The sequence below is a fragment of the Coturnix japonica genome, chromosome 33 (assembly GCF_054131305.1).
Source record: "Coturnix japonica strain WE chromosome 33, WE-NBRP24, whole genome shotgun sequence".
NCBI classification, from domain to species: Eukaryota; Metazoa; Chordata; class Aves; order Galliformes; family Phasianidae; genus Coturnix; species Coturnix japonica.
Genome location: NC_140695.1, coordinates 405,701 through 549,879, shown reverse-complemented (window position 1 = coordinate 549,879; position 144,179 = coordinate 405,701). Strand labels below are relative to the sequence as shown.

The 144,179-nt window shown below is 46.3% G+C and overlaps 3 protein-coding genes and 1 long non-coding RNA gene across 4 annotated transcripts in view; 2 read left to right on the top strand and 2 right to left on the bottom strand.

Moving 5' to 3' along the window:
- The window catches only part of LOC146755306 (uncharacterized), a 2,602-nt gene extending 2,098 nt beyond the window's left edge, over window positions 1–504 (top strand). Inside the window, exon 8 of the mRNA XM_085525647.1 lies at window positions 1–504. This exon is cut by the window's left edge and continues 173 nt beyond it. Coding sequence (XP_085381773.1) covers window positions 1–29 — 29 coding nt within the window. The 3' untranslated portion in view covers window positions 30–504.
- A 75,236-nt stretch (window positions 505–75,740) lies between these two features.
- On the bottom strand, window positions 75,741–78,534 carry LOC146755305 (uncharacterized). The gene is made up of 3 exons (XR_014938142.1): window positions 78,469–78,534; window positions 76,915–76,989; window positions 75,741–76,009 (listed from the first exon to the last, which is right to left on the bottom strand). It is a non-coding gene; the product is annotated as an uncharacterized LOC146755305 (long non-coding RNA).
- A 391-nt stretch (window positions 78,535–78,925) lies between these two features.
- On the top strand, window positions 78,926–80,955 carry LOC146755304 (inositol 1,4,5-trisphosphate receptor-interacting protein-like 1). The gene has a single exon (XM_085525677.1). The coding sequence runs from the start codon at window positions 78,926–78,928 to the stop codon at window positions 80,693–80,695; it is 1,770 nt and encodes a 589-aa protein (XP_085381803.1). The 3' UTR covers window positions 80,696–80,955.
- A 7,047-nt stretch (window positions 80,956–88,002) lies between these two features.
- On the bottom strand, window positions 88,003–113,568 carry LOC146755303 (myosin-binding protein C, slow-type-like). The gene is made up of 2 exons (XM_085525676.1): window positions 113,271–113,568; window positions 88,003–88,412 (listed from the first exon to the last, which is right to left on the bottom strand). Exons 1-2 carry the CDS (start codon window positions 113,566–113,568, stop codon window positions 88,198–88,200), a joined length of 513 nt encoding a protein of 170 aa, XP_085381802.1. The 3' UTR covers window positions 88,003–88,197.
- Window positions 113,569–144,179: the final 30,611 nt, after the last annotated feature.

The window sequence follows — 144,179 nt, the reverse complement described above, 5'->3', positions numbered from 1 at the left end:
TGGTCTGTGATGGGCTGCTGCCCATCTGACCACCCAGCTCAGTAACCCCTCCCAGCTCGGGGCTGCGTGCTGGGGCACGGGACAGGGCTCTGTCCCCACGGAAGGGGCCTCTCCTGTGCTCCTGCCCCCAGGCACAGCAGTGGGGCAGTGCTGGCAGGCGGCTGAGTGCCACCACGTTGGACTTGTTGGAAATCAGTCTGGACTGTCATCGGGAGTCGCTGTCAAACAACAAACCTCTGATGGCCCATCAGACTGAAGATCCACACCCAACAGCAGAACGTGAATGGATCTACCAGCGCTGAACCGCCTCGCTTTGCTGCCTCTCTGTCCCTCCTTCCCTTTCTTCTGTCTTTACTCTTGGTCATCTTTCATTCTATGGCTCATCAGAGCAGCCATGGCCTATAAGAACGGCCTCTAATTGTAATTAGCCCATATTAACCCATTAGCCAATGTTACCCCCAATTGGTTGTTGTTAGTTGTTAAGAAAGCCCTCAATAAAATCCATATCTATATCTATTATTCCCCCCACTTTGGAGTTTGGGACCCTTTGCATTGGAGATGGGGAAAGATTCCCCCCTTGAAAAGCACAGTGAGAGCAGACGTAGATAGGAAGAGAGATGGGATGGGCAGCATCCATTTTGCACTCAGATGCTGCTTGGTCTGCATGCTTCTCTTCTGCTTTTATATGAAGTTCATACATGAAGTTTATATATGAAGGCTGCAGCAAAGTGTCTCTGCTATGGAGCCCTGGAGGGGCATAGAGATGGAAAACGGGAGAGAAAGGGCAACTAAAAGCAGAACCGTGATGCCAAATGGGTCAGAATAGTGTATAACCCCAAGGAATCAAAGGGTGAACCCCTCTCAAAGGCCTGAACCCAAGAAGCAAAGATTGAAGCCCTTTTAGATGCACCCCAATGCCCAATGATGCATCCCTGTCACCAAACCCTGAGCCCCAGGGCTGGTCGTTGTGGCTTTAAGGCTCCTTCCAGCAGTGTATGGGGAGAGCAGCTTCAGGGAAGCGAAGGCTGCAGTGGGTAAGGGATGTGAAGGGAAAATGGGGGACAAAAAGGCTCTTGATGGGTTCTCTGCTCTCTGACTTGGTTGTCTGGGATGGGGAGCAGAGCAAACCCCCATGATTCAAGAGGAAACAGAGTCCTGCTGTTCCACCTGGAGCACCACGAGTCCATGGGGCCGGATGGGATCCATCCATGAGTGCTGGGGGAGGTGACAGCTGAGGCTGTTGGTGTCTGTTGGTCTGCACTGACTTCAGCAAAACTTCCACACCATCCGCCATGGGTTTCTCCTGCGGAAGCTGCAGCCCATTTGGGGGCACTTACGGGATCATTTTGGGGTCACTTGGGGGGATTTCGGGTCATTTGGGGTCATTTGGGGGCACTTCTGGGGTCATTGGCATGCATTGGTGCACTCTGTGCTGGGTGAGGAACTGACTGGAGGATGGGTCCAGACAGTGGTGGTTGAATGGAGCAACAGCCCGCCAGCAAACAGCCATCAGATAACACCAAGTGGGGGCATGGATTGATCTGCTATGGGGTAGTGAGGGTCTTATTGCTCCCTATAACCCCCAAAGGGAGGCTGTGGTGAGCTGGGGGTTGGTCATTGGGAGGACACTGGGGTGATGTCGGGAGTGATGCTGTTGGGGTGACATTGGGGTGACATTGGGGTGGTATTGGGGCTGTGTTGGGGTGACGTGGTGACATTGGGGCTGTGTTGGGGTGACGCTGGGGTGATGGTGTTGGGGTGACATTGGGGTGACACTGGTGTGATGCTGTTGGTATAACGTTGGAGTAATGTTGGGGAGCGATGTTAGGAGTGATGTTGGGGTATCACTGGGGTTGCTATCAGGGAGGGAGGGATGTTTTTGTTGCTGGGAGGCGACGCTGGGGGGTCATGTTGGGGTTATGTTGGAGTTATGTTGGGGTATCCCTTCGGGGGCGACATCGCTGAGGTGGCGATGGGAGGGTCAGTTTGGGGTGACACCAGGGTGCAGTTCCACGCTTTGGCCACGCGGTGGCAGCAGAGAGCTCTCCGCTCTCTTTACGACAACGAAACGAAGTCGGGTCAGCAGAACCGGACCGGAACCGCGCATCCGAATCCTCACGGAACACAAAACTCAACACTCCAATCTGCATCGTTCCCATTTACAGAGAAAACCTTATGAGAAACACCCCTACTTTCCCACCCCCCAGAACCAACCCAGACCCATAGATACCTTCCCGAACCACCCGTGTGCTGCCCTCAAGCCTCCCCCTTCAGTAGGCGACCCAAAGGGACCAGAGCCCCCCAGCACTGACACCGCACGTCCACTCTCCCCTCCCTCCCCCAGATTAGGGCCAGACCGCGGGGGGGCAACGAGGCGGCCGCCACCCACCCCCATCTCCATCCCCTTCATCCAACATGAAGGGGGTGACGGCGGCGGAGGTCGAGCCCCTTTCCACACCAACTGGCTTTCGGGTCCCCCCCCCAGCGTTTCCCACATGGCGTCGAACATGCAGCGTCACCTGGAGGCGTCCCAAGGGGGGGGGATGGCCGACGGTCGCAATTGAGCCGCTACGGGTAAAGGAAGGGGGAGCAAAGAGGAGACGGAGACACCCCCCCCCCCCCCGAGGAGCTGAATACGGCATTGACCGGGAGGGGAGGGGGGTGAGCGGGAGGGGCGCAGGGTGAGCCTTAATTCTTCTCCCCTCGATCCCAACCACACCAAGCGGTCCTGAACCTTAAGTTGTGCATGATTCCCTAACCCTGACCCAAATGCCATCCCAACTGCTACATCAAACCCGAACCCTAATCCAATGCCGAAGCCAAACCCAAACCCAACCCTAACCCTAATCCAGCGCCGAAGCCTAACCATAAACCAACATAGACACAAACCCAAACTTAACAGACACAAACCCAAACCCCAAACCTAAAACCAACCCTACCCTAAACCCAAACCCCAAACCTAAAACCAACTGTGCCCCAAACCCAACATAGACACAAAACCAAACCCCAAAGCTAAAACCAACCCTACCTCAAACCCAAACACCAAACCTAAAACCAACCCTACCCCAAACCCAAACCCCAATCCTAAAACCAACACTACCCTAAACCCAAACCAAACACAGACACAAACCCAAACCCCAAAGCTAAAACCAACCCTACCCCAAACCCAGACCCAACTGAGACTCAAACCCAAACCCCAAAGCTATAACCAACCCTACCCTAACACAAACCACAAACCTAAAACCAACCATACACCAAACTCAAACCTCAAAGCTAAAACCACCCCTAGCCCAAACCCAGTCCCCAAAGCTAAAACCAACCCTACTCCAAACCCAAACCCCAAACCTAAAACCCCCCACAAACCCTTCTGTACTTCTATCATCATTAAGGAACACCCAAACCTTCCAGGACCCTTCCAACACAAGCCGATCCACGGTTCTTTGATCATCAAGGAGCCTCCCAAGGAGATCATGCCATCCCAAACCATTCCCTGGTTCTTAATGATCTTCAAGGACTATTGATGAGAGGTTGACCTATCGTCTTTGACCCAGCTCCTTCACTTAGTCTGGTCAAAACCAGTTTCTTTGGCTACTCTTCCCTTATGTATACCCAGCTGTATTCTCTTAACTATAGACCCAGCTGTATTGTAACTATAGCAATGTCTACATGTCCCACTGATCCTTTTCTTCTGACATTCCCCAAAGCCAAGGATACTTCATCTTCAAAGAAGAGCCCTATTTACCTGATTCCTACTTTCATACTGATTAAGGGTCAAGGAAATAAAGTGGATGTCACTGTGGGAGTGTACTAGAAGCCACTCAGCCTGGACAACAATACAAATTATTCTTAATTCTTTAAAGGAGTATCTCAAGAAGAGCCTCACTTGTCCTAATGTTTCACTGGCTTCCTAGAAGCTGACATGGTGTAGCACATAGCCAGTGGGCTCCATGGTTTTCATGGCCAACTGCCTGTATATGAAAAACTGCAAAATGAGAATTTATTTCAGGAGAGTCTGGTGTCCCTAACTACCCTCCATCAATAGTGGCAGTAGAAAGAGCGAAAGTCTGACAGTAACAAACTTCTCTTTGTGCTTTGCCAACTGAGAAGAGAGAATAGCCAATACCATCTGAGTCAAACCAGGCGTGATTGTCAGGCTACCATCTCTTGGTGTTGTGCTCATCATCTGGAACTGAAGTTTGTAGCCCACTTTGCCATAGTAGTGGTGCTAAGCAAAAAGATGAAAGCCTGCCTGTAATGACAGCCTCCAATTATCTGCTCAAACACAGCTGTGGGGAGACTTTGTTGGTAATGGCCCCACAGGGACCAATTACAGGTCCAACTTTCTTGAACATTTCTGGACAGCATTTTGTCTGTACCTCCATCGTTTGCTTACAGCAGTCTTCTCTCAGTCCCCAAAGTTCATGTACACCACATACGCTGTGGGGCTCATTACAGTGCAGAAAGACCTAACAAGCCATTTCCCTCAAGTCTTCAAGGCCTGAACTGCTCCTTAGGGAGGTCTCAGTGTTGTAGATGAAGGTTTCAAGGATCACTGCCCAAAAAAGGAGATGTCCTATTTAAGGGTACTTTATCTTACAGCAGGCACTGAGATGTCACCAAGTGCAGCACAACCCGTGTGACACAGATGGCAGCTCTGCCAGGGAGAGGGAGGTACAGCCAGCATGGGGGTAGCATTGGGGATCCAAGAGGGAAATGTACTCAGTGAGAGCTGATATCTGGAGTGTGACTGCAACAGTCAGAGATGGGAATGAATGGCGATGGAGGAGAAAGAAGGCTGTGCAAGAGGAGGGATGCAGGGGGCCAGATGCTTGTGGCCAGATGTGTGGTCAGTGCTGGTCCGGCTGGGTGTGTGAGAGGCATGGGAGGGAGCTGAGCCCCCTCCAGGAGCCAGGACTACAACCTCAGGATAAGATGCCTGAATGGATTCAGCTGAATCCCGTCCCTATGGAAGTGTAAATGTGTCCTGCAGAGCCAAAATCCCTGCATCCCAGGGCACTGTGCTGGGGCAGGGACTCAGCCGCCAGCCAGGCTCAGCACTCAGCCTGCCCGAGGAGCTGAACAGGTATCTGTAGGGAGACGTGGGGGGGGGAAGGAGACCTCCAGCAGCACTGGGGCCTTTTGCTGCTCGGGGTGCTGCATGAGGCTGGAGGCTCACAGCTGCACTGCGTGCTCGGGGCATTGCAGAGGGGACTTAAAAAAAAAAAGAGGACCAAACATGGGAATTACTGCCTTTTGTTCATTTTCCTACCGTTAGGGTAGGGATGACCAGAGAAATGGGAGACAAGCTGTATATATTAACACAGCACTGAGACTCCTGTGCTGTAGCTTTGGAGATGAGTGGGTTTGTGAGCAGCATCCTCATGCTCCATCAGCCTTTTCTGGCTCGATGGACACAATGAGCATCAGGTTTGAACCACCTCCTCTGCAGCCAGAGCTCCAGCAGAGCAGAGCTGCATCTCTCCAGGCGTGAGCTCATTTCCTTCTCCAGCACACGGGCTGAGAGCAGCTGCTCAGGGCTGTGGAGAACACATTCTGTGCAGCTGGGAAACAAGCTGTATTTCTTTTAATGAGACTCCATCATTAGGACACTTGGCTCTCTCTATAAGACAGAGGTCCTTCCAAGCTGTGAACTGCCCTGCAGGACGCAAGTATTTGCCTTAGCATCTCTCCGTTACCAGAAAGAGCATCTGCCCAGGGAGATGATGTGGAGAGATGCTAAGAAAGACGTCACATTCTACAAGTAAAACTGAGCACTCCTGTCACTTTACATTGTACCCACCTGGGTGGTTCAGGCTCGCCTCCTCCAGAGCCGACCAGCAGAGGCCTCTTCTCCTCTTCTCTTCCATCCACATTCCAACTCATGACAACAATCTTAGGCCGTGGATATGCGCCAACATTTCCATCGGAATATGAAAAAGGATTGGATTATACAGAAGGAGGAAGGTCACCAAGGAACAGTACAGGTTTGTGCCAAGAGAAATCTCATCTAACTCTTTTTTTTTCTTCCGGGATGATTCCCCATGTCCAGGAACAGCAGATGCCCAACAGCAGCTCCATCAGCGAGTTCCTCCTGCTGCCGTTGGCAGACACGCGGCAGCTGCAGCTCCTGCACTTCTGGCTCTTCCTGGGCATCTACCTGGCTGCCCTCCTGGGCAACGGCCTCATCAGCACAGCCGTAGCCTGCGACTGCTGCCTGCACACCCCCATGTACTTCTTCCTCCTCAACCTGGCCCTCCTCGACCTGGGCTGCATCTCCACCACTCTCCCCAAAGCCATGGCCAACGCCCTCTGGGACACCAGGGCCATCTCCTACACAGGATGTGCTGCACAGCTCTTTTTCGTTCTCTTCTTCATCTCAGCAGAGTTGTCCCTTCTCACCATCATGTCCTATGACCGCTACGTTGCCATCTGCAAGCCCCTGCACTACGGGACCTTGATGGACAGCAGAGCTTGTGCAACCATGGCAGCAGCTGCCTGGGGCGCTGGGGTTCTCAATTCCCTGCTGCACACTGTCAATACGTTTTCACTGCCTCTCTGCCAAGGAAACATTGTGAACCAGTTTTTCTGTGAAATCCCCCAGATCCTCAAACTCTCCTGCTCAGAATCAAATCTCAGGGAAGTTGTGTTTATCTTTTTTGGTGTCAGTTTAGCCTTTGGGTGCTTTGTTTTCATAATTGTGTCCTATGTGCAGATCTTCGTGGCTGTGCTGAGGATGCCCTCTGAGCAGGGACGGCACAAAGCCTTCTCCACGTGTCTACCTCACCTGGCTGTGGTCTCCCTATTTTCTGCACTGGCTTTTTTGCCTACCTGAAACCCCCGTCCATTTCCTCCCCACTCCTGGATCTGACAGTGGCACTTCTGTACGCAATGGTTCCTCCAACACAGAACCCTATTATCTACAGCATGAGGAACAGGGAGATCAAGCACGCTCTCAGGAAGGTGTTGCAATATGCACTATTCCAGCTTTGATGAAGTGCACATCTTCCTCACCCAACACGCAGTGATGGTCCTTCATGTTTTATTCTTTTTGGTTTTTTTGATTTTTTGTAATACTGTAATCTGCAAATAAGTTGCATTTTATTTCACTTCTTTCCTACCTAATTTCCATTTTCTTATTCAGGAGCTGAGGTAAACATGGAACCATATTGCCTGAATAGGTTAAGAGATAAATAAAAAGCTTTAATAATAGACTTTTCCTTAGCTCTTCTCTCTTCCTACCTTGTCTGTGTCATAGGGAGGTACAGTCACAGACAGCAGCACAACGTGCTGTTTTCAATCCTGCTCTATTTACACTGCCACAGTGCTCTCAAGCCCTCTCATTTGTGCAGGCATGAAGGTCTTGTGTTTCTCACAACAGTCCTGTTTTCTCTACAGCAGCACTCCGGCACAGCAGTCAGTAGCCAGCAATATGATCAGCTGTGTCATGGAGTTATCTAGATCAGTCTGTAACCATGACAGGGGGGGCAGTAGACCTGTGGTCCACCTGGGCCCAAACAAATGGAATGGGGTAGGGAGATGGGAGCTGGGCTCAAGGAAACAATCATAGCAGCGGCAACGACCTAAGGAGGAAAACCTTTTTACTAACTGTGATACGTGGAATACCAATAGAAAAAATCTCAAAACCATGACATTCCACCCTTAATTGTACATCACTATATCATGCTTAGAAAACATTTCTATACAGAAAGAAACAATAATTAAAATGCACAACACACTTGTCTGTATACATATATATACATGGAATTACTGTCTGCACTCCCCCAACATCACATTCCCTTGTGGTACACATTGAGCATCCCCATTTTCTGCATCACCCGCCAAGTGCACCCTGGGTAAAAATGGTTCTAAGGAGAGCTTTGCCCTTTCCAGAGTCTGGAAGGACCCGAACAGCTTTTCCCAACATGTTCTTTACATGCACTGCAGGGACCTTACCTCCCTCAACAGCATGTGGGGAGCTGGATTGGGTAGCACCATCTCTACTGACCGATCCACTTGTGTTAACTAGCCACATTCTTAATTCTTAAATATTCAGCCTCCCTTTGCTTTCAATATGTTTTTTTAACAACCCGTTGTAGCATTCAATCTTACCAGAGGCTTGTGCGTGATAGGGTACATGATAAATCCACTCAATGCCATGTCCTCTGGCCGAGGTATCCAGAAATGAATTTTTGAAATGAGTCTCATTATCAAACTGAATTCTTTCTGGGGTTGCCATGTCACCACAGGATTTGCCTCTCCAGACCCAGGATGGTGTTTTGGATGGTAGCATGGGGTACTGCGTACGTTTCGAGCCACCCAGTGGTTGCCTCCACTGTGGTAAGCACATAACACTTACCATTGTGAGATCTTGGCAAGGTGATATAATCAACCTGCCATACCTCCCCATATCTATAATTCCACCATCTCCCTTCCCCCCAGAGAGGTTTCATCCTCTTGGCTTGTTTAATTATGGCACATGTTTCACAGTCATGAATAATCTGTGCAATAGCGTCCATAGTTAAGTCCACCCCTCGGTCTCTGCCCCACTTATATGTCGCTTCTCTTCCTTGATGGCCCGAGGTCTCATGGGTCTCATCGAGCTAGAAATAGCTCTCCCATGTTCTGCCAGTCCAAGTCTATTTGAGCCACCTTAATTCTGGCAGATCAATCTACCTGATTGTTATTCTGCTGTTCTTCAGTAGCCCAACTCTTGGGTACATGGGCATCTACATGATGCACATTTATAACCATATTCTTTGTTCGGGCAGCAATGTCCTTCCTAAGTTCAGCAGCCCAAATATATTTACCCCTTTGCTGCCAGTTATTTTGTTCCCACTGCTGTAACCACCCCCATAACACATTCACAGACATCCACGAATTAGTATAAATATAAAGCATTGGCCACCTCTCCTATACAGCAACATCTAAGGCCAGCTGGACAGCCTTTACCTCTGCAAACTGACTTGATTCTCCTTTACCTTCAGTGGCCTCTGCAACCTGTCGTGTAAGGCTGCATACAGCAGCTTTCCATTTGCAAAGCTTCCCTACAATACGACACGATCCATCGGTGATCAGGGCATATTTCTTTTCATTTTCTGGCACTTTGTTGTATGGTGGGGCCTCTTTGGCATGTGACACCTCTTTTGCTAGTGATGTGCTTAATTTTTCACCTTCAGGTCACTCCATGATCATCTCTAAGATTCCTGGATGACTGAGGTTCTCTATCCGCACTCGTTGTGCAATCAGAACAATCCACTTGTTCCGAGTGTCATCTGTAGCATGATGGGTGAAGGGAACCTTTCCTTTGGACATCCAGTTCAGCTCCGGCAGTCCAGGTGCCAAAAGGAGCTGCATCTCAGTACAGACTATTTCAGAAGCAGCCCAAACCCCCTCATAGGCAGCTAAGATCTCCTCCTCAGTTGGAGTGTAGCCCTCCTTGGATCCCATGTATGCTCAACACCAAAATCCCAGGGGTCGGCCTCGGGTCTCTCCTGAGGCTCTTTGCCACAGACTCCAAGTGGGACCTTTCTCTCCAGCAGCAGTGTAGAGGATGTTGTTTACATCCTGTCCAGTCCATACTGGCCTCGGGGCTACAGCATGGGCTATCTCTTGTTTAATCTGTTCAAAAGCCTGCTGCTGCTCAGGGCCCCATGCAAAATCGTTCTTCTTCTGCGTCACCTGATAAAGGGGGCTTACAATGAGGCTGTAGTTTGGAATGTGCATCCTCCAAAAGCCCACTGCACCCAGGAAAGACTGTGTCTCTTTCTTGCTAGTTGGTGGAGACACGGCATTGATTTTGTCGATCACATCTGCTGGGATGTGACAACATCCATCCTGCCACTTCATACGTAGGAACTGAATTTTCTGGGCAGGCCCTTTTACTTTGCTTCGCTTAACAGCAAAAACGGCTTGTAGAAGAATCTGGATTATCTGCTCTCCTTTTGTGAAAACTTCCTCTGCTGTATCGCCCCACACAACAATGTCATCAATGTACTGCAGGTGTTCAGGAGCACCACCCTGTTCCAGTACAGTTTGGACCAACCCATGGCAAATGGTTGGGCTGTGTTTCCACCCCTGGGGCAAACGGTTCCAAGTATACTGAATGCCCCTCCAGGTGAAGGCAAACTGTGGCCTACATTCTGAGGCCAAAGGAATAGAGAAGAAGGCATTGGCAATGTCAGTGGTGGCATACCATTTGTCTGCTTTTGACTCCAGCTCATACTGGAGTTCTAACATGTCCGGCACAGCAGCGCTCAATGGGGGTGTGACCTCCTTCATGCCACGGTAGTCCACTATCAGCCTCCATTCCCCAGTGGCTTTATACACTGGCCATATGATGCTGTTAAAAGGGGAGTGAGTTTTACTGATTGCTTCCTGATTCTACAGCTGGCGAATCAAGTCATGAATGGGAAGCAAGGAATCCCTGTTGGTGCGATACTGCCGTCTGTGCACTGTCTTTGTAGCAATCGGTACCTGCTGCTCTTTTACTCGTAGCAGCCCCACAACACACAGGTCCTCTGACAGGCCAGGCAAAACAGACAGCTGCTTAATGTTGTCCATATCTACAGCAGCGATTCCAAAGGCCCATTGATACCCCTTAGGATCCTTGAAATGCCCCTTTCTGAGCTAATCAATACCAAGTATGAATAGAGCCTCTGGGCCACTCACATAGGATGTTTTTGCCAGTCTTTGCCAGTGAGGCTTATTTCAGCCTCCAGCACAGTCAATTCTTGAGAGCCCCCAGTCACTCCAGAAATATGGATTGATTCTGTCCCTTCATGACTGGAGGGCATTAGGGTGCACTGTGCACCGGTATCCACCAGCGCCTTATATTCCTGTGGTTCTGATGTGCCAGGCCATCGAATCCACACAGTCCAATAAACTCTATTATCCCTTCCACTCCCTTGACTGAGGGCAGGGCCCCTCTATTTGTTACCTGTGATAACTGGAGCAGCTGTACTCGTGGTTGATCTGTTTTGTAGTTCTCTCACCCGTGTTCATAGTACAGGAGTAGGCTGGTCATGCCACTTCCTCATGTCTTCTCTGTGGTCACGTAGGTAACGCCACAAGGAAACACGCAGTGCAATTTACTGTTGTTCCTTGCTCGAGATGGAAAGCGCGTATGTCTAATAGCTGAGTTTTTTGATGATACACGTGAAGGCTTTGCAATCGTTAATGGCTTTACGATCTCTCACCTTCAACTGAAGCAGCAGCTAGGCCAATTACCAAGTGACACCAAGGTGATGAAGTGGCAAAATGGCGATTTATTGAAACAGACTCATCCTTATATAACCTACGCCTTTTTGTCTACACCCACTGTATTACACGTCACTAAGATTCTTCCAGAATATGGAGAAGGGCCTGACACGTCACAACAAACTACAACAAGAGATTCATTCTGGTGCCGTGTGAACTCCTTTCTTACGCCTTGGATTTCAGTCATCTTCAGGGGTTGACAAATAGTAATAGAGATTTCCTCCTCGTCACTCTCTTCTTCATGCCTCTTAACTTTTCCTTTCTCGGTGCTGATCCAGACCTGTCACCTGGATCTTCTGTTGCCTCCTCCTCCACTTCTTTTTTCCGTTCTAGACGTGAGGACACCCATTTCCATTTCTTGCCTTCCACAAGGGCAACTGATATTGTTACTGGTGCCTCCTGTGACTGATCAAAATTGACTTGGGGATTTCCCTTTTTGGCTTGAACCTCAGCTCGGAAATTCTCTCTTTTTGGAACAGTGTTCTATAGAGCACGGTAAGCACAAGCCAAGCCCCAAATAAGTCGTACCCCCTTAGATCTATCTAGGCTGCACCATCCCTGACTCAAATACTGGCTTAGTTTCTCGGGATCCCACAGGTGTTCAAGAGTTAAATCCCATGACATTGCGGGCCCCCTTGTGTTGGCGAACCTGAAGGCAAAAGTCAGCGTTCTAGGACAAACAACCACACACCAATATAGTTAAATATAGCTGTGTCCATCTATTGCCTGAAAAGCCGTACTTTTATAGCAAACAAACAACGGTGTACAAAAATCACACGCACTAATTGGAAGAAAGCTTCTGCAATAAGAACCCTAAAACCCCGCTTCAAAGCCACGAGCCTTTCACTCTTTTGCTAGAGGTGTCCTTGGTTCTCATGCTGTTTATCCTGCTCCGCAGCTGCTGCTCTGTAAAGTGCTTATCTTGATCCATGGCTGCTGCTCTGTAAAATTCTTCTTGTATTACAACAGAATGGCAGTTCCCTGGGGTCTCCAGCACACCCCCAGCCAGCTGGCAAATGCTGCTGAGGACCTTCAGGAAAGACATGCCCTGGGTAGTGACAATGTCCACTGGACAACTGTGAGCCCCACAATGGGTCTCATACCTGTATGCCATCTTCTGAACACCAGTAGCACGGTGTAGATGCAAGGCCCAGCCAGGCAAAATCAAAACATGCTTCTGGAAGGGGATGCATTCTGAAGAGTCGTTACACTAATGAGAGGACCACAAACATTCACTCAGCTAACTCCAAATCTCTGTGCCTTTGCAGGCCTAGGGTCTTGTTTGGTTCACAGAGACATGGTGGGTTGATTTTCAGCTCTGTACTGTAGCAAATGGGGTACAGATTCTGCATGACGGATGGGCAAGGAAGAAGAGAAAAGGCTGCTGCCATCCATGAGAGGGCACTGAGCTCTGCCTGGGGATGGCAGAGGAGCCAGCTGAGAACTGATGGAAAGGGCTCAGAAAGGAGAGCAGAAGATTCTGTTTGCTTCCTGATCAGGAAGAACAAGAAGAGGGGACAGGCAGGAATCTGAGTTACAGCTGGGATGGAATTGTTTTCTTCAGACTGCCTGCTATGGTGCAGTGTTTTGGTTCTAGGAGAAAACCACTCATAACACTCTGATGTTTACAGCTGCTACTAAGCAGTGTTCTACAGAGCCAAGGCCATGGTCAGTGGAAGGCACATGGAGCTGGGAGGGAACAGAGTGAGGACAGCTGACTGAAAGTGGCCAAAGGGACGTTCTCTATCAGCTGACAGCAAGCAGAAATTGTATTGAAAGGGGTGGGAGTTCATCTCAGTCTCTTCACTGCCCAGGGTCCAGCTGAGCATCAGTCTGGTGGTGCTGAGCAAGTGCTTGTGCATCAGTTGTTACATACGATTCCATATCAACGGATATATAGTGATAACTATTACTCCTTTTATCTCTCTTAGTAAACTGCTTTGTTACAACCCAGAAGTTGTATTTTTTTTCCCAGTTCTCATCCCCATCCCACTGGGAATTGGGCAGTGCACAAAGCACTGTGTGCTGCTGAGCCACATGTTGGGTTCAACAACCACTGTCATTTTGGTGCCTGATGTGAGACTCCAAGGGTTGAGATAACGGCACATCTGTCCTGAGCAGATAGGGCTTTGTGGGAGCTGGAGAAGTGCAGGCCATGGTGCTGATATGTGTGGATGTGCTCCCTATGTGTGGAGCTTGTTGAGTCTTCTCATGAAGCTTCACTGCACAGCTCCTTACTTGGTGCTTGGATGCTGGATTAGGGTATTTATTTTGCTATGCTGTTTGACCTCAGTTTGTACCACGATAAATTGGCAGCTGACAAAGTGAAGTTTTGTGCACATTCAGCTCTGCGGTCATCTTTGGGTTTTGAAAGTAATATTGTCGATAGGATTAAAAATTACACAATTTACATTGTTGCCTCTGTGAGTCCGGGGGTGTACTGGATATTGTGTTGAGGGACATGGTTTAGTGGGAGCTATAGGTAATAGGTGAACAGTTGGACTGGATGATCTTTTAGGCCTTTTCCAACCTTGGTGATTCTATGAATCTATGATTGAGGTTAAACAATTATTCAGGAATATCACTGAGAGATCTGCCCCAAGGTGAGAAGGCTCTGCATGGCAGAGGGTGTGGGATGGTCTGGGCAGCTGCCTAGAGCGGTGGGCACCCCCAGGGCTTTGGAACTTCATCTCTGAGCAACTGCAGGATCCTGAGAAACTGGTAGAATAGTGGGGGAAGGTCTGATGAAACCCTGGAGATCTCAAACAGGCACAAATTACTGCAGTGTGCCAGGGCCTGGCCCACACCTACTGAGCTGTGTTTAACATTCTTCAGCATCATCAATGGGAAGATCGCTGGATCTGCTGACAGATCCCGCTGCCACTCCACCCCTCATAATGAGCTCTGCAGTCACTCCTGCTACAGGTCCTGTAGCTGTTCCAAGTATTGCTATAAGAAAATGAAACAAATGCTTCCCAAGGGAGGTGCACTGTGCCAAGAGGTACAGCCCTGTAACCCTCCAACCCCTCCAATGAGCACAGTGGCTGCTCCAACTTCAGTCACAGGTCCTGCGGTGATTTCAGCTCTGGCAATGAGTTCTGCAGTTGCTCCAACTCCTGCAATAGGAAAACAGCCTCTCCAGTTCCTACAGTGAACCTTGAGGCTGTTAAAACCCCTGCAACAGGTCCTAGACTTGCAAACAGATATGCATATAAACTATTATCATCTATATATCATATGTATATATATTAGTACATGCACATGTTAGCCACTGCCTATATTGTATATATGTGAAAATATACTATATATATAAGATATGTATATATGCATTTATCATATTTATAATCGTTTTCTTTTTATCTTGACCTTAGACCACAGATTCTAAACCTCAGCACTGCCTTGAGTCCCTTACAGATCTCCTTGGGACTTCTGAAACTATCCCTGCCAGTCAGTGAAATGCATCAGAATATCTTGAAGTCTTCTCAGGGAGCAGCTCCTGAGGTATATTCCTTACATCAGCTTTGAAAGAGGCCTCCAGTTCTCTGGACCTGCTCTGAAGAAGCCCTCTTGTTATGGCAGTGCCAGCAAGGAGACCAGCTCTGACAGACCTGTTCATATTGCCGGCTACTGACTGCAGCCCTGAATTGCTGCTGTAGAGACAACAGGACTGTTGTGAGACACACAAGACCTTCAGGACTGCACAAATGAGAGGACTCAAGAGCACTGCAGCACTGGAAAGAGCACATGAATGAAAAGAGCACTTTGTGCTGCTGTCTGTGGCTGTACCTCCCCAAATCCAGGCAAAGTAGGAAGAAAGAAAAGCTAAGTAAGTCTATTTTGAAAGCTTTTTAGGTATCTTATAACATATTCAGGGAATCTGGTTCCATGTTTACATGAGTTCTTGAAGTGAGAAAATGGAAATTAGGTAGGAAAGAATTTAAATACATTTTTATTTATAAGTTCAATAACATTTTTTTTTGCACATTCCTATATGTCACATAATCAAACAGATAAAGATGCATAAAACATAAAGAACCATCACTGGGATTCCTATTGAGGAAGTTGTGCATTTTATTGTAGCTGGAATAGTGCGTATTGCAACACCTTCCTGAGAGCGTGCTTGATCTCCCTGTTCCTCATGCTGTAGATAATAGGGTTTAGTGTTGGAGGAACCACTGCGTACAGAAGTGCCACTGTCAGATCCAGGAGTGGGGAGGAAATGGACGGGGGCTTCAGGTAGGCAAAAGCACCAGTGCTGAGAAACAGGGAGACCACAGCCAGGTGAGGGAGGCACATGGAGAAGGCTTTGTGCCGTCCCTGCTCAGAGGGCATCCTCAGCACAGCCATGAAGATCTGCACATAGGACACAACGATGAAAACAAAGCACCCAAAGGCTAAACTGACACCAAAAAATAGAAGCACAACTTCCCTGAGACTTGATTCTAAGCAGGAGAGCTTGAGGATCTGGGGGATTTCACAGAAAAACTGGTTCACAATGTTTCCTTGGCAGAGAGGCAGTGAAAACGTATTGACAGTGTGCAGCAGGGAATAGAGAACCCCAGTGCCCCAGGCAGCTGCTGCCATGGTGGCACAAGCTCTGCTGTCCATCAAGGTCCCGTAGTGCAGGGGCTTGCAGATGGCAACGTAGCGGTCATAGGACATGATGGTGAGAAGGAAATATTCTGCTGAGATGAAGAAGAGAAAGAAAAAGAGCTGTGCAGCACATCCTGTGTAGGAGATGGCCCTGGTGTCCGAGAGGGCGTTGGCCATGGCTTTGGGGAGAGTGGTGGAGATGCAGCCCAGGTCAAGGAGGGCCAGGTTGAGGAGGAAGAAGTACATGGGGGTGTGCAGGCGGCGGTCGCTGGCTACGGCTGTGCTGATGAGGCCGTTGCCCAGGAGGGCAGCCAGGTAGATGCCCAGGAAGAGCCAGAAGTGCAGGAGCTGCAGCTGCCGCGTGTCTGCCAACGGCAGCAGGAGGAACTCGCTGATGGAGCCGCTGTTGGGCATCTGCTGTTGTTGGGCTTGGAGTCCTGGTCAGAGTGCAGATGATAATGACAAGTCCAGACCATTCTCAGAGACACTCCTCCTGCAATAATATAAAATGTTTTCATTCTCCTACAACAGTGTAAATTTAGCACCATTACTTGCATTTAATTTCATTTTGTTCAGCATTCCTTAGGCAGAAGCAGCATATGGAGCTCTAACCATTCCTCTTACTTTCTTACCTTATCCTGTCTCCCTGGATATTTTCATCTGTTTCCTGTCTCGTATCTTTACCCCAACTGCACTTAGTGCCCCAAAAGCAGCCTCTGTGCCATTCAACTTCAGTTAGAAAAAGCTGCCTGTTTGCAGCTAAAGTGAATTATTCATACCTACAGAAAATGATGATAATTAAGATTGGTTCCATCCTTCAAAAAAATGGGAGACTGGAAGCACAAAACGTATGACTGTTCACAAAACAAGCAACTGACTGATGAAAAATTCTCAGAAGTGTGACTGCCACTTTCTGCCTCCAATTCGTTTTGCCTCAGAACAAGAAATGGGAATCCCCTGCCTTGGATCTCCTCTTCCAAGGGCACTAGAAAACAGAGTTGTGCAATGGATCTGTGATCCCCCTGCCCCAGGCAGCAGCTGTGGCAGCACAAGTCCTGCCGGGGGGCTCCTTCCCCCAACACGTCTCCCTGCAGCGCCCTGGGCAGCTCCCCGGGCAGGCTGAGTGCTGAGCCTGGCAGGCGGCAGAGTCCCATACCTGGCACACAGCCCCTGGGGCACAGCAGGGACCCTGCTCTGCAGGACAGCCCTGGGCACCCGCCTGCAGCCCCGGCTGCACAGCCTGCAGCCGTGCTGGGACACGCAGCACTCAGGGCTGTGCTCTGACTCTGATGCAGGGAAGTCCAGAGCTGGAGCAGAAGGCTTTTAACACAGTAAAGAAACATGCAGTGCCTGCATCCAGATCTGCTATGGGATGTCCCAAATTAAGTTGACCCTCTATGAAAAGCAGCTCATGGTCAGCTGTGAGACTTACCTTGTCATGGTCTGTGAGCAATGCTCCTGCAGAGAGCTCACAGCCCGCTCACACCACACACATCCTGCAAGCTCTCTCCATATTCTCTCTTCTGTTTCTGTCACCTGCAGGCTGTGCTGTGCACGAGAGCTGCTCCTGGGCACAGCTGTCTCTCTGCAGCTCTGCCCACTTTTATGAGCTCCCTGTGTCCCAGGAGCCTGGACAAGCAAGCAGCAGATGATGTCATTTTTATCCTTCTCACTCATCTCCCCTGACATGTCCCTGGGTCCTCATGGCCAACAGCTCCTGAAAGACAACAGCATCATGACTGTGCTTTGAAATCCACTCAATTAACCACCACATGTCCAGTGGTCAGTGACTGAGAGGAGACATATGGGCAGTGCTCCCAGAGTTCGTTTGATGAAACAATAAGGGCACCCAGACAAGGAAGGCGAGGTTTGGACTTTCCCTGTGCAGGGCAGTGATCCAGCTGAGGCAGTGCAGGAGTCTCATCCCTTGATAGAAATCCTGGAGCTGAAATGGGATTCAGCTCCCTACACACCCACAGGAGCTGGGATTCCTCTGGTTCAGTTCAGAAGTGCACAAGGAGTTGCCTGCATGTGAGCTCCTGCTCTGAGTCCTCGGTCCTTCAGCAGGGAGGCAGCTGCTCACACACAGACACTGGGTGATGCCCAAGGTGCCTGGGCTGCTCCTGATGTGTGCCAGTGCTTGTAAACTGTGTGGGAAGTCCCTGAAACAGACACCTCCTTTCTGGGCATCAGCCGAGGGCCAGAGAGGGGATAGCACTGGCTGTCTGGTGAATTCACATGCAGCTACAAGAGCAGCACAGGGCCTTCTGGAAAGCGATGCCATAAGTGCGTCCGTGTTGCTAAGTCACCTCCAAGACCCACGATCGCTCTAATGTCTGTGTGCCACCTTCTGCACACTGATACCATAGATGAGCTCTCCAGTCCAGCTATGTCCAGTGATGCTTTTCAATTAGGATGTTTACTTCTGTGGTTTTGCACTAATGCAAACACCAACAAACAGTAAGCTAGAAATATTGGTAGAGCTGCTGGTTTGAGCTCCTGTTTGGACCATGGGGACACAGTTTAATGGCTTCCACAACTGCACTGTAGCACAAGGGGGATACCGAGTCTTTAGGATGGATGGGCGAGGAGACATAGAAAGGTGACTGCCCACTGTGAGAGTGCACTGAGATCTGCCTGAGGATGGAAGAGCAGACAGGTCAGAGCTAATTCAAATGGCAAACAGAGGAGACCATCAGTGTGTTTTCCTGTCTTCTTGATCAGGGAGAGTAAGTGGAAGGTGCCCTCTGCAGACAGATGGGAATCTGATGTTGTCTGTCCCTTGTCCCATTTGGGGGCCTTTGTCACTCCATTATCTGCGGCAGGGACAGCACAGCAGGGCATGTGGCATCCAGCAGATCCATGGAGAGCACAGATGGCAGCTTCTTGACCAAGCCATGGAGGAACCAAAGAGGAGAGGTGCTTTGCTGGATCTCATACTCTCCGGCATTGAAGGACTTGTGGGAACTGTGAAGGTCAAAGGGGCATCAGGCCATGTGCAAGATGCAAATGTATCTCTTTTTATTTATTTATTTATTTTGAGGCTGTAAGCTTAATAGTTCATCATAAATGTCAATAAAACTGAAACAAATAATTGAAGACAAAGATGGAAATCAATGAAAATGTGTTAACCCTTCTCAACATGAGAAATTCTCATGAGTCTTGTTCCATTTTAAGTTGTATATATGAATCTTTGAGGTGATTTGATGTCTTTTTTTTTCTTTCTTTCTTTTTTTTCTTTTACTGAAACTACAATGTTTTCCAGAACTGTGTTCGCTGGACACAAATGCCTTCAGGTTCACAGACACAGACAGCGGTGCCATTGCAAATGCCCTGTGACTATAGCCCGGTGCCCAGCACTACTCTTCCCTGCTGCCTATTTGATGTGTCTCATCCTCCAGGTGTTTTCAACTCTCCTAAAGAAATGGCCATGGTTAAGGGCATGTTTTCAGCAGGCCATTTGGGCACAAACTACTCCCACTGCCCTCCAGATTTCTCCATCCCTTGCTCTTTGTTCAGTCAGATACCCCCCAATTATCTGTCTGATTTCTGACTTTCAGGGGGATTACTGGAATTTGTTCCATCTCGCCAAAGTCTGATGGAATGTGTTGTCAACTCCTTCACTGTGATTTGATCTATCCCTTCCTATCTATTCTTTTTCTTTTTTTTCTTATACTTTTTCTTTTTCTCAATCACTGTCTCTTTTTTATTAAGGCACGAAGTCTGAAAGATGTTCATTAATGTCAGTAAAAGTGAAAAACAGAGTTGGAGACAAAGATAGAAATCAATGAGAATGTGTTAACCCATCTCAATGTGTGAAATACTCACAAGTCCTGATCAATTTTAAGTTGATACCTCTCAACTACCTGGCTGATCTATCCCAGGAAGATTACTGGAATTTGCTCCATCTCCCAGAGTCTGATGGCCTCTGTTGTCAACTACTTCACTGTGATTCAATCTATCCTATCCTACCTCAGTCTAAATCATTTCTTTTAAAAGTATTCCATATGAAAGACAAACTTCAATAGATGCAGCTTGAACATGGCATGCTGTTGATCACTGTGTTTTACTGTTCATTCAATTGCATCACCTTTCTTTCCATTTGCTGGCCAGATAAAAAAGAGAAATCTTTCCTTTTCCATGTGTAGCTGGTTCTCTGAGGAAAGCCAGTGGGATTTGGTGCAAAGCAGTTTTAACACTGAGTGGATGAATGCAGAGGAGAAGAGTGATGTGAAGAAAAGTGATGCAAGTCCCATAGGTCCATTGTGAGCAGAAATTGGGTAGGGAGGTTGAGAAGGACCTTTGTCAACACAGTAACAGTACAGAACTCATTGGGACAACCTGGATTGGTATCAGTTGCACAGTGCTGCTTTAAACCCAGCTATAAATAAAGAGACAATAAATTTATAATGGATTCTTTCTCTTTAAGCTCTCTCCAGATATCCCTCCTTTTTGCTGAACAAGTTCTGATAACCTGAAGAAGATAACAAGATGGCATAAAACACAGGAGATTCTTTAGGTTATAATTGTCCCAGGGCGCATTTGATGCTGAGTTCATCAGCCTCCAGTGCAGAGAGAAGTTTGCACAAAGTGCTCAACAAGACAAAGTCAGAAGTAACAGTGAAGTTTCTTGGAGTATTAATGGGCCCACTGAGGAACATTAACAAGCAAGCTTACCAAGGGACTTGTTAGAGAAGATAACTGGAAGCCATGACTACAGGCAGGCAAAGGCACTGGCATGCTTAGAAACCTCTCCTTTGCCTTACGAAGCAGACAGGTCAAGCCCTGATTACAAGACCAGTGGTAGAGAGGTCCTGTATCTCATGTTGGCTCCGGGCATTTCCTGGGGCAATGGGTTGGAATTTTGTATGATGTTAAATGAAAGACATGGGGAAAGAAGATCCCAGGCTGTGCATGGGGTGCAAGGACGCTGAGAGGTTCATGTCCCATATGAGACCTATGTTTCATTGCAGGATGTGAGAAGGGATGTGAGAAGGGCCCAGTGTGAACAAGCAGTCAATCCTTGTGAAACTGAACTTTATATCTCTCAGTTCCAGTGCCCTCCTTTGCACATTCTCCCAGAGTTTGAAGTCCGTTATGTTCTGTGGTGCCCAGAACATAGTGAGGCAGTAGCAATGCAGAGCAGAGGGATGATCCTTTCCCTCATCCAGCTGGCAATAAGTTGCTTCATGCACTCCAGGGGACCGTTGTCTTTCCTGGCTGCCTTGGCACACTGCTGACTCACATTCAGTGTGATGCTGACCAGCACCCCAATCCTTTCCAGTCAGACTCCTCTCCAGTGTCCCATATCCAGTCAGTGTGTATGTCCAGCATTGCCCCTACCCAGGTGCACAATCAGGCACTTGTTCTTGTTATACTTTATGCACATGGTGCTTAGTACCAACTGGTACCCACTTCTCTGACTTGTCCACATCTCTCTGCAAGTCCTCTCCACCCTCAGTGGAGGCAACAGCACCTCCTCATCTGGTCTTATCAGCAAACTTGCTCAGAACGTCATCTAGTCCTGCATTCAAGTCATCTGCATAAACATGAAAGGAAAGTGGCCCCAAAATGGAACCCTGGGGACCCCAACAGTGACCATCTACCAGCCTGATGGAACCCACTGACTATAATCCTTTGGGACAGAACTGCTGGCCAACTGCTCACCCACCACGTTGTGTTTCTGTCTAGCCATATGCAGAACATTCTGTCCAGAAGGTTGTTGTGAGAAACAGTGTCAAAATCTCCACTGAAATCCTCAAGGATTACATCAACTGGCTTCCCTTGGTCAACTGAACGGATAACTGTGTCACAGAATGAGCTTAAATTAAACAGGACCTTCGCCTCACAAACTTGTGTTGTCTGCGACCAATGGCAGAATTGTCCTTCAGCTGTTTTTCCATAACTCCCACCATCATTTTCTCCATAATTTTACCAGGCTCTGGACTGTCAGGTCCATAATTGCCCATGTCATCTTTCTTGCTCTTCCTTACAATGAGACAACATTTGCCAGCTTCCTGTCAGCTGGCATGACCCTAGACTTCTTTAGATGCAATTGAAATGAGAGCCCAGAGCACACTAAGGTGTCATCATTGAAAGAAAGTAGATGTGCCATAGCTTTGCAATGCCTTGAACTCCAGAGTATGCCACAAATGCAGCAGAGGTGAAGATTTGCCTCTTCTGTAGTGAACTCATTCATTTGGTAAGCAGAATAACACTACCTGATACATGGGGACTGTGTCTCTGCTCTGCTCTGCTCAGCTCACAGGGCAGAGGTTCAGGGTGTTGCTCTCATGTCAGTGCAGGTAAACTTGCTTTAATCCTTTTTCCTCTGTAAATGCTTCCTCTATTTCTATGCTCAGATACACTTCCACATTCCCTCAAGTACACTTCCATATATCATTAACAATTACACTTTCTTATAACATCAAAACAGTTTGTCAAACAGTACAGTTCTTCAGTTCACGTAAACTCCCTTAATACAGTCTGTATTCTTCAGTTATAAACATTGTGCCACAGAACCAGCACTGACTGAACCACCTCCCTCACACACTTCCTCACAAGCAGTACATAGTATTACATAAATGGGTTGACACTCATTGGTCGGGTGGAATGTACACCTCTCCTCAGGACAATCTTACTAATCTACAGAGTACAAACTCCCGTCTTCTTACATACAAGCAGAAAGTACTTATGAGTGGACGGACAACACAGTCTTTCACTTTGTCCGTGTCTGGCCATTTCCCTCACAGGAGGAAGGAAACATGGATCGGAACTCGGCACTCACCCTGCAGCTGTTCTGTGTCTCACTCACACCACACTCACTCTGACATTTAGATCAAAAACCATGGTTTATTCATACTACACAATGCTGACAACGTTTTCTAGCTGGAATCTTAATAACACTCATACTCTGGTCGACCAGTTGCAAACGTTAATGTTTTTCCCAGAGTCGGCTTGAAACACGGTACCAAACACTTAAAGCAGATGATAATATTGAACATACAACCTATAAGCCCCATGATTACACCTTGGAGAACCCAGGCTACCATTTGACAGGCTATCCACTATATCCCATACCCGTAGGAGAGACCAACCTAGGTCCCTCCTATTGCCAACCACATAGGAGAGAGTATTTGTTCTTGTTTCCATTCATATGACATACAGTTCCCTTTCATAGGAACTCACCCAAGGAGTCTTCCTACCCCAGCTGGCAACCAAAGCCATGAGCTCACCTCCCTGGGAGCAGCACGTATGGCTGTAAACTGTGTAGGATGTCTCCTCAAGACATATGGGCTCCACGTACCATACACATACCTGGTCCACCTATGGGTGGTCCTTGTCTGTCCCTGCAGTGATCAGGTGAGGAAGGGAGTCCTTCAGAGAAATCTCAGGGTGCGCCAAAAGTGTCTCCCTCTCAGCTGGTCCTGCAGCGAACAGAGCTGGTCCCACCTGGGCCGCCAAATTGACTACAGGAATTGAACTCTATAACCTCTATAACTGATACAGTCTCCCATGACATACTTATACCAGAGTTGAGGAAGTATGGGACAGGTGAGTGGACAGTGAAGTGGGTCGAGAATTGGCTGACTGGCAGAGTGCAGAGGGTTGTCGTTGGCGGTGCAGTGTCTGGCTGCAGGGCTGTAACTAGCGGCGTCCCCCAGGGGTCTGTGCTGGGTCCCGTCTTGTTCAACATCTTCATCAGTGACCACCCTCAGCAAGTTTGCTGATGACACGAAGTTGGGAGGATTGGCTGACACACCTGAAGGCTGTGCTGCCATTCAGCGAGACCTGGACAGGCTGGAGAGCTGGGCAGTAAGAAACCGGATGAGGTTTAACAAAAGCAAGTGTAGAGTCTTGCACCTGGGTAGAAATAATTGCATGCACCAGTACAGGCTGGGGGAAGAGCTGCTGGAGAGGAGCTCTGCTGAGAGGGACCTGGGCGTCCTGGTGGACGACAGATTAACCATGAGCCAGCAGTGTGCCCTTGTAGCCAAAAAAGCCAATGGCATACTGGGGTGTATTAAAAAGAGCGTGTTCAGCAGGTCGAAGGAGGTGATCCTCCCCCTCTACTCTGCCCTGGTGAGGCCTCATCTGGAATATTGTGTCCAGTTCTGGGCTCCCCAGTACAAAAAAGACAGGGATCTCTTGGAAAGAGTCCAGCAGAGGGCCACAAAGATGGTGAAGGGCCTGGAGCATCTCCCCAGTGAGGAGAGACTGAGGGAACTGGGTCTGTTTAGCCTTGAGAAAAGAAGGCTGAGAGGGGACCTGATCCAGGTCAATAAATATTTGAGGTGTGAGGGGCAAAGTGGTGAGGCCAGACTCTTGTCAGCAGTGTGTGGAGGAGTGACAAGGGGAAACAGACAGAAACTGGACCATAGGAAATTCTGCACTAATGTGTGCAATAACTTCTTTATGGTGAGGGTGACAGAGCACTGGAACAGGCTGCCCAGGGTGGTTGTGGAATCTCCTTCTCTGGAGATATTCAAGACCTCCCTGGACGCCGAGCTGTGCGACGTGGTGTAGGGAACCTGCTTTGGCAGGGGGGTTGGACTCAATGGTCTCTGGAGGTCCCTTCCAACCCCTACAATTCTGTGATTCTGTGAATATCATGGGGTGGTTTGGATGGGGAAAGACTACCCCTTTGAATGACCTTTTGTCAGGGCATGTCCTGGGATTCCTAGGATCCTCAAAATGCAGCATTGCTTCTGTCACTGAAAAATGGGGCCCTGTGTGGGACGGAGGGAGGGTCCATGAGTCCCTGGCCCACCTGACTGAGTATTTCCATGGTCTTAGCAAATACATACTTACAACTTGAGAATGACAGTTAGCTGCGTTCATGGTGGCATGGCCACTGCTGATGGCCTTGAACTGTCTGAACATAACTGAAGAGGCTCAGGCTGATGCAAATCAGCTATTGAATGACAGTGTTGAAAAACTGGAAAGACAGGTGGCAGTTTTGATGGGGAAAAAACCTAATTCAATCATTCTCCTATGGAATATCAGTAACATCTCTCTGGAAGACCATGATGACCCTGTACGAGGGAATCTGTATAAAATGGACTCGGTAAATGAAGGCACTATAAGGTCAGATTTTGAGGTTCCATTTGGACTAGATCTATTTGAGATCTGACTGATTGTAACCCTAAAATGAAAAAAAAAAAATGCAGGATAGGCTGGTGGGAGTGCCCTGACCAGTGTCCAACCCCCCAAACCCTGCTGCCCATAATACAGCAGCTGAACTGATGGATATAGTACAATGGTTTAGACAGAAACCAAGAGAGCATGCCAGCATAGCTGCTCTGGTTATGGGACATGGAGGCAGAAAGCGCTGTTGTGAACGGACTGGAAATTTCAAAACTGACATCCATTACTACTCACCCTGCCCTCAGGCAAAGACTGTATGTTCTGTCCAACATAATGAGGATAGCCATTTGATCAGTGAATGACTTATGGCTGTGTGTCATATAACATGGCCAAATAAGAATGACATACCATTAAATATCAGCCTGTGGTCCTCTATGGAGGACTAACAAAATTATATTAGAGAATTAGGCATGAAAGAGGCAATCTATGAAGATGATTTTGAGAGCCCAGTCAATAAATTCTTCATCAGGAACGAGGGATCTCATCCTACAGCCATCACCTTTACATCAGGATGGGTCTATGTTATCCATACTGAACCCCCCAGTGGCCCTCAGGTGCTGTAATACAACAGGCTGCCCAATTGATGGGGAGACAAGAGTGCCTATGGCCAGATGCAGGCTCTGAATGGTGGTGAAAAGGTCAGAGAACCATCTGCTGCCATGACTTAGGCGTCCAGCCCCTAAGGTAATCCAGTCTGGACCCATTAGGGTCTTGAGACAACAAATGCTTAAAGACCAGATTAGAGCAGGAGTTCAGTTTAAAAAGATCGATGGACAGCATAATCAGGAAAAAATATCTGTTAAACAGGCCCAAGTGTGATAAAATGTTTGCTCATTAAGACTGGGATGTGGTAGCATTGTGGTGGAGTGCTTGTTCATTAGGACCGGGATGTGATGGTGGAATATGGAGGCCACAAGGGTTGCAGAACACTCTAATTTTATGGGTAGATTGTGTACTCTGCATAGTTACAGGCAAAGCGCGCCCCGATGGATACAAAGTTTCACGGAAGGACCAACCAAGGAACGACACACCAAGTGGCACGATCACGACCGACCAATTAAAGGACAATACACTCGGGATGGACCTTACAAAAGAAGTTGCAAGGGACGGGAAGGTGCGGCAGTTGGAGGAACGAGGATTCCCCTGTCGCCCAGCGCTGAATTGCCTTTTTGTTTTACCCGCTACAATTAATAAAAGTCTCTAATTGGAACATTATCGGCTCATTGCTTATAAATTGATGACAATTTGGCGCCGTGACTGGGACGGGAATACTGGCGTAGGAATGAGGAGCCTGAGGGGGGCGCCCCGCCTAAATAGGCGGCCTCGGCTCCTATCCTCCCGCCCTACTCCCGCCGACGATCCGAAATTTAAAACACAAAGGCAAGGAAAAACCGGTTAACCCTTTAAATTTCGTGCACGAAAGTCCGGACGAAGACACAGGACAGGTGAGTATAGTCCGGTCTGGGTTGGGAATCCGGCGTGTGGCGAGTGTTGTGTGCTTGTGAAGGGGGGCCGGCAGCCGGCACTAACCCGAGCGAGTGTGGACCCCACAGTAGTGCAGTTCCCATTGCCCGCGAGGGCGTGGGCCACGACCTGGGGGAAGCGAGTGAATGCAACACTGAGTGAGGGCACGCCGAAGGGTGGGTACAGGGTATAAGCGGGACCCTTTCACCACCACAACCCCTAGAGCTACGGGCTCTATGGAGGGTTATTCTTTGGTATTCCCCTAGAGCTACGGGCTCTATGGAGGGTTATTCTTTGGTATTCCCCTAGAGCTACGGGCTCTATGGAGGGTTATTCTTTGGTGTTCCCCTAGAGCTACGGGCTCTATGGAGGGTTATTCTTAGGTATTCCCCTAGGGAAGGATATTATAAGATCGCATCCTAGAGCTACGGGCACTAGGGATGATTATTTTTAGGTGTTCCCCTAGAGCTACGGGCACTAGGGATGATTATTTTTAGGTGTTCCCCTAGAGCTATGGGCACTAGGGGGAGCTACAGACGTTGAATAAAACAAGAGAGCAAGAAGTAAAGAACGAGATGGGGCAGTGTAAAACTAAACCATCCACCCCTTCTAAATGACCATCCATTCCTAAGGACTCACCTCTAGGGTTCATGCTAAGTGCCTGGACGCACTATCCAGGAACAAGAAATAAAGATAAGGCAAAGATGATTTATTATTGTGTAGAAATTTGGAGCGGACAACAAATTGGCCCGGCAGTATGGTGGCCTAAGTATGGTTCTAATGAAGATTGGGTACAACAGCAATTAAATTTTAGGGTAAACTCCAAAACCCCTTTCAATCAAGAAGAAAGTGACTATGCAGCAGTATGGGTCACTCGCCCAGAGGGTTTAGGAGTCCCCATTTTTAATTTGACACGAACAGAAAAAGATGTCGAAAAACGTAAACCTCGAAGGGAAGAGGAGGCCTTAGTGGGACCCCCACCATATGCTTTACCACCAGCAATTCCCCTACCTTCTCCTCCTCAGTTGGATCATGGGCAGATGGATTCGAGAGAGGGGGAAGTACAAAAGATAGAAGGGGGAGGGCCTGTGACACGGGCAAAGGCACGACAAAATAACCTCTACCCTCTAAGAGAAATGCCCATGGGAGGTCCACAACCTCAGATGGGGTTTATATCAGTGCCCTTAAATTCAGGGGATGTTAGAGATTTTAAGAAGGAAATGGGTAATATACTAGAAGATCCCCTGGGGGTGGCAGACAGAGTAGATCAGTTCTTAGGGCCAAATGTTTATACCTGGGAGGAACTACAATCTATTCTAAGTATACTGTTCACAGCAGAAGAGAGAGGTATGATTAGGCGTGCAGGGATGCGCATTTGGGATGCTCAACATGCCCACGGGCCCGCTGCGGATATTAAATGGCCCTTACAGAATCCGCAATGGGACCATCAAAATCAACATCATAGGACTCACATGCAGGACCTGCGAACTATCATTATCCAGGGCATTAGGGAGGCAGTCCCAAGAGGTCAGAATATAAATAAAGCTTTTAATGAAAGACAAAAGAAGGAGGAAACACCCACTGAATGGCTAGAAAGGTTACGCAAGAATTTACAACTATATTCAGGATTGGATCCCGATACACCGATAGGCCAGGCTCTGCTCAAAACACAGTTCGTAGCTAAGGCTTGGGAAGATATCCGCAAGAAACTAGAAAAGATAGAAAATTGGCAGGATCGGGGGCTTGATGAACTTTTGAGGGAAGCTCAGAAGGTATATGTAAGAAGGGAGGAAGAAAGACATAATAGGCAGGTTAGGATGATGGTAGCAGCGGTCAGAGAAAGTAGGGAATTGGAAAGGAAAATGGGGGGATGGACGCAAAATCAAATTCCAGGACAGCAAAAATTTAGGAAGCCTGAAAACAGGGAGGAGGAGAGAATATGCTATTATTGCAGGAAAAAGGGACACCTGAAGAGGGACTGCAAGGTTAGAATGAGAGACGAAAAGTCCTTCCAAGAAGACTAGGGGTGTCAGGGGCTCTATATATTGGGGACCCAGAAACAACAGGAGCCCTTGATAAAATTGAAAATTGGTCCCCAGGCTGAGGAGGTAGAGTTTCTAGTAGATTCAGGAGCAGAAAGGTCTACTATACAACAGATCCCCCTCGGATGCAAACCTTCCCGGGAAACTACCAAAGTAATAGGAGCAAAGGGAGAACCCTTTACAGTAGGAATAGTTAAAAATGTAATGATAGAAGCAGAGTCCAAAGTGGGGTTGGGTGATTTCTTGATACTGCCTGAAGCGGAGTTCAATTTGTTAGGACGGGATCTGATTATTGCATTAGGCATAGGACTAGAAGTAGAGAATAAAGAATTGAGAATCAAACTCTGCCCTCTCAGGGTAGAGGATGAACAAGAGATCAATTCTGATGTCTGGTATACCCCCGAGAGTGTGGGACAACTAAAAATACCCCCTTTCACGGTAAAAATCAAGAATCCTGAAATCCCAGTAAAAATAAAACAATATCCTATTTCCCTGGAAGGAAGGAGGGGTCTCAAACCAGAAATAGATAGATTAGTGAGCAAAGGATTACTGGAACCCTGTATGTCCCCATTTAATACCCCTATATTACCGGTAAAGAAACCTGATGGAACATATCGGTTGGTTCATGATCTGAGGGAAATTAACAAGCGCACTGTATCTAGGTTCCCAGTTGTAGCTAATCCCTATACGTTGCTAAGTAAATTAGGGCCCGACAACTTGTGGTATAGTGTCATAGACTTAAAAGATGCTTTTTGGGCTTGCCCTTTAGATGAGACATGCCGCGATTTTTTTGCATTTGAGTGGGAAGACCCAGATACTAACAGAAAACAGCAATTAAGATGGACTGTACTCCCCCAAGGCTTCACAGAATCCCCTAATTTGTTTGGGCAAGCCCTAGAACAGATCCTGCAAGAGTATCAGCTAGATCCTGATACCAAATTAATACAGTATGTAGATGATCTATTAATTGCTGGAGAGGATGAGGGAAAGGTTCGGAAAGAAAGTATTAAATTGCTGAACTTTTTGGGACTGAAAGGACTTAAAGTATCAAAAAGGAAATTGCAATTTGTGGAAGAGGAGGTTAGATATCTAGGGCATTACCTGAGTAAAGGAGAAAAGAAGATAGATCCTGAAAGGATACAAGGAATATTGTCCCTGACGTCGCCAAACAATAAGAGACAAATAAGACAATTGCTGGGATTAGTGGGATATTGTAGACAATGGATTGAAAATTATAGCAGTAAAGTAAAGTTCCTATATCAAAAGCTCAGTACCGATGGATTAATAAAGTGGGATAGACAAGATGAAGAGAATCTACAAAAGCTGAAGGAGGATCTCATCAATGCCCCTGTCTTGAGCCTGCCTGACTTAAAAAGACCCTTTTATTTATTCGTTAACATAGACAGTGGTACAGCGTATGGGGTTTTAACACAGGATTGGGCAGGGAAGAAGAAACCCGTTGGATATTTGTCAAAATTATTAGACCCTGTGAGCCGAGGATGGCCCACTTGCTTACAAGCAATTGTTGGGTGTGCGTTATTGGTAGAAGAAGCCAGGAAAATTACTTTTAACAGCAATATAAAGGTACTATCTCCCCACAATATTAGAAATGTGCTCCAACAAAAAGCTGAAAAATGGATATCTGATTCTCGTCTTCTAAAGTATGAGGGTATCTTACTGGAAGCCCCTAACTTAACCCTGGAGACCACAAGTCTCCAGAATCCTGCAGAATTCTTATATGGAAAACCCGAAAATGTGGGACTCATTCATACCTGTTTACATACGATAGAAGAACAAACAAAAATCAGACCAGATTTAGAAGAAGAAGAATTAAGAGAAGGGGAAAAATTATTTGTGGATGGATCCTCTAGAGTAGTGGAGGGAAAGATCAGGTTATGCAATAGTAGATGGAAAGACCCTCCGGGTATTGGAATCAGGACCCTTGAGTAACACTTGGTCAGCTCAAGCTTGCGAGCTGTATGCTGTTTTACAGGCACTAAAAAGATTACAGGGAAAAGAGGGCACTATCTATACCGATTCCAAATATAGTTATGGGGTAATACATACCTTTGGGAAGATTTGGGAAGAAAGGGGATTGATAAATTCCCAAGGAAAGGACTTAATACATCAAGAATTAATAAAGCAACTCTTAGTGGCCCTACGAAGACCAAAGAAGATAGCAGTGGTACACCTTAGAGGACACCAACAGGGGACCGATTACAAGACTAGAGGAAATAATGCAGCAGACCTAGAAGCTAAGCAAGCTGCCCTCAGGGAATTGGTCCTGAGGCAGGAGAGGCAGGAAGAATTGACACATGATGAGGCCCCTTCGTTTACACCGAAGGAGGAACAAAAACTGAATCAAATGGGAATAACTAAAAACACAGAAGGGAGGTGGTATTTAGCTGACGGGAGAGAGGTACTGCCTAAGTCAATAGCATCTCAGGTGCTGACCCAGTTGCACGAACGGACCCACTGGGGAAGCCAAGCTTTAATAGATCATTTTGCCACTAAGTACATGTGTATAGGCCTACATAATTTAGCTAGACATATTACTCAAGGATGTATTACGTGCTTAAAGATAAACAGAGCCGTACAAAGAAAACTGCCTATTGGGGGAAGACCCTTGGCCACTAGGCCATTTTCTAGAGTCCAAATTGACTTTACCGAATTTCCTAAAGTAGGAAGATATAAATATGTATTAGTCATAATAGACCACCTCACACATTATGTAGAGGCATTCCCCACAACTAAAGCAACAGCTCAGGTAGTAACAAAAATATTACTCGAACAAATCATCCCTAGGTATGGGGTAACAGAAGTAATAGATTCAGATCAAGGACCACACTTTACATCAAGAATCACTAGAAATATAGCTGAAGCCTTGGGAATAAAATGGGAAGAACATACTCCCTGGCACCCACAGAGTTCAGGGCGAGTAGAGAGAATGAATGGGGAACTAAAAAAGCAATTGGCCAAATTAACACTAGAAACTAAGCTCTCATGGATAAAATGCATTCCCCTTGCCCTCTTAAACCTTAGGGCCCAGCCCCGGGCTGACATAGGAATATCTCCCTTCGAAATGTTATACGGAATGCCATATGATGCGGGAACCCCTAAAGATCACCCGGGGGTGTTAGATAAGAACATTCAAGCTGATATCACAGAATTAATGAAGTATAAACAGGAATTGTGGAAAAAGGGACAATTGACTCAAAGACCCCCTCTTGACATTACCCTCCATCAGATAAAGCCTGGAGATTGGGTTCTGATAAAGACCTGGAGAGAAACCACACTGCAGCCTCGCTGGGAAGGTCCCTATCTGGTATTATTGACTACCAATACTGCCATCAGAACTGCTGAAAAAGGATGGACACATGCTAGTCGTGTTAAGGGTCCAGTACAAAATCACGAATGGAGAGTCACTAGTCCAGCGGGTGATTTGAAAGTAAAACTGTCACGAAACCCTCCGTCAAGGAAAATGAGAACATGAATTAACAATGATTGTATAAACGTATCAGTATAGAATTTAATGTAGAAGGGAATATTTTGACTATTGTGAATGCAACTGTTGGGATATGTTTTAGAAAGGTAGTGGACCCACTGCGAAAACAGGAATGCACAAATTGGTTATTAGCCTTCAGAGTGGCCGTGGAAATTTTAATAGAAGGGAGTAAACCTGGGGGTGAATTTGGATCCTTACCAGCATCACTTAAGTGTATAACCAGTGGGAAAAAGAATAGGGTGCAGTACCCCAAAGACCCACTTAAAAGGGAAGCAAAACCAGCCCCTCCTGAAGAATACTCTTGCTGCCGAGAAGATTATACACCCCATGGCTCGAGGCAACCGAGTCGATGGGCGAGGCAGAGGAGATAAAACATGTGGAGGGGTCTGCTCCATTATGAATGAATCCAAAGATTTAGGATCCAGAAGATACCCCAAGACTGGAAATAACTCCCCCGAACAATTAAAGACTCACTACTGCAGTGGGAAAACTGCCTATCTAAAACTAGCTCAATTGATAATAATATTAAGTCTCATTAATGAGGGTTGGGGTACAGAGGTACAGACACATGAGCCATTTAAGTGGTCCCATCAGAAGTAGTGTTACAAAATAGAAGGGGGTTAGATCTTCTCCTATTGCAGCAAGGGGGACTATGTGTGGCTCTTAAAGAACAATGTTGCACCTACGTTGATCAAACGGGGGTAGCAATAGATACAATGGCTGAACTAAGAAAACAGTTAGAACAAAGAAAAAGAGCCCAGGAGTCGACAAGAACTAAAACGGTTTAATGAGCAAAACAAAATAGTACAATAAAAGAAAAGGGGGGACTGTGATAAAATGTTTGCTCATTAAGACCGGGATGTGGTAGCATTGTGGTGGAGTGCTTGTTCATTAGGACCGGGATGTGATGGTGGAATATGGAGGCCACAAGGGTTGCAGAACACTCTAATTTTATGGGTAGATTGTGTACTCTGCATAGTTACAGGCAAAGCGCGCCCCGATGGATACAAAGTTCCACGGAAGGACCAACCAAGGAACGACACACCAAGTGGCACGATCACGACCGACCAATTAAAGGACAATACACTCGGGATGGACCTTACAAAAGAAGTTGCAAGGGACGGGAAGGCGCGGCAGTTGGAGGAACGATGATTCCCCTGTCGCCCAGCGCTGAATTGCCTTTTTGTTTTACCCGCTACAATTAATAAAAGTTTCTAATTGGAACATTATCGGCTCATTGCTTATAAATTGATGACAATATTCAAGATATTATTCAAATCTCTCCTGTGCCTGAGATCCCAAACTGTAATTCTTGTTCACCTAAACATTTGACTAAGATAAGTATGTGCAGTGAGGCTGGAGTGCATGTTGTACGTGCAGCCTTTCGTGGCAGGAGAAGCAGGAACTTCTCCTAGTAGTACACTGCCTTTTTACTATGCCTTTATGTTGGAGACTGCATCTGGATAGGTGAGTCTGCTACTCACAGTAAGAGACCTGGTAGAGCTGACTATTCCCAGAGCTCAAAGTAAGATAGATATCTGCAAATCACACACAAAGAACAAAGGACTGCGTTGGTGAGCATATTTCCTTTGTGCCTTTGACAGTCACAGTTGTGGCAATGGTAGAGGCCATGAGGAGTCTGTTCAGGAAGCCAGGAGTACTGTTCTGGGTCATGAAAAGGCAGCCAGTGGTTTGACTATCACATGTTTATGTGTTTTGATGTTTCACAGTGGGTCTTAAGCAAAAGGAACTCAGGTTTTGGTTGCCTGCAGGACAGATGTTCTTTTGGGTTCAATATGTTTGCATAGTGACTTGCAACCATGGGACTGGTGTTCAAGGACCCTCTTGGTTCCTTCAGTTCCTAGGTTCTTTCTTGCCTAGATTTGACACTTTGTTTCAACAGAAGAGCTGATATTCTCTATAGCTGATATACCAGTTCAAACTGGAATCTGTGGACAAAACACGGCGTCTGGTTGTGGAGCAGCTGGAGAAGAAAGATGCTGGAGAATACATCTGCGAGGCTGCTGGCCAGAAGATGACCTTCAAGTTGGAAACAACTGGTGAGCATTCGCTTTGGGAGCACTAAGCAGCTGTTTATGTGGCTTAGAGGAAGACTGGCTGTCTTCTACCCTGTGGGCATGGAACAGCCACAGTTCCCCCTGGAACAATATCAATGACCCACACCACTAATTGGATTCTCCTTTTTAATGTAGTGGTAGCGAGCTGAAAACCTGGCTGTGGAATATTTTTGACTAAAGAACTTCTACTTTAATTTCTAGATGCACTGAATTACCCTCTAGAGTATCTTTCTGAATATATAAGCAACCACTGGTGACTATGATCCTGATTTATATCTAGGTTCAGGCTTACTTTTTCAGTTAGGTTAGATGAATAGCTCCAGAGAAGATAGGGAAAAACAGCAGTTCACTGATACCACGTGTCAGAAGAATGCAGCTCAGTGCTGGGCAGTTTGCTGCTTCATTCCCTCTTACAAGTTGCACCCAAGGCTGGAAAAGACCACTGAGATAGCTGAGTCCAACCCCTGCCCACCCTCACTGGACTTACTAACCACGTCCCCAGTGCCACATACCCGTGGCTCTTGAGCACCTCTGTTATGGTTTTGCAATTTGGTTGGTGTTGGTATTCCACATCAGAGCACCATGCTTCATAATGGGAGTAAAGGGGACAAGTTTTTTTTTTTTTTTCTGTGGACTGCCTTAATGGGCATATGGGGAGGGGCACCGGAAGGGAAGTGAGGAAGGGGACGGGGTTGCTGGTCGGCTCCCTGCGAGGAGACAACGTGGTCAGAGCTTCCTGCCTTCCACAGCTCAATAGGTGAGATTGGGGTCTTGGTACTCTCTTTGTTGAAACTCTCTTGTTGTTGTTTAGTGTTATTAGGTTATTAAACTGCCATTCGTTCTCAGATCACCTTTTTTCTCCCTTATTTTTTGTTAGACCTAATCGCAATCTCCCTTCCCTTCCCCGTCTCCCTAAACGCACGTGGCCAGGCCGCGCTGGGCCGCGCCGCATTGCCGCTAGAGAAAAGGGGGGGGGGCTTTTGTTCCTGCTGCCCCGGGTTTGTGCCCACTGTCCCGGAGTGAGCTCTAGAGAGAACTCCGTGACATTTTTGGTGGAGAATGCGGGCAGAGCTCTGGGCAATGTTTTGGGCAGTAATTAGGTGTTTTTTTTCAGCAGCCCTGTATGTAGGACTGATAGTCCCTAGGTTCCTGTGGTCCTGGCTTAAGGACTTCCTGATGTTGGGGGTAGGGGTAGATTTATTAAGCCGATGGCTGGCAGGGATAGAGATATCTGCCTGGCTCCCTTCCAGACTAACGAACATCACAGGCACCGTGCTTGAACTGGCTCACGAATGCTCTGAATTCCTTAAGTATGACTGGGGTGTCAATTGGAATACTGTGTTGTTAGTCTCTCTGATTGTAGTAGTTTACTATAAATTGCAGAGAGACTTGCAAAGAATAGTGCAGAGAGACTCAGGAAAAGGGCCAGAAGCATCGGGACCCCCAGTATCAGGTAATCTCACCCCTGAACACCAGAGGGACCTTGGGAAATTAATAGAACCCCTGAGTGAGTGTGGGAGATCAGGGGGATCTCAGAACGAATGGCTTATGAAAAAGATAGAGAGCCTCGAGAATGAGATCCAAATCCTAAGGGGAAGGCAACAAGTTAATCCCAGCCGACCACAGGAAGCACCAGCATCAGTGTCAGTCGCCCCAGTGGAAGGCCAGAGATGGGAACGTGTGTCCTCACGTCTGGAACGGATGGAGGAAGTAGAGGAAGATCCGGGCGAGGGACCCTCCCCAAAACCACCAAGGAAGGCAACTCAGAAGACTAACAGACATGGAGAAGATAGTGACGATGAAGGCCAGAGATGGGAGCGTGTGCCCTCACGTCTGGAACGGATGGAGGAAGTAGAGGAAGATCCTGGTGAGGGACCCTCCCCAAAACCACCGAGAAAGGCAACCCAGAAGACTAACAGACGCGGAGAAGATAGTGATGATGAGGGAAAAGTCACTGCTTCCTCTACTCGTAAACCTCTGAAAATTACTGAAATCCAAAGTGCGAGAAAGGAGTTTGCCCGACTCCCAGGTGAACGCCTTGTCACTTGGCTGCTCCGGTGTTGGGTCAATGGGGCCTCCTGCATGTCTCTAAGCTGCGATGAGGCTCGTCAATTAGGAAACATTGCTCGAGACTCATCTATTGATAGAGGGATCAGCAGATGTCTCGATGGAGTCGCCAGTCTCTGGGAGAGGATTCTATCAGCTGTAAAGGCAACCTGTCTTCTCAAAAGTGATTTGGAGCCTGTACTGGAAAAATGGAGTACAGCTGAGGAAGGTATCCAGTACCTGAGAGAAATGGCTGTGGCAGAAATGCTGTTCGATCCCACGTTTGTCCCTGGGGACCCAGAGGATTACCATGACCCAGAAAAGGTGAGCGGTACTCCAGAAATATGCAAGAAACTCATACGGTCAGCACCAGTGAAGTATTCCAGTGTACTATTAACAAACTCTAACAGGTATGATGAGCTGGATAGGAGACCTGAAATTTTTGAGCTCATCCTTTCACTGCAAAATATCGAATACTCACTACTGCCACACCGTACCACCATCGCAGCCATCTGTAAAATGGTGGATAGAATGGACCGAATGGAGAAAAGACAGGACAACATGCAGAAGAGCTGGTCTGCGGCAAGGAACCACAGTGAACCTGTGGCAGTCTCAGCTGTCAGACGCAAACGCACACCTGTCCGAGTGAAGGACCGCAGTGAGCCTATGTCACGTGGTGCCATGTGGAACTACCTGCGTGACCATGGAGAGGATATGAAGAAGTGGCATGACGAACCCAATTTTGTACTGCGAGCACGGGTAAGAAAATTACAAAAGAGGTCAGCCACTACTGAGGTTGCCTCTACCGCCTCAGACAACCAATAGTGGGGCCCTGCCCTCAGCCAGGGGGGGGGAGAGGGATAATAGAGTGTATTGGACGGTGTGGATTTGGTGGCCTGGCACATCAGAACCACAAAAATATAAAGCACAGGTGGATACCGGTGCACAGTGCACTCTGATACCCTCAGGCTTCGAAGGGACAGAACGGATACATATACATGGGGTGACTGGGGGTTCGCAGGAACTGTCTGTATTGGAGGCCGAGATAAGCCTCACCGGTAGAGACTGGCAGAAACATCGTATAGTGACTGGCCAGGGGGCTCCTTGCATACTTGGAATAGATTACCTAAGAAGGGGACATTTCAAGGACCCCAAAGGATACAGATGGGCTTTTGGAATAGCTGCTATAGAAACAGACAATATTAAGCAGCTGTCTGATTTGCCTGGCCTATCAGGGGACCCGTCTGCTGTGGGGTTACTACGGGTGGAAGAACAACGGGTACCAATTGCCATGAGAACAGTACACAGATGACAGTACCGTACTAATAGGGATTCCTTGCTCCCTATCCATAAGCTCATTCAACAACTAGAAAGTCAGGGAGTAATTAGTAAGACCCATTCACCCTTCAATAGCCCCATATGGCCAGTGCGCAAAGCCAGTGGAGAATGGAGGCTGACAGTGGACTATCGTGGCCTTAATGAGGTCACACCCCCATTGAGCACTGCAGTGCCAGACATGTTGGAACTCCAGTATGAACTGGAATCAAAAGAGGCAAAATGGTATGCCACCATTGATATTGCCAGTGCATTCTTCTCTGTCCCTTTGGCCACAGAGTGTAGGCCACAGTTTGCCTTTACTTGGAGGGGTGTTCAGTACACTTGGAATCATTTGCCCCAGGGGTGGAAACACAGCCCGACCATCTTCCATGGGCTGATCCAAGCCACGTTGGAACAGGGCGGTGCTCCAGAGCACCTGCAGTATATAGATGATATCATTGTGTGGGGTGATACAGCGACGGAGGTTTTTAAAAAAGGAGAACGGATAATCCAAATCCTCCTGTCTGCTGGTTTCGCTATTAAGCGAGACAAAGTGAAGGGCCCTGCCCAAGAAATCCAGTTTCTAGGGGTGAAATGGCAAGATGGGCGTCGCCACATCCCAATAGACGTGATCAACAAAATTACTGCAATGTCTGCGCCCACAGACAAAAAAGAGACACAGTCCTTCCTGGGTGTGGTAGGCTTCTGGAGGATGCACATCCCAAATTATAGCCTCATTGTGAGCCCCCTCTATCAGGTGACCCGAAAGAAGAATAGCTTCGCGTGGGGCCCTGAACAGCAGCAGGCCTTTGAGCAAATCAAGCAAGAGATAGCCCGTGCTGTGGCCCTGGGGCCAGTACGGATGGGACAGGATGTGAAGAACATCCTTTACACGGCTGCTGGGGAGAAAGGTCCCACTTGGAGCTTGTGGCAGAGAACCTCAGATGAGACCCGAGGCCGACCCCTAGGATTCTGGAGTAGAGCATACAGGGGGTCGGAAGAGGGCTACACTCCAACTGAGAAGGAGATCCTAGCCGCATATGAAGGGGTCCGGGCTGCCTCTGAGGTAATTGGCACCGAAACACAGCTTCTCCTGGCACCTCGACTTCCAGTGCTGAATTGGATGTTTAAAGGGCAGGTTCCCTCCACTCACCACGCCACAGATGCCACATGGAGTAAGTGGGTTGCACTAATCACACAGCGGGCCCGGATGGGGAACCTCAGCCATCCAGGGATCCTAGAAGTGATCATGGACTGGCCCGAAGGTAAAAAGTTTGAAGCACCACCAGCAGAAGAGGTGTCACGTGCCAAAGAGGCTCCCCCATACAATGAACTTCTGGAAAATGAAAAGAAGTTCGCCCTGTTCACTGATGGATCGTGCCGCATTGTTGGGAAACATCGCAGATGGAAGGCTGCAGTGTGGAGCCCCACACGACAAGTTGCAGAGGCCACGGAAGGAAGAGGAGAATCGAGTCAATTTGCGGAGGTAAAGGCTGTCCAGCTGGCCCTAGACATTGCTGAGTGGGAGAAATGGCCAGTGCTTTACCTCTATACTGACTCATGGATGGTGGCCAATGCCTTATGGGGGTGGTTGCAGCAATGGGAACAAAACAACTGGCAGCGGAAAGGTAAACCTATTTGGGCCGCTGAACTATGGAAGAACATTGCTGCCCGAATTAAGAACATGGTCCTAAAGGTGCGTCACGTAGATGCCCACGTGCCCAAGAGTCGAGCAACAGAGGAGCAACAAAATAACCACCAGGTAGATCGAGCTGCCAGAATTGAGGTGGCTGAGATAGACCTGGATTGGCAGAATAAGGGAGAGTTATTCCTAGCTCGGTGGGCCCATGAGACCTCAGGCCATCAAGGCAGAGATGGAACACATAAGTGGGCTAGAGACCGAGGGGTGGACATAACTATGGATGCTATTGCGCAGATCATCCATGATTGTGACACCTGTGCCATGATCAAACAGGCCAAGAGGATGAGACCTCTCTGGGGGGAAGGGCGATGGGAAAAGTATAAATATGGGGAGGCATGGCAGATTGATTATATCACCCTGCCAAAGACTCGTAATGGTAAGCATTATGTACTCACCATGGTGGAGGTAACCACTGGGTGGCTTGAGACATATGCGGTACCCCATGCCACTGCCAGAAACACCATATTAGGCCTAGAGACACAAATCCTGTGGCGACATGGCACCCCAGAGAGGATCGAATCAGACAATGGGACTCATTTCAAAAATACACTGGTGAGCACTTGGGCCAAAGAACATGGCATCGAGTGGATCTATCACATCCCCTATCACGCACCAGCTGCTGGTAAGATCGAGCGCCACAACGGTTTGCTGAAAACCACGCTGAAAGCGATGGGTGGTGGAACATTTAAGAACTGGGAGAAACATCTAGCAGAAGCCACCTGGCTGGTAAACACCCGAGGATCAGCCAACCGAGACGGCCCTACACAGTCCAACTCCCTGCGTACCGTGGAGGGAGACAAGGTTCCTGTGGTGCATGTAAAGAATATGCTGGGAAAAGCGGTTTGGGTCCTTCCAGCCTCTGGAAAAGGGAGGCCCCTCCGTGGAACTGTCTTTGCACAGGGACCTGGGTGCACCTGGTGGGTGATGCAGAAGGATGGGGATGTTCAGTGTGTGCCACAGGGAAATCTGATGCTGGGGGAGTGCAGCCTGTGATTCCATGTGTGTATATATATATATATATATCTGTATGTACATATGTAATGCATGTTAACTACTGTTCTGTTTATATGTTGATAAAAGTTAGGCATGATGTGATGATGTGTAATAAGGGGTGGAATGTTATGGTTTTGCAATTTGGTTGGTGTTGGTATTCCACATCAGAACACCATGCTAATAATGGGAGTAAAGGGGACAAGTTTTTTTTCTGTGGGCTGCCTTGATGGGCATGTGGGAGGGGCACCGGAAGGGAAGTGAGGAAGGGGACGGCGTTGCTGGACCGGCTCCCTGCGAGGAGACAACGTGGTCAGAGCTTCCTGCCTTCCACAGCTCCATCGGTGAGATTTGGGACTTGGTATTCTCTTTGTTGAAACTCTCTTGTTGCTGTTTAGCATTATTGGGTTATTAAACTGCCATTCGTTCTCAGATCACCTTTTTTTTCTCCCTTACTTTTTGTTAGACCTAATCGTAATCTCCCTTCCCTTCCCCGTCTCCCTAAACGCACGTGGCTGGGCTGCGCCGGGCCGCGCCGCATTGCCGCTAGAGAAAAGGGGGGGGGGGGCTTTTGTTCCTGCTGCCCCGGGTTGTGCCCACTGTCCCGGAGTGAGCTCTAGAGAGAACTCCGTGACAATGAGGAATTATAAACTGGAATACCAGATACCTGGCAACGTAACAATGCTTTGGCAATGAAAACAGCTTTATTCATCTCTGTAATAAACCAAACCAAACCAAAACAAAAACAACAATCCAACATGACATTGACAGAGAAACTTGAACAACAACAACAAAAAACTTCAAGGGAAAAAACAGGCATTCAACTTTCAAGTCAGCTAATCGTGTGTTCTCATGGAAATGATCTTATAGGAGTTCTTGTTGAGAAACTCAGCAGGAAGAGCAACCTCAAAAATAAAGCATGAGACACGGTTTTGCAGCACTGGGAACCAGATACAAGCACTCAGTTTGCCAGTCCCATGCTATGCAATTAAAGAGGCCTTTACTGAGGTTTCCCATTAGCCACTGAATTAGCCATTTGACAAATCACCTTTTGCATTATTCAGCCTGCTCAGGACAAACATTATCTGTAGAGTGATTTAACCCACAAGAACATGAGAACTGCTACACTGGCTTAGGCCAGCAGAACAGCTCCAGCCCCAAGCCACAGGCAGCAGGCAGCCAGCAAGGCAGGCACGGGGGAATGGAGCCCTGTGGCCAGCGCTGCCACCCTCCTCTGCACCAGGCACTACGTCAATGTGCACTCAGACACAGACCTTCCCCTAGGTCTTACTCCCTTTAGGCATCACAGACTTCACTACACCCTTCTAAATGACAGGATTATTTGGCAGCTAGGACAGCTGTCACTGAAATCCATGGCCCCAGTTCATGGCAGGGCAATGGACTCCTCTGACTAACAGTCTGGATCTCAGATTGTCCACCTATGATTGTAGTAAGGGCACTGCACAGGGTTTCCAGAGAAGCTATGGATGCCCCATCCCTGGAGTTGTTCAAGGCCAGGCTGGATGGGGCTTTAGGTAACCTGATCTAGAGAAAGATGTAAGCATTAGAACTAGATGATGACTAAGAGCTTTTCCAACCCATACCATCCTATGATTCAAGGAGCTGAAGATGGCACAGTACCTGTCCCTGAGCATCAGGGGACCAAATACCAGACTTGAGACCTTTTCTGAGAACCATACATTTAACTTCTCTGTGGCCCGTCTCAACATCCTACAGATACCAATTGCTCTCAATTCCTCTACAGGTTTTCTTACTTCAAGAACCATAAGCAAGAGATGCCACAGAAAATTACTATTATTACCATTCCATCATAGTCTGAAGGCCAGTCAGACACAGAATCACCAACGCAACCACTTTTGCAGCAGGGTTAACTGGGAACATTTATGAAAGCTTGGAACTAGAGTATCATCTTTTACCCCTGGATCTGTACTGCCAGTTCCAAAACACTACCTGGACAGCAATTACTATTGCACCACAGCATGCAGTGAGATCAGCCCCTCCACCTGCAATTAATTCCTGGTGTGTCCCTTTGGGGCAGCATACAGCACAGCTCCCACTCACCCAGAGCTCAGGAGCTGACAGATCAGTTAACCTGGTCAGGAGAACCTCATGCTCCTCTCTGTCAGCTCCCCTGCTGCCAAGCACAGGTGGGTACCCACATTAGCGCTGTTGTGGATGAGGGGTGGCCCCAGCAGGAGCACCACTGAAGAACATTGGCTGGCTGCCTGGGCCTCATGCACACCTACAACAGACAAGAAGGTGCTTCTTCCAGGATTTGTTTCCAAAATGATGTCTCAAACTTCACAGTATTCAGCATGCAGGAACCATGTAGTCAGAAGGTATATCTGACTAATCAGAAGCAAATCTTCCCATTGTATCACAAAGTAAACAATTATTTTATATATATTTATGGAGGGAATGGCTCACTTTTAAGCAACAAAAGCCTGTAGTTGTTTGGATTTGGCCTTAGAGGCTTGAGTATGTCTCCAGTACTGCTTCAATTCAACCATATTTCTTTTTGCTCTCCATCTGCACCATAACACGCTTTCACTTCCAAAGCATTTCAGGTAACAACTTGAAGAACAATTTTTATTTTAAACATACACACACATCTCTTAGCATAAAACTCATCAAGTAGTGTCAGCAAGCACATTTTAATAGCATAATATCGAAAAGTAATTTTACTACTATCTAAGAGTCTGAAGTCTGCAGAGGATATATTTAGATGCATATAAATAGACAACAGTCGGTGATGTCTGGTCAAAGGAGTACAAATCTTTCCTAATGCATGGAATTTGCCTGGCCCCAAACACTGCAACAGCACTTAGACAAGCCTTTTCTACTTGGCTCAAATTCTGCCAGGCCTGTTAATAACAAAGCTATTAGCATGATTTTCTGGATGGGTTGCTTGCTTAGAGAATATTCAAAGATTGTTCTAATAAACTAAACCCGTTCCCACATCTGAAAGCATAGGAAATATTGATCAACAATGGAAAGCCATCAGCCTTTCAGCATTTAACATATCCCCATGTGCCCCAACAGACCGACAAGCTCTCCAGGTACCTTCGGACGCTCCATCTCCCCACTGCTTGCAGGCACCTTTGCTTGCCCAGACCACACCAGCGGGAACACCATCCCCATCTTCTGAAATTTTTGGAAAAAAATGTACACCAAGGCAGCTGCGTGGGGAGCTCAGTTACAGATTGGCCTGGGGAAGCTCCGTTTCCCTCTTTCTGTGCTGTTCTGACACATTTGTTTTTGGGTTCCCACCTGTTTTGCCCCACATACCTCATCAGTCCCATTCTTAGGTTGGACAACACCTTACCTTCTTCCTCTACCTCATGGTCAACATCTACCAATGTTCATAATGATGCAGCCAAATACAAATCTCTTCAGGCAAAAGATTTGTACAACAAATTCAAAGACAGCACCCAAGAAACCATCTGAATAACACTGCACCTCCTTGAGCATAAACCAAAGATGAGATTGATGAGTGCAAGGAGTCCATTCCTGGACTTGTGTAGGTTTTAGTAAGCCACAAAACTGGTAGACCAGCTCAGCTTCTAACTCATGCGAGACTCTTCAAATAGCCAGGATTTATTTCCACTGACTGCATTGCCATGAGAAAACTGGTAACTGCTTTTTCTGAAAGAAGAAATGCAAGCTAATATACCATGGGAAGCTTCTTAGTAAGCTTTGTGACTGGAGGCCTAGCTGGCAAGCTTGGGTGTGCATTTTGATACAGCCTTAATGCATTAAAATGCATTTATTATGCATTTAAACAAATGCATAATCCCTTGAGAACAGCTTATATTTAGAAATGTAGATCAGAAAGGTGTTTGGGCACTGAGAGCATTCAGTTTCTGGTATGGTTCTTCCTGCAGAATTGAACCTGACTCTCAGACCAACAGAGAGGAATCGCTGCTCCACGTTTTGGAGCACAGCGGCTCCACCCCACCAGGACAGATTCCAGCAGTAAAACACAGCAGTGGGCTGACACCAAGGGGAGACCCACACACAGCCCACGGCTCCAGGGGATGACTCCAAGCTAATGGAACCAGGCAGAGGCCCCACCACACCACGAGGCACACACTGCCCCAACAGCCCTGGGCACTCTGCTCCTGCCGATGGCTGCAGCTAGGATGGGTGCTGCCAGAACCAGCCCAGCCCTCCCAAGGAAGTAGAAACCCTCTGACACACAGTTATCACCAAAAGGCTCCAACAACCCAGGGAGGATCCATCCATCCCACTGCTTTGTTGTCTGTCGACCTTCACCTGAAAAGGGCTGGACATGCAGCATTCAGACAAGGATTCTCAGAAGGAATGAGCAGACACCACCTTACTCTGGGGACATGTAAACGTGAATGGGAAAGATCAGTAACCAGCAACATGACGAGAAAGGCATAGGTATCCTGGGCTGTCAAGCTCTGTAGGAGACAGTCAGAGACCGTGCAGGGACAGCCCCAGCTAAAGGCTCCCAGCTTTCCCCTCCTTGGTTTGGGGGCTGGTCAGATGATGTTCACACCAGCAGCTAAGGCCAACACACCCTCCTGTTCCAGTTGCTCAATGCAATGAAAATTGCCTGCCCTGGAGACATGACAGACCAGGCTAGAGAGAGAAGACAACAGCACAGGAGAGGAAATACTGCTGCCCTGTATCACAGAAGAAAATGACAGAGGGCAGTGGCCGTGATCTGCAGATGCCATGCTAATGCCAAGCCAGCGCCTGGCAAGCAGCAACAGCAGGAAGGGCTGTGACAGCTCCTCGCCCACCTCTGCCCGTGCTCCCCAGGTGTGGCAGCACTGAACTGCCCCTCCGTGTAGCCGCCCTCCGTGGCCCCCTCCTCAGCTGCAGCCGATCCCTGCAGGGAGGTTTGTTTGTTCCTGACATCAACATGGCTGCAAGGTTTCGGCTGGCTCCTCAACAACTGCCGTGCTGTCTCCCCTAACGGGAACCTTCCATCAGAAAAAAAAAAAAAAAAAAAAAGGTTGATTGTGTCCTACATTTGCTTTCCCGCAGACGAGGAGCGCTCACTACACACAAAAAGGAGGGGAGGGGAAGGGACGGCATTTAACACAAATCCTGGGATCCCGGGGACAAGCGACAGCCTCCCAGGACAGAGGTGCAATGAGAGGCGTGTGCCGGGCGAGGGCAGCGGGACGGCGCGGCTGACGGGAGCCTCCCGCGGTGAGGGCAGGCGGCAGGAGGGAGCCGGGAGCCGCATCTCCGCACACCCGGTGCGTTCCCTGCGGAGGAGCTCAGGAACCCCCCGCAGCCGGAGGAGCCGAGCCGTGCCCCCGAGCGAGCGCCCGGCAGGACCGCGGGCACGGCCGCGACCCCGGCAGCGCAGGGCTCGGGCGGCACCGCGCAGCCCCGGCCCGGCCCGGCGGTGCCGGCGCTCCCCAGACGGCGGCAGCACCGCGCCGAGGAGCGGAGGGGGCGGCGGCCGCCGCGGTATCCGCGGCCCTGCAGCACCCCCAGCCGCGGGCGGCCGCCGGCGCCGTCCCGCGGGCAGCGATGGGAGCGCGGCCCGGCCCGGCCCGGCTCGTGGCGCCCACCCCACCCTCGCCCCGCGCGGCCCCGCGGCCGCCGCCCCCCCGGGAGGGGAGTCCCAGGCGCCGGCGGACACCCCGTCCCGTCCCGTCCCGGTGCGATGCGGGGCGAGCCCTGCACGGAGCCGGGCGGGACCCCGCCGCTGGCGCCCTCCCGCGCCCCTTCCCCCATGAATAAGTAACGGCGGCTGCAATGCGGCGGGAGCCGGGCGACGGCCGCCAGCTCCGCGATTACCTGGTGCCTCTCGGGGAAAGACGGCGTCCGGAGCGCTTCCCCTGCAGCGGCGGCCGCGGCCGGGCTCCGGCGGGGCTTCAGACTCTCGCAGCAGGCAGGCTGGCCGCCTCTCTGCCCTGTGCCATGGCTCAGCAGCCGCATCCTAGACCGGCTCCGCGGTGGCGGCTGCCGGCGGCCGCGGAGGGAAGGGCAGCCCACACGGACGGCCCCATGGAGCGCGGCGGCTCGGCTCCGGCTCCGGCTCCGGCTCCGGCTCCGGCTCCGGCTCCGGCTCCGGCGCGGGCAGCGGCAGCGCACATGCACACACGCACACACCGCGCCGGGCGGGCGGGAGGCGGGGGGACGGCGCGGGCGCGGGGCACGCAGCGGCGCAGCCCTCCGAGCCCGCTCGCATCGCCCCGCCGCGGGCAGCCCGCGCCGCTCCGCTCCGCGCCCGCCGACCTCGCGGTGGAGCCGAGCCGGGTGAATCCTCGCCGAGCGCTGCGTGTCCGCGCTTCGCTGCGGAACGACGGAGCTTGGAGGGGGGGTGGGGGCGCGGAGCCTCCCCGGGGGCACCTACGGCGCGGCGGGCGGCAGGGCCATGCGGCTCCGCGCTCAGGCGGAGCAGCCGCGGCGCCGCGCGGTGCGGTGGGGCAGGGCGGGGTGCTCGGCCCGGCCCTTCGCTGCGCCCATCCTCCGCACCCAGCGCTGCCGCCCGGCCCCGGCCCCCGCCAGCGGCGCCGCGCGATGCAGCACGGAGGCGGCCGCCGCCTCCCCCGCGCCGCGCCGCCGCGCCGGGGCGGGCACGGGATGCGGGCGCTCCCCGCCCCGCACGCACGGCTGAGCCGCAGCCGCCCGACCGCGCGCAGACGTGTCGCGGGCCGGGCAGCCGCGCACCGGGCGGGGCAGCGCCGACAGGGAGCACGGAGCCACGAGTCTGACCAACGCTCGGGTCGGGATGCGGGAGGGACGCGGGACCCCGGGCCCCGTGGGGAGGCGGGTGCGTGAGGAGCGGAGAGGAGAGGAGAGGAATGCTGCTGCCACCGCTCAGGAGCGTTTTCGGCTTTCGAGCGGCTTTTCCGCTGAGGGAACCGGCAGAAACGGCTGCGGCGCCAGGAGGAGCCACGCAGGGATTCGAGGCGGCGTTGGAAGCCGAACGCGGAGCTGCGCGGAGCGGAACCGTCTCCTGCCGGCCCGGCCCCGGCCCCGACACGCGGCTGGGTGGAGGAGATGAGCCCGGCGCGGAAATGAGAGGTTACGTTGTCTCCGGGGTCAATAAATTCTGTAGGCGTCAGGGTTTTAGAGGTTGTTTCCTGTCTCCTGGAGTCCTCGCAGTGTGCAGCTCTGACATTTTGAAACCTTGGTCCGGTTTTCTCAGAAAATGACAGCGATGTTACAGCACGGCGAGCAGAGCACCGCGACAAACACTGCCTGCCCGGAGAGGAGCCGCCGTACCTTGCCAACATGCAGCAACCCTGCGCCTGGAAAGAGGCCCCCGCCACTGGCCATGAACCCTGGCCCCTCGGCCACCCTCCCGTGGGGACAGCAGTGGTGCCGCTTGGCTGGGGCTGTCCCCACTCTCATGCTGCCTGCAGCTGGAGGAGCGCGGGGCCAGGGTTACTGTGGAGCATGTGGGTACAGCCCATCGTTGTGCCGGGATGGATGCAATGCTTCTGGATACCTTGTGCTGGGCGTTGTGCTGGGTGCGCACGTGGGGGGGGCACAGCCCCAGAAGAAGAAGAAAGCTGCAGCACTGCACCTCACACCTTCCTCCTGGAAACCTTCCTGCCCTGGGATCCAGCGCCTGGGGTCAGTGTGAGCAAGGAAAGGGAATGCGGCTTTGCTCCCAGACCCATCTCTGTGCAGCCTGAGGACACAGTTCTTGCAACCTCTAAGGGGGAAAAGGAGCATTGTTTTGAGATCAGCACCACAGCTTGTGCCTGTGGACCATCAAAACTGCCCTTCCCAGAGCAGTGGCCACCTCTGCCCTATCAGCAACTGCTGCCTGGGGCTGGGAACTGAGGATTGGCACTGAGGGCAGCTCTCCTCTATCCATTTTCAAGCCCTCTGCTCCATGGATCAGGATCAGGCTGTTACAAGGGCAGAGAGGCCCAAGTGATGAAGGAAGGGAGCGACTGATTCCTCTGCTCCCCTAAGAGAAAAGCCACGTCAGAAAGTTGGCTTTGCCAGGGTTTTCTTGTGCATCCCTAATTTTCAGTTCTATCACTGCTGTCTTTTAGAACTGGAGGGAGTGTGTTCGGTGTTCCTCAGTCCCATGCTTGGCCCTGCTCAGCATTAGCAGTGTGCTCCCTGGAGGGAGCAGACAGACAGGAAGGCGCTCTGTGGTAATGCATCTGCAGTCTTGGCTGACCTCTGCCACATGGAGCAGCCTCCTCAGGCCTCTCATTCCCAGCATTTGCTGCCTTGGCACTCCGTTCTGGCCCAGGAGCAGCAGGGCGGGCACAGCAGCGGTGCCAGCTGTGTGCTGGTGCGAGGAAAGGAAGCAAATGTTTGGGTATGACTTTCTTGGTGACAGGAGAAGCTTGTTCCAAGTCAGGCTCATAGTGGAGGCTGCTCTGCTTTGCTACCATCCAACACAAACACCAGGACTGGGTCAGAATCACTCTAAACAGGTACTGTGACAGCACCTCCCAGCAGCTGCCTCCTCACAGGCAGGTTCAGGAACATCCTGCACCCTCTGCTCTCAGGGCTGTGCAGGGGCTACTGCCAGCTCAAAATTCATGCTGGGCATGGGCCTGAAATGGCCCTGCTGCTTTGGTAACATCCCCAGGGAAAAATGCTCTTTTCCAGAGGGTCTGGGAGCGCTGAGAGGCAGGTGGCCATGGGGAGCACCCGCTGTGCCACAGCTCAGCCACTGTACCTGCACTTCCACCCTTCCCCACGAGCCCTTGAGGGAGCTTTGTCTTACTGCAGCCTTCAGGAACAGGATAAATGCCTTCTTTCTGACAGAAGACCACTTGTTACCCTATATTCTCCTTTCGTAGGTATCATTCAAGAATTGTTTGATAGAATCACTGAGTGGCTTGAGTTGAAAGGAACCATTGAAAGTCATCCCATCCACCTCCCCTGCAATGCACAGAGACACCCACAGCTCCATCCGGAGCTCAGAACCCATTTCCTGACCTTAAGGGCCTGCAGGGATGGGGCACCACCACCTCTTTGGGCAAACTGTGCAGTGCCAACACCACCCTTATTGTAAAAACTTACGTCCAATTTAAATATCCCATCTTTCAGTTTGAAACCATTTAACCACTTTCCTCTGGATGAACACACCATCAGGTCTGTGTCTCCCCTGAACTGAGGACTCCACATATGGAGCAGTGCTCCAGGTGAGGTCTCGCAGAGCAGAGCAGAGGGGTGGGATCACCTCCCTCAGTCTCTGACCACACTGTTTTTTGTGCAGCCCAGGGTACAGTTGGACTCAATGATCTCTAGAGGTCCCTTCCAACCCCTACAGTTCTGTGATTCTGTGATACAGTTGTCTTTCTGGGCTGTGAGGGCACATTACTGGCTCACGGACATCACTTTGGTCTCTTTTGGCTGAAATAAAGATGGAAGGCTGCAGCTACGTGCTGTACCTGTCATGCTGCCCAAGTGCTTCCTGCCCCCCAGAGCCATGTGCCCCACTCAGCCCTAGGCACAGTGGCTGCTTGTCCCCACCTGCTTTACACCATAACCCCTTGCTGGCCTTGCAGCTGGGGAAGATGCCATCAGTTAGAAGTGCTGCCCAGCAGCTGGGCACGCAGGCGTTTTTCTTGGGGAAAGGAAGGAGAAATACTTTCCTAAGGTGTTGTGTGCAAGACTGGGGAAGTGACAGATTAGGGAGACAGTCTGGATTGAGCAAAATGCTTAAAAACAAACCAAAACCACCTCTGAGTGCTAATGCAGTGTGCTATGTACACACCCTAAAGGAGACCAACAGCAGTGCAGGGAGGTAGAACAGCAATGGATGGGTGGCTGCAAGGTTTAGCATCCCTGTTGGAACTCTGAAGCAAGAGGGAGTAAATGCTTCTTTTTATGGTAGTCTGTTGTGGCTAATCAAGAAGCGTTTGGGAACTGCGGTTTTTACTCATTTTTACAAGAAGCTCAATGCCTCAGTGACGGAAATGTCGGGGCAGCGCTGCATGCAGTGTGTCCTCCCCTGAGGGCCGGGCAATGGGAGCACTGCGGTTATCGGGCACAGGGGACGCTCTGTCCGGAGGCAGCAGCGCGGTACGTCAGGTTCATCGCTGTTGGTTTCCCACGGTTTAAATTATTTTAGTTTCAGTTCTGCGGTCTGTAAGATGGGGGAGCTGTTGCATTGCACAAGAACCGCGCAGGCTGCTCCTCCCGGTTCCACGCGGTGAGAGCCTCCCGGGCCGGGCTCACCCGATCCATCACCAGCGATGGCTCCGCGGGAGCCTGGCCCACGGAAGGGATTGCTGGATAAGCCTCTTCCTTACTTTAATAGCTCTAACGCTATGTAAAGTGGACTGGCGTTGCATTGAAGCCCACAGTACACGTGTTCGCGAGCAGCAGCACGGACTCATTTATTGCCCCTGGATGTGCTTCACTGCTGGGTGATGGTGAAGCAGGCTGGTCATCAGGTCAGCTTGGTTCCCTGGCTGAAACTAAGCCAGGTGAAATAGATGCTTGGTTGCTGATGTGCACCTTGGGATTCTTAGTTTATGGGTTTGTTGGTTTGTTTGATTGTGGGTTGTTTTGGGCTTTTTTGTTGTTGTTTTGTTTTGTTTTTTAATCTTTTACAAATCTTTTCAGCCTAGATTTACATTCATGATTACAGTATTATACTGTTTGTTCTCTAACAGCCTCGCTTTCTGAGAAAGAAGTAAAACAAAGCACTGTCACCTTTTGGGTTGATTTCTAAATCTCGTCTGTGATAAAATGAAGATTTCTACCAATTGGCACCTGACTTTCAAAATGGTGGTTTATATCTCTCTTTTATCTAACAAATGCCACCCAGCAGATCACTACCAGCACAAGGCCTGTTGGACAGCAGCGTGGCCCCAGCACCAGGCTGCATGGGGGACGGGGAGGATGGGGAGGAACACAGAGCACCACTCCAAGTGCCTCCATCAGCACTGTCCATCTTTCCAGCCTGCTCACCACAGGGTCAGTGCACTCCCACTGCATTCAGGCAGGCAGAGCTGCTGGGTGAGGAGTGCATGGGATGGGACGGGCTGCACCCAGCTGTAGTGAAGTGCCTCTGTCCCACACACTGCAGCCACCCCTGTGCTCATGAAATAAAACCAAGCATCTGGGTTAAGGATGTGCTCCATTGCCCATCTCCTTTTCCCTTCTTCTGGCAGTACTTAGGTGTGCCCTTGGCAGTTATTAATGAGCTCCCTTAACACTTGCACTCTTTTCATGTTGCTGTTTGCTTGGTTGTTTTTATTTTTTTAATGCTTTCTTATTCACATTATTCCTTATGTGACTTATCCTTGTGGAGATGACATCTCTATAGGAAGTAGCAAAGTCAGCATCATCAGCCTGCATGAATTGCCTGAGCATCCTTGCTGCTTCTGAAGCAGCCAGGTGAAGGGCTGGTTTACAGCATGAACTGAAAATGGTTTGCTTGTCTCCCAGCTGCTGATTCAAGTATTTACCTTAGGCCAAGACTTAAGTGGAGAAGAGTAATTTGAGCCGCTTGCTCCATCTTCCTTCTGCATGTCCTATCTATTATACCCACCCAATCAGCTGAAGGCTCTCAATTAGCTGATGAGTGGGAGGATGAAGAACCATTTATACACACAAGTTTAAAAAAAATAAATAATAATCACTCAGTTTACAGTCTTTGTGGTCACAGCTTAAAGCAGAATTTCATTACAGAATTTCATCACTGGCATAACCACACTTCAGTGACAAAGTTGCATCAAAGCAAATCAATTGTTACTCCAAAATTTTACTCACAGGTACTGGCAGGGTCTAATTCTGTCTGATGATTTTCTGACCAGAGAAGGAATATTCCACTGGGCAGGAAAAGGAGTTAGATAGAATGACTTAGGCAGAAACATCCCAAACAAGTAGAAATGGAAAGATGCTGGGGTAACTAATATTGTCAGGAATTTGCCAATGGGGAAAAAAAAATAATGCAGAGGCACATGGGCAAAAGAAGTCTTGTAATAATTCTTCAAAAGAGAGGGAGCTGGAATCTGGCATGGATCCCCATAGCTTCCAAGCTTGTTCAATTAAAATCAACACTGAGTGGGTTTTCTTTCACTTCCATTACTCAAGCTGCATTCTTCAAAGGGATAGCAAATGAGTGATATGCATATGAAAGAACCATGGAGTATGAAATTACAAAATGATACAAGGTTTGGATATTTGCACTTTGAGATATTAAATCTTCTGAAGAAAAATATTTGAGCAAATTCTGAATAAAGGACCCTACAGAGGAGGAAGGAAGAGCTGTGAGATAAATCTAATAAAGATGATACTATGCAATTTCTGAACACTCTTGAATTACTGAGTTTAGCTGTGGCAGTGTTTCCAATGGAGGATTCACTCCCACGTGGTCAGGCAGCAAGCACATTTTAAAGCCCATTTGGAACTATTTTCTACTCATGGTGCCATGGGGCAGTCTATGGGGAATACGTATGTCACAAAATCAGAACCACAGGGGTGGAAAGGGACGTGTGAAGCTCCCTCAGCCCACCCTCTTGCTAAAACCCAGGTGACTTTATTATTTTTATTGTTAAAAGTGGACATCAGAAATTCACTTTTTTCTGCTGTAGCAGCACCAGCCCTTTGGTGCTGACCTGAAACATGTTCCCTAGCCCTCTTCCACTCCTGCTTTGCTGTTCCACTTCTCTCATAGTACTTCACACGCTCCATCAAAACCTCTTCTTACTTTTCTTCCTTTGTTTCCTCTGTGATTTTTATTGAATCCTGGATGCATTTCCCTATGGTCAATAAGCTTTTTTCCCCAGTTCTTGCAAGTTTTCTCATTTCTTATGGCCTCTTTAAAACATTCATACATTTGAGGCACCATCACTCAAATTTTCCCTTTTGTGGAGGAGCCTAAATGCGCTGCACACAGCTACATGTTAGTAGGAAGGGATTTTTTTAAAATCAAAGTGGGGCTGTCTATGTGCAGTAAAGAAATAAGTACTACTGTCTCCATTTAGTCCATTCTCTTATGACTCCGCTCTCAGATTTCAGGCTGGATAGCAAAAGGGTGTGCTGCCAGAAAAGCTTTTCACCTCCTGGAGAAGTGCAGATACTCATGGACAAGATGTTCTCAGTCAGCACACCCAAAAATGTGTGTCCTGTGTAGTTGGTTCAGAGCCCATCCCCAAGGCTCTGTGCATGTGGGCCCCACTCACTGCAGGCAAAGCCTTTCCTGCTCCCCGCTGCAGAGCCACACATCGCCCAGGGACTGATCCACACAGCTGTTTGCTTTCTCAAAAACAAACAACAACAAGAGAAGAAAGAAGTATCTTTAACCACATTCCGAGAGATTTTATTAGCTCTATCTGATTTTAGAATCATTTTTAAAAATAAATTTACCATGGCAACTCAGTAAGTCTGTGTATATTTCCAGCAGAAAAGCAGAGGAGAGTTTTGACATTCCTGGTTTTATCTTCAAACATGATGGGCACCAAAACACACAAAAGAGCACCCACACAAAACACCTGGTCTCATTTCTGATATAGGTCCATACCAAACATGGATTTCACACAAAACATGTACAGGTGCCCTGCTGGGAGACATGCGGCTGCCCCATCCTGCTGTGCAGCACAGACTGTGTGTGAGTGGGCTGAGAAAGAGGAGGGTGAGGAAGGATTCTTAGTTCAGCACGGATCCACTTCATCTTGACTTCACCTGCAGAGTCCGCTGGGATGCTGAGCCGTGCTCTTCCGCAGCTCTGGTGTTATTACAAGCCTGCATTATGTTGAAAGCCAGTAATTAGATATGTTCTTTAAATTGCTCAAGTGTTTGTATAGTAAGCAATTACCAAATTCTACATCACAATTCTACAATTAGCAATTCTACATTGTTAATAATGAATTTAAGGCTTGTGCAATAGCTCTCAAGTGCTTGGATTCCTCCTGGAAGGATCATGTCTGCTCTCTAAGCACAGGCTGCACACCAGCCTGCCATCAGCAACCAGGTTGTTTGGACAGCGTTGGTCCCTCTGCCCAGCCCAAGGGCCAAGCAGGTAAAGTCCAGGAAACAGCAGCTCCAGCTGCAGCTGTGAAAGTGGGGGCAAAGGGGAAGCTGTGTGAGTCTCTGGTACCTGAGTACGGCCAGGAGGATAGAATGTCCTTCTGTAGGGGAGGGATGTGGGGAGATGCTGCAGAAAACAAGCAGCCTCAGGAGTTTCCTATCCTCCCTGCTCTCCATCTGACTCATATGAGGGGAATGTGCCCCTTTCCATAGTCCCCAGCACCCAATTCCCAGACAGAGCTGGCACTGCTTGCTGAGTGTGGCACCCACATTCTGGGAGGTGGTGAGAACACCTGAAGTCATTTTCTGGTTGTTTTCTCAGATACAGTTTGAAAAATCTTCAAGGTTGAAAAAGCCAGTCACAAGTGGCATCCCTCAGGGGTCAGTCCTGGGACTGGTGCTCTTCAACACCTCAATGACAGACGGTGGCATCAAGTGCAACCTCAGCAAGTTTGCAGATGATACCAAGCTGAGTGGTGCCATCGATACATTGGAAGGAAAGGAAGCCATCCAGAAGGACCTGGAGAGGCTGGAGAAGTGGGCCTGTGTAAAATTAATGAAGTTCAATAAGGCCAAGTGCAGGGTGCTGCACTTGGGTCAGGGCAGCCCCAGGTATTTATACGAACTGAGGTAAAATCTCCTTGAGAGCAGCCCTGCGGAGAGGGACCTGGGGGTCCCACCAGGAGGTGGATGAGAAGCTGGATATGAGCCATCAGTGTGCACTTGCAGCCCAGAAGGCCAGCTGTATTTTGGGATGCATTATAAAAGGGGTGGCCAGCAGGGAGAGGGAGGTGATTGTCCCCCCTCTGCTTGGCACTTGTGAGGCCCCATCTGGAGTGCTGAGTCCAGGCCTGGGGCCCTCAATACAGGAAGGACATGGAGCTCTTGGAGCAGGTCCAGAGGAGGCCACTAAGATAGTCAAAGGGCTGGAGCACCTCTTCTATGAGGAAAGGCTGGGGGAACTGGGCTTGTTTAGCTTAGAGAAGAGAAGGCTCCAGGGAGACCTCATTGCAGTCTTCCAGTACTAGAAGGGAGCACTTAGGAGGGGGAATGCCTGTTTATGAGGATGAATAGGGATAGGGCAAGAGGGAATGTTTTTAAACTAAGACAGGGGAGGTTTAGATTAGAGATTAGGAGAAAGTTTTTCACCCAGAGGGTGGTGATGCACTGGAACAGGTTGCCCATGGAGGTCGTGGATGCCCCATCCCTGGATGTGGCTCTGGGCAGCCTGGTTTAGAGGCTGGTGGCTCTGCATGTGGTGGGGGGATTGAAACTAGATAATCATTATGGTCCTTTCAAACCTAGGCCTTTCTGTGACTTTGTTATTCTACGATTCAGACTCAGCTCACAGTGGATAGATGTTAGTGGGCTTTTGATTAGAACCAATTGCATCATCTGCTGCATCTCGCAACACATAAAATGTGATTAGTTTTCCATGTTGCAGAGGTAAAGCAATGGCAGCCCTCATCTAAACACTAAAGATGGTAAAGGATGTGTTGATAGATTTTATTTCTTAATAGAACCACTTATACGGTTGGTGAAGTTTCAGATCTGAAGAGCTTTTGTTTCTGAAACATTGCCAGTGTTCTTCCAGTGCATTAGGCAGCAAAGCACAGGATCCTGCCTCTGCTGTGAACATTCAGCGCCTCTGTCCTCATAGCACCACAGCCCCAGTGCTGTGCTTCACATGGGCAGCGGTGCTTCTGTCCTGAGGAAGGGCACAGCCAGTGGGGAATCCCAGTCACTGGTTTCTACAACTGCCTCACAAAGCTGACTCTTCTGCAAGTGTCAATTTGATTAAAAAATATAATAATAATAAAAATCCTTTGTAAGACAGAAACATTTGTGTTCTCTTGCTTTAGAATTGCAAAACAATGCATCCAGGAAGAAGTTCCTTTCACCCTGAGCTGAGCTGCTGATAATGCATCTAAGCCTTAAACATGTAAGGGATTGCTCTGGCTAATTACGTGCTTCACACTTTTTAATTGCCAGCCAGAATGAAAAGTAAAAAGGCCAAAAATACAAAATGTTCCTGTGATTTTCAGAACAGCTCCATAAGCAGAGCTTTGCTGTGCTCTAACATAGGGTGTGCCAAATGAAAACAGCAGCACATTGCACACAGAATGGCAGAGTGGCTGTGGGTGAAGCTCAGGGAGCATCATGGCCCAGGAACCAACACTTACTGCTGCACAGGTGTTAATTCAAGCTTTCGGTTGTGGGTACAGTTAATAATGCATCAAACAAGATCTGATGTATTACAGACATCGCATAAACTATTACTGAAAACTTGTCCTCCATATTTTCCCAAGGCTCACAATCCACTTTATGAGCCTCCAAGTTGTGTGTTTTTCCCATTCGGGTGTCCCCTTTGTGCTTTATTTATTTTCCCAATTTGTATGCATTTATTCAGTCTGCACTGTATAGCAGTTACTATTTATCACTGCTCCACATGCCATGAACTCTGCTTGGCAGCACTGAGCAGTCTGGAGGCCCCATTTGTCTCATGGTTGCCTTGAAAGTCCTAAGCCACCACGGCCACTCAGAAATACACACTATTTTTTTTCCTGCAGGATAAATAAATAATTCAGCAAAATGAAGCATAACATATTTCTTTTTTTTTTTTTTTTTTTTCCCTCAAATTTTGCTTAAATAAGAATCAAGAGTTTGGGAAGAATTTTCTCTTTTTTTGGAAAATGTTTCAGTTCTAATCCCCTTCTCATCTGCAATTTCAGGTCACCATTTCCTGCTTCTCCCAGTTCATTTCCATCTTTCCATAATGGAAAAGGGATGAAAAGAAAATGGAAGGAACAGAACACAGAACAAAAATATTGATTAATTTAAGCTTTCTTTTACTAGAAGTGGAAACTCACTGAGGAATCCCTTCCTCCAACTTTCTCTTCCTCTTCTCTTCTCTTCTTTTCTCTTCTCTTCTCTTCTCTTCTCTTCTCTTCTCTTCTCTTCTCTTCTCTTCTCTTCTCTTCTCTTCTCTTCTCTTCTCTTCTCTCTCTCTTTTTCTTTTCTTAGTATTTATCGTAGGAATGTGGTGTAGTGGGCATGGTGTGATGGGTTGACAGTTGACTTGATGACCTTAAAGGTCTTTTCCAACCTTAATGATTCTGTGCGTCTATTTTTTATACAACATAATGTCCTGATGATGGCTATCTCAAGCTGGTTCTGCCACTGCCGTCCACCTGGACGAACCCCTGTGTGCTGATGCCCCTTCCCATCATCACCCAATCCCCTGGACCATAACCCATTTCCTCTCTCCCTGACCTCACAGAAGTTACACTAGCTTCACCGAGTGTCACCATCTCTCCATTTCTGCCTTTTTTAGGACAGAAGGGTCTGGCCCAAAGATAGCATGGGTGTCTGTTTTACAGTGTAACTGCCCTGAGTAAAACTGAAAAGAATTATTTCCTTTCATTATGCTGCATTGTCAGGTGGGAATCATCATCTGTTGATTGTCATTTAGGAGCACTTTCTTACAGCTGTCATGAAAGCAGTAAAGGTAGACAGCTGATCAGACAGAAATTGCTAGTGAGCTGTCCTCCATTAGTAAAAGAGCAAAAGAGCATTATAGTTCTGTGTCCTGTCAGAATTAAGGCACTAACTGAACTGAGAAACTGTTCATCATTGCTGAAACAGAAAGACACAAAGATGGCATGATGTTTTCACCCCTGAGTTTTGTGGGATTTAGATGTGATGTTTCCTGAGTACTAAGTGCAGTAAGTGTACGTAGCCTGAGCCATCCCTGGGGCAAGGCTGCTCTTGCCAGGGCTCTTAGGGTCACACAAGTTACTGGAGCCCAGCTGTGCGCTGTACTTACATGGGCACACCTCATATATAACCAAAACCATGGCATTACCGAGCATTATTGAAATCTTAGGAATCAGATTCCTGATAATCCAGATCTCATGGCTGCAGCAGGTGCTCACCTGCTCATTCCCACTACTCATGGGAAAAGGCAGGATGCCCACTGCAGCTACATGTGCAAAAACATTGCTGGGAACCATAAGACTACAGCAAACAAATAACATTATCTCATACACAAGTTGTATTACTTCAATAATACTTGTTGCTGTAGTGGAAATGCTGTCGTGGCCTGAAGCAATGATGGAGCACATGGTGGGAAGGCAGAGCCAACCCAGGGGAGCTCTGACTGAAAGAGGTGGAACTAGGATCCTCCCCTTCCCAGACCTCATTAACAGGTTGGCAGTGGAGGTATTTCTTGTTGGAGATCGCTGTGTAGTTGAGGCTTTGAAAGAGTAGGCAGATTCTTTTCTTTTCTTTTTTTTCTGTGTACACAGCTGCTCTGTTTGAGCATATCTCTCTTTGTTACAGCCTACAATGCTGTTATTACTGCACTGTCTATCGTGTTTCTGTTGTAACACAAACCATGATTTTCTCCTCTGAAGTTGGTACTCACATGTGGAGTGTTCTTCATTTTGAAAGGTGGTAATTAAACTCAGTTTTTAAGTGTAACACTTAATGGACTTTACACAGTTCTGATCGTTGTGATGCAGTTCCCCACAGAAATGTTGCCCATTTCCACGTGGTGCTTCCCCCACCCTGTGCTGCTGCTGCCCAGGGATACCCTTGCTACTTGGGATCCCACCCAATCTAATGCCATCCCCTGACCCCATGGACAACACCTGCTCCTGCAAGTTGCAGCTATAAAACCCTTAATTGTTGCTGTTACTTAATTATATTATAATGTTACCTTAATTGTTACTCTCCTCTCTGCTTAGCTGGTGCTTCGGGATCTGTGTACTTTCTGCTCTCCACTCTTCATTGTCCTGTGCTTTGGGTCTGGGTTCTTCCCTGCGGTCTGTTCGTAGCAAACGGTGCTGCTTGCTCCCAGTGGTGTCCTAGCAGTGTCCTAGCATCACTCCTTCCCCTAGGCTGCGCCCTGTAGCACAGTCAGTGTTTTGCTGTGGGTGAGGTGTGTTGGGAGCTGCAGGAAGCAGCACTGCTGTCTCTTACCTTTACTGATTAAAAAAATAATAATAATAAAAAATGTTCCCAGAGATGCCTAATTCCTGCAGCATATTTGGATTTCCTTAAGTTTTTTATAAAGTTCTCACCAAATGTTCTCTGCAAAGTAACAGTGCTGTGGGATGTGTGGAGAGAGCATTTGTTGTCTTTTGTTTCTACGTAATATATTTAGTATATATTGTTCATAGATGTTGGGAAAATTTCAGCTCCAAACATTTTGCTCAGTTGTCTTTTAATCCCAGAAAGAGACTGAAGAGAGCCTTCATCTTTCTGTATTTGTATCCCTGTGGGGCCTCAAGATTCTGGGGAGCACAGCCCCCTGAGCCCCGACACTAATGAGCCCTTCCCCTTTCTCCATTGGCTGAGCTACTCAGGGTTCACGTTCTCCTTGATTCACCAGTTTGTTGCTTTGCCCAACTAGAACCATATTTGTATCCTGTAAAGTCTCGCTCTTGCAAACAAGATTTACTTGCAGGTGCTAAGCTAGCATCTCCTGCCATATATTTACAAGATAAGATTGCTTAACCAGATCCTTGAGACTGGAATTCTTCTTTTCAGCTTTTTCTATGTCTTGTTTTGAGGGGACCCCAAATCCTTCCCAAATTTTATTTTGCAAGGACACTTCATTCTTGTTTCTACTTCAATAGATAACCTGGAAAACTCAGTACATAGTGGGAACACAAAGCCTGCAGATGATTCAGCCTATGCTGAAAAACTTCCATTGCTAGTGGACTTCATCACTTTCTCTCTTGATACTTAGTTGTGTGAGGTCCTTCTTTCATGCCTTTGGTGTCGGCTTTAAATAATCAGGTATAAAATCACTGATGAAGTTTATACTGCTGAAACAAAAGGCAGAGTTTTATAGTGAACTGTTCACAGTGCATAACTAGGTATCTGGTATTTCTGCAAGAAGCAAATGAAATGTCATCACTGCAAATATCTGATATTGAATCAGGTCTTGGAGACAGCAAGAGGCAAATTGAATACTCAGAGTTTGAGGCAGCGCTGTCTGGTTTGGCCTCTGCCCTGCTCTGTGCAGCCATGATCCTGCCAAGCTGGAAAATGTGGTGGTGAACTTCACAAAGGACATAACCAAATGTAATGGAGTTCTTGCAGCACATGAACAAAGCAGACCAGCAGCAGCACTTCTTGAAGCAGTCTCTGCTGCTTGCCTGGAAATTCACTGTTAGAAATACAGATTGCTCCTCTTCTGGGCAGGGCTGATAAACAATCTCAGTGCGGATTCCTTTTCTCTCATTAGGCCTCGTTCCTTCTGCTATATTATTTATGACTTATCTGAAAGAACAATAATTGCAGGATTGTTCAGTGATTTATGTGTCACGAGTAGTGCACATTTACTGTTTCCTTTGTACTTCCCCTTGCTTCACTGGGAGAGCAAGTTGATTGCATTTCAAATGGAAAGGACGTTGTGCAGCAGCACAGCGCGTTGAGGCCTGTTGGCTGAGCATGTCCCGATGTCACTCCAGGACAGCAGCCCCCAGCCTTGCAAAACTCATCCGAGCACTGAAACACCTGGCGGGGCAACCCAAGGACTCCTGTGGAACTTTTCTGCAGAGGCAACGGGGGGAGGGGGTGAAGATTGAGTTGGGGTCCTGTGGCACAAGCGGGGGGACTGGGGGTAGACCTCTGCCTTCCCTGAGCTGCCTTGTTCCTTCTCCTAGACCTTGTAGGGGGTTGGGTCTGGGCAGTGCTGGGGGCTGCCCTTCCTGCCACCTCCCACTGCTTCTCTGTGAGCGTTCTGTGGTGCAGTCCAGAGGTGATCAGCTTAATGAAGGAGATGCGTGTTGCTCTTGGCAGGTACCACTAAGCAGTTACTAGGAACCCAAACCTGCCATTATGGTGGGTTTTTTTATTTGGTTGGTTAGTTTTTTGTTTTGTTTTTAATTTATTTTTATCTCACATCTTTCTCACTGAAAGACTGAGCCTGGGCTGAGAATACGATGATTTCCCTGTGATTAACTGCCTTGAGGCAATGGGACCTCAGCCCCTGGCCTGGTCCTGGCTCCCATTTCCCACCCCTCAAATGACCCTCTGGTTCAGTGCTGATCCCCAACTCCAGTGCAGTCCCTCTCCATTGGTGTTTTCATTTTTTTTTTCTATTTCAGAGACTTCATAAAGATGGACTGAGGCTTTTGTAGCATGACAAAGACAGAAAGAAATGTGGGTAATAGGAAATACAAGCATATGAATGGAGAAAGCTTGATTTCACAAACTTAGAGATAATTAGAGAATGCATGAATAAAGTCTTAGGCCCAGAATGCGGTTTGCAACTAAATTCATTTTTCCTGAAAAAGAGGCAAAATTGGATGACTTTTCTCTGTGTGGCATCATTAATACTTGAATGTTACACAAGTCTGTAAGCATCATCCTCTAATAATGGCTTTTCAATTGCTGTAGCAATGCAACAAACTGCCTGTCGCTGAGAAGTGGGTCTCTGACTGTGCTTTCCCATCCCATCAGCTGTGTGTTCTTTCGGCACTGGCTTTGTGCATTCAGCTCCCACAGCCCGTTAGTGTCTGTCACACCCTCCCCACCACCTCGCAGCCCCATCTGTGTGCTGGCAGCGCTTACTCCCTTCCACTGTTGTGTAACTGCAGACCTCTGCGTTCAGAGGTGAAGAAGTCACAGAGTCACCCGCACAGAGTGCAATTGGTTTTCATAAATACCATTCATTATGCAAATTCTGTATTTACAGACAGCATTAAGGTAAAGTGAATGTGAGGAGCAGAGTAATAGAAACTGTGCTTTTGACATCAGGCAAGAATATTTGACAGAAATGGATTAGTAAATGAGTACAAAGATGTTTAGAGAATGGTTGCATGGCCCTTTTTGGCTGAGAAGTGCCACAGCCTGAGCAGAGCAGAGTGGCAGTGGGTGGGTGTGCAGGTTCTGCTGAGGAGGGTCTGTCCCCCCCCCACTCCACTGCTGAGCTGCAGGATCCAGATCTTCCTTCATCCTTCCGGAGTCACACATGTCAGTACCCACCTCTCACTGGAGCAAATGTATGAACCATTCAACTAATGTCATTGCAAGCATCCTGTAGCTTCATAGTCTAGAATCTTAACCATGGTCTCCATTCTTTAAAGCAAACAAATCTACTGCTCTGGCTGTGCATATTTGTTTTGATTTTGTTTGTCTCCTTATCTGCTCCTTCCTGTGGAGGAATCAAACATACCAATTTACTCAGTGTAAAGGGATCAGCTGGAGCCTTGTAAAAGTGAGGCAAACGCTCCATTTCCCTCTCTTCATGGCTGCATTAGGTATGGCTCTGCGTCCCATGGCACCTGTACCTCTACACACTGTTGGTGTTAGGGAAGGATGTGATACAGATGTGGTGCAGGTGCTTGGTGGTCAGTGCAGGGGGTCCCACAGAGCCATGTCAGTGGGGTTCTTGTCCTGGCAGCCCCCCAAAGGGCCATCAGTGAAGGAGAGATGTCAGAGCCATCCCTCCCACAAAGAAGTGCCTCCACTCCAGGCCCTCCCCATGGGACACTGCAGCCCTGGCCAGAGCTCTGGGCCAGAATGGGGTGGGGGCCCCGATGCTCCAGTTGTGCCCCAGGGGGCTGCCAGGGCTCTGCTCCCCACTCTCGGAAACCATGTGCAGCTGCCCATAAATCCTGCTATGGCTGCAATGGTGCTGCACCATCACCTTCAAGCCTCTGTGGCCTCGAAGGACCGTGGCTGGTGATTAAAGCTACATAGAAATCTGCTTCCCGTGCTCACGTATATTTTGCCTGCAATTATAACTTCAGGCCTAACGTATAAATTACTTTTTACTGCTGGAGCAGAAAATGTCTCCATTAATTTTGATATAGTATAAGTGCAGGCAAGGCGGATGTGATTTACAAAATGTGATTTTGTCTATGAGGTTTAAAACTATAGTGTTATCTCTGGGTTTTATTTAGCAGCACTGAAGTCAGAGTGTGATGGAGGTGAGCATTATCTTTTCCTCTATCAGCGATTGTGCAGCCTATGAGTGCATTCCTTATCAACCTTACCTAATTTTATTTTAGGAATCCAAAAATACCAAACTGAAAGTACCATTAGAAATAACAGTAGTTTTAAAATGAGAGTAGGGTTATTCTCTTCACAGTTACTGACCTTATTTCTTGCTGACACCTGACAAAGGTGGGACTAAGAGAATCTTCTCATCACCTTTGTGGGGGATGTAGGAGTTGAGAGCATATAGAATCTTCTGTCCTTCTGACATTGAAACTGCCCGCAGTTTAATAAAACTATTAGAAGTTACACCAGAAATCATAAAATTTCCCTTCTCCTTTGCGTTATTGACCTGGCTTTATCAATCTCCAGAAGAGGGTTCTGGGCTTTAGCATCTGCCAGGCTCTGCCTCAACCCCCACCACTGTGCAGGATCTGTACCAACATCCGAGGTGACAGTGTTTTTGTATGGAACCATCATGGTCTTTGGTCAGACAGGAAGATGTGAAATGACTGATGACTCAGAAATGTACATGCTCATCATGCAAAATTACCTCGCAGCCACCTGTGTAGGGCACATTTCCTTTTCCCTGGGGCTCTACATGTAATATCCTATTACAAGGAAGCAGTAAGAGAACAGAGCATGCTATCTATAAAATCTCTAAATGTAGTTCAGCAATAATGCTGCTGCTTTCTGCAGATTAAAAAATGGACTGTTCAATCTGTAACACTAATACAATCAAGCACAGTCATGAGCAGCATCATTCACACTGACTTGATTAGTGAAAAACAAAGCAGAGTGCTAATGAAGGCTCTGACAGCATTTGTCTCTGTGTTAGGATGGGATGATGTGTCTCTTCTGCAAGGCTGTTTAACTCTTATGGACTTCCTGATCTTAGGAAAATTTTCTTCTCTTTGTTCGAAGAACAGTGGAAAGATGTTATGAGCAGCCCGAAAGACTTCTGCAGATCAAAACATGGAACAGTTTAAGGGAATCCTGTTCTGCTTTATGGTTCTGGAGCAGGGTGGATTTGGGACAGTTTGGGAGGATTGGGTGGGATGGCTGCATGTGTGATCCATGAGCACCCTGGAAACAGCTTGCACTGATAAAACTGGTAAACAAATCCAACTGTGAGAAAAAAAAAATTAAAAAGTTAAAATCATAGAATCATGGAACCACCAAGGCTGGAAAAGACCTCCAAGATCATCCAGCCCAAACATCCATCCACCACCAATATTTCCCCACCGAACTATGTCCCTTAGTGATGCACTACATGTTGCCTCCAGGCAAGGTAACTCCATCACCGTGGCAGTCAATTCCAGTGCCACTCATTCAGAGAATATTTTTTTCCTGACATCCAACCTGAACCTGCCCTGGTGCAACTTGAGGCCAGCCCCTCTTGTCCTATTGCTAGTTATGTGGGAGAAGAGGCCAACCCTCACCTGAATCAACTAAGTTAGTTGATAAATCAATTAAGTCAATTGACAAGATGTACTAGAACATGACAATGAGTAGTTACCCCCAGAAATAATGCACCTGCTGTAACAAGCCCAGCAAAGGAAGTACCTGCTTGGGACTGATGACAAAAAGGACAAGACAGACCTCTCCCCAACCTGCAGAGCACTGCCTGCACAGCTCTGCTGTAGGGCACAGCTCCTTGGGTCGCTCCTGCACAGTGCCATCCCCACTCACTGCTCTGCCCACTCAATGCCAGGACCACACCATGCACCACCACTGTCACAGCAGAGTCAGGCTTCAGGACTGGTTTTGTGGTGAGGAAGCACAGTGCCTCACTGTGATGATGACTCCTTGCACATATGAGTGGCATTTCCCTGTGCATTCAGTGCCTCAAGACATGGCTGTTCTCCTTCCCCCGGCTCCCTGAAATGTGTTTGCCCACCTGGCTACAAGAGGTGAGTTCCTTCATGGCTCACAGCTGTTGGCTGCTGAGGGCACAGCACTGCCTCACATCTGACGTGCCTTCCCCTCAGCAGTTTGTGAGCAATAATGTGAGTGCTGTATCAGCCCAGTTGTGTGCTTGACATAAGCAATGAGATACAGGGGGGGCCATGGCTGAGGGTGCAAACTGCGTAACCTTTGTGTGTTTTCCAGAAAAAACAGCTGTCCTGTGCAAGATCTGCACATGTTGCTCACGATGCTCTGAGCTGGAACTGGGCCCTGAGCAGTGCAACGTGGGCATGCCCTGTAACCAGCTGACACTGCCCGGCTCCATGCGTGGTGTTTGTCCTGGCAGAGCTCATCTCTAAACTCTCACCAGTGCCTGGTCCTCAGCTGAGGGTGGTTCTGTTTACCCACCTACAAACTTCATCTTAAGCCCAGTCTGAGCACACATCAAGCTGCCAACAGCCCTCACATTGGCTTCGGACTGTTTATTGGACCAGGTGTGATTTTTTTCCCTTTTCTGTAGTATCCACCCAATTTTGTCTGCCCAAAGTCTTGATACTAGTGCAGATCAGGGGCACACTCTTTCCCCGTTGGAGAGGTTTTTGCCTAGATACATACATCAGGATCAGTTCTTTTTGTCCCATCGTGTGTTGTATTTTTCAGTCCTCAGAGAATTTACTATTTCTCCTGGCTTGTTTGAAATATTCAGTTTGTGCTGTTTTCCCCTCACTTGATTGTGCTCCTCTGGTGCTGCCTTTGCTCCATTATCTGTCTGATGCAGAGACACAAGGCACTGGACAGTGGTTTACACATGATCCAGAACTTCCCTCAGCCTTTGAACCCTTCACTCAAATACCCGTCTGCGTTTGTCAGACACCTCCATCGCTCCACTCACATGTGCAGTAATAACAGTCTGGATCCTTTCAAGTATCAAAACTGACTCCCACTGGAAATCAGTCATCAGACAGACAAGAGACAGGCAGGATAGCAGAGAGCTGCCTGCCAACATTTTTTTCTATAAAAGCTCATGGAAGCAGGCAAAATATAAATGACTTGTCAAAGACAGCTTAAGGAGAGATACTGAGAATATAATTATGGCCACACAAATTGCAAAGATTGCTGCTGTGTGCTCAGAGAAGGATGAGTGTGAGGTACATGCTGGGGGTCAGAGCTCTGCTTTGCTCCCACGTCATGCCCACAGTACTATCTTTTCATTTATACATGAATGACTGAAGTCTTTCCTTATTAATATTTTAATTAACATTTATTATATATATATATAAATCATCTTTTTCTCCCAATCTTAGGCTATCTTCATAAGGTGTTTAACTACCTATTTCCTTTCCTGTCACTTGCATGAAGAGAGGAAAAAACACGTGGGGATGTCCTCAGAACAACCACTGCTGGAAAACAGGGCACTGACTTTTCCTTAAAGTTCTCCTACACTGGTGACTTCTGCCACCACTAAGTTCTCTGTTGGGAAGCTTAGTGCACTTTGTCCTGTCTTGCTGCAGCGCCTCCCATCTCTTATAGCCATCTCTTGCCTGAGGGACTCAGATCTCTTCCCTTGGCTCTAAATGAGAAACACCAGGAAACAAGTCCTCCTCTGGGGCAGGCCAGGTGAGAGCCAGTGGGTGCCTCCCTGCTGCTAAGTAGTTCAGGACATTGTTCTCCCAGCACAGACCTCCAAACAGTGATAACGTGTGGAAGATAAGGCTGAAGGACTTTGTCAAGGCAAGCTTGGATTACTACATTTTTTCTGAGGGGGAAATAAACCACCACCACCACCAACACCAACACCACCACCAACAACAACAACAACAACAACAAAGCTCTATGACTGAGAGGACGTAAATGAGCTTCTGTCATGCTGCTGCTCCCTGAGCTGGGGTGCTGTGCAGCACTCTTACATCCATCACCATAATCATGCAACACCTGACCTCCTGCTTAGAAAAGCCACCTGATTACCAGGTGAGGCATTCCAGGTTTTATCTGTTGTAGCTCTCGCCTCCAGTTAGTACTTGTGGGTAACCTCTGCTCCTTCTTCAGGAAGGTGCAGCCAGAGCTGCCCACAGACAATAGTCATGACCCATACTCCTTGTCTCTCATCAGGGTGTCATCAGCACTCTCTATGCCTGCTTTGGAGAAGTGGTTTGCATGTACTTGATAAGAGCCCTATAATCATCCCCAGTGGTGAAACTGGCTCCAGTGGGGATGAGGCAGCTCCTGCAGGTGATGCAAATGAAAGCAATGAGAAGAGGTAAGATGGAAAGGTGTAAACATCTGCTCCAAAGTAATCCCCTCTTCTCTGCTCTCTACATTACCAATGACCCTCCTACCAACCCTGGGGTGTGTCAGCCAGACAACCACTGGTGTGGGTACATCTGGCAGCCCTGCTGCCCAGCAGAGCAGTGGGGCTTTGCTGGCACCTTCTGTTTGCAAGGCAGGAGCACAAGCTCACCCACTCTTCCCCCTTCTAATCTCTTTCACATCTGTTCTATCGTGGGCTGTGTTGCAACAAGCAGAAGCTACACTTACCTTCGCCTTATGTACCAAAACCTGCCTGTGTGCAGTCAAAAAATTCAGCAGTGTGAGGAAATGAGAAAACTGACACCAAAGAAAACAAGTGCAATCACGGAGCTTCCCTTTGCCTATCTGGCTGCAAATGTTCCAGCTTCAGACAGTGACGTGGGCCCAAGATTGTGGTGTTTTTCAGTTTTTCAGTGGTTTTCTTTCTTTTGTTTGGTTGCTTGGTTGTTTTTTTCTTTTTAATTATTATCTTATTAGAGACTCCATGCATTTCAGTTCTCCCTTCTATACACTGACTTCTGCCTGGAGCAGTGTAGGTGTGCCTCATGCAGCTGACAGGGACTCCCTTACACACCTTTGTAGCTGCTCCATCAAGCAATGGGCTCCCTTACCCCATGTTGTTTGCAGTGAAGGACCTACCCTGGGCTGCTGGTGGCTTTTATTCATTTCAAACACTTTAATGACTACAGAAAGTACCAGGTAAAAATTAGGTGACTGCCACCTCCACTAAAGCAGTTTTTTGCATACAAATTAAATGTTGACAAGTGATAATGGCAGGCTTGCTTCTGGACTCAGAGCCAAAGGCAGAAGACTACTGCCTAATTGGGAAAAACAGCAGAAAATGAATTAAATAATAGGGATGAGGAAGATATTTCATTAGCTGATCACATATGCCAAGCAATTCATCTTCAACATTTGTCACTTTTCCAACATGAATTTTAAAAGTACGGTGATTTATCAAATGTGTGAGGCTCTTCCAGAGTGAGTGGTGACTGACCACTCACAATGAGTTCATTAAAGCAGTTTCACACTAAAAAGAACAAATATTGGTGGAGATTAATTGATTTCCTGTTACCATACATTCAGTCTGAATGATGTAGCAGAGATGCTTTAGTTACATCCACTTCATCTAAGTCAAGTGCAGCCTTCAGTGTGCTATTCATTTAAGTTTTCCATGAGTAATGAGTGTTAGAATAAAGTTAAATACTATAACTGTCCAAGCTGTCGTTCCAGCTTTTCCTCAGCTTGCCCTGCATTCTTTGGCTAAGAGCAGATCTTATACCAAGCCACTCTTGCTGGAAAGTACTGAAGGTTCATTCACATTTCTCTGTCCCCTCAGCTTTACCAATTACATTTTCTACATGCACCATGTCATCCTCATTACTTGCACTCACTGGATGATTTCTGATGGCTGAAGAATGAGAGAAAGCTTTACAGATGCTTTCCTCAGAGCACAAGACCTCTCCATCCCCAAGTATAGCAAGTCAGGAAAGGAAGGTAAGAGACCAGCATAGCTGTACTGGGACCTGCTTGTCAAACTGGAGAACAAGAAGAAAATGCACAGGCAGTAAAAACTGGGAGAGGTCCTGTATGAGGAGTATGAGGATGCTTGTGTAGGGATGTAGTCAGGAAAGCCAAGGCCCACCTTGAACTAAACTTGATGAGAAGAACAAGAAAGTCTTCTACAGGTACCTCAATAAGAAAAGGAAAGTCCACAAGGGTGTACCACCCCCCCCCCCCCCGCCTCCCCCCTCTCCCCCTCCTCCCCCCTCCCCCCCCCCCCCAAGTAGTGAGTGACACAGGCAAGCTGGTAACAACAGGCAAGGAGAAGGCTGAGGTGCAGTGAAATGGCATGTAAATTCAGGTCCAATATAGCAGTGAGCTATCTGTATGGGAGAGGAGCGTGCTCTTGCAGTGCTTCTCTATTCTCCTTGCAGCTGGATCTGAAATGTGCTGCTCGCAGCTTGCATTCACATCTGTCTGCTGTGGTTCTGTGCCTCTGTGTCTGCACTTTGCACTCTTGGTAGGGATGGCCTTTGGGCTGTTCTGTTACGTTTTCATTTGAAGAGAGAAGTGAAAATGTTTAATCTCAGAGATCCAGCCCTCAGGGAGCGCGCAAAAGGGCAAGAGTTTGAGCAGCATGTCTTCCCATCCCACATAGCCATGTGCCAGTCTGAAAGACAGACACAGCAAGCAGTGCAGCTCCAGTGACCCTTCTGTGTGGCTGTCCCAGGGTCCTTTCTCCTTTGGTTTCTGATCCCAAGAACTTTACATGGCATTCCTGGCATGAATCTGATATCTTAAAGATTATTAGGGACCCTTCAGTCACCAGCTCAGTTCTTAACTCTGGGTTACATCATCTGAAGGGGGAAAGTTCTCCATTGTAAGCTCTGGTATCTAAAGGCCAGTTTGGAGGGGAGGCAACACAGCCTGCATCTCTGGTACAAACTAATTTTGTTTTGGATTTTAGTGTGCAGGATTGTAAATATTTTAATTGCATTAAATTTCTCCTTTAATGAACAAACAGCTATATAATTACAGGAGCATATTCACATCTCTGCTGTAATGGTTGTTTAAGCATTTTAATTCTGCACTATGTTTGCAGGGTTGGACTCCTCTCTGAGAAAGTAATTTTGGGTGCAGAACAGTTCACAAGCCCTTACCTTAGGAGTGTATTTTCCCTTTAATTTACCCAGGAATATTGTGAAAGTTTGGGTATGTGCCCAAAGCCAAGCTTTGTCTTTCTGTCCTTTGATTACCTTGTTTGCACCTCCCTAAAGCCCAGCAGCCTCTGCAGATGGTCAAAAGCAAATTTCCAGCCTTCCACAGAAGGCCTGTGGCTGTAAGTTCTCTGCTATTCCTTGGTAGATCACATTATTTGGTTTTATAAACACTGAAGTAGAAAGCACTCAGATGCTGCACTTAGCAGCGCTGGTGTCTGGCACAAGATGGGCTGTATGATTTTGTACTGACACACACACCCACTACCACTTCCACTCAATGCAACTTCCTTGTGTCTCACCAAGTAACAGCCTGTTCTTGTCCAGTAATGTCTTCATCTTCCTTTTCTCCTGCTGCCCTTCCAGCAGTGACCATTACACATCGCTTTGCCTATGAGGGTCTGCTGCATCTTCAGTCCTGCAGTGTGCTACAAACTGCACTTTGTTAAGAATGGTCTCAGGATGTGCATCCTTTCATGCCAAAATCAGTTTTATAGTTTTCTTTTGTTGTTTCTTTAAATACTACATATGATTTCTTTAGATACAATATTAGCCTAATTAATGAGTGTGAGAAGAGAAACATTTATCCAGTGCCCCTTACTACCATAACATACACCTTTCAGCAGTTTTAACATTCTTGGCACAACACATATGGAGCTGGAAGGAATCAGTGGCCTGAGAGCAACTCACATCATATTGCTCCATAGGTTTGCATATAGAGCAGTGAAACAAAAACACAGGAGCTAAAGCACTGAGGTATTTTTTTCCTGGGCTTGATAGCTTAAAAAATGAATGAATAAATCACCGCATTGTTGAATGAAATGATGCAAGTATTGTGCCATCTGGCTCAGCAAGGAAGTTACTCACAACAACTGTTTTAAAGTGAAAATTGCAGTGACTGTCCACAAGCAGTAGCAGTAGACAGTTTCAGAAACAGTTTGTATCTTTAGTTATAAAAAAGATGTTAGCCCTTCATCCTACTGAAAATGTCAGACATGTATGTGTTGAATTTCTTGTTCTGTGAATCTAATGTGACCTACCAGGCTGTCACGGACTGAAGCTTGTACAGATGGAATCCCTTGCTGTCAGGCCCAGTTATTGTCAAGTCCACCAAAAAACCTTGCTGGTCATTCTCTTGTACTTCTTCCAAAACACAGGAATTCCCAGTTTCCTCAGGTCCTGCCCAAAGCACCTGGCACAGTTTAACTGCGATGGGCTTTGCCCAGTGCCAGGGGATCTTGTAGGCACGAGGAGCAGATGGATGTTGAAACTGAAAGGGACAAAGGAAATAGCCCCTGGTCTCCTGTTAGCACACTGGAGTAACCATTTATACTGTCAAATACTGCTGAGATTTAGTAAGTGCTTCAATAAGCAAATGATGGGAGGCACCTGTTAATTCTTCTTCTAAAGCAGAATTATTTTCCTTCTGACTTGGGAAACAGACATATGAGCCCAACTTTTCCCTCATAACTGTCAGTTTCATCAGATTCATTTTGGAATAACAGATCTAGCTGAAATCAGAAATAGAAAGCACCAGCCATATTTCAGACAGTGGATCCTATGTTAATTCTTTGTTGTTGCTTTGTTTTTTATTTTTGAAAAACAGAAGTTAATTTACTTATTTGGCTTTTAGATTCACAGTCGATATAACAGAAGATGGATAGGAGATTAAGTGTGGATTCCAAGGGGAGTTTTTCAGAGATTTTCATATGAGCAGTTTCTGTGGCTAATGGAGTTACTAACAGTACATTTAGGACTTGGTTAGTGTAGGCATTATAAAAAATCGAAGTGTGAAAGTTGAGCAGAGACCATAGGGCAAATGGGAATTAACTTGCTCAGGTAGACAGTTGTAAGATGAAAATTCAAGGCAGTAGCTGGATCTAAACACATTCAGGCAATGACAGAGTGCAGAGGTGAGTACGGAAATAGGGAGATGTAAATAGCTGATGGCATAAACAGTGCCAAGCTTGATTATTAGTTGAGAAATACATGGAAGAGATGGGCTGGCAGGGAATCAATTGCCCATTCATTCCTTATGCTGATGAGCTGATTACTCAGTGGGCTTTTGTGAGAGGAATCCATCGCTCTCCACTGTGCTATGTTTTTGGGGAATCAAACTAACTGGGAACAGCTGGGACAAAGTTTGCAAGTGTTTGGTCATTGGTATAAAACAGATGAAAGTCAGTTTGTATTGCTTGTAAAGTAATTTTCCAGCTGGTGGAAGTATGAATTATGATAGGAAAGGCAAATAGGATCAGTTATAGGATTATATTTAGAATAAGAGGGATTAATGCATGTAATTTTGATGCAAAATAATGAACCAGACAAATGTGAGGAGCAAAGGGGGAATGGCAGAGGAGCAGTGAAAGCAAACCAAGATCATAGAGGGTACATACAGATGTGGCCGAGTAGACGGAAGGGAGGAAAGTAGATGAGAAATTTACTGAGGGTCATAACAAAATGAGACTTTTACAAGAGGTGGTGAAGTCCTGTGCCCCAGTTTTGGCTTCTATTGACTCCATGTGAAGATGAAGGCAGTGAAATGTCTCTGATAGGCACAGCAGGTCTCCCATTGGCATGAGGGGTTCCCTTGTTGTGAGGGAAAGGTTTGCGATCAAAGAGTTTGCCTGCCTGAATTCTTTTGAACTCATCTGTTGCCTGTAGCCTTGCCAAATTAGGCAACACCATGGTTAGCCTGTGCAGGCAGTTCTACCCCACTGTCAGAAGCTTCTTATGAATGAGATCAGAGACAAAAATTTCAGTAGGTCTTCTCACAACAAAGTGGGAACCCTAAACAGAGCCTATAGCACTGGGGAGGCAAGAATTCTGGCTCATGTGAGGGCTGAGCCCCATAATTTGCCAGACTGGACATACTGTAACTCTAAACCCATTTCCAGATTAATTACACAAAATCTGCAAACCACTGTAAAATCATTTTCATCTGCAGAAAATATATTATGGTATTTCCTCTTCTTCTCAGATTCAGTGAAAGCAAATTTTCACATTCTCCTCTGAACAGACATTGCCAGGAAAACACTTTTGAATGTGATGTGTGTTATTCTCCCATAATTCAATCCTGTACTCTGAATGCCACAAGTGTCTCTGTTATTTTGTCTTTCATTAGGCTGCGAACTCAGATCAGGAACAGTGTCTCCCCATGCACTTGCAAAGTACCAGGAAAACCAATGACTGTGTGCTGTGAATGATGAATGTGAAGCTCACTTGACCGCAGACAGTGTAGGCCAAGGGCAGTTCTAAAAAACAACTGCCTGATGAAATACTTGTGTTTCTTTGTGACGCTGAGTTCAAAATGCTGTATAAGAACCAACAGCTTGAAAGAAAATAAATATTTCTATTCTTCATTTGCTTCAGGTTTAGGAGAGGGTGACCCAAGACTTCAATTAGGGTTACATCTATTCCAGAGTGAAGAACGAGCAAAGCAAATAAGCAGGCAGGCCTGGGAACAGACTTCTCAGAATGATGCAAAGATGATACACAAAAAACTTACAGGAACAATGTGTCCTAAGACACCTTCTATTTCTATGAATGTAGATCAAGTATAATAATGTGAGATTTTTAAATGAGTTAGTCTGATGGAGACCTTTATATTGCACATCTTTACTTCCATATTCCTTGCTCTCGGATTTCTGGTTATATACTGCTGGTTAAATGCTGCTAGCATTCTTCTTCTTGATATTTCTCTGGCTTGAATAACTTCTGCCATTACAGAATCAGTCTTGTCTGGAATAGAGGAGTCCTATTTCTATGATTTCACTATGTGTCTTTATGAAAGAAACATGTACCAGTCTTCAATTTGTTTTTGTTTCAATCTATATAGGACTTTCAGGACCCATTCCCAGATACAAATATTTGAGATTTTCAGTTCTGAATATCCTGTCTCAAAATACCCTGCAATATTAACTTAAAATTCCGTGCTTCAGTAGGAAGCCTCATGAATACCTGAATTAACTGAATACTTATAGAAAGCTGATACATGCAAAACTCATCCTATGAATTACACAAATGTTACCTAAAAGTGATCCTCGCATGGTGCTTTCCCAGATTTTTACATGTATGTTACCAGTGCATCCAATGATGTGATTTACGTTGGAATGGTTTTATTGGTCAGTTTTTGCAACTTTGGTCTTTTTTCTTGATCAAAGAATTTCCATTTTTCTCCACTAGAAAACAGACACATTGAAGACTGCTTCAGTGTCCTAAAGATGTATTGAATCGAGCTAACACAGTATTTTCTGGGTAAACTAAGCACGTGAAAAGTGATCTTGCTTTTTTATTTAAAATTAGACAAATGCTCATGAGCTCTGGGTCTGTTTCCAAGTTGAAGAGAAGTAGTTTTATTGATTTTAGTGCTCTCGATAAATTAGGAACGTGCTGAGAAAAATGCTCCACTCCCATGAGTTTGGAATTTATTTTCAAACTGAAGGGAATGTTTGCTGTGTTTACTGTGGTATTCAGGCACTGGGTTCCTTTCATCTTTCTCAAGATGCAGCTATATACAACTAGAGGATGCAAAGACAGTGAAGCATTTGTTGCTTTGTTTGTTTTGTTTTTGCATATACTGAAGGTTTTATTTCATCACCCACTTTCATGGAAGAATAATTCAGAATTAGTTCAAAGTAAAGGAGGCCTGAACTCCTTCCTTCCTCTAGCTCAGCAGAAACCAACATTTTTGGAAGATTTGCAGAGGAAGGAGCACAATGAAAAATGATCCCACTGAGTCTGGAGTCCAACCTGTCATTGATGCAATCCACACAAAAAATCAAAGCCAACCTTCCACAGACATTCTTTGACTGAGATGAGCACCACATGCAGATTGAGGAGCAGACCTCGGTGATTACATTGCTCTGGTTGTGATAAAAGAAGGCAGCACTGGGAGGGATTCCCTCTGCTGGTCCTGGGGGGCCACAGTGATTCTTAGAAGGTCATCCTGCCTCTCTGGTCTGGGCTTGAGAGTGAAGGAGAGCAGTGTTGTGTAGATGAGCAAATCTATCTCATTTACCATTTCATGTTTTGAGAATGAATGAAAACAACTGAAAATCTGTCTCCACAACATTCTCATATAAATTATTTATATCAGGATTGTTTTCAGCCCATAGAGACTGCAAAGCAGTAAAGGTTCATCCGATCCCACAGGGATGGGCTGGCTGCTCTGATGGGGCACTGCCTGGGCTCAGCTCCATGCTCCCCCAGCAGCCCGTGCAGGCAGGCAGCAGCCAGTGCCTGCAGTCCATGCAGCCCCAGCACAGCACAGCCGGCGCACAGAAGGCTCAGCAGGTGCCGTTTCCCCCTCCTCCTCCTCCCAGCTCAGCACCCCGCAGTTGTCTCCACCAACTCTCCCGTGCAGCGTTAATGTGAGGGAAAACTGTGGCATCACCATGGTGCAACTCTGACTTCCCCTCATCCCTGATCAGTTCTCAGACAGGTGTCAAAAGAAACATGATTTCAGGAAAAAAGGGCATTAAGATGTCAGTATAGAGACAAACTCAACTTAGACTGTGAGCACATCTGTATATTCTTGATTATCTTTTTAAGAAAACTAAAAGAAATATTCCTGAGTGCTCCACTGGAAATAGTCAGCAAATAAGATTCAGTGTTCATGGAAGAAACCTCTATTATCTCTGAAACAAGTTAGCATAGCACGGGCAGTCAGCAGCCAGTGCTGCATTTACACACTTAGAATGAGAAAAGGAAAACCTGAAATTTCACACAGCATTGAAAAGAAAACTATTTTTGATATCTTAAGGCAGATGCTGGGTCGTGGTCTGATGTGTTGTGGTTCAGAAATAAAATAGGTCTTTAAAAGGAACAACAGCTCTCTTTTCTCTGGAGGAGAAGTTCAGTGAATCCTTTCAATTTCCAAAGGCGTAGAGGTCAGACTGCCCCATGCCCTCACTGTGTGCTTTCTGCATGAGGCTGAGATGACTTGTGTGATCTCATAGGCATGGGCTGCTTTAAAGACTGCTTTATGCAGTACATTCTGCCTGGAAAAGCAAACTTACTTTTAGTATTCCTTCACACATGATTTTGCACAGACGGCTTCCCAGGGAGTTGAACTCAGCCTGCACTGTGAATGGTTTGAAAAATGTCTATTATTTAAAAGTTTCATTGTTAGAACTAAACCCGAACTGTTAAGAAGGAGCCTCAGCCACAACCAAGAACAAGTTCAAACTCAACAAAAAGAATTGCTGGCCATCTCTCCCGTTCTTGTCTTTTAAAGCTACAATAACAACAGAAAAACAATAATTCCAAGCTTGGGAGCACTTTAGCATCAGTCTTGCTGACAGGAGCACCTTCCTCAATTATATTTTCATCATCAGAGAAACTATGAGCCCACTGTAACTGGATAAAAGCCCTTCAAAATGAGAGCTTCCTTCAGTGTCTCACTCCCAATCAGAGGTGCTTCCACGTGGCAGCCTCCAGACCTCACAGTTTATAACAACACAATGACACTTAATGACATTTCTCATCGCATTTCTGTCTCACATGGGGAGTGCACCACTGGAGGGGATGCACTAGGCCATGTGTGAACTGACTGGAGAAGAACTGGAAATACGTCATCACTGTTTTGTTTAGAAAAGTACTTCTGACAAAAAATCACAGGTTTTTTGTGACTTCATAGAAAGATTTCTTTCAAAAATATGAAGTAAGACCTGCATAAAAACTTGAACAAGATAAGCATGATTTTCAGGTTAGTGAAAATCAAGCACATTAATAGACAGCTCCTGGTTTCTGCATACAGAGCTGATTTTCTCTCCGTTGTCTCACTTGAGGGAAATTGAGCAATAAATGATGGGAACCAGTGGAGAGCATCCTCCTTCCAGGGCTGCAAACTACATTTGTCTCAGTTGTGCACACAGTCTGCATTCACACTGTGGTGAGTGCTCACCTGTGAGTGTGCAGTTCAAGTGCTTGTCCGGATTTATTTCTTGGTTGTTAATGAGTATTCAGTTTAGTTGTTTACCTGAAATGCAAAAAGTAGAGATTGGAAGTTTATTGTCATGTGCAAAATTATTGAGGGTGCACTGGATAGATGCATAATGCAAGGGGCTTTGACTGGTTTGCCTACAGAGGAACCCACATTGGTGATTCTCTGAGCAGCAGCAGCAAAGCCTCACATGGAGGAGGCTGACCAGATTGCAGAAGGGGAACAGGATACAAACAGTTTGAGGAGCTGCTTCACTGACATTTCCAACACTGTTTTGGTAAAGGCCTTCGCTAAGCACAGTGACCTGAGATAAGCACAGAGTCAAGTTTAACATGCCTGAGAGGAGGATCTGGAGAGGAGGATGTCAGAAGTGCTCCAGTGTTACCATGATGACTGGCTTCCCACTTGCCCCCCATTGTAGTTGCACTGCTTGGCACTGGAAGGCACCAGCCTGGAGCTCCGGCTGCAAGGCTCCGCCAAATGCAGGAAACAACAGACACCCAGAGACTGGTGAAGTACAGAAATCTGAATGCTGAATTCAGATTCAGGAAAGAATAGGTCCTGTTTCACTGGGTTACACAGCTTCTGTTGGTTAATAATATTTATTGATATCCTTGTTACCGGAAACAGAGAAGAAGAGCGATTATCTTCTGTGGAGAAACCTACACTAGGGAACCTGCTGTAGCAGGGGATTTGGTCTAGGGGATCTCGTGAGGTTCAAATGACTTCCAACCCTGTTGATCTGGGATCTCCCCTGGCTTCAGGAGGTGACTCTGGCCTTACCTCCCAGAAGTCAATACAGCCATGGCTGGGAGCCTTGTGCTGCAGGCAGCAAGGTATGCAGGTGAAGCACAGCTGGTCTGACAGCTGCCATCACGCTCCTGTCCTACAGGGCTGTCTCCTTACCTACCAGACCACTCTGTGCCTGCAGGGCTGCCTTGGTTCAACACCCACAGGCTCCCAGCCAAGCCTTTCTCTGTTGGCCTTTGAGAAATATTCCTGCCTCGTGCACATGTGATTTTGCAACATGGGGTAGACAGCAGTTGCTCCTGCTGTTTTCTCTACAGCATAAGCTCACCCAAAGGAGCCAGAGCCCATGCAGCTGAAGAGGCTGCTGCACATGTGGGCATCCTAATCATCATTGTTAGAGCCCCTTTGAGCTGCTTGGATCGAGCCATCTGGCCTTTTGCTCAGAGGACGTTCAGACCACCGGTGGCTGAGGGAGCAATCAGCAAAGGGCTGTGTGATGTCAGGTGCTGAGACTTTGACATGACCGGCACTGATCTTCAGCTTTGTTCCCTCTGTGGCATTTCAGCACTAAAATGAGTTTCTGCATATGCTGCAAATTCTTATGTTTCCTCAGGAGCAGTAGTTTTGATTTTCCATTTCTGTCCAAATGATTTTCCAGGGACAGTGTGTTTGGAACATAACCTGTGGGGTGGCACATGAGGAGCACAGCATCCATGGGAAATACCACCCCATTTTATTTTAAAGAAAGGCCCGGGCAGCTCCCACCTGCTTAGTAAAGAGCGTCCCCAGGAGCTCTGTCCAGAGATATGCCTCCAAATTGAGGCAGTGCCGTGGCTCAGTGGCCATGTGCCCACCCTGGGCAGCTGAGAAGGGTGGAGTCGGGCAGCCCATTTGTGACATCAGCAGGAATGCATTGCATCACAATGCAGGGGATGGGTTTAGGGCCACAGGCAGGCAGCGCTGCTGCATTTTTGACCTGGGCCAATGGTGAGTGCAGCAGCAGGGGAAGGTCGGGCTGGACGAGGGATGTGGTGCAAACACCGGCCCCTGTGGGAGCACCACGGGCAGTGCTTGGAACTGTCCCTGCCAGCGCTGGCCTCGGTCCCTGCTGCCACCCAGCTCCCTCGTACCCACTGCTCCTACCTGAGCACAGGGCCATGCGGCTCCTGGCCCCGCTCCCTCCCAGCCCCACTGAGCCCCTCTCTCCCATCTCTTGCAGATCATGGCTTTGGTGTTTGTTCTCGCATTGTTGGTGCGGGCGCTAAGTGTCAGTGTCAATACTGATGTGCTCATGCTCGAGAACGTGCAGCGGCGCGAGGTTGATCTGCAAAAGCACATGATACCTCCGCAGCACGAGATTGAGCAGAGGAATGAGCAGCAGAGCTGGGTGGACATGTCATCTCTGCTCTTTGCTCTGCTGCAGCACTGGAAGATCTGTTTCAGTATGGGACTGATTCTGTTGCTCTTTTGGAACATGGTGCAGTCCCTAAAAATGAAAAAGCGTGATGAAAGCAGCAGTGAAAATGACAGCTCCAGTGGCAAGGAGGAGGCATCGGGAGTGAAGGAAGAGGAAGAGGAAGAGGTGGAAAAGGAGGAACAGGAGGAACATCAGGAGGAACAGGTGGAACAGCAGGTGCAGGAGGAAGAGGAACAGGTGGAACAGGAGGAACAGCAGGTGCAGGAGGAACAGGAACGGGTGCAGGAGGAACAGGTGGAACAGGAGGAACAGCAGGTGCAGGAGGAGCAGGTGGAACAGGGCGGACAGCAGGAGCAGGTAGAACAGCAGGAGCAGGTGGAATTGGTGGAAAAGGAGGAACAGGAAGAAGAGGAGGATGACGAGGAAGAAGACTTCAAAGATTCAGCACTGACAAAATTTCTCACAAGGCGTGCCCTGGAAAAGGTGGAAGGAAGGGCCACCAGGTGCCCTATAGTGGAGGAGCTGATGAACGAGCTCGTGCAGACCTTCAGATTCATCTGGTCCAACAGCTTCTTCCCGGTGCTGCAGCCTGCCATTGGGGTGGGCAGTGCCTTTGAAGGCTGGAGTCCCCAGGAGTGGGACAATGTGTACTGCCTGCTCGTGCCCATAGAGCCTCCCCCCGGGCACACCTTCCTCCTGGAGCTGGGAGATGAAGGGCACGGGCTGGCAAGGAACTCCCGCGTCCGTGTGGAGCTTCAGTGCATGTGCCAAAGGGAGAAGCAGCTGGGGAATGTGCTGTGCTTCCTCCACCACCATGAGGAAGAGCTGAGCCAAAATCAGGACCCCAGCCTGCTACAGACTCTCTGCACTGACTCCTACCTGGATGTGGAGAGAACTGTCACCTGGTTCACCGTACAGGTGGCAGCAATCTGGAAGACCACCCACCACGCGCACGCCTACAGCCTGAAGGTGCTGCCTTCCAGACGCTCCTGCAAGCTCCAGCTGACAGAAGCCTACAGCGGGGAAAAAGTCCTCGTCGAGCTGCTGTTCGGGGTGCAGCAAGACTACTCGGACATCTACCTGACCAGCCAGAACACAGACGCCGGCTTTACGCCCAGCACAACATGGCCACAGAGCTGTGCTGTGGCAGAAAAGAAGTTCTTCCAGCACACGGCCAGGAGTACCGGACAGGACAGCTCCCACCTGCACTGCCTGACGTTGCTTGCCAGCATCTTAGTGGGCATGGGCTTTTCCACCTATGTCATCAAGACTCTTGTCCTCCACTGTTTGGTCATCATCCCTTTGAAGAAGTGGCGCAGGAAGTATTTCCTGAATCGGATGGAGAATCTCCTGCGGTACCTGCGCTTCTGCCTGGATGAGAAATGCCTGAACCACTTCTTCCTTGGCAGCAAGTCGGTGCACAGCACGATTGTCCTGCCGCAGTCCTTCCGATCCGCCAAGCCGCTCAACCTCTTCCAGCACCTGGAGGAGGACCCGGACGCCCACTCCATAGCGCTGCGTGAGTTCAGGGAGCTGAAAGATCGCTACATCAGACTGCTGCTGTTCGGACGCTGAGAGAGACCTTTGTCCGAACCCTTCTCTTGTTTTGGCTGCAAGCTCACATCCTGTGAGCAATAAGACTCTGAGACCTATTTAGGAGGCCAGAGGTGGCTGTTTCCTTGTGGCAGTCAGTGTCACGTTGGAGAGAGCTTACCAGTGGAAGATCCGGCCTGTGACCAAATGACTCCATTTTGGTATGGGAGATCTGGGGATGGAACCATTGTATCTTGTGAAGGCAAGATGCAAACAGATGCTTCCCTGCTCCCTCTGACGACCATCTCTACTGAAGATCAACATCTGAACTACGAGTCATGCTGGAAACCCAGTGGTGACTAATTCTCTCTTGCTTTCTACAAAGACTCTTTGCTTTTATTTCCTATCTCTTTTCTATCACCCGACTTCCCTTCCCCATTTCCCTAAACAACAACAACTTTTAATAAACTCTTATAAACTATATATCCTGTTGTGTCTCAATCTCGCCGTCGTGTGTACGTATATTGAAAGAATATAGAGGCCACTAAGATGGTCAGGGTGCTGGAGCAGCTCTCCTGTGAGAAATGGTTGAGGGAACTGGGCTTGTTTAGCTTAGAGAAGGCTCTGGGGAGATCTCGTTGTGGCCTTGCAGTACTTGAAGGGAGCGTATACAGAGGAGGAATTGCTGTGTCACGGTGTTATCTAGATCAATCTATGTCTGTGACGGGGAGGGGCAGTAGGCTCCTGTTCCCTCTGGCTCCCAGCGTATAGGAAGGGAAAATAAGAAAGGGGTAGGGAGATGGGAGCTGGACTCAAGGAAACAAACAGAGAAGTGGCAACGATCTAAGGAGGAAAACTTATTATTTTACTAATTACAATCTAATGGAAATTGAGGCTAATAAGCCAAGTAAAATAAAAGGGAAAGAGAGAGAGAGGTTTTCCGAAGACCGAGAAGCCTACTTTGAAACTGAAGGTGCCACGGCTTGGAAGCACACCCAGACTCGCTACCAGGCAGTTTGAGAGAGAGACAGCATCACTTCCGTGATGTGTTTCCCTCTCTGACTGTGAGACCCTCTGGGACATGTACTTGTTCTCTGTGCTCTATATGATGTTATGATGTGGAATACCAATAGAAAAATGTACAAAACCATGACATTGTGAGGGTGGGCAGTGATAGGACAAGGGGGAATGGCTTTAAATTCAGACAGGGAAAGTTTAGGTTGGATCTTAGGAGGAAGTTTTTCACTCAGAGGCTGGTGACGCACTGGAACGGGTTGCCCAAGGAGGCTGTGGATGCCCCATCCCTGCAGGCATTCAAGGCCAGGCTGGATGTGGCTCTGGGCAGCCTGGGCTGCTGGTTGGTGACCCTGCACACAGCAGGGGGTTGGGACTGGATGAGCACTGTGGACCTTTGCAACCCCGGCCATTTCATGATTGTATGATGGGTGACATAAATCGCTGTCTGATTATTGTTGCAATATGCTTCTTTTCATGTGCTCTTAACCAAATACTGCTGGTGTTGCCCTGGGTGTCCTGTTTGGGGTCGTATCCTGGTAGATGCTTTACGAATACAAATGGTGCATAAAGGCCTGTATAGTTCATTAGGACCAGATCTCATGTCCATCGATAGCAGTATTATATAGAAATAATATACCTTTACATATATAAAAATGATAGACCTTTCAGAAGGGTATATAAATGCAGCACAGTGGACAAACATATATTACTCTGTCCACCTGTTTGACAAAAATGTATATATTATTTTATACCCTGAAGCAGGGGTTTTAATATTCCTTCAACAATATTTTGATATAATCATCAATGACTATAACTGCTCTGCTCTGGATCTTCTTGTCATCTTTCTAAATGTCTGCTCCATTTTTTCATCATGTTGGACCAAAAATATAGCGTGGTGATGAACTACACAGGTCTGTTTTGTGCTGTAGATGCTTAGCCCTGGAAGTTTATCAGTAAATAAGAGAGATGAAAAATCCACTTTAGAGAGAGGATTAGGTAAAAAATTCAGCTTCTTGAAAGTAATCTGAGAGGTACTACTGACGTATTCGCCAATTAACCTGACTTATCCCAGGACTTCAACTGTCCCGGGGAGAGAGACACAAACATGGATGCCATCATGTCTTCTCTCAATATATTGCTCTGTCACACACCTTATATGCCATCCTAAATCCCGCGCAGACACGTACACCCGCTACGCAAAACCCGATGCACGCGAGAGAACCTATACACACACCTACCTAAACCCGCAGCCCACTAACTCTTAACCTACAGGCCTAACTCAGCTATTCTAGAACACTCCATCTACTCAGAACTACTGTATGCACTCATAAATCCTCGCAAAGACAACTTAGCACCCCAACATACTACAGAACTCTGTGATCAGTGGGAGGTTGGCACAGGTTTGCTGTTAAAAATGGCACTTTCTGCCCTTCTGTGTCCATGGGCTCCTGAAGGATTTGTAAATCCTTGTGCTAAAGGTGGATGAGGCTTGCACATCTCCTGCCACCCGATTATTACCTGTGCAGATGGAACATATCTCTGGGTTCTGCCTGCAGGTAGCAAGGACAGAGCAATCCCACATGGACAGGGACTTGCCAAGGTATAGCTGAAAGCAGGTGGTAGATAAGATGAATTGCCTTCCAGCAATTTGCAGCCAGAACGAGGAGAAATTTCATATGATAGTGAGCTGCAGTTCCTCCTATCAAACCTGACCTGGTGCTAAGCCTTCTAACAGCTATTGTCTCGGACCATTTAGAAGAGAGAGTCCCATTCAGCATTTCCTGTCCCTGCTGTTACCTGGAGGCTTTTTGCTGTGCTCTCACTGCTCCTTTCCATGCTGATCTTTGGGATGCTGCATTGCTGTAGCATCACTGAGGAGCAGTTAGAGAATCACAGAATCATCATCATAGACTCATAGGATGGCTGGGGCTGAACAGTACCACAATGATCATCTAATTCCATCGCTGGTGGCACCGCAAAGATGAAAGGAAGAGGCTTTGTGTTATAGGAGCATTGCCATGCAGTGCTGATTGCCTATAGGGTTTCAAGCAAGGAAACACCAAAATAATAGATCAGAGCACCCATGATTTTGTGTTGTGTTCACGACAGTATTTGGCCCCTTATTTGCTATGGTGAGTTTCATTTGCTGGAAACCTTCATCTCTCTTTTAAATGATCATTCTTTGGTTTGAATCAAGCTTTAAATGGGAGTCAGTGAATGCGCTCCTGGATTTCTGTATGTGTTTGCCCGGTGGGATAGGTTGTAGTTAAGTGAAATGCATGGTGTAAGCAAAGAGAAATTGCTGTATGCAAACCATAATTTTTGCGTACTTACTGTTTGGAGTGCTGATGAAAGGGATGTATCACAGCATTTTTATCATGTCGGCTGCTCTCCCTGTCTCACTGCCTGAAGGGTGGCAAAGGGCCCCTTTCATCTGGAGGATTATGAGGCCATCATGGTAAACAGCAACACCTGGTTGGGTTGACATTGTTGGAGCTTTCATCTTTTGTTCGAAGTTTTGAAGTGTTCCTTGTGGTTCTTTTGTTCCCCGAGTCATGACTTGATGTTTAGCGAGATCAGGTGTGCCCCAGTGGCGCAGTGGTTAAAGACGCCGCCTTGCAACACTGGGGCCCGGAGTTCGAATCCCCCCTGTGGCGCAAGTGGTAGAAGTGCCGCTTTGCTACACAGAGGCTCGAATACCGGGGGCTGGACTCGATGATCTCTAAGGTCCCTTCCAACCCGCACGAAACTATGAAACTATGAAACTATGAAACTATCAGGGAGGAGCAGCTTCTTGCTGGAGTCATTAATGTGGATGGGGAGGGGAGAAGACAGTGGCCAGCTGAGTGCTTCCAGAGTCCCAAGGTTGGGGATGGCCCTACAGGTTTGGAGCTCAGTTCTGGCTGCACAGAGGGTGCCTGGATCTCTGCTTCTGCTGCTTTCACCCCAACAAATGCTCCTTAAGAATGAAATGCAACATGCCGCTTGGCTTCATACCTCTTAATCCCAGAACAGGAGTCCATCCACAAGCGGATGAGAGAAACTGACAACAAAGGACTTAGCAAAGAGACACTGACAGAGTCAGTGGGCAGTGCTGCCAGTTTCTGCCTGCACTTGTAACCAACCACCCAGCCTTGCCACCATCACACTGGCTTCCTGAGCTCATTCATTTACTCTGGGGGGTGCCTGCAGGGCCTGGAGCGTGCAGGAGTGGAACGGGAGGCTGTCCATGAGGCACTGTGCTCGGGGGGATTTCCCTGGCTGGACCATTGCATGGTCTCTGCCTTGCAGCCTCTGAATGCAGACAGAGCCGGATCCTGGTGGGCGAATGCCAAAGAAATCTCTTAGTTGGTAGCCGAGTCTCATACTTGCCTTTATGATATTCTTTTAACATCAAAGTAAGATTCATATATAAAGCAGAGCACCCAAGAATATATCTCTAGTAATGGTGACAGTGAAATGTCATTTTTGGATGGAATGTTTTTATTTCCCTTCCTTTTTAGTCTCACCTTTTTTAGTTTTCTATCCACTGATTTTGCCCAGAATTTCCAGCCTGTGGAAATATATTCCCGTGTTTATTTAGCACTGCTGCTTTTCCTGCGCTAGCAGTATGGATTTAGACATTGGCTCATCCTTTATGCAGTTCAGAGAATGACTTCAGGAAAAGTCCTAATCCAGCAAAGGTGGATTCTTCAATAAGGAAAAATACAGCTCAGATTGCAAGAATAAAGATGGAATGGGTCTTTGCTGTGTTCTGCCTCTTCCAAGCATGTAAGATTTTTCACTCAGGGGTGGTGACCCCAGCACTTGCTCTTGTTGAACCTCATCCCATTGGCCCCAGCCTATTGATCAGCCTGTCCTGGTCTCTCTGTGGGGCCTGTTTACCCTAAGGCAGATCAGCACTTCCTAACAACTTGCTGTCATGTGCAAAATTATTGAGGGTGCACTGGATAGATGCATAATGCAAGGGGCTTTGACTGGTTTGCCTACAGAGGAACCCACACTGGTGATTCTCTGAGCAGCAGCAGCAAAGCCTCACATGTGGAGGCTGACCAGATTGCAGAAGGGGAACAGGATACAAACAGTTTGAGGAGCTGCTTCACTGACATTTCCAACACTGTTTTGGTAAAGGCCTTCGCTAAGCACAGTGACCTGAGATAAGCACAGAGTCAAGTTTAACATGCCTGAGAGGAGGATCTGGAGAGGAGGATGTCAGAAGTGCTCCAGTGTTACCATGATGACTGGCTTCCCACTTGCCCCCCATTGTAGTTGCACTGCTTGGCACTGGAAGGCACCAGCCTGGAGCTCCGGCTGCAAGGCTCCGCCAAATGCAGGAAACAACAGACACCCAGAGACTGGTGAAGGGTCCTAAACCAACAGGCGGTACCACCCTCATTTGTAAATACAAGTCACCAAGCCCTGGCTTAGATGAGCCAGGATCCTGTTCACAGGACTACAGACTTCTATGGAATAGCCATGTTCTTCTTTCTTTTTTTCTTCCTATTATAAATTTTGCAAACAGATCACTTAACCCAGAGCAGAACAAAACCACGTGTAATTAGCTGTGAAGTAAGTGACACCATTCAATTCATGAGAATTTTGTTTTCTGCTTGCTCAGAAGCACAGCACTCAGCACAGGATATGATCTGCAGTAAGAAAGGAACACATCTGACACATTGGAGTCCTACTGGGATTTGGCAGTTTATTTCCATGAGCTGATTGTCAACAGTGGGGGAATTAATGACCACGTTATAAGCAGTGTGCATCTGCACACAAGCACTTATGTTTGGCATGTATAGTGTCACACGTGCAATGAAATTAATTACAGAATTATGTGCAATTATGGTTATAAGTGTAACACATTAAGCAGTCTCTTGCCAACTATTTAATGTATGTACTCTCAGTAAACTAATTTCTTTCAAGGATTCACAACTCTTTTCAAACATATACTTCAATTTAAGCAGTTCCTGGAGTTAAAGTAGTTGACTTGTGATTTATACTCTGCTGATGGGGACATTTTTTTTTATTTTCATGTCCTTTTAAACTGCTTATTGTAAAGATTTCTTCCCATTGCAGTGTCACTTCTTGTGCCACTGTGCCACTTCTTCTTACTCTGTTCCCTCATTTTTTAACTGACTTTCCCTTTGTATTGTCCTGTCATTATACGTACCCAGAACAAACAAGGTATGGAACAGTGTCTGTGGCCTAGTATTGTTCCTGTGAGTGCTCAGATAAGAAGTGCAGAAGGCAAGCAGCACCCTCACCCAGCATCCCCATGTCTTATCAGTAAGATGAACAGTTACCTAGTTCAAACATACAGCCAAATTTTAAAAAGAATTTAGGTACAAAATTATACATGGCTGCTTAATACTGTTAGGATTTATGGGATGTCACTGGTTGTGCTACATCATCCAGCACAACTCTATCACACACAGCCGTCTGCCATTGGTTTGTGTCTTACTGTATTGTGGTTAGGATGGAGTAATTAAGGTGAATGGACCCAGGGTTCCAACACCCCCCAGGGGCAGCCCCAGGTCCTGCAAGAGCAGCTCCGGCCCTGCTGCAGCCCTCACCATGCCACTCACGTCACGCTCTCAAAGAGCAGCTGCAATTCCAAGGAGGGTTATTTCATTTGGCACAGAATCTTTCTTAAATGGGTCGCTTCCCAGACTTATGCTGAACAGCAACGAACAAAATTAACTTGTAGAATTGTGTGTAGAATTATCATGACCAGTGTTCTAGCTGTATCAGCCAGCAACTACATCCCTAAGATGCAATCGTTATTTCATTTTTGTAAGCCCCTTCCCCATTTTCAGATGTCACAGAATGACAGAATTGTAGGGGTTGGAAGGGACCTGCAGAGCTCATCGAATCCAGCTCCCCTGCAAAACAGGCACTCTACAGCAGGCTGCACAGGTTGGCATCCAGATGGGTCTTGAATATCTCCAGAGAATGAGACTCCACAACTCCCCTGGGCAGCCTGTTCCAGTGCTCCATCACCCTCACTGTGAAGAAGTTCCTTTGTATATTGGTGTGGAACTTCCTATGCTCCAGTTTGTGGCCATTTCCCCTTGTCCTGTCCACACAGACAAATGAAAAGATGGTGGCCATGTGCCTTTATCTCCCACACTTAAATGCTTATAAACATTAATCAGATCCCCTCTGAGTCTTCTTTTCTCAAGGCTGCACAGACCCATGTCACCCATTTCCTCATAGGAGAGATGTTCCAGGCCCTTTATCATGTTTGTGGCCCTCAGCTGGACTCTTTCCAGACGATCCCTGTCTCTTTTGTACTGGCAGCCCAGAACTGGATACAGTACTCATGAACCGGATACAGTACCATATACGTATTTTTTACTTCCATAACTCAACACAACCTTCTGTTTGGGAGACAAACAGCAACCTGTTTGTGATACACACCTGCAGTGTGTATCGGTGCTTTTGACTGAGTGAAAATTCTTACATTCAAAATATGATTGCCAAGAATATAAAAGGGATCTTAGGCAGCTTCTCTTCCCAGAGTTTCATCACTGGCTGCTGAGCTCATAGACAGAGCTGTGTTTGACGGGGGCAGTGCCTGAGCACTTCACACAAAGTGGCCAAGGAGCAGTGCTGCATTTCTGCATGGCTGCATTTCTGCATGGCTGCATGGCTGCCTTCAGTGCTGCAGGAGCTGTCAGTGCTGGTTGTCTCCTGGCAGTTGGAGGCATTTGGGCTCCCCAGGAGTAATTTTGCAGAAAGCCTAAGAAAAGAGAAAAAGCAGTGTGTTTTTACAGACAGCCTTCTAGGGAGAACAAAGCACTTCCCTTGATTTCTGCACATAATTTAGGGATAACTTAATTAGTTTCACTGAAGTCATGCTAATTTACCTTAGGTAAAAATGATTCTCTTTCTCCTTTTGTGGAAAGGCAACAGTGTAAATTTCCTGATGTTAATTAAAACAGAAGCAGACTATACCTTCATGTATTCAGTGCAAAATAAGCAAGACTAGAACACAGCCCAAATTCCAGATTACAATCACTGGCATGGTCACTGTTTGGCACAGGCATCCGCAGCAGCTGGGATTTCTGCAGCTGGCTGATAGAACAGCATAAGGAGGAACGTGTTACAGAGGTGCTTGAGAACTGCGTGGGTTTCTTTCCATGAAAATATCAGAGATTTGGGAAAGCTTTTTTGAGGGGCAGGTGCTACAGAGAGCCACTGTGCCAGGACCGTGGGGAGCTGCGTGGTGGGGTCACCATAGGACATAGAAGGTTCCAAGTTGGAAGGGACCCACAGGGATCACACAGCACCACCCAGACCTGGTGTCAGAGTGGTGTCCCAACACTCCCTGAGCTCCGGCAGCTCGGGGCTGTGCCTGCTGCCCTGGAAGCTGTGCCATGCCCACCACCCTCTGGGGCACAGCCTTTCCCTCACCCCCACCTGCCCTCCCCTGACACAGCTCCATGTGTTCCCTCAGACCCTGTGGCTGTCAGAGAGCAGAGCTCAGTGCTACCCCTCCACTCCCTGTGAGGAGCTGTAGGGTGCCATGAGGAGCTGTAGGGATGCCATGGGGAGCTTTAGGCTGCCATGGAGCTGCATTCTGACATGAGGAGCTGCTATGAGGGAGTCATAGGGCTGCCTTGAGGGATAACTAAACACAAAGACTACTAATACATTTCTGTTATTGTTTCATCTGAGGATCTCTATAAAACAGTGTAAGAGATTATTCTTTCACACCATTGTCTCAAAGTTTGCTGAGGACACAGATGGACAAGTCCTGGTCAAGGGTTGAGAAATCCTTTGTCTAAATCATAGAATCATAGAATTACCCAGGTTGGAAAAGATCTTGAAGATCAAGTCCAACAGCAGCCTAACAATAGTACCCTAACACTAACAACCCTTTGCTAAATCATATCCCTGAGCACCACATCCAAATGGCTCTTAAACACATCCAGGGATGGCGATTCAACCACCTCCCTGGGGAGCCTATTCCAGTATTTAACAACCTTTCTGTAAAGAAATGTTTCCTAATATCCAACCTAGGGACACATATGGACAAGTCCAGGCAAATCACAGTCAGAGTTGATGAAATATTTTGTCTGAAGATTTGCAGTCCAAGGGCAACGATAGAGAAAGAGATAAGCCACAGCTTAGTGGCTGGGAAGCAGTCTTTTCTCAAGGGAGATGCCATCTCGGGGGTTCTGCACATGGCTCTTACCCAAGTACCCAGGAATGCCACATTGGCAGAAGAAGGATAAAAAAGGGACCAATAAACATGACATCAGGTGCTTCACAACATGATTCCTGCATGCTGATAGACTCTCCTGAGCCTGCTACCTGAAACTTGCCCCTTCCTCTTGGGCCTGCTCTGTCTCTACCTGCTTGCTGCCTAAGGCCGGCCACTCTGCTGCTGCTCTTCCCTGCACTTTTGCCTTGGGGCATTGCAATGGCATGCAACAGAACACTGCTAGGTCTTGGTGGTGACTATCCCTGCTTTATGCAATTTTTGCTTCTTTCCTATATTTCCTATTGCCCACTTTCCCTTCCCCATCACCCTAATTCATAATAGTTGCCAGTCCTCCCCTTCCCCATCTCCCTGATTAAGATTTGTAATAAGCTGGTTGGACCAACATTTGAACTCTTTGTTTCTTAATCTCATGTCAGGTATACATATATCAAAGAACCTCCTCTCCTTCCTATGAATTGGAGCAAGACAAACAGCTGTAATAAATAATGGTTTTCCTTATCAACATGTGTGGGATCGCAACCTTCCTTCCTTGCAATTACCCTAGAATAAAGATTTTCTGCTAACTCCAAGTGGGCCTCAGCGTGAGTTCCTCAGATCTGAACTTTACTTGAGGATAATCAGGGTTGTTTAATTTTTGAGCAGCAGCTTCACTGAGGTAATTGATTTGTTCTTGAAATCGTGGTTTCAGGGAAATGCTCTTTGTAATTTCCTCAGCTGATATTTCATGTTGTGTAAAATTGCAGCTGTCACATTGCTTTGTATCACAATATGGTTTTCAATGGAAACATATCACCAGCTACAAGTGATTGTTGAAGGAAGTTTAAAAAAGGCACAGAGAAAAAGAACCCTGGAACTGTGTATTCTTTGAAAAGCTATAGAAAAATTCATGGCAAAATACACTGAAGTCTATGGACAGCAACTGTACTAATCGCAGTTCATGGAAGTAATATTTTTTTGATGAATAATGTATGCAGAATGAAACTTATTCAGTACAGTTCATCCTTTAAACAATGCCTGCAAAGATATGACAAGCAGCTGGAGAGATCTTTGTGGTGTGTGTTAGCCATGAACACAAACTACCAGTAAGCTATTAGGGAAAGTGCAAATCGTCCTTTACCTTACAAAATCTGTGTATTACAGAAACACACAAAAGGCTTAACTGGAGCTCTGCTAGCCAAGCGATGGTACATATTTTCAACATCTATGCCCTTGTGCATTTTCAAAAACCTCCTAATTTGTAGCACTTAGAGACCAAGGCATGATGGGCAATGGGTGGCGTGAAGCAATGCTGCGTGAATGAGTATTGGCAGCTGGGTGAGAGGTGTAGAATGGGTATTTTATTCCTCTATCCAGTTGCCCTCTGGGATGACAGGCCCTTGGCAGATGGACATGGAAGGACATAGAAGAGACAGAGGGCACAGCTGAAGTGAGGTACATTTTGAGCAGGCACAAGATGACGCTATTGGCGAGAGGATGGCCAGGCACTCTGCTGGAGACCAAGGAAGCTGTGGGTTCTCCATCCCCAGTCAGAGTCGGAGCTGGACTGGCCCAGGTCTGCAGTGGAAGCAAACCTCCAGGCTGGCCACATCTGAGCAGAGGACTGGAATTGCATTCTTCCAAAATTTGTCTAACATTTTTTTTGTGTGTGATTTGCTGTTCTTAAATATACGTATATATTACACATGTTATATAAACATTTAATTATTGTGTATTTGTATACTTAGAATATATCATAGAATCACAGAACAGTTGTCTGGAGGGACCATTCAAGATCATGTAATTCCAGCCCCTCCAGAATTGATTGCCATGTGCATACTAAATATGTATACATCAGCTATGTAGTTGCTCGTTTCTCAAAGGACACCATGAGTATTGAACTGAAAATCTATCTGTAAAATGGAAGTATGATTGAAAACCACACCAAGATATTTTGAATCCAGTGATGTTTCTTATAATAGAACTAAAAGAAATCAGGCTTGCATGTCACCCACAATCTAACAAAATGTGTTTCTATCACATAATCTCTAATTCTAGGGTCTGACCAGTTTCATTTTATTATTTCAGCTTCTGCTTTTAGCTGTAATGTTTTAAAACTTCCATCGGAGATCTCTTGGTTTGCTTCATTTCATCTCATTCTATTCCTCAGTTTTAGACAGTGACTATAGCAAAGAATGTTTCTGATTTTCCTGAAAGTCGTCATTTACTCACAGTGATTTCTGACAAATGCTCTGTTGTACAGTTTCCTTTTTATGATAATTGCATGGAATGTGCATATCACCATTATTTCCTTTAAGCCATTTGGATGAAGATTTGCTTGTACATAGACAAAAGCTGTATACCTTGGCTTTCTGAGTTTTGGTTGCATTTATCTTGCTTTATTTTTCCATTTAAGGATTACTCCATGTTTAACCAGCATGGAAATAGCACAGAATTTGGAGGTTTATTAATATCTATAATACAGAGCATTTGTGTCTGTCTCATGCATTGAATAAGATTATAGAAATGGGAAAAGATAAATGACAGGATTTTACAACTGATGTAGCAGCTGTTTTTGTGATGGAAAGCAAAGCCATTTCAGTCACTCTTTAATATGATTGGGCGTAGCAAGGTTATGCACTTGAGGAAGAACTGACAGAGGGAGCACTCTTAATAAGGGACAACTGAATTGTTGTGTACGAAAGAAGTGTGAAGCAGAAAGAGAGCAGTGAGACTGAGCCAGAGGAAAGCCTGGAGCCTGAACCTGTTGAGCGTTAAATCCCCTTCCCAGGAATGTGACTCATTTGTCAATCCATGTTCCAAATCAAACCATCAGCAGACACATCTGCCTTAATCAGGGAGTATCTTTTCCAGACATTTTCTGCACTAATGGGACACATTTTCTGTTCATATTTTGATGGACAGAACAGTGCAAAAAACAGTCATCCTAAGTGAATATTTATTGTTGTATCTGACATTATTAAATGCCAAGCAGACATTATTTTACTGCTAGATTTTTAAAAAGATTCAGAAACACTCTGCAGATTAATGCAATTCAAATATAGGTATTTCAAATGCATAGTGATATTCACAGTAATCAGTATAAAAAAAAAATCAAATCAAGTCAAATCAAATCAAATCAAGCATTACTCCTCCGTTTTCACATACTGAGTTTCCTGGTAAGGCTTACAGCGTCAGGATACGATGAAATTCTTTAAAAGACCAAAATGAACAGCCACTTGTTTAATTGCTGTAGACTTTTATGCCAGGTTAGACCTATATTTGTTTCATCATATGGGAACAGTCCCATTCTATCCCAGACAGCCATTTTATTGTGAACATTGCTCTGCACTGCGAGACCACACCTATGCCAGAGGTACTTGTTTTCTTCCTACACATTAACTAACTTTGGTTGTTGAGCAGCATTGACACCAGAGGCTGTTGGGCTCCTTACCACAAAACCATTCCTCAAGAGAGGCTGAAATACAGTCTTACCCATCACTCTATGATACAGTGCACAGAGGGAGAGAACAAAGAGGGAGACAAAAAACTGAAAAAGAGAGCAAGAAAGAATATCCTCCATGTGATCTTCTGCTTTGTGTTGATTAATAGCATTGCTTGTTCTGCATGACAGTTACTCCCAGTGTGAACTGATAGATCATCCAGGGATCTTACCCAAGCCAGTTACCCATTAACTCGTAAACAAAGTATAAATATTAATTAATAATTCTTGGTTTACAAAGTAAAGGACCCATTAAAATCAGGCAGCATGGAGATTTCATTTAGAAACACCTGCTGTCTCTCTGACTAGGCTCCCATAGGCAAGGTTCAGTGCGACGGCAGTGTCTTTTGAGGGTCGTTGGATGCCTGGGAAGCAGCAGCAGCACTTCTGTACCAAAGTGTTTCCCTTCCCCTATGCATATTTTAAATGAGGTGAACGTGCCCTGTCACTCACCAGCTCCATCAGCTCCTTATCTTAGCAGCTAATCTTGCTGCAGGTAGTAAAAAAAATTACTGCAAGCTATTAAGTTTCTACTAAAATGTCAAATTCTGTGGAGTCTTGAAAAGAAAATGAGTGTATAGTCCCATTCCAGCTAGACAGATTGAGTTTGGTGTCCACTATGAACTAAAAGATTTACTCTCCAGATTGGCTAATTCCTTGAGCATTAAATGCCCCAAGAAAGGGAGCAAACATACTATTAATAACTCTAATGGCTAAAAAGCATATTATTTTCAAGTGATTTGTTAATCAGCATGAGTTCTGCCTACAGCTATTGCAGTCATCTTTCTCCAGTAGTAGCTAGTGTCTTAATAAGGAACAACAAGGGATTTGGAGGAGCTAAAATTGTTCAGGCTCGAAGGACGATAACAGAAATTATTAACCAACTTGGATAAAAGCCACCAAACAAGATGGGAATACTATTGGAAGGGCAGATTGTAAAGCCTCATTGGAAACAGATAGAGCCAAAGAATGAGTTTGTGAGAACGTCTGTTCCGAAGCTGCTTCCCTCTGATGAAATTCTCATCCATAGTTTAAAATGGGAAGAGGAATTTTCTTGCATAAGACATCAGTGACTCATGGCTGTGGCTGCAGGAGGGACCTTGGATTTCTGGTTGAGCCTGGGGTGATGAAGCTGAGCCTGGAGTCCCCTGCAGTGCCCTCAGAGCTGCCCGCCAGACCTTGGTTGAGTTCTCAGCTAAGCAAACAAAATGATGATAATTTGTTCCTTAAAAAAAGAAGAAGAAAAGAAAAAGAAAAGGAAAAAAAGGAAAAGAAAAAAAAGGAAAAAGAAAAAGAAAAAGAAAAAGAAAAAGAAAAAGAAAAAGAAAAAGAAAAAGAAAAAGAAAAAGAAAAAGAAAAAGAAAAAGAAAAAGAAAAAGAAAAAGAAAAAGAAAAAAGGAAAAAAAGAAAAAGAAAAAAAAGGAAAAGAAAAAAAAGAAAAGGAAAAGAAAAAGAAAAAGGGGGGGAAAAAAGGAAAAATAAAGAAGGTTCTTTGCTGTTTATGCTTCTTTTTGTCCTTCAAAGCAAAAAATAAAAATAAAAATAAATAAAAAATTTGGGCTTGGCCCCAAAACTCCAGCATCCAGGAAGGGTTGTTATGACAGATGTGGTGAGCACCAGAATATCTGTGGGCAGGGGAAGTGAAACCATTGGAAGAAATTGCCCAGAAGGTGTCTAATTAAACAATTTGTGAAAACATTGTTGTCGTTGCCTCAGACAGCCTGGTTTGTGTGAGTAATTCAACGTTGTGTGAAGGCTGGATGAATGAATCTAATCTGTTTGAAGCTTCTGGCTTTATTGGTAACATTTTATAAATAAAATAGCAATACAGAGGGCTGTAGAATCCCAGTGCTCAGGTGGGATGCACATGATGAGATGCAGGTAGTGGACTGTAGAACACCTTCTGGGCAGGCACCCAGCACCCAAAGCACAGGGCTGAAGGACACAGCCCAGAACCAACGAGGCCACTTTGCAAAGCACAGATGGGCTTTCTAGGATGTATTTTTTTCTCCTGCACTTTTTAATTACTTCTTAAATCTGGGATCTTTTTAAAGCAAGTCAGGAACATTGAATTACCATTTTAGGTTTTTTGTTTGTTTGTTTGTTTGTTCATTTGTTTGTTTAGAATTATTAAACTGTTTTTATTACATTTTCAGACTTTCTATGGAATAATAAAAATTAAAAAGCTTAGATTGAGAAACAACTCTACAACATTTATTAGATGACTGGCATCTATGAACATAAGATTTCTTCATGAAATTTTGTTAATGAACCCACAACAAGCAGGGGAGCATTTTGGTGCCCTGATGTACACAGGTGGTTTCCCAGCAGGTGGCCAGCACTGGCATTCCTGCAGTAATTGATTAGCTCAGGTGTACAAGTACAGCACTGATTGATTACCTATTAAATAACACTCCATTGCATTTCTTTCAATTATACAACACAGGATAGCTGTTGCCAGCCAAGAATTCCATGATATCAGACATATTGATGACTTATAATTGTTTATTTGCATTTGGAGCTGAGGACTTGGAGCAAACCTCTGTGAATGGCCACGAGGAGCACGTCTGTATCACACAGACAGTGTGCTGGGCTGGAGGACGAGGGCTTGGATGGGTCACTGGGCTTTGTGACAAAGTACTGTGAACAAAGGGGACAGTCCTCCTGAGCAGGGCTGAGCACAGGATCCTGCCCTGGGCTCCAGGTGGAGACACAGCAGCTCAGGACAGGCTCTAAGGAGGTGGTTCCAGTTGGGGAGGCCCTGCACTGCACACCCACCTGTTGATTTAATGCAGCTGAAAGCTGGCACTGCGCCTTGTATTGCTCGTGCAGTTTTAAACACACACAACTCCCAGATACTGGAATTTTACAAGGCCACATGCACATGTAAAGCAATCCTCTTGCTATTCTGAGGCAAAGGGAAGCTCTGTTCTAAAAATCTAACAGCTCTTTATGGCCATGTCTCTCATCTGATTGCTTTGCATCATTTCTGTGATCTCACTTCAGGATGCATTTTGGTTGGCTGTTTGTGAGAGCTTTTGTTATTGGTGCTATTCTGGGACTGCATCCAACTTGCTCCTCATCAAGACCTCTGAGAGAAGTTTCCACATGAACCAAAGCCCTTAGAAGTCAGAAGTTTGAAGAGGAGATGCTGCAGCCAGTGAGCGGTGGGACATCCAGGGTCAGAACTATCATTACAGGTACAACAACAACTCCACTGCTGTTCCTACAGCCTAGACATGGCTGGGGGGGGGGGGGGGAGAGAAGGGTGGGGAAAGGGGGATCACACATTCTAGCAGCCCCACTATCTGTACCAGGTTGGCAGAGGCTTGAACCCCCTGAGCAGTGCTGGGTCTGCTGGCCTCTGACACACTCCTATCCAGGGCTGACCTCCAGAACAATTCGGCATGAACAGGGGCACCCAGAGCATCAGCAACATAACGAGAGGAGGGGTTGTTCTACACATGCTTCTTTTTCTGAAGAAATCTTTTCGCCATCATCTCCCAGTGTGCTTTTTTTTCCCCGCAAAGCTGTGATCAAAGTCTTCAAACATATGGCTCCATGGCAAGGCAAGGATTTCCACAAGCTCCTGGACTCATCCTACCGCTCCAGACATCAGCTTCTTGGGCAGTCATACACATGGCTGGGATCCTTTGGGCTGTTTCTACAGAAGGTTGCAGCACTACATTACAGAGCCGAACCACTGCCTTAGGAAAACTATTCAGCAGAAGCAGCTAACTAGTGATAGGATGAGAAGTAATGGCTTCAAAGGTGTGCCAGAGGAAGATTTAACAGCCCTACAAAGTCCATCCTCCTGAAGATAAGAACAGGGGAGAGACCTGAAGAACATTCAGAGCCATACCAGGACTGCATGGTGCAGTGCAGCACAGTCAGGGCGCTCAGCATGGCCACAGTCATTGGGCAATTCCCAGCCCCAGCACCAAGGACTCAGGCTGTGCTGGTGCTACAGAGTCATGAGAGAAGCACTGCAACAGTGGGAGCTCTGCACAGGGGCTGTGCTGAGGGGTGGGCTGTAGGAATGCAGGAGTCATGCAGCCTCAACATGTGTTGGTAGCCATGGCAGGGGGGGATTTGATTCTGCCAGAAGCATCATAGCAGGGTACAGCTCAGGTATGAGGAGACAACAAGGTGTGTGCTGCAGAAGACTGCAAGAGTAAGAATTCATGAGTAGCCATAGTTATACATCTTGCTGAACAGATTCATTTCCCAATTTTAAAATGGCATTTGTTTTGTCATGTTTCTCATCACCATTAGTGCATAATGGGACACTGTGCATCAGTTTAAATGAATTCATAATGAGTGCTGTAGCAAGTCTATTGAATAGGAGATAAATAGGTGATTATTCTGACTCTGCTCTGATGAATGGGATTACTTATGGAGTTATGTGCCACTTCCACAACCTTTTATGGAGAGAGATACCATAAATCAGAGCAGACTGGGTGACCCATTAGATGTCATAGCCAAAAAAGAGGAGGATTGACTACAAGAAGTAAACCAGAAAGGACTGACAATGCTAGATGCCAGCTAGCACAGATCAAAGAAGACTGATGAAATGTGAAGACATAATGTGGAGACTTGGGTGACCAGGACCCTCTTAAGGGAGTAATGTAAGGATGCAATGAGAAAAGGAAAGAAATGAAGGACTTGAGACTGGTACAAGGCAAGCTTTAGGAGAGTCATGGGCACATTCACAGGAAGGTGCATCCTTCCAGCATTTCCCTCTGGGCTTGAGGGAAATGAAATTAATGGTGGGGAAAGGAAGGGAAAGAGCAGGGAGATGCCGTAATATGTATGTTCACTTTTACACAAAGGTAGAAGAAATGAATTAGTGAGAATTTAGCAATGATATCTAGAAAGTTAGAAGGTAAATGATGTGAAGTGGCCACAGATGTATGATTATTTCCTGAGGACATCAGCTGAATGGATGATGGATATTGTTGCCCAACATTTAAAGAGGGGATGCAGGCTGTAAGAAACACAGAAATGGCTATGCTTTGGACAGATGATCAGGAACAAGGGAGAATGGACCTGAGGTCCTGGAATCAGAGATGAGAACAGATATCTTGGGTGGAAGGAACACAACAGACAAGGTATAACATCCAGGACACAGTCTGACCTGCTAGCATTAAGAGAAAATGGCATGAGCAGGAGGAGGTGCTGGGCATAAAGTGTGTGATTTGTACCATACAGGATAATAGTTCTGAGAAAAGCACTTCACAGGAAGCATGTCACATTGCAAGGCATCACAGGAGACAGGTAAAGCTGTCATTCAACTACTTACAAAGGCTGACAAAGATAAAGAAAAATTTCCAAAGTACCCTCTGAAAGCAAAATAAAACTCAATTTCAGACAGCTTAACGATATTTCATCACGTTTTTGTGGACACTGAAGCATGATCAGAACTAAAATTCAACTTGGTTAAGAAGTGAGAAGAGAGATGGGAGTTCCTAGGAAGAGCCCGGCTGATTCATCTGCACTTTGATGCTGGAAGGAGAGCTGATACTAATGTGCAATGAGTAGTTTTGGGACAGTCTCTGGAGATACAGAAAGATCGGCTGAACTTTGGTGGCAAGGACATGCCCCAGGGAACCACCATGTGCCAAGGGAGAGGGGACTCACATCAGGGGATGAGGTCACTTCCCACTTGGAGAGATTTGTTTCTCATTTGAAATATTGTAATAAAAACTCTGAAGTTTTTGCTGTGCTGTAAGAGAGATCCTTCTCATATTGGCAATTGTGACATTGTGGGAAACTTCTAGAACAGACTGGGAGCAGGTGGTTTAAATGGCAGTGCGGGCTGGCCACAGGATATGTAGCATAGTCTCTGGTGCAAAAAGTAGCAGTGACTTTAGTTTGGCAAATAGCATGGGTGGCATGGAAAGCCTGAAACCACAGAAAAATGCTGAATCATTAATAGTAACTATGAATGACTGGAATGAGTGTATATAAGGGAGAACTCATACATATATTTTAAGAAAACATAAGCATTACTGTACAGGCCTTACTAACAATGAAGTTTGGTTGTATAATGCTGAAATTTTATGTTTGACTAAGAGATTCCCACAGGAATGAAAGTAGAGAAGGGTTACAGCTGCAGTCAGTGACTGTCTGGACTTAATGAGCCAGAAGATATGAACAGAAGAGCTTCTGCGTCAACACGATGAGCCACTGGTCAGACTCAGTATGGATCACATTTGAGTCCCAAAGGCACTGAGCAGTGTACATTCCTCCAGTGTCACAGGCTGGGCAAACTGCTCAGATGTTTTCCTTCTGGATGAATGTCAGTTTTCCAGCTGCAGGGTATATCCCATACTCAGAGAGTCGGCCTGGTATTGTCCCCCATAGCACTTCTGACCAGAGCTTCTGTCTTTCCCAAACACTGCTCTAAATACATGTCTGGCTCCTGACCCACAGAGCAAGTGGGTCGCAGTCAGACTGCAGTGATATGCCCCCACCGGGAGATGAGCAGGATCTCATGGTCACAGCAGGAAATACCCCAGACTGCCAGCACCCTGACAGGCAGAAAAGATGTTCAGGCAGAGACAGACAGTCAATGAAGTAGTCCCTCAGAGACTGAATACATGTCCCAGGTGTAAGGGATACTACAAGAGGACCATGAGAGATTGCTTGACAAGTTGGCAGTGCGGTGCTGCCTGAGATGGAGCTCACATCTCCTTACTGAAGGAGAGACAGATACGGTTAAAAAGAGTTGGAAGATGAACGTTGCACTGTGTCCTAGGGTCCTAGCAGCAAAGACTGCCCTTATTTCTGTTGTCAAATACACATGCTCCCCCAAGGGCAGCTGGTATCTTACATATGCCAAGCACTCAAAAATGCCTCTCTGTCACCGTGTCATGGTCTGGTCTCATAGAGAAGTTTATTAGACTGCCTCTCTGTTCTTCAAAGAATAACTCTGTATCATTTACAGAAGGCTTAGGAATGCCATGTGTAATGTGTGCTTTAAGTATTTGTTTGTTCTTACTTGAGCGTGGCTTTTGATGTAGGTCTACCCATTACATAAAAGCCAGTAAGCTAGAAAAGGATGAAAGAAAATGAAATGGTCTGTATCATATCATTCTGTATAGTATTTGTGTATACTGAATATTTCATTTATTCTGTAATCTGCAGATAGTTTGAAATTGAAAAGCCAGGCTATTGCAATGGCAGCCCTTTTGTTCTTGGAATGAGTTTGGCTTACTCAAGCAAAGCAAGTGAGCACCTGATTAAAGGCAATATCTATCTTTAAGGAAAAAGGCTGTCATTCTGTTGAGCTATTGAGCAACTCCCAAATTTATTTAGCACTGTACATGACAGGAGCATGAATGGACTTCTTCCTGTGAGATGCAGTCACATCCATGGCAAAGTCAAGTCCCCACTGTCCTGTCACTGGAGGGGAGCCCAGGAGCAGCGGGGGCTCTGGGGCATGTGCAGACACAGCACTTGGGATGTGAGCACACAGAGCAATGCCCAGAGTCCATGGGGTAGGAGAACCATACTTAGGACACAGGTTCAGGGAAAACCAAAAGAGTGATGTGCCAGAAGAAATACCACATGGGTAGATGAGTGGGATGTGCAGCCTCAGAGCAGTAATCCTCAGGGCTGGAAATGAGAGGATCTGGATAGGAAATGTCCCATCCCTGGAGACAGCCCTGGGAAACCTGATCTAGCTGTGGATTTCCTCATTCACTGCAGGGGGGGTTGAACTAGATGGCCTTCAGAAATCCTTTCCAACTCTAAGGATTCTATGATTCCAAAAAGGAGAACCAAGTCACAGAAAACAACCCAGTGCATGGGATACTGGCTGAGCAGGACCATAGGCAACCCAGTGCCCTCAAAGTCTATGGAGGTAAGAAACTCTTTACTCACTGCAATATTCCTGGAAATCTGGTGTTGTTCCTAAAATGCAAAGCATGGCTGAGATTTCCTGGAATGAGAGAAGAGAGTGAATGTCTGGAGAACAAGTGGTGCTTCCCTCCTCCCATATATATACATATGTAAATAGCTTGTGACCCTGAGAAAGGCAATTCACAAGGAAAAGTGAAGAAGATACATAAAACCCTTTTAATCTTAGCAGGAAAAGATGCATTATGGAGAATGAACAAAAGTGTTCTTTCCATAGCAAGAGCTTCTATTTTATTTACTTACTTCGGTTTAAACAATAACTTGTTGCTTTCTTATTTTGAGACAAGATGTAGGATTCAGAACTATGGTGATCAGAAACATGGTTAATATTCAGCACAAAAGTGCAGAAGGCTGATTTTTTTCACTGAGAGAACTTCACACACCCCAGCACTTCACTGGAGGCTGCTAACCCTGCAGACAGTCCCACAGCCAGAGTAGCACCGCCCCTCATCTGCTGGGAGGGGCACTTCAAGTTCTGAATGCTGAGGTACAAGTAACCAAAGAGCACAAGGATGAGGAACAATCCCCACCTTCTGGAATTCGCACCCAGCAGGGGGCCAAGGCACTCTAGGACTCCTCTCTCCACTCATTGCTTCCTTGGCAGCTGGAGAAGAGAAGGAGAGTCACAAGGAGCCACGTGAAAGCACTGCAGCATCTCTCCAGACTGCATTCATCAAATCCCACAAGCTGAACCTAGCTCTCTTCTATAGCGTGAACTGTGTGCTCAAGAGCAATGCTCTATGCAGGCAGGATGCAGAGGCAGGTAGTCAAGTAGAAAAAGATGGACTGTACAGGATTAGCACAAAAGACACCAAGCTGAGTGGTACGGTTGACATGGAGGAAGGAAGGGATGCCATTTGGAGGGACCCTGACAGACTTGAAAGGTGGGCCCGGGTGAACCTAATGAGGTTCAACACAGCAAAGTGCAACGTTTTGCACTAGGGCCAGAAGAACCCCAGGCACCTGTACAGGCTGGGAGGAGTGGTCCTTGAGAGCAGCTCGGCAGAGAAGGACCTGGGGGTCCTGATGGACAAGAGACTCAACATGAGCCAGCAGTGCGCTCATGCAGCTTGGAAAGCAAATGGGATCCTGGGCTCCATCAGGAGAAGGGTGGTCAGCAGGGATAGGGAGGTGATTATCTCTCTCTACTCTGCTCATGTGAGGCCCCATCTGGAGTACTGTGTCCAGGTGTGGAGCCCTCAGTACAAGAAAGACATGGAGATTTTGGAAAGGGTCCAGAGGAGGGCCACAAAGATGATCAGGGGGCTGGAGCACCTCCCCTATGAGGACAGGCTGAGGGAGTTGGGTTTGTTCAGCCTGGAGAAGAGAAGGTTGCGGGGTGACCTCATTGCAGCCTTTCAATACCTGAAGGGAACCTGTAACCAGGAGGGGAGTAAACTCTTTGAAAGGACCACTAATAGCAGGACAAGGGAAAATGGTTTTAAGTTGAAAAAGAGGGAAGATTCAGGTTGGATGTTAGGGGGAAGTTCTTTACTAGGAGAGTGGTGAGGTCCTGGAACAGGCTGCCCAGGGAGGTTGTTGATGCCCCGTCCCTGGAGGTGTTCAAGGCCAGCTTGGACGGGGTCCTGGGCAACCTGATCTAGTAAATGTGGAAGTTTGGTGGCCCTGCCAGGCAGGGGGGTTGGAGCTTCATGAACCTTGAGGTCCCTTCCAACCCGGGTCATTCCGTGATTCTGTGAAAAGAGACTGAGTTGGGGTATCTGAGATCCTCATGAGAACCAGCAGTCAGATCTGGCACACCCAGACCAGTCTGGTTACAAGAGAGGGGAAGAGGCCAGAGAAGTCCCATTTTTAATCTCATAGGTTTTATAGGATTTTAGGCAATATCCATGAGATTTTATTGAGCAGAAAGAATTTTTACATTTCTGATTGCAACAGTTTCTGAGATCATTCTGATCAAATCTCATCAGACCTCTGTATTCAGAAGTTCATCTGCTTGCAGAAAGTGATCAGACTTCAGCAAAGTGAGAGTACAAATGGGAGGAAACAAACATGTCAGCTAATGGACAATGGAGCCAGGAGTCTTAGCAGTAATCAAAGAAAAGCACTGTGAGCAGTGCAGGAAAGTGACATACCCCTCTCAATATTATAGATCAGCTTTTACTGAACTCAGCAGAGCTGTCTCAAGCTTTAACTCCAATGATATCTGCAGAGCTATCACTACTTTCAGTGTACCTTTCAGTGAAGGTGAAATAACGTCCACAAAGAAAGTGTAACTCCAAAGCGAAAGGCTGAGCAGACACTTCATACAGAAGCACAGCTCCTGGCCCATGCACTACTCACTGCTTGGTCCCACTGGGTGCAGGACTCACCTGCAGGCCAGACCTAACACATCTGGCAAGCACGGTTCATCAGACTGCTAATGGAAAGCAAAGCTGCCCATTACATGCTCTCTGATGTGCTGCAGATACAGAAAAATGAACATATAAAATAAGATCACTATCAACTAATTTCCCATTGGTGTTTTTTGTTTTGTTTGTTTGTTTGTTTTTGTTTGTTTGTTTGTTTTTTAAATAGAGAAAACTCTCTGGAGAAGGGAGAAAGAATGTTTAAATATTGATTTAATACAGAGAATGGTCTGATGGTAATACATTTTCAGAAACACTCTTAATGGAAGGCTCCATCACAGTCATACACTGCTTCTAACAAACGCTTGGGCAGAGTGTTTCTCTCATTCCTGAGGTATAAGCACACAGAACAAAGCAGAAATTTTTCTCTAACTCCATAGTTATACTATGTTCCATGGGCTGCATCTGGCCTGTGGATTGTTGTTCCTGATCTATATGTTATTTTACCTCACTTTATATTATCTTGCTCCTGTTTCTTTAAGATATTCCATATTTTAAAATGTCATGTTTGTGTCCTTTAGATTTGGCATAAGAAGCAGCTGGAACTGGGCTATCTCCTCTAGCTGAAGTAGGGCTCATTTAACACAACATATTTCACTTCTTCCCATATGCTGCACACCCACAGCATTACACAGCTATTTTTCCTCCAAGAGAAAGCACACCCAACTCACAGCCTCCACACCTGTTTTAGCTCCTGTATCCAGACTAATCAAAAGAGGCTCCACAGAAGATAAGAGAGCAGTCAGACATCCTCTGTTTACTGATTTACACATCACACAGCGTAGCCTTGTGAAAGCAATGTTGAAGAAATGTAATCGGTTTATTTGCACTGTGACAGCCGCGTAAACCACAGAAAGGAATGTGACAAATGAAGCCATCAGCTGTGCTGTGCAGGGAGTGAATACATTACACTTCCAATTACCAAAGTAGATAATACATTCCTTAAATAGGCTGGCACTGAAGCCCAGAGCCATTGTCATGGCACCACTGAGCATCCCTAGCAAGGCACTGGGTGAGAGCACTTCCCCTGAGGACAGGCCCCAGATGAGGCAGGAGGTGATGGCCAATCTGGGCTCATGAGGTGCTATCAGGGATGGGGCTGACACCACACATAGGGGTGGCAGGAGAACAGGGGCTACACAGTGCATATCACTGCTGGAGCAGTTGGGGTTGCTGTAGGGAGAAGTCCTGGATCCAATGATCCTGACATCAGAGATACTCTTGTGGCATTTAAACTGATAGGACCCATATACAAAACGATTCAGGCAGCTTTTGCTCATTAAGGGATACAGTGTGGTACACAGCAGCCCTGAAAAATCTCTGCTTCTGTCTAGCAAACACTAAGGGCCTCTGAGCCACTAATCTGACTGTAAAGTTAAGAAGTTAAAGCATAGTGCCACTTAACCTTGCTGTGAGGAGACTGCATGCCTTCATGCATCTCAGCAGCTATGCTCCTTGGTGCTCTGTCAGTGAACCCCATGGCTATGCAGTGCAATGGGCACTATGTGCTTGGGGCTGCATGGACACTGCACCCACCCGTCTGAAGTAAGAACCCTGACCTCCTAGTAGCCACCCCATGCCCCCATCTCTCCAGCTCCTGAATTCTTCTTCACACTGCACTGTGTTCCTCCAGCTGGGACCCACAGCTCAGAAACTGGACAAGAAATGTCAGAGCCATGTGGATTAAAAGGCACCTCAGGAAATTCCCCCGCTTTGTACAGGCCAGCAAAAGTTCTGCTGCCACCGAAGTTGTCATTGGCTGTGGGGGGTGGAGGAGGGGGGAAGGCTGGGCAGTGTTTCTAGAGGCACACAGCATACTTGTGCTGCTCACAGCAAAGAGGACCTTAGAGAGACTGAAGCTGTGCAGCCTCTTAGCTTCTCGTTTCATAACCCATTAACTTTACACTGTCCAGACTGCCTGATCCAGATGAAAGGTCTCTGATTATCTTTCCAGGTAAATTAATGCCTGACATATTTTGTTATTAGGCTTTGAAAGGCCTAATAAATAAATTTACTAGACAATTTCTTCATTCAGTATTGCAGTTTAAACCAACAGACAACAGCAGAGAAATGGTTCATTGAAGCTAACTGCCAAATAGCTGGTATCATGATGCAAATCAACCCTGAACAGTGCCCAGCAACACTTCTGGTCCACCTCACAGCACACAAATACAACTCCTGCACACTGCCTTCTTTCTGCACAGGCTGCTGCAGTCTCCATTCAGCTGAGCAAAGGCTCAGAGCTTCTGTCCTCCCCTAACAGTACAGTTATCCCTCACTGGGGGCACAGAGCACGTACAGTCCAGTGGTCCAGTGGAGAGGCCACAGCCCCCAGAAGTGTGAGGAAGGGACTGGGCTGCACCACAGCAGAGCTGGGTGCTGTGCTGGGAATCATCTTTTCTAAGCTGATATTGCAAATGGATCACTGAGATGATCCCTCATACATCAAAGCCTGAATTCCCATTAGCTGTTGAAAACTATTTAAAAATTACTCTCAAAATACTTCTCCTTAGTTCAAAAGTAGACAAGGCAGATATTAGAGATGTCAGAGAAGACACTTCTTTATTCCCAGTGGAAATGTTATTTGTACCTTCTAAACACCAGAGCTATTACAATAAACAATTCCATGCAAATAGGAGATATTTATGAGCAAAGAGGCACTCATGGGAATGAAATTATGAACACAGGTTCTTATTCTTAAAATAGTCCCTATTTTATGCAGATTAAAATTCTCCCTTGAACTATTCCCGTCCCTGTTCTCACCCCAGCACAGGTCAGGAGGAGTCAGCCCCAGGCCATGCCACCCAGCCCCTGCCTGGCACAGCTGGGCTCCTACCAGCCGGATCACCAGCTGCTCCAGGCTGCAACCAAACCTGCTGCCTCTGGTGTGCCTGTCACGCTTATCACTGGTTAACAGGCCAAGAGAAGCTGCTGAACCAATGTTCTTGGCCTGTCTCACAGCAATCTCATGCAAGTCTCAAGTAGTAGTAGCCATAAATGATTAATTTTCAGCAACATGAGACAGGACTCCATCTGCATTGCTCTATACCATGGCCATTGCTATATTCTGTTCTACAAGATTTAGTATTAGCCTCATGCATCTGTGAGAAAGATTAAACAAACAAAAAAATAAAAATAATTAAAATATCAACCAACACAAATGACCATGTCTAACTGAGAAGCAATGATTTTGAAGGAAATGAGTTTTAAGATACCACTGAAAGTTGCTAACAAATCTGAACCCTTACAAATACATCATCAAAATGCATCAGGAAGAGATACTTCTACTCAACAATTCCATTTGATTGTTTTGAATTTGGTTCTAGGAAGGCTGTTTTTTTGTTGTTGTTGTTGTTTGTTTTTTTGAGGGAGAAACAGAAAGAGAGAGGAATACTTAAACAAAATATCTTGATAATCCATGAGCTTATGTTTGGAAGAAAAAAAGGGTACTTTGAAAGAGTGACCTTACAGCAAATTTGCCAGTAACAGTGGTATTTCACAGGCAACCAGCACTGCACTTGCTCTCAGCTCTGCCCTGGGCAACAACTGGCACAAGCAGGTCAGGACCTGGGCAGCAGACATCCACACTGCCATCAGGCTCCCACCTGAGGGTAGCCTTCCATCCCTCCAAGATGGTTTTTACTTGGGCACCTGCATCTTCACTGTAGAACATGTGCTCAGCTTTGAAGTCTATGGAAGGGGGTGACTTTTTCTGCAACATAGCCATAGCCTAAAAATGAGCATAATATAATAACCACATGAACTTTGTTCTTTAATACCTTTGGTGTTCTCAAAAATCATGCTATTCACAAATAAAAGCAGAGTTGACAACATCAAATTACCAAAAGGGAATGAGCTCTGAATATAAACAGAAGCTGGGGGACACAAATACATCTTGATACCTAAGGACATTTTGTACAGACAGAACAGCTACATTCCTGGGACGGGGACATGAAATTAAATGACTTTATGTAGTCAACTACAACTCTGTATTCACAGACAGGGAACAACTGGACATTGCATTTCACCATGCTGGAGTGGACAAGCTGTTCTCCCACACCGTATACTCAGACCTTTCTACTACCACAGTGTTGCTTATCATTCTCTTCCCTGCTTGCCTTGCTGCCCCAGCACCTTGCTGTCTTAGAGATGTGTAAGAAACATTCCTTGGAGACAGTAACTACAAGACAGACAGAGCTCTCCAGTTAAACCTTCAACTTGACAGCTTTTCCCACTGGAAAGATCATTTTGTAGGTCCTTTCCAACCTTGTGATTCTATAAGTCTATGAAAGGGCACAGTGGGAATAGCACAGTATCTCCTGGGCTCAAAGGACCCTTTTAACTCCCAGAGTCCCTGCAAAAGGCTTGGGAGTGTCTGTCACACTGCATCCTTATGGTTGTTCTCCCACAGCAAAGAGGTGGCTTGGTTGATGATAGCACTGTTGGATTAAAGCTCACTGGCCTTTGGTCACTTACACTGCACCTGGTACTGAGCTGGTGTTCAGAAGGGCCACCAACAGTCCCCATTTCTGCCAAGTGGTTTTCCCCATTTATCTGAGCTTGAACTCCTGTATCCATAAAACAGGATTAAAACAGACCTATGCTGTTGTGCACAGAAATCCATAAAGAAACAGTGCTGGTTATTGGAAAGACACAAATGCTCTCAAGTATGTGTGCAAAACAGTAGTAAATATTTGAATAAGGTATTAATGGTTGACTTAAAAGGCACTATGCTAATCTACAAAGAGCAAGACCGATGTGTCTACTTTCAACACAGGATTCTACACTCCTAATGGTCCTGTAATTTTCAGCTAAAGCCTGTTTCTGGAGGATTATCAATTGTCTCTCATAGGCATTACTTATAGAAAATTCTCAGGAACACTGTGCATATTTTAGCAGAGCCAGAATTATACAGAGAACATGCCTTATTTTCGTATCTATAGGAATAACTGGCTTCTGTGTCATTGTGTGCATAGGTTTTAAATTGTGGATCATCACATCAGTATCCTCCATGAACCTTAAATGCTTGTAAACATTCTACTTAGTAATGAATCTACATTTAATATAAATGTTTTTTTTCCTGAAGTTTATTCTAGGAAGAAAAGAACAGAAATTCTCATAATAAAAAATAAATTGTAGGTAAATCATATTCTTAAACTTCATATACTATTATATTTCATAACTTAAATTCTACAAATCTTGTATTAATTAAGCAAATTTTAAGAAAATGAGATCAAAGCAGAGAGTACACAAAGCCAAGCATTTGTAGTTATAGCCTATGAAAGTCTAACAGTTCTCTCCTTATTTCCTTAAGGTAGTAAAGAGAACCATAAAACCACTGGTTGGAAGGGCTACCAGCCTGTTCAGTTGCTCACACTATGTTATGAACTCTCAGAAAGGCCTGATAAGGCATTGCCCAGGCAGACGATCTGCCCAGAACCAGACGATCTATATTAAAATACACGGCCTAACGCCATTGGCACCGTCTGAGAACCCCGGCTCTCTCCCAGCGGTGAACCGAGCCCAGCCCTGAGCCCGGCACAGAGCGACGGAATTTTCTTCTCCTTTGCAAGAAGCTCCGGAGCTGCTGCGCTCCACGAGTGCCATCTGCTGGCACTGCTGCGCATTGCCCGGGCGGCCCCGGCTCGGCTCAAGGGCAAATTGTTGTGAACTCCCTCGGATAGACAGCTATGTTAGCTGGATAATCACAGCTGCGATGCCACCAAGAGGCATTTTGCCATCCGGCTGTAATTCTGTTATTCAAAAGGTAACTGTCAAATCACTGAAATCACATCCAGTTTAATTTAAACCAACTCTCTACTGCCCCCACCCTTTATCTGCAGAAGAAATCAATTTAGAAGGCTAGAGGAAACCTAGAAAAGTATCTCATCGCTTTAGTTATGCCAAGAAACTAAAACCTGTTTTGGTAGTCTCTGTTTCACAGACTTCCAAGAGTATTGTGGAATATTACTGCCTTGGAATGGAAAGATTTACAACCAGAAAGCCTACGAGTTATTACAAAAACAACACATTAGTTAGAGGATTTACTGTTGCAATTAGGCTCTCAGATGTGCGACATTCGGGCAAAACAAACAAACAAACCAAAACAGAAGGAAGTGCAATTGCCATACATACAGACAGCCAGAACAACAAGAATACGTTTTCTTTAACAGAAGAAGAATTGCTGTAGAAGGTAAGTAAAATAGTGAAAGAGAATGGCTACGCTCATGTCAGTAGATTTGAACAAATTATACTGGATATGGCTCAATAAATTTGTTAGCGCATTTCTGTATGGAACATCTGAAAAAAGGTGTATCCAAATCCAGAATTATCTTTAAAATGCTAGCTAGCAAACAGCAAAACTATTGCATTTATCTTACTGAAAACACAGATGCAGCACAAGTCAGCATTACACTGTACACAATCAGGAGGTGCTACATTTGATTTTCAGCTTTCCCCTGGAAATGAACCCACAGATTTGCAGAGAATGACACACTCATAACATCAGGCACTATCCCAATCACCTCATCCAAGCATAACTCAAAACAAGGCCTGACTTGATGTCCTCCGAGTTCATATAGAAACGCACTGCTTCAGTAGTATATTCATAGACTGTAGTCCATGATCCCCCACCCCCTTCCACACATAAAAGACAGAATACCTTCTAAGATTAATGTAACCAATTAATTGCTGATAGGAACCTCCTCCTCTACCCAGCTGCCTCTGAGAGCATCTGTATTTGAAACACCATGCCAGAACAACTTCATCTCACTTTATAGTGAACCTGTTCTGAGGAACAGATGGTACATAGAGGATGTGCTGCACTGCACCCACAAAAATCTACTGCCTGCAAGCACAGCAGATTAATGGCCTTTCACAAATTATTAGTACATCCCCATTTTTCAGGTGTCAGATAGATGTTGCCTGAAATGTTATTGCTAGTACTCTAGAAATCCAACATCTACTCTATTTTCTTTCTTGTTATTTCTGGCAAAATATGTAATTTATGTCTTCCAAGCCATCTAAACTGCAATGTATTGACAGCCAGACAAACAAATGTGCTGGAAAGCAGATGCAAACAGACACATTCTTAATATATCTATAGTTAGGAAGAAAGAGGTCAAGTAAAGCCAACTGTTGCACAAGATACACTTTGGATTTAGTTCAGAGAAAGCTATGAGGAAGTTTTAATGTCACTTTCTTCATTAACTGTAATGTGGTCCACCTGAGGAGAAATGTGGAAGTCAACAAAAGCTAAGGTAAGAGCTTGCTCCTTCAGTCTTCCTGGCTCTGAATGAAAAGAAGAAGAACATACCAAGAAATCTTGCAGAGGAAAAAATAATCAGCTGGGATTTCAGTGAGAATTCCCAAGTGTACCTCAAGTTCAGGTTTCTGGGCATTACTTACACTGAACCCTGTGCAGTCAGATGTACAGTTGGAATAAGGCAAGAATAGTTATGTATGGTTAGAATAATACAAGAACAGTAATGTACAGTTGGAATAACACAAGAACAGTTGTAAATAAATAATCAGATGTTATCTATGGGAAAAACTCATCAACTCTGAGGACTTCAGACAAGATGGAAAAGGTTGAGTCTTGCCACAAAGGAGCGATCTCCAGAAAGAGATGCTGCCTTAGTGGTCAGCCCTTAAATGAAATCTAGGAGAGATCTCTGTCCTTTTCCTCAAAGGCAATACCAGCTGATCAATAACTGTTCCACACTTTGGACAGCCAGAGCTAATGATATTGTATATAGCTACATAGTATCAACCTTCTATTTCTATCCAGTTATAATCTTATGCGCACTTATTAAAATTAAATTGAATGCAATCACTTACAACTCCTGACCTGAATTATCTCTGCTTCACGTCAGACCTCTTCAGCACAGCACTAGGGATTAACTAGCATTGTAGAAGCACAGTATGGGCAAGGAGTCCAGGACATTGAGAGTGTAGCCTCCCTGACTGCTTAGTGTCCCACTACAGTGCTGTGACCTTCCTGACAGCATGAAGAAATTCTGGAACAAGAGAATAGCTTCACTGCATTAGTAATAGTCATTATACTCCTTTTTCCTCATATATTTCCCTCCTAGCCTTTAGAAATCTACAGGAGTATTTTCAGAGCATCAAGCCTAAATTCATACTTGCAAAATCCATCCACATTTCTCCTGTAATTACAGCACACAGAGCAGTGCTGACAACCTGAAGTCTTTTGAGGCTCCTGTCCCATTGATCTGGACACTAAACAGGGGAAAGCTACTGTGGACGTTAGTGGATTCACAGCTGTATACCCAAATTTTCCTGTGCTCAAACTCATTTCTTTGTTTGGGAAGCTGAAAAGGAATTGAAGAGCATCAGTTAAATATTTCATGTTGTGCTGGAATGTATAATTCATGATCAAATCCTTGAGAAAGAAACAGATAAGATGGAGCTGCAAAAGCTTTAAATGAAGTATTTTCTTTTTGTAGTAAACTGACTGCTGAAAAAGTGCTTTTCTTCTTTTCTATTGGTATTATAATGAGAATTAAAAACGTGATAGAAGTAAGAAATGCACTAAATGGATTTGAACAGTTATTCACTTATACATTTTGTTGACTGATGCAATTAATGTTTTATACATGCTTTTCCAAAGGTACCCTGTTGTACTGAGTTCCTCCACATATCACTACCTCCCATAGGAATGGGATGCATTGGCCTCAACGTTTAAACAACCCCATGTGTTGTTCTTTTATTGTAGTAAGCTCGAGGAGTCACAGGGGCTATTTAGCAGTGCTTTTGGAACACAGCTTTTGGAACTGGTTCACTCCGTTAAAGCTGATGTGGTGGTTTCCAAAATCTGAACTTTCCTCCCCTTCTCCAGCTGGACACCCCTATCTCCCTCAGCCTCTCCTGATAGCAGAGTTGCTCTAACTTCTGTATCTTCTTGGTGGCCCTGCAGTGGACTCTGCAGCAGCTCTGTGTCTCTCTTGTACTGGGGAGTAGAAGACATAAGCAGACTACTTCAGATACGGCCTCACCAGTGTGGAGTAGAGGGGAAGGAGCTCTTCCCTCCTGCTTGCTTGAGCACTGAACTTAACAAAAACACTGGGATATGAACATTTCTTGTTTTCTGGTTGTTGGGCTTTTGGGGTCTGTTGTTGTTTATTTGGCTGGTTGGCTTGGAAAGTTCAATACCATTATACATGCGCTGGTAGGATCTCATCTGATAAACTGCATATAGTTTTGATTACACATATTCAATATAGACTAATTCATATTGCCAACTTTTCTTGGCTCACTAACAACCAAGATCATAGAACCATAGAATGATCACAGAATCATAGAGTGGCCTGAGTAGGAAAGGACCTCAAAGAGTATCTAGTTTTAAACCCCCTGTCAAGGGGCCACAAACCACCAGACCAGGCTGCCCAGATCCACATCACACTGGAGAATCATTCGGTTTCCAGATTATTTTAAGGAAAAGATTTTAATCCATCGTATTTTCTGAAAACTAAGAATTGATCCTGCTCAAGGAAACAGAAGAGAAAAACATCACCCACAGGCTGCAGATATTTACCTCGACTTCTCTACATGCCATCCCCAGTGTGCTTTTCAACTCACCTTGCACAGTGACCCTGGCTTTTGTTATGGAGTCCTCTGTCTCACAGGGGTACTCCCCACTGTCCTTGGCAGTAGAGTCATGGATGATCAGAATGGCCCCACTTCCCTCCTGCTGCAAGTCGTACTTCTGGCTTTTTCTGATTGCTTTGCCATCCTTGTACCACCTGATGTTCAAATCCGGTTTTGACAGCTCACAGCTCAGGCTGATGTCCTGCCCTGCTGCTGCTGTCTTATCCTCCAGCTGTTTTGAAACCTCAGTAGGTTTTCCTGGAAGAAAACATTGCTTTTTGAGTAACATACACTTAGGGTAGGATGCCTCTCTCAAAATACATGCATCTACATGCTGGAGATAAGTTAGAGAGGCACTTGCAACAGACGCCATCCTACAGCCAGCAGTAATCTGCAAAGTACAGACAATAGAATTCCAGGCAGCATTTATTCTCTCTTAAATCTACCCAATTGAGGATGATGAACCATGTCTGAAAACTGCCTCTCTCTTCTCTCCACTCATCACACTGGGAGCCTCGGATGATGCTCTCAGATGCACATGTTCTAGATAGGAATTTGTTGTACAGCTAGATGATGTGAAGGCCATCCCTTCAGCTTATACTAAGAGGATATTTGCTCCCACAGTTCCCTCAACAGAGCATTCCTGATTTACTGTTAATGGAACAAGCTGTAGTGAGATGCCCATTTCCAACACTACCCCAGTGCTTTGGGTAGTTCTCACATTTGTGTAAAATGTTTCCTCCTTTTACTTATTTTTAAGAGAAATTCTCAGTGCTTCGAGGTTCAAGTAGAAGGTTGCTATTCACTTTAACCATATTATGAGTTAGCTCTCACGACAATCTTATCAGAAGACAGTTGAAGGAATCAGGCCCCAGAATCTCTCCCATCTCATTACCTTTCACAGACAGAGAGGCTTTGGAGGTTAGACCACGGGCAGTAAAAAACGACTTCCCCAGCGTCAGTAAGAGTCACACTTTTGATAATGAGAGTATATTTCCGACCCACGTTAGAAGCTTTAAATCGCCCACCACTTTCCACTCTGCTTCCAGTCAATGTCCACTTGAACTCATCAATGCTTTCATGGGACAGAATGCATTCAAAAGTACAATCTTCTCCCTCCTGGATTTCAGTGTTTTTCAGCCTTTTGGTAATGCCACTATTCAGCTCCGGAAGGTAAGAGATAGGTTAGAATGAGGTTTATATGGAGAAAAGGCATTTGTGACTGACATGAGTAGCAGTACTGGTGTTTTAACTCAGGATTTGCAGATCATGGCTGCATTCCTTACTGATGTATTCTCTAAGACATTCTCCACTCAGAATTACCAGAAAGCTATAAAAAAAAAGAGACGTGAATCTCTTGTCTTTGCTCTGGAAGAACTACAATTAGAGCAGCTCAGTCCATGGAGCAGAATGAAGATTCAATGAGCTACAGAGGGAACAACCTAACAGAGAGGACAACTCTAGGATGCTGCGTGAGAAAAAGGGTTTTGCCTATGACAAGAAATTAAATGTTTCTATTAGCTAATTTGTTACCATCCTACCCCTACTGGTGTTCAAACCATTTCTCCATTTTAGGGATGTTTAGAAAGGAAATATTTCCAGGACATTCTTGATGTGTTTGGTGATTTTCATGGCAAAATGAGATACATTTACATCAAAAGCAATGGGAATTTTCCAGACATCACTGTGCTAAATTGCAGTAATACACTTCTATTGTAGAAACTATTAAGGCTCGTGGGGGAATAGGTGTAAGACATAGTGACCACACTGAATGTGCTTTCAGCACTCCTTTACTTTCCACAGTACTTACCCTGAATGCCGACCTTTGATTTGGCAACATCAGTGCCAATATCACAGGTATAGAAACCTGCATCTGACTTCTCGAAGTCATGGATAAGGGGATATAGGGTCTTCCCAGACTGTACCAGCTCATACTTGTTGCCAGAAGTGAGCAGAACACCGTCCTTCTTCCACACTGGTTTGACCTTCTCTTTAGAGACTTCGCATTCCAATTTAATCACACCCCGCTCCTCACCAAAAACATCATCCAAGGACTTCACGAAGACAGCAGGCTTCTCTGCAATTAAAAGGGCAAAACAGAACAATGTGATACAGAAGTTGAGACATTTCCAGTTGCTTTCAGATTTTTAAAGAGGGATAAATAAATCTTTACCAGCACTGACAACACCAATATAGAACCTAAAGCGGTTTCATGTGTGTTGACTGAATGCACTTTATGGAATTCTGAACTAATCAGTAGGAGAATACAGGGAACAGGAGGGACAGCCTGCATTGCTGGTGGGTGGGACTGATATCATATGAAGTAATTGGGATGCAGCTCTTCTAAAGCTGGAGAGCTGGCATTGCCCTCACATGGAGCAGAGCTCATACAGCAGGCCTCAGGATTAAGAGGATAAGCTGCTGAACACTTTTGATTTTCCTGTTTTATTGACTCCTTTTATCTATCTTCTATTTCACACATCAGATGTTTATACTGGGGAAAAAACTTCCACCAAATGCAAAAGAAAGGAGAAAGAGGAAATCCTTCAAACTCTGAGCGCATAGAGTAAAAGAGCTTAATTGCTGGGGAGAGCAGATTAGAATCACAGTACCCTTAGAATTGGAAGAGACCCTTCAAGGCCATCTAGCCCAGCTCCCCTGCAATAAAAAGGGACATTCACAGCTAGATCAGGTTGCTCACAGCCTGGTCATTAGTCATCCCAGAGGCAAAACACACACTGAATGATCTCTCCCTGCAGTCATAAATCCTTGGAGACAACAGCATTGACACTGCATGTTACTGAAGCAGTAAAAGAAACTGCTCTTGTAACTCTCCTTGTGCTAAAGAAAATGATGATAAAAAGCAATGGAATGCTTTGGCAGGACACCAAAACCATCCTCCTTCGTTGATATCTGCTGCAATGGAACCTTCCACTGGAAGAAAGCCTCTGATGACTTGTCACCCCAGAGAGGTCAGCTTTAGAAGCAGGACTGCTGCACAATAGAATGAACTGGGGCTCCTTAGCATCTCTTACATCCAGGAGGGGTGTGATCAGACCCACCTATCACCTTCAGGTGCGCTTTCTGACACCTTGTCTGACTTCACTGTCACTGTGCCAGCATCCTCAGGCTTAACCTGCTTCATTGTCAGTGTGCAGCAATTGCCAACGTTCTTGATGTCATTGTAATTGTTGGTGTAAAGGAGGTTGCCATTCAGGAACCATTCCACGTCCTCGTCATCATGGGACAGCTCGCAGGAGAAGACAGCAGAGCTCTCTTCTTCAATTTCCACATCCTGCAGGTGCTTTGTTACTTCTACATTGCGGGCTGTGGGGAAACAAGGTGAACTGTTACCACTGTTACTATAAATCATACTGGGATGTGGTAGAATGGTTGGACTAGATGATCTTTGTGTAATCTTCTCAGTGAAGATTATACATTTATAAAGTTAGCAGGAGAGAACGGCAGAAATCAACCTCAAGAAGAGAAATCTGAGGTGAAATAGGACATGGAAGAGGCCACCCTCCCTGCTCATACCTTCAGCTGTCAGCGTGGCCTCAGTCTCTGCAATTCCTGCCTTGCACTTGTACACACCAGCATCATCGGGCTTCAGCTTCAGAATCATGAGCTCTGCTGAATGCTTATCCCTCTTGATCTTGTACTTCTCAGAGGGCTTGATGAGTGTGTGGCCTTTGAACCATTTCACAACCTTTGGAGAAGGCCTGAAGTCACAGGACAGGATGATAGAATGATGTTCCAAAGCTGTCTTGTCCTCCAACTTCCTGGTGATTTGTATATGGTAATCTGCAAAGCAGGGGTGGAAGAGAAGAAAGGATGAGGACAATTGGAAGAAGAGGAAAGTCTCTTGCATGTATTCCATTCCAATTAATGTCAAGTTCACAATGGTTCTTTGAACGACTCTAAAGATAAAACAAACGATTGTCTATAGGGAATGCCATTGACTACATTTCTATAAAGTAATACTGTATATTATCTACCAAATGCAAGGTCCAGCTCTTGTTCTGTGCTTATTAAATTGCTCCAAATTGTTGAGGCTTTTATTCAAATAAGAGTGAGTTGAAAATATAACAAGTACTTTAGGGTGTGAATGGAGACTCTTATGCTGGGGACAACAGCAGATAAAAAGCCTGCAAGTTTCTTTCAGATGAAATCAATGACAAACTGCATCAAATTTAGGTGCTACCAAACTTAACCTTGTCTAGTTCAGAAATACAATTAATTTCACCTGATTTGACTTCTTTGGTATAGCCAAGGACAAAACCTCAGCTCTGTAGATCTGAATAGTAAGCACATCACAGCTATTCAAACAGATCTTTGCACAGTGCAGTGTTTTCAAAGCCTGGATATGTTACCTCTGACAAGCAGATTGGCTTTGGATTTGGATTTGCCAATTGAGAACTGAATGGTGCTTGTCATATCAGTGGTGGTTTTCGGTATGGTCAGCTGGTGGATGGTGCCTTCTTGCTGCATAATCAAGTTTCTGCCAGCCTGTAAGACTTCCCCACGTAGGAATACCACTTGGGAGGTTTCACAGAAGGAATGGATATCTTGCATTCAAATTTGGCTTCTTCAGGCTCAGTCACATAGTCATCACACAGCTCCTTTACTAGATTAATGGATTGCTCTTTAAGAAGGATGGAACTAGAGAAAGCAGAGATTTAGAAGGAATGTAAAAAACCCTTACATTATCACCCCACTTACTCACGTCAGCATTACTGCACATGAACACTACACCTATCAGCTCAGAATGCCTTGAAACATCATTAAAAAATAATAGAAAGAAAAGAATGTTGTTAAGAAGTCAGACAATAAGACTGACAATCTGAAAAGAGCCCAGATCTTCTGATTCCCAGTCCAACATCCAAATCAAACCATGACCTTCCCATCCCAATATCAAACTCCTCGCATTACGAAATGGAAAAGAGATTCATTGAAACACGGACATTGATAATTACTTTGGTTAAATACAGCAACATAGCTCTGAACAACAAGTTTTCACCTAGTAAAGGTCTCTGTAGCTCAAATGTAATGACTCTACTTAGGAGAAATTCATTTTCCAGGAAGTTCTTGCCCTTATAATTTTAACAGTGGCAAAGCTGGGGACTGAACTCTTGAGTAGTGTGCTAACTCAAATGTCTCCCTTTTCTTTATCACACTTAACATCATATATATACCCTAACATTGTATATATTAAAAAAAAAAAAAAGGTCAAGCTATGTTTTTTATCCCTCAAAGTTCAAACACAAATCTGAAGTCTAAACGTAGAAAATCAACCTCCTAAGAAAATAATCCGTCTTACTTTGCAAAAGTAAATTCCAAAAGAGAAGCTGGATATTTTGTGGGCAGAAAGGTAGGTAGGTAGGAGTTTTTATTTCTGTGAAAGGCCCTGGTGGTGTTTAACTTCCTTGACATTAAAGCAAAGGATGTTAGCTCGTTTATAACATAATTTAATCAAAATCGTCATCAGAAGCATAATTACCTTTAACTGTAAGATGGGCACGAGATTCTGCCTTTTCTGCTACAGATTTTATTTCTGCTGCATCCTTGACTTGGACAAGTGTGTAAGTCAGCAAGTAGGTCTTTCCTGAAGCAGAGAACCAGAGTCACTAAGGCTGGAAAAGACCACTAAGGTCATCTAGTCCAACCGCCAGCTCATCCCTACCAAACTGTGCTCTTGAGAGCAAACCCACAACTACACTTGGCTTCCTTGAGCAAAGAGCTCTGAGGCACATGGCCAGGCTGAGCATCATCCATCTGGTTTCACAGCATCACTGCCTGTTCTCTCATGTCAATGAAACCACCCATTCCCCCACATCCACATCCCCACCAAAGCGGAATCTAAACATGGCTTCTACAAGGACTGACCGAATGCGGCCACCGTCACCATTAAAGTACCTGAGACAGAAGGATCACACTCACTGTCAGACAAAACCTCTTTGGAGAGGTGAACTGACTGCCCTGTTCACCCCCACGTTGGAAATAACTGCACTCATTTCCTACCTGCTCCCGGCAGTGTGGGATGGTGGGATAGCATCACACTTCCCACACTAAGCATCCCACCATGTCACTTGTTCCACCTAAACCTCAGTCCCAAAACAAAAGGGGAACTCGCTTCTGAACCCTCTTCACTTCATTTCAGATATCTTATATGCTTGATCTCCAACCCACCCCCCACTCAGGAGAAAGATCCCCCTCTTTACACCCTACCATCTTGCTGCATTCTAATGTTGTCATCAGCCTTCAGCTTGTTGTCATCTTTGTACCACTGGGTCTGAACCTCATCGTGTGAAATCTCACAGACAAAAGATGCACTCCCATATTCATTCACTTCCACATCTTCCAGTGGTTTAACAATCTTGATATCTCCAGCTGTGAAATACTAGAGATATATTTGTCAGGGTATTTCCAGAACTGAGTGCAGCATCTTTTCCTTACACATATTTGCATAGAAAATAAGTAGGATTATGTTTTATTCTAAACCATCATCCATTCCTGAGTCATTTCTCTCTTCAACACAGTCAATGCATTATTGCCCTTGAACTTAAAGATAGACTTACTAGCTACAATGGAGCTCCCTGCAAACAGTTTTCATGGAAACCAGAATCTCATTTATTCTAAAACCTTTCAAGCAAAATTAAGGGTAGAAAAACAATAGAACTGACTGAATCTTTAAGGTCATTTAGTTCCAGTCCCCCTGCTATAGGCAGGGACACCTCCCTCCAGACCAACTCTTCTCCTCAGGGTCAAGGCTTCTCTCAAATCATTCTCCTCTAAGCCTGTGCCTGTGCTTGGGATTGCCCTGACCCAGGTGCAGGGCCTTGTACTTGGCCACACTCAAGTTCATGAGGCTGCCAAGGGCCCACCTCTCCAGCCTGTCCAGGTCCCTCTGGGTAGCATCCCTTCCCTCTAGCACATCAACAGCACCGCTCAGCTTGGTGTCATCTGCAAACTTGCTGAGGCTGCATTTGATTCCACTGTCCATGTTGCCTACAAAAATGTTAAATAACACTGGTCCCAACACCACCCTCCACCTGGACACTGAGCTATTGACTGCAGCTCTCTGAGTGTGACCATCCAGACAGTTCCCTATCCTGCAACTGGTCCATCCATCAAAACCATTTTTCTCCAGTTTGGTTACCAGGATGTCATGCAGGATGGGATCAAATGCTCTGCACAGGTCCATGTAGATGATGTCAGTTGCTCTCCCATTATCCACTGATGCTGTTGCTCCATCATGAAAGGCCACCAAGTTTGTCAGGCATGGCTTGACCTTGAGGAAGCCATATTGGTTACCACCAATCTCCTCATCTTTATTTTCCAAACTATGCCAAGGAGAAATAGACAGAACTCTACAATGTCGTGTCACTACAAACCTGTCTGAATCATTGGCTTCTCTGCATGCTCATCACTAGTCTCTCCTTAGCTTGTGTGCCCACAATGTATGGGGAATGTCAGCCACAAATCTTACCTAGGGGACATCTTTGCTTCAAAGTCCCTTGAACATCACACAATCCCTTTTAACTCTCTAGGTATGCACTTATTTATGTCAGAATCAGACCATATTTCTGTGCTGCTATTTCCCTTTCCTTCTGAAAGGCCTGGATACAACTTGGATTAACCAGAGGAGCAGAGTTCCTGCATAAAACAGCCAGTACTGAAACAGCAACCCAACCTGGTTGCAGACTGAGAGAGAAAATGAGAGTTCACCACCTGTGAATAATGAGACTTCTCTTATTTCCCTGGGAAGTAATGCCCACTTTTTTACTTTGACAGAGCTCCTTCCCATCCTAGAAGGGAAAATATCAAGTCAGATCTCCATGAGTCCTTCCATCTCTGCACTGGGCAAAGGCAGCCTTCAGATCTATGCTTAATTCACCCAGTTCCCTAGAATTAATGGAACTGTACTTACTGGAACATATGCTGAAGCTTAAGCACAGTGCAGTGTTTTCAACATGTAGGAATGGCTATAGAACATGCATAAATTCTGGCTGACATATGACAGCTTAAAGCACTGCAGAGGACTGTTAACAAGCCCGTTTGGACATCACCTTGAATAAATGACGTTATCCCCAAGTAAGGGAAGGAACAGCTGAGCACCGGGGAGGTACACAAAGGGCCAGAGCAAATTCTCACACTGTCAGGTGCAAAGAAAACTGAGATTTCACCCTAAAACCCAGTTCACAACAAGGCTACAAAATCCTGGCTGAGAATTTCTGAATGCTCACCAGTTGTTTCCAGCTCGAAGGTCATCTTCTGGCCAGCAGCCTCGCAGATGTATTCTCCAGCATCTTTCTTCTCCAGCTGCTCCACAACCAGACGCCGTGTTTTGCCCACAGATTCCATTTGGAACTTTCTGGAGGAGGCAAGCAGTCTTCCATCCTTGTACCATTTAACTTCGGTTGGATCCTGTGCTACTTCACAGCCGAGGGAGGCACTTGCTGCCAGGGCAGCACTCACCTCTTTCTGCACCTGCTCCTGGTTTATAAACACAGGTTTTGGCTCTGAGGGAAGAAAAGAAAAACAGAAGGACTGAAATGAGACCATCTTGCAGGTTTGTATGTACAGGTTGGAACAGGTTTAGGTTACCACTTGTGCCCAAACTAATAGCCTTCATAGAGAATATCAGCTCTTCTGTTGAAACAAGGTGTCAAATCTAGGCAAGAAAGAACCTAGGAACTGAAGGAACCAAGAGGGTCCTTGAACACCAGTCCCATGGTTGCAAGTCACTGTGCAAACATATTGAACCCAAAAGAACATCTGTCCTGCAGGCAACCAAAACCTGAGTTCCTTTTGCTTAAGATCCACTGTGAAACATCAAAACACATAAACATGTGATAGTCAAACCACTGGCTGCCTTTTCATGACCCAGAACAGTACTCCTGGCTTCCTGAACAGACTCCTCATGGCCTCTACCATTGCCACAACTGTGACTGTCAAAGGCACAAAGGAAATATGCTCACCAACGCAGTCCTTTCTTCTTTGTGTGTGATTTGCAGATATCTATCTTACTTTGAGCTCTGGGAATAGTCAGCTCTACCAGGTCTCTTACTGTGAGTAGCAGACTCACCTATCCAGATGCAGCCTCCAACATAAAGGCATAGTAAAAAGGCAGTGTACTACTAGGAGAAGTTCCTGCTTCTCCTGCCACGAAAGGCTGCACGTAGAACATGCACTCCAGCCTCACTGCACATACTTATCTTAGTCAAATGTTTCGGTGAACAAGAATTACAGTTTGGGATCTCAGGCACAGGAGAGATTTGAATAATATCTTGAATATTGCTTCCACTGTACATATATCAGTAATTATTATTCTACAGACAGACTGCAACAGGTCTTTGTGCCATACTAAATCCAAATACTTGCTACAAACCCAGGCAATCAAGTATAGGGGAAAAACCTCAGCACAGACTACTGCAACTGGATCACTGTATAATAGAAACTAGATTTTACTTTACTGTTCTCTGCTGTATTTCAGACAACACCTGTCTTACCTGTGACACGAATCTTGAAGGTGAGTTTCTGGCCAGCAGCCTCGCAGCTGTACTCCCCTGCATCTTTCTTCTCCACCTGGCTCACCACCAGCTGACGCTGTTTGCCCTCTGACTCAGCCTTGAACTTCTTGCTCCAGGTGATCAGTTTCCCCTCCTTGTACCACTTCACCTCCCTCTTCTCCTGCACCACCTCGCAGCTCAGCGTGGCATTTTCTGTTGGTGCAGCCTTCACCTCCTTCTGCATCTTCTCCTTGTTGATAAAAGCATCTTCTGCTTCTGGAATTTAAGGCAAATGGGCACATTTAAGACATGAATCTTTTCTACACAGCCTTCCCCAAATGCCCAAATTAGTCTTTGGACTGTACCGTTGAGGACAGCTTTCCCACTCACATTTCCTGACAGTGCTATGAACTGAATGCCAACATCTGAACTATATCAATTGCCAGTGAAGAACTTCCTCCCTGCCAGACCAAAACAGCTTAGATAGCCCTAAACTTGTTTTCATTTCCACCAGTATCATGTTCCAAAATCTTCAAAAATTAAAAAACACCCCTTTCCCCACTGTCCAGCAGCACACCAGCATACGCAGTCATTGAAAAGTCTGTTTCATACAAGGGGACAGGCATTAAATTGTCCAAACAAGCTGACAGCTGTAAGTTGCTTTGCCAGCAAAAGCCAGGTGAGGGGTCAAGGTTAAATTCTGTTTGTGATTAAGTCATAGTGAGGAAATGTATTTTTCTCACCTACTTATTTCTGAAAACAATTCTAATATCTCCTGAGTTTTCAGAGGCAGTAATAAAATGGTTTCCCCTATGGAATCATAGAATGGTTTGGGTATAGAAGGAAGCTTTAAAGATCATCCAGTCCAACCTCTTGCCGTGGTCAGGGACATCATTCACTAAATGAGGCTGCCCAGGGTCCCCATCCAGCCTGGCCTTGGACACTACAATGATGAGTCACCCACAACCTGCACTGGACAATCTGTTCCAGTGTATCACCACCCTCATCATAAAGAACTTTTCTCATGTCCAAACTGAGTCTACCCTCTTCACTTTTGAAACCATTGCCCCTTCTTATGTTGCTACAGACCCTGGTAAAAAGCCTTTTTCCACTTTCTTATCAGACTCTCTTCATAAATAGAACGCCTGTCTTCCTCCATTTTGGAATGAAAAGCACCAGCTTGAAGCCTTTCTATTTTTAAGCATTTCTTTTGTACCTGCTATAGAGAAGAAAACAAAAGAAAATACTGGAAAACCTTTTTAGTTGCAGGTTTCTTTAATTTAATAGAAACCACCAATGCCGCCTTCTAGCATTGTGACCAAATGCTGTCTCTGAGACTATTTAGGAAGAAGCATTTGCAGGGGTGTGCTTGTGCCCTGAAGATATCTTTAATATTCTTTAATTTCCCCTGTAATTATTGACTTCTCATTTTGCTATCATTGCATCTACTTGAGATCCCCAGGGAAATTCCCGAATTATTTCCAGCCTGTCTTAAGCTGAGGCTACCCAAGTCCTCTGCGTTCATAGCTTCAGAAGGCAAACAGGAATGTACACAAATTAAACAGAATTTAAGCACCGTCTACATCACTGAATGCTGGGGTTAAATGTGTCAAACCACTTAACTTTCCCCTCCTTCTTTGTTGGGGGGTTCAATACAGTCGAAACAATTTCTCTCATCTGTGACATCAATCTTGAAGGTGAGTTTCTGGCCAGCAGCCTCGCAGCTGTACTCCCCTGCATCTTTCTTCTCCACCTGGCTCACCACCAGCCGACGCTGTTTGCCCTCTGACTCCACCTTGAACTTCTTGCTCGAGGTGATCAGTTTCCCCTCCTTGTACCACTTCACCTCCGTCTTCTCCTGGGTCACCTCGCAGCTCAGCGTGGCATTTTCTGTTGGTGCAGCCTTCACCTCCTTCTGCACCTTCTGCTTGTTGATAAAGGCATCCTCTGCTTCTGGAATTGAACTGGAAAACATTGGGTAAAATATACATTAGATATGAGCAACTTGTGACTGGAAGACATTAAAAGTTGCTTCTATGTTGTATTGGACCATTTCCTGGAGCAACTCTGCTTCACAGTGTTTATCACACATTATAATGCATCCTCAGCACAGTCCCTATGGTCATCCCATCCCTCTGGGTAGTCTTTACTATCAGCTTGGACTCCTAATTTTCAGATTTCTTCTAATGAAGACAATGACAGATCTTCATCTGTCTGTCTTTTTGATATTGCTCCACTCTGCACTGGATATCAGCCAAGTACAGCTCAATTATGAAGACCTCAAAATCAGGAAACCATAGAAATTTAAGAGCAGAAAACCATCTTTTGACTCTACCCTTTGGTAATGATATAGCCCTTAATATGGTGAATATTTGGCCTACATTAGATTTTGTAGCTCGGTTTTATGCATAAAGCATGGTTTTGTACTCTCAGCAACCCCTGATTCTTCAGAGAACTGGCTGAGGTCATCTCCTCTTAATACCTAACACATATAGAAGAAAGTGTTTAAAGCCCACCTTACCCTTTGTGTCAACAAATGGAGTTAGCATCAGAAAGATAGCAAGTGTAATTAGTTAGGCATACACACTTCAGTTAAGGTGATTCAGTTAATCGCCTTGCTAAGTGGGATCGATTGATATGTTGAATATTTTATTGATTACTTTAATGACTGTTTTATCTGATTCTCCTTTTACCAACAACTGGTTGCTGAGAGCGTTCATGCTAGTTCCTATTTGAGGCGTGGGAGAACAGATAAACCCTAAATAAATGGGCTTCCATTTCTATTCCACGGTTTGCCCTACAAAAGGCTGTAGAAGTGCAGAATATTTCTGACGCACTTACATCATGGACTTCTCTAGTGCTAGCCAGCTTCTAACAGCAGAGCAATTTTGAATAAGCTTCCTATGCTTGTTTGGGTCCCAGGAAAGATCCCAGGGTCCTGATGTTGATACCAAGACAGAGGCTCCAAGCATGAATGCAGGACTAGCAGGTGTGAGGGGGATTGACATTGCCTTTTATTTGCAGTGGAGACATGGAAGACCACTCATTCAGATCATTCATGCAAGCATATTCAGGCATACCCAGCTCAGGTGACCGGGAAGGCTCCTGCTCCCCAGCAGTCATGGCAAACCCTTCCAGGACCTGTCCCCCATCTCCTTCCTCCCCGCTGTCACTCTGTGAAGCCTTCTGCTGCCATCCCTTTCCCATCCTTCATGACTTTCTCCTCTGCATGCTGTCTGAATTCTGAGTGGCAGCAGCTGCCCCGGAGGGTAAGTTCAGCTCAAGTTCCTGTGCTGCTGACCGTTGCAGTACGTGCAATCCCAGGATTCACACCACAGCTCTACCACCAGCACTGCAGTCCACTGAAGGCGAGGGAGCAGGGCAGCAAGCCAATGCAAGAATGCAGTTGATACACTCTACATTTGATCTCCCTGCTTGTATTGACTGCAGAAGCATCATTCTCTCTGCCCATCTTCAACAGCCCCTGTTCTGACTGATGATTTTCAGGGGAGGTTCAAGTTGGATGTTAAGAAAAACTTCTTCTGAAGAGGAGTGGTGATGTGGTGGCACAGCTTTGCAGGGAGGTGGTGGGGTCACCATCCCTGGGAGTGTTCAATAACCATGGAGATGTGGCACTGAGGGATGTGGGCAGTGTGCATGGTAGGATGGGTTGAGGCTGGATGTGGGGATCTTTGTGGTCTTTTCCAACCACAATGATTTGATGAAGATCAGAAGGGTTGCTTATTAGCAAGACAACAAACATGGCCTAGACCAACCAGGTGATGCAAAACTTCTCACAAATGCAATGGAGCTTTGGCCCACTTCAAATAAGGATTTCAGCATGCACCACAAATACTGAGATAATGAGATGGCAGAATCAGCCCTTTTTACTCTAGTTTTCTATAGGTTTCCAAGGTGTGCAGCACTTGTTTCTTTTAAGCAAGAAGGTCTAATCTGCATCCCATGATGCTCAACACTCAGCACCTAACATTCAACATGTCCTTAAAATGGGATTGTTCTGTGCTACCAGTGGAACCCTGGGGTAGAGGAACCCTGAAAATCTTTCTGAGTGCAATGGTAAGAGGACAAATTAAGACTCAGGAAGCCATTGCACTTTGGGAGAAGCTAGTAAGATGAGGATTTCTGTAGTGAAAGAGCCAACCACTCCAAGAGTACTCATAATCCCTCCTGACTTTCACACCACATCATTCTGCAGTGAGGGATGGACTTGCACGTCATGTTACAGTGGTACACATGAGAAATACAGCAAGAGTAGCTAGGCAAGCACTCCCCACGTATGGCAGAGGAGGAGGTATTACATTACCCTGTGCAGCCATGAGCTCATCCGGTTTGAAAGAGAACAGAAAACCTTTGGTTTCTGAGGCAATAATAGCCCTCAGCTAGCAAAATTCATGTGTAAAAGCACTACATTGCTGTGTTTTCTCCCTAAACCTCTGCAATAAGACGTGGGCTGGCTTTGGCTGCTGAGGATTAACTTGGTAGATTCCAGCTGTTGCCATAGTCTTTCTGTCATCGTTCATATTTCATTTTCTCTGACAGATACCTCCCAAATCTACCCTTTCTGTAATCCACTATTTGCTGAAACTGCCAGTTTCCTGAGCCAAAAGCATGAGCGACACAACTCACGGAACAGATCCAAAGGCCCCAGAATCACATCCACGTGGTGTGGGAATAGTAAGAGCTGATGGTTTAAGAGTCTACACCACAGAAAACAGCAAAACTGTCTACTACAGGAGCAGAGATATATTGCACACCAGGGACTGAAGGAGCAGAATGCCCCAAGATGGAGAGAGCAAAGACTGCAACCTTTACAAGGGAACAGAATGCAAGCTATGCCCTGCAAGGACACCAGGTCTGTGTGAGCAGAAAGGCAGTAGACTCCCAGTACAGTTGCTCCTCCACATAGCTGACCAAATGCCAAACCTTGACCAGGATTAAGCTCCAATGTGTTCACTGCCATAGGAAAGAAGAGGAGAAAACAGATTCCCTGTCCTGATCAGCTCAGAATACAAGACGAGAACTGTAAAGTTAACAGAGAACAAGCTGACTTACGAGCAAAAACCAGCAGAGTGCAGCTACAAATAAAACAGAAGACAAACCCTCGTCATCAGCCAGCTCACTAATGGTCACTCAGAATGCAGCTGATGTGCTCAAGGCTATCTGGAGTCTAAGTTAAAATTTACCAGATCTTGTGCAAAATATACTGACACCAGAGCAATCTCTACTGCAGCTGGAGTGAGAGATCTGCCTCCGTGCTAAACTCTCAGACTAATGAGAAACGTACAATTAGAAAGGTATAAATGGATTCATGACTGGTCATTACATTTACAGAACATGGAACGAATGGTCGTCAACATGGGATTCAACAAGCCAAAGGCAAGTGCAATGCCTCTGACTAAAAGTTCTTAGGACACCAACAACCAAACCTCAGTGCAGCCACAGTAGAGATCTGTAACTACTACTGTTGAAATATCAACTGGTAGAGCAGTGTTGCACATTGTACAAATCACAGTTGGACATCTATGGACAGCTCATTATAAAAGTAGTTGTTGGGGAAGAGCTGGATGAAACACTGTTAAAAACAAATAATCATTTTAGCTGCACGTTTGTAAGCATTTCTTTTCATCCTCCCCAAAACAGTTTCATGGCAGAATCAAGAGGACACATTCACACAGATGTTTCCACAGCCAGACTATGGAATAATCAAAGAATATCAACCAAAATGTGTTTCCTACCAGTTACATGAATCTTGAAGGTGAGTTTCTGGCCAGCAGCCTCGCAGCTGTACTCCCCTGCATCTTTCTTCTCCACCTGGCTCACCACCAGCCGACGCTGTTTGCCCTCTGACTGCACCTTGAACTTCTTGCTCGAGGTGATCAGTTTCCCCTCCTTGTACCACTTCACCTCTGTCTTCTCCTGGGCCACCTCGCAGCTCAGCGTGGCATTTTGAGTCAGTACAGCCTTCACCTCTTTTTGTACCTTGTCCTTGTTTGTAAACACATCTTCTTTCTCTGCAGGGACATCACAACAGTCACACCGTTTTGCTGTAGTCTGCTGCAGAGCTAACTCCAGTTCCCCGTTTTCACTATACTTGCCCTTCACAGAGAGCATCGTGATGCCTCATTAAGACAGGAAAATACTTTCCCCTCTATTTTGCCTTGGGAAATGATAAGCATATCATTTCATATCACATCATATCATATCATATCACAAAGCTAAACATTTCTCAGTCTGATAGCAGATTTGGACATGAGATTTAGAACACCTGCATGCACTGCTGAACCTCCTCCCTTCTCTTTTTTTCTTCTGATGTCTCTCTTCATTTCCAGAAAATCAGAAGGGAACGGCCCTCTAGAACAGGTTGCCCAAGGAGACTGTGGATGCTCCATCCCTGCAGGCATTCAAGGCCAGGCTGGATGTGGTTCTGGGCAGCCTGGGCAGCTGGTTGGCAACCCTGCACATAGGAAGAAGGGGGTTGGAACTGGATGAGCACTGTGGGGCTTTGCAACCCAGGCCATTTATGAGTCTGATTAGTGGCATTTTCCACCTAATTGTTTCATTCAAATTTTGTAACCAGATCTCTTCAAACACCTCCCCTTTTCTCACTCCTTGCATGCCTGGTGTGCTCTTGCACTGTAACCCTGCAGACACCAGCTGACTACAAGAGCTGCACAAGTTACCCTCCTTGCCTATTGTTTATTGCAGTAATTCATTCCTGGATGGAAAAGCACATGTAGAAAAGTGTTGCTATGACACTAGATGACAAAGAAAGTCCTATAGCCAAAATGTTTTGCACCAGAGAGGCTGTAAGTTGATCCTCCAAATGCAAGACACACAAAATGAAGCGTTCCTTTATCTCTGGGATTCCAAGCATTTTCTCACCTCTGACTTTCACTTGGAATGTTGCTTTGTCATCTTTTGTTTCACAGCTGTAGCTCCCTTGGTCTTTCAGGGTCACATTTTTGACCATGAGCTTGCGGTGCTTCCCCTGGGAGATGATGGTTGTCCTCTGGTCCTGCTTCACCTCTGTTTGATCTTTCTTCCATACGACAGCTCCGCTTGCAGCTGACACCTCACACACCAGCTCCAGGTCTTCAGAAGGACTGACTGATATTTCTGGAGTCGTTTTGGACTTGCTGACAAGATTAATGGCTTCATCTGAAGAAAAAAAGAGAAAGTGGTTTACATCCTGACTCAGGCTTATTCGGCACAGCATGAAGATACAGTTAGAACTGATTGTAATGTCTCTGCTCATTACATTTGAGTGATTGAGTTTCACCTCTGGAGGTACTCACGTACAAACATCTGCTTGATTCTCCTGTGTAAGGAAAGAGTAAGTTCTATGCAGACAGTTCTTATTTCTTTTAATCAATTCTGTATTCTGCACATGTTCTTCTGAAGCTAAAATGCAGGCAGCTAAGTAACGTGTTTGCAATACATGAACAAACCTATTCAACACCTTGTCTCTAAGCTAACAAGCAGCGTTTGATGAGCACATCAGTATTTCATGCCCTTCATTCCATCCAGACAGAACCTGCCTGAGGAGCAAGCTGATGGCTGTCAGCTACAGGCAGACCTAGCTTAGTATTGCATTTCTTAGAGCAACAACTGTTGCTTTCAGTCACTGAATATAACAAGGCCAATTGCTATGCCAGGCACATTTATGGCATCAGTGAACAAATAATTCGTTAAAAATAGTAATAGACAGGAGCCATGTATTCTTTTAAAACTAGATGACCAAAGAAGAACAGTCCCTCTAGAGTCAAGCTGTGAAGAACTAATAGCACCAACCAATATCACATAGATAGATTACTTCCCTGCCCTAAACCATCTTGTGACCATTTGGTGCTATTAATTAAGCCCTCTTGATGGCTTTTTTGTCTGAGCCATGTGACATTTTGTGATAGGAGTTACTGCTAGTGTTCCCTTAACCCAACACCAAAGTAGGAGGTATCCATTCTCAGGGAATCATGCAGGCTTCCTCTGTATTTGATGCTCAGAGACAGCCCCAGAACTTTTAAAATCTTAGCTTAGCTCTCATCCAATAATGTTCATCAAACAGTGCAACTTGTCCTTTGGGGATGCCTTTGATCTGCATCAACCAGTTCCAACGGAGTCTTCTTGGCTTGTTTTAGATCAGTTTTTCAACAGATAAAGCCAGGGTCTTTGAATTACAAAGTGAAATTGCAGAATGCATGATTCTCAACCAAACAGAACAGAAGGTAGGATGCAGGGTGAATACCTGAGCCAACACCACCTGCAAGCAATCCTTCAGTATCTTAGGAATCTCTAGCCATCCCAAATCCAGTGTTGTGCTTGATCTATCATCTCTGCTGAGTTTTTAGCTAGCTGATGGTGAGCATCATGGTGGTGATGGGTGAGCAGTCGGACTAGAGGGTCTTAATCAACCTTAAGGATCCTGTGATCAGAGGAATGTGAATGTGCTGTTAGAGGTCACAAGCGCTGTACTGCAGCATGAGCATACACAGAGAAAGGCTTTCAGTAGAGCTTCAGTTCATAAATGAAAACTGGGTTATGGAAAAGAGGCTCAAGATAGAAACCAGAAAACAGATCTTAACGCCAGGTTCTGTGAATGCAGCCAGCTGAATTTCACAGATATTGAATTTCAATGACAATTTCTTGTGTTATTTTACCCTCCAGCTCCACCCTGAACAGGAACATGTCAGTGACAAGCATTACTCCTCCAGGCTTGACCTGACAGTGCTTTACTTGTACTATGAGCTAATGCCAGGAAGAGCAGGAAAAGAGTTTCATCCACGTGCCTTCTCCTTCCTTAGTAAAACCAGTGTGAAACTGCAGCCACGTCAGGCTGAAGGAGACGTCTCAGATGTCCTGCCTGGATGCAGGAGGTCACGTGTCAGAGGATGTCTGGCACGTCAAGTCTCATGGCAGTGCAGTGCATGACAAACTGCAACAACACTTTCCTGTGGGCTCCTTTGGGCACGAGGCCCAGCGGGTGACACACCTCTGGCTGCAGCTCTTCAGAGCCTCCCAGCAGCCACGTGATGCCCATGGGAGAGACACAGCTGACCCGCACAGCAGATGATTTACCAGCTAGCTCTGGTTTACAGCAAGAGAAGATACAAGTGGCGATGCTGAATGGTGAAATACTGCGAGTGTGTGGCATGGGTATAAGATTGGTGAGCCTGAGGATGTTCAAAGTCAGGATGGACAGGGCTCAGAGCACCTGATGGAGCTGCAGTGCCCCTGTTCATTGCGGGGGGAGTCCAACTAGCTGACTCTTAAGGGTCTCTTCCCTATCTATGAGATACACGAAAGCTGATTCTGCAGTAACCAAGCTACCAACAGCAGTTGTTTGTCTTACAGCTTGCCAACACAGGTTTTAAAATAACAGCATTGATTACTCATTTGATAGTCACATTACAGTGCAAAGCACATGGAAAAGTCCATCAGCTAATTCAATTAATTCTGGGGGCAGACCTGCCAGTACAAAATATTATGCTAACATGACAAAGAGAGAGAAGAAAAGCAAAATTAAGACTAGCTGACAAGCCTTGGCAGGAAGTTCTTTTCTCCATAAATTTAGTCCCATTATTCAATTCTGTTGGGAGCTGTCTCCATGTCTCTCTGGAGTTTGTTCTTTGAGAAGAAGCAATTAAGTAAGCTCTCCAATACCAAAGTGCATACACTACTCTAGGGCTTTGTTGATTCTCCATGGACCAACAAGGGTGACAAGCCAGCAGAAGATGATGAAGAGCCTCATGCATACTCAGTGTGAAAAAAAAAAAGCCAATTGTTGCTGGGAAGAAGGTGCATTTGCATTTGTGTCATCTGCAGAGGGTACTGCAGAAATGGAAAGTCTTCCACTGGCGCAAACAAAGGGCTCTCATTTATTGCAATCAAGGCCCAGCGTGTGGATCTCAGAGATCAGACCTACACCCTGCAGCAAAACAGAGACCTGCGTGGGAAAGTTCAGTTTCTCTCTACATCTGTGCAAGAAAAAGCCCACCATGGAATGACAGCTAAGTAAACATCCCTGTGACTCTTCACAGGTCTCTTCTACATTTGGGATCACTGCTACAAAAAGAGCATTTTACATCATCTCTCGTGGCCACTGAGAGAAGAGTAGGAAGGCTGGGACGCTCTTTTTCCTCTCTTTCCCTTGACTTCCTCTATATCTTAGGGACGAATCACAGGACAGAACACAGAAATCAAACGGCTCTACAAAGCAGATTGGCCAGTTCAAGTCAAAACAGCCACTGAAAACACCCCAGATGCTGTCTGACAACAGCTGGACTGTCGGGGAGTCAGGTGAATGCAGTCTGCTGGCCCTGGGCAGGAAGAGGACAGCCCAGACTGTCACATACCTTTCAGTGAAAGCTGATAGAGCATTTTATCCCCCTCACAGATGCACTGACAACTTGCAGCATCATCCATGGAGACGCTGTGAATTTTCAGGGTGTGTTTCTTCCCCTCAATGTGCAGTTCATAATTTTCACTGGCCTTGAGCTCCTTCCCATCCTTCATCCACTCCACAGTAGCACCTGTGTCTGAAAGCTCAGCCTGCAGTTTGGCTTCCTCACGGAGCCGAGCGCAGATCTTTTCTACATCTTTGCTCTTATTGGTAAATCTCACTGCAGCACCTGTCAGGAGCAAAGGCCGCGTTATTTCAATTGATATCAGGCTAACGTGGTCAATGTCTGCTGCAAGATCTCTGAAAAAGTATCACCTTCTGTTCCTGCACTCATAACTGGGTCAGTGCTGAGCAATTCAAGATATTTAATTTGTTCTTCTTGCCGGATTTACTAAGTAAAAATCAACCAAACATCTCCTTCTACTGATTAAGAATGCTCTAAACATGCTTCTGCAGAGGTTTCCACTCAATGACAAACAAGTCCTCCCATAATGAATGTTTATTTGTAATATTTTGTCATGCAAAGCTGATTGATAGAGATATTATTGGAATGATTGCTCCCCTACTTCTAAACTATTCCAGTGCAATCAGAAAGGCTGTCTGAACCTGGAGCTGAAAATACTGCTCTATGGTGATGCAGTGGTAAACATGGTGACTGAATGCACTGGCCAGTAGCTGTGAACTGCAGACATTCATCAGCTGGCATGAAGCAATCTGGTTCAGATACCAAGCAGCTGGGTAGATTGGCTTACCCTACACTCAGTGCTATCATGTTTAGGTCATTACCGGGACTCACGTCAGTCCATGCAATGCAGTTTCAGGTATTTGGTACAGTCAGTGAATGCCTGCAGCCCCAGTTCTAATCATCAGATCACAGCAACTATGCCTTGACTGTAAGAGGAAAGGAGAAGGATCAAAGCAAATACCTCTCACTCTCATCTTGGTGCTGACATCAACATTTTTGGCAACAAATTTCACTTCTGCTCCATCATCGTTCTTGGTGACGTTCTTTATGATTAGGCTGTGAGTAGTTTGGGTTCTCTTGATGATGCAGGTCTCACTTTCCTGTAAGACTTTACCATTGAGGCATCAAGTGCCGCAACACGTTGTTGTAAGGTCAATAGTAAACATGGCATCCACTCCAGGTACAGCTTCACCAGTTGTTAGGGGGGATTTCACAGCCAGGACTGGTTCTGAGGAAGAACAACATGTTTGTCTTAATGCTCTTTAGATGAAAGTCTGGTATCTCATTTAGAGATGGAAGATTAAATCATAGGTACATTTCTACTTCTCCCTTTGCATGAGTGCTGGAAGAAGCACTTCTATGCTTAAGATCTGCTACAGAAAGTTCTGCCTCTTGCACATGTGACATATCAAAAGATAAGGATATTCATCTCTCTGTCACAGAAACATAACTCGTATCACTTTAGTGGTATCTGGAGGTTGATAGGAGATAGGAGAACTGGGAATAAAGGAAATCCTTTGGTGTGTTAATGCACTACTGTCCTTAAAGTCAAAGGAAGCATCTTAGGGAACCAACACAGCTGCTCAGCACACACTGACCCATTTCCATTGGGGTTTTTGTGCTTACCAAGGTGCACGCTCCCTGGGAATTCCAGAGACAGGCTCTGTCCATGCGCATTGACTGCAGACACTCGGAACTGATCATCAGCCTCTTCAGACAGATTGCTCACCGTGAACTCTGGGACGGGGACATGAGACTCGTGGCACCTCACCCAGGTGAAGCCAGTTAGTTTATTGCCTTCCACAATGTAGCCATCGATTGGAATGAGGCGGTGCATCTTCAGAGGGGACCATGCCAGCGTCACTGAGGTTTCTGTTTTATTTTTCACCACAGGGTCAGTTGGGGGCTGGGTGGGAGGTTTTCTGGGAGCTGATCAGAAAGAAATACAGAAATATTAGCATAAGGTCATTTAGGCTGGAAAAGACCTTCAAGATCAGCAGACTCAACTTGCAGCATGACCTACTGAGTCCCACCATTAACTACTGTGCTACCTGAGGACATACATGACAAGCTTATCCCTGGAGGTATTTGCATAGTGAATATATTCACCCTCTGGTTGCTTTGGAACATTTTACAGGTTAAAATCCCATCAGACTTTTTCACTGTGTGCAGCCACTGATACAGGCAGGAGGCTGGGAATTACCTGATGGGCTCTAGTTACAGACTACTGACACAGTAAAGGATTGAGTTCATTTCATTTTGGCCATCAGAAAGTTTGGTGGCTGGTTTGAGTCACCCATCTAGACTCCAATTATAAGCATATAGAGAACAGCGCATTCAGGAGAACTCATCTCATCCTAATAAACCTGAATGAAATCACAGAATCATAGGATCACGGGAGGGCTTGGGTTGGAATAAACCTTCAAGATCATTAAGTGCTAAATGCCAAAGGTCCCACTAACATAGCATGAAGCCGAAAGCTAGACGCTGGAATCAGATCTCCTGACCTTATCATCAGAAATTGAGATGTCATATTTTGCTCAGAGGTGCCTGCTTGTAGGAGGGACAGCTTCCGAGCTTTTTCTGCTCCAGGAACCAGCTCGAGCTTCAGAATTTAAACAGCAGTCAGAAATTAAACTGAGCTTTGTCACCTCCATCAAATAGAAGGAGTGGTTGGGTGGTACAGCTTTTCAAATCGCTTAGAAACTGTCACAACAATCAGATGCCTACCTTTTCTTTTTTAACTTGTTAATACATAGAGCTTAATAGCATCAGAATGCCCCAAGTACTTCAGATAACACGACAGCTGTAAACCCTTCTTTAAGGATTCCTTTGTTTAACCACTGAGTAACTGTAATTCAGTGGTGCTGGTGGGAGAAGGGAAGTCCTAATCTTCCCAGACGGTGAATAGAGTTGATGTTCACATGCAGACTGGTGCTGCAGCAGAGCCAGAAACCACTCATTTGGGACACACAGCACCAAGAAAATAATGGGAATAGCTTCATAAAATCAGGCAGCTTCACCCAAATTTCATGGCAGGTCCATTATTCTTCCTATTTTCAGGAAGAAAGGTTTTCCCTTTTTCTTGTAGTATCATTTTCTTTTCCTTTCATGCAAGCAGCTTTGTAGCTTACAAATTGTTTTCTAAACACCTCCTGGTGTGGACAAATCACACAGGTTTGACTCCATGTTTTACATAGTTAGCATTTTATATTTGTTCCAGTATGGAACTGTACAGTCATAGAATGGCCTGGTTTGAAAAGGATCTCAAAGATCATCCAGTTCCAACCCCCTGCTATGTGCATGGATCTATCTTTTTCATACGTATATTCCCATAGATGTACATATATATACCACACCTACACCCCCACAATCTGCTACAACTCCATAGAATTATCAAGGTTGGAAAAGACCTATAAGATCATCCAATCCAACCATCACCAATACTTCCCAGTTAAATCATATCCCTCAACACAACATCCAAACTTTTCTTGAACTTCCCAGGGTTGGTGACTCTACATGAGAGAAAAGGGCACTCAGATAAGGGATTCTGCATTTGCTATTAGCAGAGGTGGGATGAGACCGAGCACTGCCCCAGCTCCTGGGATAACGCAGAAGGGCTGAGACCTTCCAGCTGCTTCCACCCAGGGTCACACAGCAAAGCCGACCCTGCAGGAGTCTGCATCATTCTTTGCATGGCATTGCTAAGAGGAAGATCCCCCCCCTACCCTTGGCTCTACACTCCAGCTGCTGTCTGCCATCTGTAAAGCCACCACAGCTCTCCTACTGGAGTTCCCATCTGCACAGTGACAGCTTGGTTTCTTCTTACTGTCAAAGCAGCCACAGGCTCAGTGCTTCTCAAATCTCCCCTTTTCAGCTGATTTCCTCTTTCTAGTGGCTGGGCAATTCCTCCCTCTCACAGTCATCCCTCTGCCCCACTCTGTGCCCACAGACCCACAGAGGGCACACAGAGCCAGCCCTGTCCCAGCTGCTGCTGCTTCACATCTGACAGTCTCAGGAGCTGAGATCCAGGCCGAGACAGCAATGCCCAGACATGGTTTGTAGGACGTTTGTGAGAGGAAATAGGGAGGTTTGTGATTAAACCTGCCCCCTAAGGAGGAAGGCAATGCTGCCGGCAGCCCCAGCAGGCATTACAAAACATCCCCATTTACAGGAGGGTTTTAAATAGCACAATTCAGGAACTACAACTGCACAAATTCCCGCATGCCCTGGAATAAGTTTGGGAATGGACAAGGTTCTACCACCTGTGCAATGCCATAGAAATAACAACCATCCACCTGTAAACCTCCATCCTCTCCCCTGCTGCACAAAGGGAAGCTCAACAGCAGTGCACAAATGTCCCAGCAATGTCTGAGCACTGCTCTGTGCATCCCAACCTGCTCATCCCATCCACTCCTGGCTGGGCAGCAGGATTGGGGTGGCACACTGCAATGGGCACAGAGGAACATGGAAGCCCCACACATGTGAGGAAGGGGCTGGCTGTGCTCCACACTCACGTTATCAGATGTGATTTACCCTTCTGTGGGGAGCCTCTGCTCTTTCCCAGCTCATCCTCCAGCGTCTGGGACTCCAGGATCTCATTCAGGCTATTGTTGGCTGCAGGGCAGCAGTACTCCTCCATATTCCTTCCCATATTTGCCCCCAACAGCCCCCAGTAGCCCCATATCACCCTAAGGCCCCCACAACCCTCTATCTCTCCATACACCACCCCTTAAAGCCCCAGACCTGCCCATATCCTCCAATAGCTCCCCACAACCCCTACACACCCTCACAGCCCCCTAGAGCCCCTAGTCCTCCTATGGCCCACCACAGCCCCATATCCCCCCTAGAGTCCCCCTCAACTCCCTTTACAGCCCCTGCACAGCTCTATAGAACAGTCTGATAGAACTACCTCTAGTAGAAGCAATCTCCACACAGAGATCCTTTCCCAGTAGCACTCAGCCCTTCAGTGGGGTCTAAGAGAGCTGCAGCCAGACTCAAACACAACTGCTCACACAGCTCAGCTGCCTTCACCTGCGCTCCTGACGCTGACACACTGCAGCCCCACATCCCCCTCTGCCCCCCCCACAACGGCCACTCCCGCGCACTGCGGCTCAGCCAATCGGAGCCGGCGGAGCTGCCGCTGCCCAATGGGAGGCCGGGGGAGGCCGGCGCTGGGACGGGGAGAGGAGAGAAGAGACAGAGGCAGCACTGAGGTGGGATGGGCTGATGGGGAGTGCGGGGAGGACAGGGGGGTGTGGGGCTGTGGGGGGGCAGAGGGGGATTGTCCCCTCCTGCTCAGCTCTTGTGAGGCCCCATTTGCAGCACTGTGTCCAGGTCGGGGAAGGATGTGGAGCTGTTGGGGTGGGTCCAGAGGAGGGCCACTGTGATGATCAGAGGGCTGGAGCAGCTCTCCTGTGAGGAAAGGCTGCATGTGGCTCTGGGCAGCCTGGTCTGGTGGTTGGCGACCCTGCACATAGCAGGGGGTTGGAACTGGATGATCTTTGGGATCCTTTTCAACCCAGGCCATTCTATGACTGTACAGTTCCATACTGGAACAAATATAAAATGCTAACTATGTAAAACATGGAGTCAAACCTGTGTGATTTGTCCACACCAGGAGGTGATTAGAAAACAATTTGTAAGCTACAAAGCTGCTTGCATGAAACGAAAACTACAAGAAAAAGGGAAAACCTTTCTTCCTGAAAATAGGAAGAATAATGGACCTGCCATGAAATTTGGGTGAAGCTGCCTGATTTTATGAAGCTATTCCCATTATTTTCTTGGTGCTGTGTTTCCCAAATGAGTGGTTTCTGGCTCTGCTGCAGCACCAGTCTGCATGTGAACATCAACTCTATTCACCGTCTGGGAAGATTAGGACTTCCCTTCTCCCACCAGCACCACTGAATTACAGTTACACAGTGGTTAAACAAAGGAATCCTTAAAGAAGGGTTTACAGCTGTCGTGTTATCTGAAGTGCTTGGGGCATTCTGATGCTATTAAGCTCTATGTATTAACAAGTTCAAAAAGAAAAGGTAGGCATCTGATTGTTGTGCCAGTTTCTAAGTTATTTGGAAAGCTGTACCACCCAACCACTCCTTCTATTTGATGGAGGTGACAAAGCTCAGTTTAATTTCTGACTGCTGTTTAAATTCTGAAGCTCGAGCTGGTTCCTGGAGCAGAAAAAGCTCGGAAGCTGTCCCTCCTACAAGCAGGCACCTCTGAGCAAAATATGACATCTCAATTTCTGATGGTAAGGTCAGGAGATCTGATTCCAGCGTCTAGCTTTCGGCTTCATGCTGTGTTAGTGGGACCTTTGGCATTTAGCACTTAATGATCTTGAAGGTTTCTTCCAACCCAAGCCCTCCCGTGATCCTATGATTCTGTGATTTCATTCAGGTTTATTAAGATGAGATGAGTTCTCCTAAATGTGCTGTTCTCCATATGCTTATAATTGGAGTCTAGATGGGTGACTCAAACCAGCCACCAAACTTTCTGATGGCCAAAATGAAATGAAATCAATCCTTTACTGTGTCAGTAGTCTGTAACTAGAGCCCATCAGGTAATTCCCAGCCTCCTGCCTGTATCAGTGGCTGCACACAGTGAAAAAGTCTGATGGGATTTTAACCTGTAAAATGTTCCAAAGCAACCAGAGGGTGAATATATTCACTATGCAAATACCTCCAGGGATAAGCTTGTCATGTATGTCCTCAGGTAGCACAGTAGTTAATGGTGGGACTCAGTAGGTCATGCTGAAAGTTGAGTCTGCTGATCTTGAAGGTCTTTTCCAGCCTAAATGACCTTATGCTAATATTTCTGTATTTATTTCTGTTCAGCTCCCAGAAAACCTCCCACCCAGCCCCCAGCTGACCCCGTGTTGGAAAATAAAACAGAAAGCTCAGTGACGCTGGCATGGTCCCCTCCGAAGATGCACCTCCCCATTCCAATCCATGGCTACATGTGGAACCCAATAAACTAACTGGCTTCACCTGGGTGAGTGCCACGAGTCTCATGTTCCCGTCCCAGAGTTCATGGTGAGCAATCTGTCTGAAGAGGCTGATGATCAGTTCCGAGTGTCTGCAGTCAATGCGCATGGACAGAGCCCGTCTCTGGAATTCCCAGGGAGCGTGCACCTTGGTGAGCACAAAAACCCCAATGGAAATGGGTCAGTGTGTGCTGAGGAGCTGTGTATGTTCCCTTAATATGTTTCCTTTGACTGTAAAGATAGTAGTGCATTAACACACCAAAGGCTTTCCTTTATTCCTAGTTCTCCTATCTCCTATCAACATCCAGCTACCACTAAAGTGATACAAGTTCTATTTCTGTGACAGAGACATGAATACCCTTATCTTTTGATATCTCACATGTGCAAGAGGCAGAACTTTCTGTAACAGATCTTAAGCATAGAAGTGCTTCTTCCAGCACTCATGCAAAGGGAGAAGTAGAAATGTCCCTATGATTTAATCTTCCATCTCTAAATGAGATACCAGACTTGCATCTAAAGAGCATTAAGACATACATGTTGTTCTTCCTCAGGACCAGTCCTGGTTGTGAAATCCCCCCTAACAACTGGTGAAGCTGTACCTGGAGTGGATGCCATGTTTACTATTGACCTTACAACAACGTGTTGCGGCACTTGATGCCTCAATGGTAAAGTCTTACAGGAAAGCGAGACCTGCATCATCAAGAGAACCCAAACTACTCACAGCCTAATCATGAAGAACGTCCCCAAGAAGGATGATGGAGCAGAAGTGAAATTTGTTGCCAAAAATGTTGGTTTCAGCAGCAAGATGAGAGCGAGAGGTATTTGCTTTGATCCTTCTCCTTTCCTCTTACAGTCAAGGCATAGTTGCTGTGATCTGATGATTAGAACTGGGGCTGCAGGCATTCACTGACTGTACCAAATACCTGAAACTGCATTGCATGGACTGACGTGAGTCCTGGTAATGGCCTAAACATGATAGCACTGAGTGTAGGGTAAGCCAATCTACCCAGCTGCTTGGTATCTGAACCAGATTGCTTCATGCCAGCTGATGAATGTCTGCAGTTCACAGCTCTTGGCCAGTGCATTCAGTCACCAGGTTTACCACTGCATCACCATAGAGCAGTACTTTCAGCTCCAGGTTCAGACAGCCTTTCTGGTTGCACTGGAATAGTTTAGAAGTAGGGGAGCAATCATTCCAATAATATCTCTATCAATCAGCTTTGCATGACAAAATATTACAAATAAACATTCATTATGGGAGGACTTGTTTGTCATTGAGTGGAAACCTCTGCAGAAGCATGTTTAGAGCATTCTTAATCAGTAGAAGGAGATGTTTGGTTGATTTTTACTTAGTAAATCCGGCAAGAAGAACAAATTAAATATCTTGAATTGCTCAGCACTGACCCAGTTATGAGTGCAGGAACAGAAGGTGATACTTTTTCAGAGATCTTGCAGCAGACATTGACCACGTTAGCCTGATATCAATTGAAATAACGCGGCCTTTGCTCCTGACAGGTGCTGCAGTGAGATTTACCAAGAAGAGCAAAGATGTAGAAAAGATCTGCGCTCGGCTCCGTGAGGAAGCCAAACTGCAGGCTGAGCTTTCAGACACAGGTGCTACTGTGGAGTGGGTGAAGGATGGGAAGGAGCTCAAGGCCAGTGAAAAATAGGAACTGCACATTGTGGGGAAGAAACACACCCTGAAAATTCACAGCGTCTCAATGGATGATGCTTGATGTTATCAATGCATCTGTGAGGGGGATAAAATGCTCTATCAGCTTTCACTGAAAGGTATGTGACAGTCTGGGCTGTGCTCTTCCTGCCCAGGGCCAGCAGACTGCATTCACCCGACTCCCCGACAGTCCAGCTGTTGTCAGACAGCATCTGGGGTGTTTTCAGTGGCTGTTTTGACTTGAACTGGCCAATCTGCTTTGTAGAGCCATTTGATTTCTGTGTTCTGTCCTGTGATTCGTCTCTAAGGTATAGAGGAAATGAAGGGAAAGATAGGAAAAAGAGCATCCCAGCCTTCCTGCTCTTCTCTCAGGGTGGCCACGAGAGATGATATAAACAGCTCTTTTTGTAGCAGTGATCCCAAATGTAGAAGAGACCTGTGAAGAGTCACAGGGATGTTTACTTAGCTGTCATTCCATGGTGGGCTTTTTCTTACACTGATGTAGAGAGAAACTGAACTTTCCCACGCAGGTCTCTGTTTTGCTGCAGGGTGTAGGTCTGATCTCTGAGATCCACACGCTGGGCCTTGATTGCGATAAATGAGATCCCTTTGTTTGCTCCAGTGGAAGACTTTCCATTTCTGCAGTACCCTCTGCAGATGACACAAATGCAAATGCACCTTCTTCCCAGCAACAATTGCCTTTTTTTTTTCACACTGAGTATGCATGAGGCTCTTCATCATCTTCTGCTGGCTTGTCACCCTTGTTGATCCATGGAGAAACAACAAAGCCCTAGAGTAGTGTATGCACTTTGGCATTGGAGAGCTTACTTAATTGCTTCTTCTCAAAGAACAAACTCCAGAGAGACATGGAGACAGCTCCAAAAGAATTGAATAATGGGACTAAATTGATGGAGAGCAGAATTCCTGCCAAGGCTTGTCAGCTAGTCTTAATTTTGCTTTTCTTCTCTCAGTCATGTTAGCATAATATTTCATACTGGCAGGTCTGCCCCCAGAATTAATTGAATTAGCTGATGGACTTTTCCATGTGCTTTGCATTGTAATGTGACTATCAAAAGAGTAATCAATGCTGTTATTTTAAAACCTGTGTTGGCAAGCTGTAAGACAAACAACTGCTGTTGGTAGCTTGGTTACTGCAGAATCAGCTTTCGTGTATCTCATAGATAGGGAAGAGACCTTTAAGGGTCAGCTAGTTGGACTCCCCTGCAATGAACAGGGGCACTGCAGCTCCATCAGGTGCTCTGAGCCCTGTCCATCCTGACTTTGAACATCCTCAGGCTCACCAATCTTATACCCATGCCACACACTCGCAGTATTTCACCATTCAGCATCGCCACTTGTATCTTCTCTTGCTGTAAACCAGAGCTAGCTGGTAAATCATCTGCTGTGCGGGTCAGCTGTGTCTCTCCCATGGGCATCACGTGGCTGCTGGGAGGCTCTGAAGAGCTGCAGCCAGAGGTGTGTCACCCGCTGGGCCTCGTGCCCAAAGGAGCCCACAGGAAAGTGTTGTTGCAGTTTGTCATGCACTGCACTGCCATGAGACTTGACGTGCCAGACATCCTCTGACACGTGACCTCCTGCATCCAGGCAGGACATCTGAGACGTCTCCTTCAGCCTGACGTGGCTGCAGTTTCACACTGGTTTTACTAAGGAAGGAGAAGGCACGTGGATGAAACTCTTTTCCTGCTCTTCCTGGCATTAGCTCATAGTACAAGTAAAGCAGTGTCAGGTCAAGCCTGGAGGAGTAATGCTTGTCACTGACATGTTCCTGTTCAGGGTGGAGCTGGAGGGTAGAATAACACAAGAAATTGTCATTGAAATTCAATATCTGAGAAATTCAGCTGGCTGCATTCACAGAACCTGGCATTAAGATCTGTTTTCTGGTTTATTTTCCATAACCCAGTCCTCATTTATGAACTGAAGCTCTACTGAAAGCCTTTCGCTGTGTATGCTCATGCTGCAGTGCAGCGCTTGTGACCTTTAACAGCACATTCACGTTCCTCTGATCACAGGATCCTTAAGGTTGATTAAGACCCTCTAGTCCGACTGCTCACCCATCACCACCATGATGCTCACCATCAGCTAGCTAAAAACTCAGCAGAGATGATAGATCAAGCACAACACTGGATTTGGGATGGCTAGAGATTCCTAAGATATTGAAGGATTGCTTGCAGGTGGTGTTGGCTCAGGTATTCACCCTGCATCCCACCTCCTGTTCTGTTTGGTTGAGAATCATGCATTCTGCAATTTCACTTTGTAATTCAAAGACCCTGCCTTTACCTGTTGACAAACTGATCTAAAACAAGGCAAGAAGACTCATTGGAACTGGTG

Bases quoted from the DNA above. Each gene is read 5' to 3' on its own strand.
- LOC146755303 (XM_085525676.1), bottom strand. From the start codon at position 113,568: ATGTTACTCAAAAAGCAATGTTTTCTTCCAGGAAAACCTACTGAGGTT. The intron at 88,413-113,270 runs GTGAGTTGAAAA...CTCTTTTCTTAG, and splicing joins AGCCAGGGTCACTGTGCAAG to GCTTTCTGCAAAATTACTCC.
- LOC146755304 (XM_085525677.1), top strand. From the start codon at position 78,926: ATGGCTTTGGTGTTTGTTCTCGCATTGTTGGTGCGGGCGCTAAGTGTC.